This window comes from Dipodomys merriami, unplaced genomic scaffold (assembly GCF_024711535.1).
Source record: "Dipodomys merriami isolate MVZ:Mamm:240054 unplaced genomic scaffold, mDipMer1.0.p SCAF_25, whole genome shotgun sequence".
NCBI lineage: Eukaryota > Metazoa > Chordata > Mammalia > Rodentia > Heteromyidae > Dipodomys > Dipodomys merriami.
Window position 1 is genome coordinate 15,535,874 of NW_027203937.1, and position 131,951 is coordinate 15,667,824.

The following is a 131,951-nucleotide window of genomic DNA, read 5'->3' on the forward strand; positions in this document are numbered from 1 at the left end:
TCAGTGGGTTGGAGCCTGCTCTCCTTCCTCCTTCTCTTTCTTCTTCCCTTTTCCCTCCTCTAATATGCTTACCGTTCCCATCCCGCCTCAGGGTGCCAAATCCTCTATCTCCTACACCCCCTACCCCACTTTCTGCTCAATGGCACAACAAAACTCTGTGTTCCAGTCCTTTCCAGCCTCACCTCCCTTCCATCCTTTTTTATTCCACTTTTAAGATATTGACAGAATATGAGACCTCTCTTGACAATTTCAACATTGACTACTTCATGTGGCTAAATCCCAGGGCCAGCCATCTCTTATCCTGACCTACTGGCAACTTTAGTCACTATGTTAATCAGACCATTTTTCTCTTTTCCTCTCTCTCTCTCCCTCTCCCTCTCTCTCCCTCTCTCTCTCCCTCTCCCTCTCTCTCTCCCTCTCCCTCTCTCTCCCTCCCTCTCTCTCTCCCTCTCTCTCTCTCTCTCTCTCTCTCTCTCTCTCTCTCTCTCTCTCCCTCTCCCTCTCTCTCCCTCTCCCTCTCTCTCTCCCTCCCTCTCTCCCTCCCTCTCTCTCTCCCTCTCTCTCTCTCTCTCCCTCCCTCTCTCCCTCCCTCCCTCTCTCTCTCTCTCTCTCTCTCTCTCTCTCTCTCTCTCTCTCTCTCTCTCTCTCTCTCTCTCTCTCTTTCTGTATCCTGGGCTTCAACTCGGGGCCTGGGTTCTGTCCCTGAGCTTTTTTGCTCAAGGCTCATGCCCTACCACTTGGGCCACAGCTCCACTACAGGCTTTTTTGGTACTTAGATGGAAATAAATGTCCATTGGATTTTCCTGGCCCCATTGGCTTTGATCTCAGCCTCCCGAGTAGCTATGATTACAGTCGACTGGTGCCTAGCTTTGATAGATTGGTGTTTGAATACAGGGTTAAGGTTCTGTTTGGGTCCAGGGTTTTCTTTTTCTTTTTCTTTTTTGGCTGGTCCTGGGGCTTGAATTCTTGGTCTGGGCGCTGTCTGTGAGCTTTTGTGTTCAAGGCTAGTGCTACCATTTGGGCCACAGCTTCACTTCGGCTTTTGGTGGCTAATTGGAGATAAGAGTGTCATGGACTTTTCTGCCCAGACTGGCTTGGAACAGTGATCCTCAGATTTCAGCCTCCTGAATAACTAGGATTGTAAAAGTGAGCTACCAGCTTTTGGCTGGGTTCAAAGTTTTCTTTTCATCAGCAGCCCTGCTCTGCATTTCATGACTGCAACAGGTTTCCTTTTGATTGGTCCATGAAATCCTCATGCTCAGAAAGCTCATATCCAAGGTATGAGACAATCTAGTGTACAGAAAATGAGAGGAGAGCCAAGTGCTGGTGACTCACACCTGTAATCCCAGCTACTCAGTAGTCTGAGATCTGAGGATTGTAGCTCAAAGCCAACCCCATGCAGGAAAATCCATGAGGCTTTTATCTCCAATTAAACACCAGAAAACCAGTAGTGGTGCTGTGGCTCAAAGTGACAGAGCACTAGCCATGAGCAGAAAAAGCTCAAGGACAGCACCCAGACCTTGAGTTCAAGCCCTATGGCCAACAAAGAAAAAAAGAAACAAAGAAAGGAGGCATTCCAAGCCCCCAATAAAAAATTTTTAAAGAAAAACAATATATGAGTCTCACAGACTTTCCTTCTGAGACTGGTTTCAAACTGAGATCCTCAGATCTCAGACTCCTGAGTAGCTAAGATTACAGGTGTGAGCCACTTGTGCCTGACTATGGGTCTGGGAAACTGATTATACTCCTGGCTCCTTGTGCTTCCTCTCTGGTCCTTCCCTCTCCTCCTCTCCTTAGCCCTTCCCTTTCCTCTCTCCTTTCCCTTTCCTTCTCCTCCCTTTCCTGTTCTCCCTTCCCTTCCTTTCCTTTCCCTTCCCTTCCTCCCCTGTTTTCATCCCAGCTCCTCCTTCTTCTTGTTGTGGGGAAACTATTCAGACCCAGCTCACTGAAAGTTTGCTTCTCCAAGAACTTGGGGTTCTGATGTAAGTGGAGAAGATAGAGACACTGGATCTCCTGCCACTTCTCTGCCTCCTAACTTCACAGGCTGGAGGATGGAGAGAATGGAGGGGCTAGTTAGAAATCCATGCTGGTTCACTCATGAATTAGATCTATGACTTGGAGCAAGTCATTTGTTTGAGCCTCAACTTCCTCATCCACAAAATGAGGTAAATAATACCAACTCATCATTGCTGTACGGATCAAAATGTAGACCATCAGCCCAAGTCTTGTAGTCTGTGTCAGCTTGATAAGTAGTTTCCATTTCTTCAGCTATTTCTGGCCCCAAACCTCCTTAGTCACTGAGTTTAATCAAGCCAGTCCTGACTTCCTTCCCCTTTCCACCAACGCACTGGAGAGGCAAGACTATGTGACAAAGGGCTAGGTCTGTTGGACTCAACACTGAGAGCAGCACTGATCACTTTAGGCAAATGATATTGGGAGTAATAGTTACACTTAGTCCTCCAGACACAAGTGTTTCTTTTTTCCCCCAGAAGCTTTTGTGCCCTCCTCCCTGTCCCCAGTGTCTCCTGTGTCCTGTCCTCTTCAGAAGCTCAGGAGGCAGAATGTGGATCCTCTTGGCCACGTTCCAGCCCACAGCCTTGCCCCTCAATATTCAGCAAGTACAAATTGACTGGCCTAAAACTACTTACCTTGACCAGTGCTCTTGACCCTACTATTTAAGCCCAGCAAGAAGACATAACTCTGAAAATAGAAAAAAAATATATTGTCATTACTTTATTGGAACACTCACCATGAAGGACTGACTCAGCAGACCAATTTAATGGATTGCAGAGAATGCATTTTCCTTCACGGAAAGTGGATGGCTGGTGTCCAGTTTCTATTCAAACCATAGTCATCCTACAAAAGATGGCAAGCCAAAAGCTGGGTGCTGGTGCCTCACACCTGTAATCCTAGCTACACAAGAGTCTGAGATCTGAGGATCGTGGTTCAAAGCCAGCCTGGGCAGGAAATTCCCCTTGAGACTCTTACTTCCAATTAACCACCAGAAAACTGGAAGTGGCGCTGTGGCTCAAGTGGTAGAGCACTTGCCTTGAGCTGAAGAACTCAGGGACAGCATCCAGGTCCAGAGTTCAAGCCCCATGACCAAACCAAAAAAAAAGATGGCCACCCAAATGTGGTCCCTTTCTTTCCACCAAATTACACGTACTGTTCTCGTAACCATGAACGTTACCATCCACCTACCATCTATGTGCACCTGCCATGCATCAGGACTTGTCACAGCGTTGTTAGGAAGCTAGTACTGTTTATTACCTCTGTTGTTTTTTTTTTTCAGAGAAAAAAAGTGAGGCTAGAAAGGATAGATAAATCATTTCTTCCACGTTATCCAGCTGGTAAGAAACAGGGCTGTGTTTCATTTCTCTCCTCTTTTTCCTCTGATTACCCTGATCCAGTCCTTTCTTCTCCTTTGTGGATGCTTCTTAATTCCTGGCATATCCTCAAGATTGCATCTTCTATCTATTGGCCAATGTCTAACCATGGTGTTTAGGTGTCCAGGTGTCCAGGGCTTGGCTCATGACTTTTACAAAAGCTCCTGAAATGAATCGGTGAGTGAACTCATGATGCAGACATAGATAAGTGAAGAGAGATGGACTGATAGAAAAGTGGGTATGTGAATAAGTGCATTAGTTGATTATTAAAGATAACTCCTAAATCTGAATTTCTTATCCTCTTCATTTCTCTTAGTATCTCCAAATGTCTATCAGAACTTTGCACTTGCCTCCTTTGTCATCACCAAATATTACACTTATTCAAATCTGAACTCTGGCCTAGCTGAACCTTTCTCCTGTTTTCTGATAACATTCTTCTCAGTGAACCTTTCACCGGGACTGATTGATTCAGTCAGCCAACCTTGAGTCTGTGTGTGTGTGTGTGTGTGTGTGTGTGTGTGTGTGTGTGTGTGTGTGTCTTTCTTTCCTTCCTTCCTTCCTTCTTTTTCTCTTTCTCGTTTTCTCTCTCTTACTCTCCCTTCCTTCCTTTTTTTCCTTCCTTGTCTCTTTCTCCCTTCTTCCCACCAGCCCACCCTCCCTTTCCTCCCTCATTCCTTCTGTTTTTTGTAAATCTAATTTTAGGGTAAATTTTAGAGTACAGACTGGGAAGATCCTGGAGAAGCAGAACTTTTCAGGCAACAATAGAGCGAAAGTGGAATAGCAAACAATAAGCAAGTTTTAAAAAATGGACAAGATGATTCTAGAAGGGAATAAACAACCCATTGAGGAAGAAGAGTGATGAAAGAACACTGGATAAGATGTCACACTAGATAAGATGTGAAAGGAAGTTTCACTGGAAGATACAAAGCAAGACCTATAAGAAAAGAATGGGGGGCTGGGAAGGTGGCTCAGTGGTAGAGCGCTTGCCTTGCATGCATGAGGCCCTGGGTTCGATTCCTCAGCACCACATAAGCAAAAAGAAAAAAGCCGGAAGTGGCGCTGTGGCTCTAGTGGTAGAGCACTAGCCTTGAGCTGAAGAGCTGAGGGACAGTGCCCAGGCCAGAGTTCAGGCCCCACGACTGGACCAAAAAAAAAAAAAAAAAGAAAAGAATGGGGCAGCTCAGTAAAGAACTGAATGGTGACCATTGCAGGGAGAGAAAACAGCAAGTAGAAAAGCTCTGGGTTGAGAAGATTCTGGTGTGCTTCAGGAACACAGAGAGGCTTGGAGGCAACTGCAGCACAGTGAACAGCTAGAAACTATGCCAGAGCTGGTTGCTCACAGACATGAGAAATGAGAACAGTATGCAGGTTTGTGTAAAGCATGACACATCTGGATTTTATTCTAGGAGCACTGGAAGAATGACATGACCCTTCTGGGACACACACAGTCCTAAGGTGCTGGGGATTCACAAGTGAGTTATGTCAGGGTCACCAGGGAAAGTGACCCTATTTGCAATACCCAGAGCACAGAAAGGAAATACACATATGCTGTTTCATAATGTCACCACAACACAACCCCACTAGCCACCTTCGCAAAAATGACACTAAACAGAAAAGGATAGATCAAGCTTATTTATGAATATTAAAACAAAATACTTTATTGTTCTGGTAAATAGAACTCTAAAGCACATTAAAAGAACAACACATCACATCCAAATGGGTAGCCTATCAAAAAGGCAAGAAGGTTTGCACATGAATAACTGATGATATTATGTTGACAAATGAAAGTAGAAAAGATCTCACCATCTCTAAAGAGAATGCAAAAACATTTTGTCAATTCATTTTCTATTCTTGATTTTACAGACTTTTCTCAAAGAGAAGCTGATGGATGCTTTTTTAATATTATAAGCCAAAAGTCAACATCATACTTAATAATGTTACTGGAAGCTTTCTCATTGATGTCAGGAACAATAACTTGAAAGACAGAGTAGTAAAATTGGATACGATCAAGAAATGAGAGATATAAAATGAGATAGGAGAAAACTGTCATTTATGAGAGCAATAAACTCAAGATATTCTATAATCTACTTAAACTAGAAGTTTAGTATGGTTGCTGAGAAGTGATCAGTACATGAATTAAAAAAACAACAACAGGGAGCTGGGAAGTTGGCTCAGTGGTAGAGCGCTTGCCTTGCATGCTTGAGGCCCTGGGTTCGATTCCTCAGCACCACATAAGAAAAAAAAATAAAAAAACCGGAAGTGGTGCTGTGGCTCAAGTGGTAGAGCGCTAGCCTTGAGCTGAAGAGCTGAGGGACAGCGCCCAGGCCCAGAGTTCAGGCCCCACGACCGGACCCAAAACAACAACAACAACAGGGCCTGGGAAGGTGGCTCAGTAGTAGAGTGCTTGTCTCCCAGGCATGAGGCCCTGGGTTCAATTCCTCAGCACCACATAAGTAGAAAAAGCCGAAAGTGGTCTGTGACTCAAGTGGTAGAGAGCTAGCCTTGAGCTGATGAGCTGAGGGACAATGCCCAGGCCCAGAGTTCAGGCCCCACAACCGACAAAAACAAACAAACAAGCCAATGACAATAACTCACCTACCATGTTGTCAGTAATTACATTAGAAACCAGTGGGTGACATTTTTAAAATATGTCATTTCAAAGAAGCACAGAAAAGATGTTCAGCGTCATTAGGCATTTACAGTAGTGAACATAAAACTGTAACAAAGTTCTATAGTTTAGATTTTGAATGTCTCCAATGTCTGTGTGTTGAAGGCTTGATCCTCAGACATGGCATTTCCAGTAGGTGGTAAGACCTTAGATTTTGTGGCCTACCAGGAAGAAGTCTGTTCTCTCTTTTAGCTACATAGCTCTCATGGGGTTAATGGGATCTCATTTGTTATGGGTTTCATGACATGTGACAGGGCTGTTGTCTTGCCATAACCTCAAAGATAAGAAAGCCATCTGACCATGGACAGAAATTTCTCTGATAAAACGTTCCCCCTTTTAAGCAGACTATCTCAGGCATTATGTCATATCTCAAAAAAGTAGACAAAGCTGGGTACCCGTGGCTCATGCCTGTAATCCTAGCTACTTAGGAGGCTGAGATCTGAGGATCGTGGTTCAAAGACAGGAAAGTCCATGAGACTCTTCAATAAACTACCAGAGAAACCGGAAGTGGCACTGTAGCTCAAATAGTAGAGCGCTCGCCATGAGCTGAAGACCTGAGGGAAAGCATCCAGGCCCAGAGTTCAAGGACCAAAAAAAAAGTAGATGAGCACAACAAGATTATTAGGGATAAGATATGGCTAATAACTTATTTCTCATTTACACCAAGTGGCTAACCTAAGAAGCCCAGGGACTTTCAAAGTCTGTCAAAGGTAAGGAGAAACTGGTTAATTGTTTTATAAAAGAGTATAACAATTGACTTGATGATGGAGGTTCATGCCTACAATCATAGCTACTTAGGAAGCTGAGATCTGAAGATCACAGCTCAAAACCATCCCAGATAGGAAGGTCACTGAGACTCTCATCTCCAACAAACTACCAATAAGCAGGAAGTAGCACTGTAGCTCCAGTGGTAGAGCCTAGCCTTGAGCAAAAAAGCTCAGAGACAACACTCAGACCCTGACTGCAAGCCTCAGGACTGACAAAAAAAGAAAGGAAGGAAGAAAAAGAGTATAAGCACCCCAGAAATCAGTTTGGCAGTGTCTTAAAATGCGGAACATAGAGCCAGACACTGGTGGCTCACGCCTGTAATCCTAGCTACTCGGGAGGCTGAAATCTGAGGATCATGTTTTGAAGTTAACCTGTGCAGGAAAGTTTAGGAGATTATTATCTCTAATTAATCTTTTTTTTTAAAGCTTGAAGTAGAGTTGTGGTAGAGTGCTAGCCACAAGCAAAACAGCTCAGGGACAGTGTTCAGGCCTTGAGTTCAATCCCCTTAGGACTGGCATACACCCGCCCAGACACACACACACATGTTGAACATATTATACAACCCAATGACCCAATGCAACAACTTGGATAGATTTTTTTTTTTTTTTGCCAGTCCTGGGGCTTGAAATCAGGACCTGGGCACTGTCCCTGAGCTTCTTTTTCTCAAGGCTAGCACTCTACCACTTGAGTCACAGCACCACTTCCAGCTTTTTCTATTGAGGATTTAAACCCAGGGCTTCATGCATGCTAGGCAAGCATTCTACCACTAAGCCACATTCTCAGCCCTTGGATATCTATCCAAACACTGTAAGGAACAAGAAGTATAGAGATGGAGACAAATAAGCAATTGCCTTGGAAACTAGGATAATCATGAAAGGGTATTGCTTTGAAGGGTGTTCTTTGGTAGTGATGGAACACTTTTGTATCTTGATTGTGGTGTTGGTTACATGAAGCTGTGGCTAGGTTAAAACGTCAAAGGATTTTTACGCCAAGATGGAGCAATAAAAGGCATCCAAATAAGATCTGTTTTCCTACTATTTGGTGTTAATGTCAATTTCCTTGTTTTGATAAGGTGCTATAATTAAGATGTAACCATCTGGAAAATATGGGTGATGGGTATCAGGGACATTTCTGTGATATTTTTGCAATTGGAAAGTTTATAATTATTTAAAAATAAAAGTTAAGAAATAAATAAAAAATAAAAGTTAAGAAATGGAAATGTAGCTCAAGTGGTAGAGTACCAGCCTTGAACAAAAAAGCTAAGTAAGAGTATAAGGCTCTGAGTTAAAACCCAATACCAGCAGAAAAGTTAACAGAAAGTTAACAAGATATCCAATTTCTGGATGGAACTATAACAAATCTTAATAAGTGAGGTAAGCCAAGACCAGAGAGACAAATGGCACATGTTCTCTCTGGTATGCAGAAGTTAGATCTAAAATGAACTGATATATGACAAATTACACAGGATTCTAGATACTCACATACAGTGAGACCAAAAAAGGATAGCCTTAGCATAGAATCACAAAGGTGCAATAGCCAAGCGCCTGTTCATATGTATATAAAATAATACACATACTGAAAAAAACTCCAAAGATATGGAAACAAAGACTTTTTCTCAATTAGTTTTTTTCTTTTTCGGCTGATTCTGAATTCTTTACCTTCTGTGGGAGGGTGGGGGGAAGGCACAGAATCCAAGGAAAAGGGTGAAAAAATGAAGCAGTGAGCACACTGGACATTGATGAAAGTGAACTATACAGCACGTGGGTGGAGATGGGAGGGAGAGACTGGGAGAGCAGGAGGGAACAGATGACACTATACGAAAGGAAATGTACTAATTACCTGACGCATGCCTGGGCTGGTGTTAATGCAATTTAATAAAACATTTCATATGCAACTTTTTCCATAAAGAGTTTTCAAAGAATTTCAGAATCAAAGTTGACTCTGAAATTAATATAAAATGATCAAGGGCAAGGCTTCCAATGCAGTGTAAAAACCATAGGGACATAGATGTCTATTTTGATCAGTTTTTTTTTTTAATTGTGAAAATACTGTACAGAGGGGTTACAATTACATGGGCAAGATAATGAGTACATTTCTTATCAAGTATAGTAGCCTCCTCCTTTGTTTCCCCTTCCCATCCCTTCCCATCCTCCCCCCGCCCCCCCCCACACCAAAGTTGTAAAGTTAGTTTTCGACATAACGACTTGTACATCTCATTGTTGCAATGGGTCCCTATTTAAACGATTTGTTTTTCCCCTTTCCCTCCACAAATTATACCGACATCAAATACAGTGAAAGCAGGGGTTATACTGTGGGGGAGGGACATACAAAGCAACAAGAAATAATCTTATAAATGTGTTAGAAACAATCGCATGAAAGAAAAAAAACATTTGAATACATATCTTAGGGTTCATTTCCCTAACATCACCTTATCTGACCTTTTCTGCTTGACTCAGACATATACTGGATATTGCAAATAAGGGAAACCATGGGACCTATGTTTCTTTGGGCTTGGCTTACTTCACTTAATATATTTTTTCCAGGCATTTCCATTTCCTAACAAATGGGTCAATGTCATACTTTCTGATGGAGGCATAGGATTCCATTGTGTATATACATCACATTTTCTTGATCCATTCATGTACTGAGAAGCATCTGGATTGGTTCCATATCTTAGCTATTTGATCAGTTTTCTATTGTAGAGTATGGACCACTGTCTGTTACCTAGTAGGTATTTAAAAATAATTCTGAGTCAGGTGCCCGTGGCTTATACTTGTAATGCTAGCCACTCCGGAGGCTGAAATATGAGGATCACAGTTCAAAGTCAGCCTGGGCAGGAAAATCTGTGAGACTGTCTCCAATTAACAGCAAAAAGCCAAAGTCGAGCTGTGGCTGAAATGGTAGATTGCCGGACTTTTGTGAAAAATGTAAAGGACAGTACTCAGGCTCCAAGTTCAAGCCTCAGTCCTGGTGCAAAGAAAAACAATAATAACTGTGAAAAAAATGAGTGACAATTTGGAGGGGAAGGAGAAATCGACTCCATCAAACATCAATACCTACAATAAATTGTATCTTTTACACAGAAGAATAAAAAAAGTAGACAAGTAAAACAGAGCATAAAGTTTAGAAATAGATCCTTCCCAAAACATAGGTACTATGTGTTAGAGGAAAGTATTATTAATGTGATGAAAGCATAGAGTATTCAAATGCTTAAAAACAAAAACTTGTCTCAGGATTTGATTCATGCTCCAACCACACATAAGTAACGTAGCCAAAGTTGGATTGTCTTCTCTCATAAAAAGCATCACAAGATCAAAACAAAGATCAAAACAAACAAGCACAGCTCCAGAAGGCTGGGCAGCATTCTCAGGGGCACGAACGTTCTAGATTCATTCTGTCTGTTCCTCCTCCAATCCTTAGGTTACAGTTTCTGTTCCTAAACTCATCATCTCACAGTGGCAAAAGAGGGATTCATCTCTAGCTAATCTCTAGTTTTCAGAAAATATTTGGAACATTTTTTTTGGGGGGGGGGGTCTAGTTGTGGGGCCTGAACTCTGGGCCTGGGCTCTGTCCCTCAGCTCTTCAGCTCAAGGCTAGCACTCTACCACTTGAGCCATAGCGCCACTTCCAGCTTTTTTTTTTTTGCTTATGTGGTGCTGAGGAATCGAACCCAGGGCCTCATGCATGCAAGGCAAGTGCTTTACCACTGAGCCACCTTCCCAGCCCTGGAACATGTTTTTATAAGATGTAAAAAATACTAATGAAACTAGTTGATAATATGACTACATTACAATTTTACATGTCTCGGTGTCAAAGATACTATAAGCAGGGTTAAAAGGTAAGCTGTAGCCTGAGAGATGATTTTATTTACAATGCTATGACCATAGATGATTAATACACAGCTACATATAGAACTCTGTAAAATCACATTTAAATGTAATGAAATGGGCTTAGAATATTAATAGGCAAAACTAGGCAATCAATGTGTAAAAAGATGAAGTAACGTCTGTTTTGCAACAGTAATGACAGATAGTGGTTGTTGAGGATATTAAGAAATAGAAATTTCACATAACCACACATAGAAGTCCAACTTGGTGAAAACACTGTGGAGAAATTTGTTCCTCATATATTCAAACAGTCTATGATGTAGGTATTTCACTGCTGGATTAGCAAGGTTAATTGCTCTCATGTGGACAATAGAGACACACATATACACATACACAATACAATATAATATAATCATGTGCCATGTAATGATGTTTGGCCAACAGCAGACTATACAACAATGCCTTATCATATAGCTAAGTATGCTATATATTATATATCATTTAGATTTGTGTAAGTACACTCTTTGATGTTTTTTGTTTTTGTCTGAGACTGGGACTAGAACTCAGTTCCTGATGCTTTTGCTCAGTGGCTGGCACTATACCAACTGAGCCATGCCTCTAACCCCTCGTTGATATTTTGTGTGTGTGTGCATACTGGTTCTGGTGCTTCAACTCAGGTCTTGGGCACTGTCCCTAACCTTCTTTTGCTCAAGACTAACCTTCTTTTGCTCTACTTATTTTTTTTTTCTGTGATTAATTGGAGATAAGAGTCACTTGGAGCCTGGCGCTGGTGGCTCACGCCTGTAATCCTAGCTACTCAGGAGGCTGAGATCTGAGGATCGTGGTTCAGAGCCAGCCCGGGCAGGAGAGACCGTGAGACTCCTATCTCCAATAAACCACCAGAAAGCTGGAAGTGGCGCTGTAGCTCAAGTGGTAGAGCGCTCGCCTTGAGCTGAAGAGCTGAGGGACAGCGCCCAGACCCAGAGTTCAAGCCTCACGACCGACAAAAAAAAAAAAAAAAAAAGAGTCACATGGACTTTCTTGCCTGGGCTAGCTTTGAACCATGATCCTCAGATCTCAACCTTCTCAGTAGATAGGATTACAGGCATGAGTCACTGGTACCCAGCTTCTCTTTGATGTTTTTACAACAAAAATCATTAATGACACATTTTTTAGGATGAATTCTTGTCATTAAGCAATGATTGATTGTGTGTGTGTGTGTGTGTGCCATATATCAGACTTCTAAAGTACAATTAAAGTAGCTGAGCCAGGTCTGGTTAGACTTAAGGATAAACCTCAAATTCCCACTAATGAGCAGAAGAGACATGTGGTATATGCTTCTAAAAGCACAATAGCATTCAGGGAAAAAAATGTTCCATACACAAAGAGCACGTGTCTATTACAGGTTTGTTTAAACGGCTTGGGATACAGAGCATCTTCCTGCATTTTTCATTATAATCAAAGGTTTGATTTGGTGATAGGGATTTCAATTAGTGCTATATTCAGTCAAAATATTTTTTAAAATGTTTAATTGTTGTTTAAGATTTTTCTTTTCCAGGTTCTCTGTAGCAACTACAGGCAGGCTCACAGAGAAGAAAATGATTTTTACAAGTTTGTCAGATGTAACTTTGGCTTTTAATAAGTTCCAGGTAAGACAATGTTCAGGGAATATTTCTACTGATCTCCTTGTTGCTTCATTTGGCAAAAAGGAGATGTTTGACAAAGACTCATTGCACTAAGGACTGCAGTTTGAAGCCAGCCTGGGCAGAAAAGGTCCCTGTGAAACTCATCTCTAATTAACCAGAAGAGCACTGGAGGAAGCAGGAATGTAGAGCTATGACTGTGCAATTTAATAAAATATTTCATGAAACGTTTTCCATAAAGAGTTTTCAAATAATTTCAGAGTCATGGTTGACTCTGAAATTAATATAAAATGATTAAGGAAGGCTTCCAAGGCAAACACCATAGGGGCATAGATGTCTCTCCAGCTCTACAGAGCTAGAGAGCTCAGGGACAGCACTCAGGCCCTGAGTTCAAGTCCAGTAACCAACCAAGGGAAATGCCAATGGGGTATTATCCCATCATGGAAAAGACACTCCTGGCTTGTGCTGGCAGTGACAGGTATCTAGCAGCAGTTAAAAGATACTGCTCAGATGACAGAGATGTTGTCAGATCCTGGAGTCAATTGTGCTTGGACCCTTCAAAATTAATGCAAGCCAGAAGATCATAAGAAAATAGTTTACAAGCATGCTTATCTAATACCCAGGTCTGTCTGCTTCGTAACTGAGCAAGAACTTATACCCTTGCCTGTTGGTCATCTGTTATAGTGGGTAGCCAAAAGCTAAGGTTGTCAAATGGAGGATAAAATGCCAGCCCCCAGTATCTGCTCAAAGCCCTAGTTGACAGTAAATTTTGCGCTGGCATTAGCCACATAAATTCATCTGTTCAGGAAAGGAAGTTTGTGGACCTGAGATTGTTCCCTATTGGGAACCTTCACAGGTAGCTATTATGCATTGTAATCTGACCTGTTGCAAGAGGTCAGATTCCCCAGGCAGTCAGGAAAATGCTTTCACAAACCTGATTGCTAAACAAGCTACAAAAGTCTGTGCATTTGTTAAAAGTTAAAATATTGTACATACTTTGTAGTCTGGGGTAAATATGGCTCCTAATGACATCTGATCCTGGAAACTCCTTGGTAAACTAGGCTAAGGTTTTAGGCTTCTGGCTAGGCAGGGTCAAACCTCTCCAGCTTGAAGAGGATACAGAAGAAGGATCTTTGCCCATCAACTCCCCTTAAGACCTAGGGACCAAAGTCATTAAAAATAAGACAAAGTAGGGAAAAAAAAGAAACATGAGGAAACAATGGTAACAATTGTGCAAGTGTAGAAACCACACTTGTGAGAGATGGTTGCAGTCTCAAGCCCTCTATGTCTGCCAAAAAATAAAAGGCCTAGCCTTATTAAAAATTCTGGTTAATGAATGTTGTCACCCTGGTAAATTACCCAGGATCCACTGCCTAAGTTGTCCAAAACAAAAACAAAAACATGAAAATAATGGGATACCAGTCTGCAAAGCCGGTATACTCAGGGAAAGCAACCAGGAAACTACTGGGTGATTTTATGAAAGTCAGCCTGGCACCTTAGGTTAAGTTAAAAATGCTTCCTTAGCGGGGCGCTGGTGGCTCACGCCTGTAATCCTAGCTACTCAGGAGGCTGAGATCTGAGGATCGCGGTTCAAAGCCAGCCCGGGCAAGAAAGACCGTGAGACTCCTATCTCCAATAAAAACCACCAGAAAACCGGAAGTGGCGCTGTAGCTCAAGTGGTAGAGCGCTCGCCTTGAGCTGAAGAGCTGAGGGACAACGCCCAGGCCCAGAGTTCAAGCCCCACGACCGACAAAAAAAAAATGCTTCCTTAGTGGGGCTGGGAAAGTGGTTTAGTGATAGAGTGCATGCCTTGCATGCCAGAGGCCCTGGGTTAGATTCCTCAGCACCACATAAGCAAAAAAAAAAAAAAAAAAGCCGGAAGTGGCGCTGTGGCTCAAGTGGTAGAGCGCTAGCCTTGAGCTGAAGAGCTGAGGGACAGCACCCAGGCCCAGAGTTCAGGCCCCATGACCGGACCCCCCTCCCAAAAAAAAAAAAAGCTTCCTTAGTGCTGAGAAGGTGGCTCAGTGGTAGAGCACTTGCTTTGCATACATGAGGCCCTGGGTTTGATTCCTCAGCACCACATAAGCAGAAAAGGCCAGAAGTGGTGCTGTGGCTCAAGTGGTAGAGCTCTAGCCTTGAGCTGAAGAGCTGAGGGACAGCGCCCAGGCCCAGAATTTAGGCCCCATGACTGACCAAAAAAAAAAAAAGTTTCCTTAACCAGTCTGTGTAGAACTTGTAGGCAGCCCAGCAGGAGGTGTGCAATCACTTCCTGAGAGATGCTGAGATATACTGCTACACACTATTATGACCCAGCCCAATTCAGCCCATTCCTTCCAATCTGGAGATTCCATTTGGGTTAAAAAGTTCATCAAGGATAGCCAGCAGCCATCTAAAATGGACTCTATATCATCATCTTGACCACCCCTGTGGCAGTAAAGGTCAACAGCATCCCAACATGGCTACACTATTCCTGGCTCAAGAAGGAGAGAATGGAATGGAAAGTTCAAAGCTCCCAAGACTGCTTAAAGCTAAGATTTTTGCAAATGTCTTAATTTTTGTCTTTGGGACTGCACTAGTATCTGGAAACTCTCATGAACCAGTAAGATGAGAACTCAGGAATGGCATTACTACAGAGGTCCTTACAATTCAAACTCAGGGTGGGGAAGAAGTATCCCTAAGTATAGATTTATGCTCCCTTTTCAGAGACATCATCTACAAAGGCCTTGGAAAGGCTGTGGAAGGGGGTCACTTAAAGGGAGGGTATGTGCCTGTAACAACTAGAGGCTGTGGATGTGGAAAATTACATGAGGAAGGATTACAAATTGTAGGAATACATGTATGTTAAGGTACAGGAAAAGTCAGCCATACATGTTTAAGCTCAGATGAATTTTCTGCACACGCTGGGGATGTGAAAATATCTCCACCATTGAGGGGGAACCATGAAGATGGAGACATCAATCTATGTTTTAGACAGACTTCCATTCCCTCCTCCTGTAAGGTGTGTGCTTGCAACCCAGTACAGTTTAAGCCCAAGATCAAATATAACCGCGACAACTGGGACACAGAGAAAAAAATGGGGCATAGGACTGTATGTAACAGAAAAGAATCTGGGTACTCTATTCACTATTCAAAGAAAATACCAGGGTAGCCCGAAAAGGACTACTCAGCTGGAGCTAGGGGAAGGTTGCTGGCTTTTTTAAAATTCAAAACTCTCTTACTATATTGGGCTTGGTCTTATCAACTCATTAAATATGAGCAGGGATGCTAGCCACTGTCAATGGCATCAGCCTCGACTAATTCTGAGAGATGTGCAGGGAACTGGGACTTGCCTACTGTCACCCAATTACCCATTTTAGGGCTCCCCCAGGCTTCAGTTTGCAATAATACAATTGTAATAAAACAGTAGTTTTGAAGTATTCTACCAAGGCATTCTAATCATACCTGGTTTACCTATACAAATGGGCTGACCAGGTGTGCCTCCTCTTCTATGTTTAAAGGCACACCTCAATTATGCATTCTAGTGCATCTACTCTCCATCTTGCTTATCCTAGAAGAAGAGAGTTCATATCCTGGTACCAGTACTAGTGGGACTGGGAGTTTCAGGGTCAACTGTAGATGGAACTGCTGTGTTAGTAAAAGGGGACACCAACATGTGGGAATTGTCCATTCCAATGGACACTGACCTTTGCCACCTAGAAAACTCCATCTCATGACTTAAGAGCCAAGTAGATTCCCTAGTTGAAATGGTCCTGCAGAAACCAAGGGGCCTGCACCTACTCTATCTCCAACAAAAGGCTCTATGTGACTCTGGGAGAAAATTGTTGCTTCTATGCACACAGTTTTGGGGGTCATAAGGGATAGTCTGTCTCTAGTGAGAAAGAACATCAAACTACAAAGGGAAAAAGACAGGCAAGAGAAAGGATGGTTCCAAAATTTGTTCAATTGGTCTCCTTGGATAATTCATCTCAGCCATTGCAAGTCCACTCGCTGTTATTGCTGGTCACCACGGTTGGGCCTTGTGTAATAAATTGGATTGCTGGAACTGTTCATAAGAAAATTAGCTCTAGGGGCTGGGAAGGTGACCCAGTGGTAGAGTGCTTGCCTTGCATGCATGAGGCCCTGGCTTTGATTCCTCAGCACCACATAAGTAGAAAAATCTGGAAGTGGTGCTGTGGCTCAAGTGGTAGAGCACTATCCTTGAGCTGAAGAGCTGAGGGACAGTGCCCAGGCCCAGAGTTCAGGCCCCATGACAAAAAAAAAAAAAAAAAAAAAAGAAAGAAAGAAAGAAAGAAAGAAAAGAAAATTAGCTCTATCAAACTCTTCATGGTCAGACAGACCTATACTGAAATTCTCAAAAACATAGATGGTGAAAATGAATCAATGATTTAATTTATGCATAAAACCAGTGGGGATTGAAGTAGGTTATGCCCTGAAGCATGTAGGTTATGCCCAGAAATAACGCCACTTTGTCACCCAAAAGAAAAAGGCCCCTGATCCCCAGAGCTTGGTTTGTTTAGCAGCTCTGCAAAAAACTGCAAAAATTGTTCCATCCCAGTATTCTGGGAAGTAAGTTTAAATTTACTAATAATGCTCAGTTTTGCTTCTATCTAAGCCTTGCAAAACAAAAATAACCTGTACTTGTTTATCAAAAGGGATATGTTTTTTTCCTTTAAAAGACTAGCTCTGAGCTGTCTTGGGGCTGCATGATTTGGGAAGCCTATACCCCCGTGCAGCCACCAGCCTTTGTAATAAGTACTCCTATAATTTGGCTTATTAATTGTGGCGTCCTTTGTTTTCTTGCAGGTTGGGCTACAGCATTTTAATTTCATTAGATTTCATTCCCAATTGCCCAATCCTTTGTCCCAGGGCAATAAGTTTGTTGATCATAAGTATTCCCTCTATTAAAACAGATAATACTCCTGCCTGTACTAGTACTAAATTGCAAACGTTCCTAAATAAATGACAAATTAAAGATATTGCAGGAATCCCTTATAATCCACAAGGACAAACCATTGTGGAGTGCAGTACCTTTACACTTTTTATTATTTATTATTATTATTTAATAATAAAAGGGGGCATAGGTGTAAATCACTGGACCCCTCAAAGAACAGATAGCAATGGTATCATATACCTTTAATTTTGAAACTTTGAATTTTCCATCCAATACTTCAGCAGCAGATAAACATCGGAAAGACACGAAAAAATTCCAACCTATATGGTGGATGGATGAAAACTGAAAACCTGGAACTATCGAAGTATGGGGTCGTGGTTATGCTTGTGTGTCCACAGGGTCTGCAGCCAGGAAACTACAAGTCAGAAATGAAGATAAGATTATCAAACATTGCTGGAACTTCAGAAACAGCAGTGGACTGCAGAACACAAATACAGAAAATTCCCACAGTGCCAAAGCTGACAGAGACAAAGACCAGAGACAAGGTACCGAGACACCCAGACCTGGAGAGCTCCCACTGCCCCACTGCTCAGCCCACAGCGATGGAGTGTGGTAGCAGCCCCGTAAACCGGCGAGCTGCAGCACACAGAGCCCGCACACAGCACCGCCGGACAGCCCAGGATCAGTGAGTACCCCGCTGGGGACGTCCCACCTCCCACGGGAGACCAGCGCTGGCAGTGACCCACAGAGCCTGACCCGGACCCCTCCCTCTCCTGTCCAAGAAGGAAAACCCCACCTGCTGGCTTCCAGTGGGAGGCCACAGGGACCCATACTTGGCGGGTGCTAGGACCCTGCTGTCCCCCACAGTACTGGCTAATGGGAGAGAGAGCACGTGTGTGCAGCTGGCCTGAGGATCGGAATCCACGCACCTGTGGGGACTGGCCCTCTCAGCCCAGCCTCCCTGACAGACAGGTCAGCAGCTGGCCGAGGGCTCGCCTGCTGGGAACCGCGGTGCGCATGCGCCAGGCTTTCCAACCGAGTACGAGTGCGCTTGCGTGTCAGCCCCGGTCAGGAAGCACGAATTGCGGGAATGGGCTGGCTTCTGACAGCACCCCCCTGTTGGGTGGCGCTGGCCTCTGTAGGGAGCCGCTGGACCTGCCCTCCCCTGACTGGAACCGCAAATTGTGTAAGTGTGCCCGCAATGGATGGAGCGCCTAAGGCAGACCAAGCGCCAGCCGCTGGGGGTCACGGGAGAGAAACAACCCCGGACCAAGGCACAAAAACAACCTGTGCACCTGTGAGGAGCCCAGCCCTTCTAAAGCCAACACCCTGTACCGGAAGCCCGAGTCTAACCTTCCCAGTCCCTGCTGCGGTCCGGACAGAGTGCCTTTCAGCTAGCCCGGGCAAAGGGTGTGCACAAGCACCAGCCAACCTGGGGACCCAGCTTGGGTGGGGCCACCCAGTGTGAACCAGCCCGGGGCCTGTTGGTGCCCAACAGGCAGAGCTTGGTCCATGGCCCTGTCAATCCCTGAACCCAAATGGGTAAATCACAATGAAAGATTACAAGATTCATGAACAGTCAAGACAACATACCAAATCCAAAGGACAGCAGCAATACAGGAAAGAATGCCACTGAGAGTGAAGAAGAAATGGAGGACAGTATATGGGCTTAGGTTTTGTAACCAATAAAAAAAAAAGCGGCTATCAAATATGATAAAAAAAAAAAGAAGAAGAAATAGAGGACAAAAGAACATTTAAACATGTGATGACAGAATTGGCCAAAGAAATAAAAGAAGATATGCAAAAGCAATTTCAAGAACACAAAGAAGAAATACCGAAGGAGTTCCAAGACATCAAAAAAGAGATACAGACAAAAATAGATATGAGGGCTGGGAAGGTGGCTCAGTGGTAGAGCGCTTGCCTTGCATGCATGAGGCCCTGGGTTTGATTCCTCAGCACCACATAAGCAAAAAGAAAAAAGCTGGAAGTGGTGCTGTGGCTCAAGTGGTAGAGCGCTAGTCTTGAGCTGAAGAGCTGAGGGACAGTGCCCAGGTCCAGAGTTAGGGCCCCACGACCGGACCCCCCCAAAAAAAATAGATATGGTATATACTCCATTACTCCATTAACAGATGGAATTAACACTTTGAGAACCAATATAGGAACCATAAATGGTTCATTTTTGGCAATGCAAGCCACAATGGAAGCCATAGGTAACAGAATAAGTGAGATAGAAAATAGAATATCAGGAGGTGAGGATAAAACAGAGGAGCAGAAAGTCATTGGTATGGAAAAAAAACACTCCAAATTTACCAAAAGGAAGTCCAAGAATTGACACACAAAGCCAAGAAATCCAATCTATTTATAACTGGGATCGGTGAAGGTGAGGTTGAGGGATGTAACATTTATTCAATAAGATTATCACAGAAAATGTCTCTCGTCTTGAGAGAAAATCTTACCAACATAACAGAAGCATACAGAACACCTAGTAGACAGGATGCTAGAAGAAACACTTCTAGACACATTATAGTAAAAACATTAGACTTGAGTGGCAAGGAGCTGATTTTAAATGCTGCAAAATTAAAGAAGTAGCTATATTACAATGAAAAGAAAATCAGAATCACTGCAGAACTCTCCACACAAACTCTGAATGTAAGAAGAGCCTGGAAAGATATTATCCAAGCCCTGAAGATCAACAACTGCCAACCAGACTGGTATACCCAGTGAAGCAAGCATTTACATTTGATGGCGAAACGAAAATCTTTCATGACAAAGAAAAATTAAAAGAATTTGTGAACACTAAACCAGCATTACAAAAAAATATTAAAAGAAGGAATACAATTGGAAGAAAACAATCAAGATCAGGGAACCGCATCAAGTAGAAATCACTAGAAGATCAATTAGTAAACACAGGGAAAGGAAAGAAACAAAATATAGGAAAGCAAGAAAATGGCAGGAAACACAACACATCTCTCTATAATAACCCTAAACATTATGGACTCAACTCTCTGATCAAAAGAAAAAGAACTGCAGATTGGATCAGAAAGTAAGATCCATCCATTTGTTGTCTCCAAGAGACCCATCTCACAGCCAAAGATAAAAACAAACTCAGAGTCAAGGGATGGAAAAAGATCTTCCATGCAAATGCACCCAGCAAGAAGGCAAGAATAGCCATACTGATTTCTTTCTTTCTTTCTTTCTTTTTTTTGCCATACTGATTTCTGACAAGGTAGACTTCTCATTGAAATCAGCACAAAAAGCCAAAGAAGGTCATTACATATTAATACTGGAAACAATCCATGAAAAGGAAATCACAGTCATCAATTTATATACTATGGAGCACTTAAATATGTTAAACAAATACTCTCAGACTTACAAAACAAGATAGACCCAAATACAATAGTAGCAGATTTTAATACTCCACTTTTACCAAAGGCTGTACAGGTTAACCAAACAGATTAGCAAAGAACCCTCTGAACTAAATGACACCATATCCCAAATGGACTGAATAGACATCTACAGAGTTTTCCTCCCAACAATGACCCAATACACATTCTTCTCAGCAGCCCATAGAACATTCTCCAAAATAGATCGTATCATAGTTCACTCAAAGAACCTAAGAAAATACAAGAGGATTGACATAATCCCTTGTATCCTATCCGACTATAGTGGAATCAAACTAGTTCATAACAACAAAGCATACTGCAGAAATTACTCAAATACAAGGAGGCTGAACAGCATGCTGCTGAATAACGACTAGGTCACAGAACAAATTTAAAGAAGAAATTAGAAATTTCCTACAATTCAATGAAAATGAAAATACATCACAATGTAATGTCTGGAATATAGCAAAGCAGTGCTGGGGGGAAAGTTCATAGCCCTTAGTGCACACATTAAGAAAACAGAAGCAGCTGAAGTAAATAATCTCATGATGCAATTAAAACTACTAGAAAACAAAACAAAAATAAATCTAAAGCTACTAGACAGAGAGATAACAAGATTAGGGCAGAAATCAACAAGATGGAAATTTTAAAACTATATATAAAATTAATGAAGCAAAAGCTGTTTTTTTTTAAATTAATAAACATGACAGACCTCTTGCAAGATTAAAGAAAAAAAGAGAGAAGACTCAAACTAATAAGATCAGGGATGCCACAGGAAAATTTACAACAAACATCCAAAATATCCAAACAATCATAAAGAACTATTTCTAAAATCTATTCTCACTAAAGAAGGAAAACCTGGCAGAAATGGAAACTGAACCAAGAAGAGATAAATCAACTAAATAAACCAATAACATGGAAGTAATCAGAAGTCCCACAACAAGGAAAAGCCCAGGCCCAGATGGATTCACCATTGAATTCTATAAGACTTTTAAAGAGGAACTAATACCAATACTCCTCATACATTTCAGTATAATAGAAGCAGAGCTAGCAATCCAAAACTCATTTTATGAAGCCAGTATCATACTCATCCCCAAACCAGGTAAGGATCCAACATTAAAAGAGAACAGCAATCTCTCTGATGAACACAGATGCAAAGCTCCTCAAGGAAATATTAGTTAACAGAATCTAGAAACAATTTTTTTTTTTTTGGTCAGTCAAGGGGCTTGAACTCTGGGCTTGGGTGCTGTCCCTGCACTCTTAAGGTCAAGGCAAGTGCTCTACCACTTGAGCCACAGCGCCACTTCCGATTTTCTAGTGGTTTATTGGAAATAAGAGTCTCACGGACTTTCCTTGCCTGGGCTGGCTTTGAACTGTGATCCTCAGATCTCAGCCACCCAAATAGCTAGGATTACAGGCGTGAGCCACCAGCACCCGGCTTAGAAACAAAATTTTAAATATCATACATTATGACCAAGTAGGCTTCATCCCACAGATACAAGTCTGGTTTAACATATGGAAATCAGTAAATGTAATTCACCATGTTAACAGAGCCAAGGTCAAGCACCACATGATCATTTCAATTGATGGAGAAAACGCCTTTGACAGAATGCAACACCCATTCATATTAAAAGTTCTGGATACCCTCCCTCACAGTATAACCCCTGCTTGCACTGTATTTGATGTCAGTATAATTTGTGGAGGGGAAGGGAAAAACAAATCGTTTAAATAGGGATACAGGTGGACCCATTGCAACAATGAGATGTACAAGTCGTTATGTCAAAAACGAACTTTATAACTTTGGTGGGGAGGAGGGAGCAGGGAGGATTGGGTGGCGGGGCAGGGGGAGGATGGGAAGGGATGGGAAGGGGAAACAAAGGAGGAGGCTACAATGCTTGATAAGAAATGTACTCATTATCTTTCCCATATAATTGTAACCCCTCTGTACAGTATTTTCACAATAAAATTTTTTTTAAAAAAAAGCTCTGGAGAAACTAGGAATAGAAGGAACATTCCTTAAAACAATAAAAAGTCATATACAACAGATCAACAGACAATATTGTACTAAATAGGAAAAAACTAAAACCATTTCCACTAAAATCAGGAACAAGGCGAGGATACCCACTCTCTCTCTACTCCTCTTCTACATAGTCCTAGAATTCTTAGCTAGAGCAATAAGGCAAGAAAAGGACATTAAAGGGATCCACATAGGGAAAGAATAAATTAAACTATCCCTATTTGCAGATGACATGCTCTTATACTTGAACAACCCTCCAAACTCCACTTCCAAACTCCTACAACTAATAAACCACTTCAGCAAAGTAGCAGGATACAAAATTAATCCACAGAAATCAGTAGCCTTTCTGTACACCAACAGTGTACAAGCAGAAAGGAAAATCACAAAAACAACCCCATTTGCAATAGCCTCAAAAGGAATAAAATATCTAGGAATTAATCTAACCAAAGATGTAAAGGATATATTTAGTGAAAACTATAAAAATCTAAAGAAAGAAATCAAAGAAGACAACAGGAAATGGAAAGACTTTCCATGTTCATGGATAGGTAGAAGCTATATTGTGAAAATGGCCATACTACAAAAATGATATACAAATTCAATGCAATCCCCATCAAAATCTCAATGACATTCTTTACTGAAATAGAGAAAACAATCCAAAACTTCATATGGAACAACAAAAGACCTAAAATAGCCAAAGCAATTCTAGGCAAAAGAAACAATGTAGGAGGGATCATGATACCAGATTTCAAGCTCTACTATAGAGCCATAATAACAAAGACAGCTTGGTATTGGTACAAAAATAGACCTGAAGATCAATGAAACAGATTAGAAAACCCAGAAATAAAACCACATACTTACAGTCAACTGATATTCAACAAAGGAATCAAAGACATACAGTGGAAAAAACATAGCCCCTTCAACTATTGGTGCTGGGAAAACTGCAGCCACATGCAGAAAACTAAAAATGGATTCCAGCCTGTCACAATGCACTAACATCAACTCAAAATGGATTAAAGACCTCAACATCAGACCAGAAACTCTGAAACTATGGCAAGACAGAGTAGGAGAAACACTAGAACTTATACGCACAGCAGGAACTTCCTGAATAGAGTTCCAGTGGCACAACAGATAGGAGAGAGACTCGACAAATGGGACTACATTAAAATAAAAGTTTCTGCACAGCTAAAGACATAGCTAATTAAACTAGAAAGACAGCCAACCAATTGGGAAAAGATCTTTACTAGCAATACATCAAACAAAGACCTAATATACAATATATACAAGGAGCTCAAGAAACTAATCAGTCCCAAATCTAATAAACTAATCACTAAATGGTCAAGGGAGCTAAAGAGAGATTTCTCAGAAGAAGAGGTAAAAATGGCAAAGAAACACCTGAGGAAATGTTCATCATCCCTGTCCGTAAAAGAAATGGAAATAAAAACCACCCTGAGATACCACCTTCCCCCAGTCAGAATGGCCTATATTCTGAATTCAGACAACCAACGCTGGCAGGGATGTGGAGAAAAAGGAACTCTACTGCACTGCTGGTGGGAATGTAAACTAATACAAGCAGTCTGGAGGTTCCTCAGAAAGCTAAATAAATACCTTCTCTATTACCCAGCCCTATCATTCCTAGGCATCTACCCTGAGCAACTGGAATCAGGATACAAGGACGCATGCACTTCCATGTTCATTGCTGCACTGTTCACAATAGCCAAGATATGGAAACAACGCAGATGCCCCACTACAGATGAATGGATCCAAAAAATGTGGTATGTATAGACAATGGAATTTTACACAGCCACTAGAAAGGATAAAATAATGGCATTCACAGGAAAATGGAAGGAACTAGAACAAATCATGTTGAGTGAAGTAAGCCAAGATCAGAGAGACAAATGGTGCATGATATGCAGTGTTAGACTTAAAACTCAACAAGATATGACAAAGTAAACAGGACTCAAGATACCCATACACAGTGAAACCAAAAGAGGATAGTCTTAGGAGAAAGCATCAAATTGTAATACTCAAGTACCTCTTCATATGTATATAAAATAATATACATACTGAAAAGAACCCCAAAGATAAGGAGACAAAGGACTTTTTAATTTGTTGTATCATTTTTAGATAACTCTTTGTTCCTTACCTCATATATGGTGAATAAATGTGTACTTCTGAGGGAAGGTGGAGGGAGGGCCCAGAATCACTGGAAAGCAGGTGAAAAAATACAGGAGAAGGGTCCATCAGCTATACTGGACACTGATGAAAGTGAATTAAGCATCAAGAGTGGTGATGGGAGGGAGAGAATGAGAGAGAAAGAGGGAACAGCTGATACTAAGCAAAAGGAAAGAAATGTACACATCACGATATATGTATATCACCTCTAAAACAATAATAAAAAATATTTTTTAAAAGATTAACATTGAGGAACCCCTGGAAGAATCCTTTAAGAGGATAAGGATAACTAAAGACACCAGGAGAACAGTCCAAACTAGAGCAGTGACCATTTGCACCTGGGAGCAGATGAAGAGCTTTATCAAGAAGCTGAGAGATGCTTAATGGACAATGGATGGACATGAAATTAATGCATTGCCTTTGATTGTAATGATGATGGTGTATATTCAAAGTGCTGGTGCTTCTTGTACCATGCAAGCCTCTGTTTGGGGTTCCTATGCTGAGTATACCATTGTACTTTTAAATTGTCCTTTCATATGTAACAACTCAGAAACAGGACCTGGCCGGGCGCTGGTGGCTCATGCCTGTAATCCTAGCTTCTCAGGAGGCTGAGATCTGAGGATCGAGGTTCAAAGCCATCCTGGGCAAGAAAGTCCATGAGACTCATATCTCCAATGAACCATCAGAAAACCGGAAGTGGCTCAAGTGGTAGAGTGCTAGCCTTGAGCTGAAGAGCTGAGGGACAGCGCCCAGGCCCAGAGTTCAAGACCCATGACCGACAAAAAAAAAGAAAAAAAAAGAAAAGAAACAGGACCTGTCCATTGGTATAGAGACAGAGTTGAAGTATTTAGTCAGAAAAGACTTGAGGGGCCCTGGATAAACATATCTGATCATTTTAAGAGAGATAATATCCAGCTTGACACAGTTACACTTATCCTCCAAAGATGAAGGAAAAATTTAATTCTTCCAAAATACAGAAAGGCTACCAAAAGAAAGCATTCTGTGTGTGTGTGTGTGTGTGTGTGTGTGTGTGTGTGTGTGTGGTGTGGTTTGAACTCTGGGCCTGGGCACTGTCCCTCAGCTCTTCAACTCAAGGCTAGCCTTCTACCACTTAAGCCACTGTGCCACTTCCGGTTTTCTGAGTGGTTTATTGGAGATAAGAGTCTGATGGACTTTCCTGCTTGGGCTGGCTTTGAACCACGACCCTCAGTTCTCAGCCTCCAGAGTAGCTAGGATCACAGGCATGAGCCACTGGTGCCCAGTTAAGACAGTGTTCTTACGAGAAAAAATGTCACCATATATTTGGCCCCCAAATCAGAATTTACGTTTTTCCAAATTTATGAAGTCAATTGGCCCTTAATACCGTGAATAAAAATTCCTTTTGCATCTAGGAAGACCCTTCTGTACAAAATATTCTGTTGCAAGGTTTAGTTGGTCTAAGTAAGGTCTCAGAGTCAGCTTGCTGATTAAGTCCCTGCCTCATATCCCTACTTATTTACAAAAGTCCATTAAGTTTCTGTTTCCCCAATGCTGTATTGTTTTCCTGATACAAATTCCCACCCCAGTTGTAACCGTTTCATTACACTCCTCAGAATGAGACTTTCCCCTCAATTCCCATAGCCATGTAATACCTCCTTCTCAGAACTCACTCTCCCCCTGAATTTCCATGGTCCATGTAATGTGATCCATGTGACTGCCCCCTAAACTTTTGTTTAAATTCCATCCACACCTGTCCATTCTGCTGCCTCCATTCCTGCTTGAAGCAGCCTGGCAGATCTGTTCCCCAATAAAGCCTTGAGCCTGTATTGGTCGCTTGCCTCTCATTTCTTACAGCTGGACTTGCTGTCAGCTTAGAAGGGTCAGAAATATTACTCAGGATGAAATTAGTCAGCAGGAAGATGAGATCTCAGAGGATGAGTGAACTTTAGACCTTGAATTTATAGTCTATCATAAGTGCTCGTGTTTCAACTACGTAGATGACCTTAGTAATTGTTCCTTTGTAAGAAGACTTGATTTGTCTAAAGGAAAAAGAGTTGGCATTGGCTGGTCTTTCTTTTGTGAAGGAAAGGCATATCATGCTCTAAAGAAAAATTATTCAGGACTCTGCTATGTTGGGAGAGTGGTGTCTCTGTTACTTAGTAATTTGACCCATCAGAATGAGGGATGTATGAGGTGTGATCTCCTCCCAAATTGTGATGACAACCTTGTGCTATTAAATACTGCTGATATGACTGTAGCTGAAGTCTTTATTCTGCCAGTTTCTGGGCTTGTAGTACATGTCCAAAAATTTCTGGAGAAATAAGTCAGGAAATGAGGGAGTTGAGAACAGAAATTTTATAAAATTTAGCTGCCATAGGTTATTTGCTATTAAAAATCATTTAGGATGTGAGCAATTTGAAGGATTGTGTTGTTTTAATATAATTGACAATTCTCAAAAGATTCAGAACCAACTGGAGCAGCTCAAAAAGGAACTGGGCAAGTTAAAAAGCAATAATAACTGGGGACTTCCAAAATGGTCTTCCTGGATTTGGCCCCTTCTAGACCCACTAGCTTTCATATTAGTGATTATTTTGCTGACTCCCTGCCTATTTCAATGTCTATCTTCTACCATCTAGCATATGCTAGCTCAAGCAGAAATGAAAAGTATGCTTTTTAAATAATAAGAAAGGGGGGCCAGGCACTGGTGGCTCACGCCTGTAATCCTAGCTACCCAGGAGGTTGAAATCTGAGGATCACGGTTCAAAGCCAGCCCAAGCAAGAAAGTCTGTGAGACTCTTATCTCCAATTAACCACAGAAAACTGGAAGTGGCACTGTGGCTCAAGTGGTAGAGTGCCTTCCTTGAGCTGAAGAGCTCAGGGACAGCACCCAGGCCCAGAGTTCAAGCCCCACGATCAACAACAAAAAAAAAAAAAAAAAAAAAAAAAAAAAAGGAAGAAAAGAAAGGAGGAATTGTAAGAATTATGAGGAGCCCTGTGCTAAGCCAAAGAGCCCTGTGCCAAGCTGAAGCTGTGAGGTCTGAAGGGGCCAGGAGATTGGAATTCCAGTCTATCAGTAAAGCTCCCAGAATGCTGGGGGCTAGGGCCCTGGGAAGATTGAGCAGTCTAGGCAATACAAAGTGTCAAATGACAGCCCTAAGTATGTTAAGATGAGAGTCTGTGGAATGTCTATGCCTCATGTTAATGATTGTAACCCTAGCCTTTGCTGTACTAAACTAAATAAAAACTCTTGTTAATGGGATTCCAGAATCCGACAGCAAGAAAAGCTTTGGGTCCCCTGGTCCTCCAAAACCTCAGTTCTTCAGCTAGTCTCCCATCATTGGATTCCCCCCTTCCCCTGGTCGTGGCAGACTGTAACAATTGGTTGTTCTTTCAACATCTGTGCTCACCTCAATTGTTGGTTAAATTCCTTTCTCTTTCTTCACATTTTCATTAGCATTGATTAGTTGTACAGGGGACTCATTCTGACATCACCATATATATATAACAGTGTGCCTTAAACAGACTACCCCCTCTATCACTCTCCTTCATTTGCTAATCATTTTCTTATGTGTCTGTCCCCCCGGTCCTCCAATAACACACACTTATTGGGACTCCTCCCAAGTAGAATACATTTGTGTCCCACAGTGCTCAAGGCACAAAGTAGTCATCAGAAAAGCACACATACAAAATGAAAGGAAGTTAATATCTCAAGATAACATAATTGCCATCCTTTCTGCAATATATCATCCTTTTTTCCTTTGGAAATCATTATCATAAAGACATCAGCCAAGATAGAAGTCAAATGGAGAGAGTTCTGTAGGTTAAAGGGAGAAAGTGTGAGACCAGATTATGTTGCTTATAGAAATGTATCTCCTGATGACTGGGAAACAGTGCCAGGCATCATTTTATTTATAGAATTCAAATCAAATCACCAAGAGGCAAAGATCAGAGTAGGTGGAAGTTCAGCACACAATTGACCCCTCACAGCTGTCATCTCATCCTGATTCTAAGGTTGAAAAGAAAAAAAATAGACTGTTTTGCAATCATATCCTAAACACATCAATGACTTTCTTTTCCAGGTGATGCTACTATAAGTAGGGAGTGGAGGATAGTGCAGTCACAGAAAGATCTCAAGGAGAAATCAATGGATACCTGGACTGGGCCAGGCACCAGTGGTTCCTGCCTGTAATCCTAGCTATTCAGGAGGCTGAGATCTGAGGATTAAGGTTTGAAACCCAGGGAAGAAAAGTGTATGAGTCTGATTTCTAATTAACCAGTAAAATGCCAGTAGAGCTGTGGTCCAAGAGGTAAAGTCCTAGCCTTGAGGGGGGAAAATGTACTTGGAAGAGCAAGCAGTTGGGTGAAGGCATGTAACAGGCTTGCTTGGGAAGCACCACCTATGGGTCTTCTCTGTGGGCCTTTTGAATACTAATAGCCACCCAATGGGTGAGTCACTGGTAGTTCATCATATGTCAGATGTTGTGGTAACCACTTTCAGTCCATTCTGTCATTTTGGTTTTCAGGACAAATTGCAGGTTCAGAATTTATATCCCCTTTAATTTGAAATTAAAGGTCAGGAAGTTGACACGATTTGCCCATGGTTATATAGCAAAGACTACAAAAGCCAGGATTTGGACCATGCAGATTTGGGTTGACTCCAAGTTCTGAGTTCTTGACTATTCTTTTTTTTTTTTTTTTTGTCTTTTCTTTTTTGGTACTGGGATCGAACCCAGGACGTTGCACTTGCTAGGCAAGCGCTTTGCCACTGAGCTACATCCCAGCCCCTTGACTATTCTTATGAAACCACTAGAAGATAGTTTTTTTTTTTAATGTGCCAAGACTGGGACTTGAACTCAGGACCCTATGTACTGTCCTTGAGTTTTTTTTTTTTTTTTTTTGCTCAAGGCTAGTGCTCTACCACTTGAGCTACAGCTCTACTTCTGGCTCTGTGTGTGTGTGTGTGTGTGTGTGTGTGTGTGTGTGTGTGTGTGTGTGTGTGTGTGTGTGTGTGTGTGTGTGTTTGGAGATAAGACTCTCAGGGGCTTAAACTGTGATCCTCAGATCTCTGCCTTCTTAGCAGCCACTGACAATGGGCTTGAAGATAGTGATTATTTCCTCTATGCTACAGATGAGAAACCTAAGGCCCAGGGATGACCCAACTGGCCCAAGTGATAAAGACAGTTTCAGAGACCAACCAGGTCCATCATATTCCAAAAGAGGAAGACGAAGCAAGAACATGCCGGAAAGCTACTGCAGATCAGGCTTTATCCTTTCCTCAAGAACTGTCACCCACCCAGTCCTAAACCTCCTCCACTTAGAATCTTCTTTTCACTGCCTTAATTCCAGGTAACCTCTGGGCTGAAGAGTAGCCAGGGGGATCTTGGATGGGGTCTAAAAACACCACTTTTCAAGGATCCTTGAGGAATGGAAAGGCCAGGGCACCACCAGCCCCAGCTCACACAATTAAGTCCTGTAAGTAAGTAAGACCCACAAGTGCTTGCATAAGGACCCAGTCACATTGGGTTCAAAAAGAGCCTTGAAGCTCTGATTTAAAACCATCTATTCTTGGGCAGACACATCACTAGGGCTTTCTGCCATATATATGCACACACACATATATACATATATATACACATATATACATAAATACATATATACACATATACATATATACACACATATACATATATATTATGTATATATACTTAATTTAATATCTTCCCTTCCTCAATGATTGGTCCTATTTTACAAAAGAGGAGGCTAGGTTCCTAGAGGTGAAGTGAGCAGCCCAAGAACAGCAAGTTTCTCAGGAGCCTGGGACTTGAACCTGCCCAGGCCCCAGATCCCTGATCTGCTCCTGGGAGCCGTGGAGGGAGGAGCTGCTGGAGCTGAGAGAGGAGGGGAAAGAGAGGCCACGCTCCCAGCAGCGCGTGCTGACGACAGCAGGTGATTTCCCCCCCCTCCTGCAGTCGCGCTTTCTCTCAGCATCTTTCCTGGATTTATCCGCGCCCTCCCCGCCACCCGCCCCCCCCCCCCCGCCCGCTAGGCAGAAAAGGGTGGGGCCGCCTCTCTGCAGCAGCGGCGGCGGCTGCAGCATCGTCGGAGGCAGCGGCAGAGGCAGCAGCGCTGGGTCTCCGCTGGAGGTGACCGTCTCCGCCTGCTAGGAGGCCGGCAGTAAGGAGAATCGAGCTAGTCTGCCCTTCCTCTGCGCCATGGCTTAAGCCCGCAGCCACCTTGCTTTGCATTGCCTGGTTCCACCCGGGTCTGCGCTGGGCCGCAGCCGCAGGGAAGGGCGCGACCCAGACGCCCCAGCCCGGGATCTCCCACGCTGGGCCCCTCAACCTTCGGCGCCCTGCAGCTGCGTTCCCCGAGCCGTTTGCAGCCGGTAATCGAAGGACTTTGCGGACCTTATCCCAGCGATAAGCTCTCCCCAGGTGCTCTCTGAAGGAGGAGGGGGAGGCAGCTGGCTGGTTGGGGTTGGAAGCGGTGGGAACCACGTTGGCGGGTTGGGGGTCGGGGGCTAAAGGAAGACCAGACACTTGTTTTTAAATCATAGAGATTCAAAAAAAAAGAAGCGAAGGAGAAAGCGAGCTAGTTTTGCATCTAGCATCATGGCGTGGCCGTGCATCACGCGGGCCTGCTGCATCGCCCGCTTCTGGAACCAGCTGGACAAGGCGGACATCGCCGTGCCGCTGGTTTTCACCAAGTACTCCGAGGCCACAGAGCACCCGGGCGCCCCGCCGCAGCCGCCACCGCAGCCGGCGCCCGCGCCCCCCTCGGCGCGAGCGGTCGCCATAGAGACGCAGCCGGCCCAGGGCGACTCGGATGTAGTTGCCCGGGCAACAGGGCGGGCCCCGGGGCCTGGCGGCCAACGCGAGGCTGCGGTTGCGCCAGGCCGGGGCGGGTCGGGCCCTAGCGTGGGCTCCGGCTCCACCTCCGGCTCCGGCCCTGCGGACTCGGTGATGCGGCAGGATTACCGCGCCTGGAAAGTACAGCGGCCCGAACCCAGCTGCCGGCCGCGCAGCGAGTACCAGCCGTCGGACGCGCCCTTCGAGCGCGAGACCCAGTACCAGAAGGACTTCCGCGCCTGGCCCCTCCCGCGCCGCGGAGACCACCCCTGGATCCCCAAGCCTGTGCAGATCCCCGTGTCCTCTCAGACTTCCGCTCCCATTCTCGGGGCGCCCAAGCGCAGGCCGAAGAGCCAGGAACGCTGGCCCGTGCAGTCCGAGGCCATGGAGCAGGGAGGAGCTGGTGTCCTGGCGGCAGGAAAGGCTTCGGGTGGAGATGAGCGCGACACCCGCAGGAAGGCTGGGCCCGCCTGGATGGTGCGTCGCTCTGAGGGCCACGAGCAGACGCCGATGCCTGCCGCTCAGACCCAGGCCGAAGAGGGAGGCCCGGCGGCGGGAAAGGCATCGGGTGGAGATGAGCGCGACACTCGCCGGAAGGCCGGGCCCGCCTGGATGGTGCATCGCACCGAAGGGCACGGGCCCGAGCAAAGCCCGATGCCTGCCGCGCAGACCCAGGCCGAAGAGGGAGGCCCGGCGGCGGGAAAGGCATCGGGTGGAGATGAGCGCGACACCCGCAGGAAGGCCGGGCCCGCCTGGATGGTGAGCCGCTCCGAGGGACGTGAGCAAACACCGATGCCTGCTGCTCAGTCCCAGGCCGAAGACGGAGGCCCGGCGGCGGGAAAGGCATCGGGTGGAGATGAGCGCGACACCCGCAGGAAGGCCGGGCCCCCTTGGATGGTGAGCCGCTCCGAGGGACGTGAGCAAACACCGATGCCTGCTGCTCAGTCCCAGGCCGAAGAAGGAGGCCCGGCGGCGGGAAAGGCATCGGGTGGAGATGAGCGCGACACCCGCAGGAAGGCCGGGCCCGCCTGGATGGTGAGCCGCTCCGAGGGACGTGAGCAAACACCGATGCCTACGGCTCAGACCCAAGCCGAAGAGGGAGGCCCGGCGGCGGGAAAGGCGTCAGGTGCGGAGGAGCGCGACACCCGCAGGAGGGCCGGGCCCCCATGGATGGTGCATCGCACCGAAGGGCACGAGCAGACGCCCTTGCCTCCAGCCCAGACCCAGGCCGAAGAAGGAGGCCCGGCGGCTGGAAAACCATCCGGTGCGGATGAGGGAGACACCCGCAGGAAGGCCGGGCCCGCTTGGATGGTGCGCCGCTCCGAAGGCCACGAGCCCTCCATGCAGTCCCAGGCTGCAGGCCCTGATGGTGGCAAGGGACGAGCAATGGCAGATGCTCTGAACCGGCAAATCCGCGAGGAGGTGACTAGTGCAGTGAGCAGCTCCTACAGGTGAGATGCAGGCAGCAGCTTCTGCTGTGGGACTGGTCACCCCATCCTCTGCGGAGGACTGCTCAGGGTCTTTCTCCCCTTCTGAGGAGACATTTAGCCTGACATTTAGCCTTCTCTTGTTTACCAGACCACACCCTCCTCTAACCACATTCCAGGCTTCTCTGCCCTGATCTGTGGAAAGTCTGTTAGTATTGTCCATCCTAGTCTCCCCAGCTCTCTCTCTCTCTCTCTCTCTCTCTCTCTCTCTCTCTCTCCTTATCATTTTAGCCACCTTTCCCCCCCCACCCTCCCCCTGCTCAGAACCCTGCTGCCCAAAAGAGACCTTGTCAGTTTTTCCAATGTCATTCCCTCTCCCACCCAACTTACCTGCTGCCTTAGCCTGATGCTGCCCCTACCACGGTCTCCTCATACTAGAAAAATTCCTTCCAAGGGATTTCTCCCTCACCTTGCTAGCCCACTTCACTTGGCCTTCATTCTTCCTCTCTTCTCAATCCTTGGGCTACACCCAGACACCACACCCTTTTTTAGATTGCCCACAGGATCCTTCCTCCTCTAGTACTCCTACTACTTTGAAGCCATCTCTCTCCCACCCCCCCTTTGGTTTTTGTTTTGTTTTGTTTTTACTGTGATTGACACATTGGGCAAGTTATTAACCTTCATGTGCTTCAGTTTCTTTTTATTTGTAAGCTATAATTGATAATGGTTATCTCTTAGGATTGCTCACAAATTTATTGATATTAGGTTAATTAACTCATATATATATTTGCTTGTGCTGGTCCTGGGGTTTGAACTCAGAACCTAGGTACTGTCCCTGAACTTTTTGCTCAAAGCTAGTGCTCTAGCACTTGAGCCACAGCTCCACTTCCAGCTTTCTGGTGATTAATTGGAAATAAGAGTCTCATGGACTTTCCTGCCCAGGCTGGAGATCCTAAGATCTCAGCCTCCTGAGTATCTAGGATTATAGGTGTGAGCCACTGGCACCCAGCTTAATTCATACATATTTAAATACCTACTATAATACTAAGCACTGTGCTAGGCATAGTAAGGATTGAGGGAGATGATACAAGAGACCTCTCCATGCCTACCATGTAGTGGCAGTTGATTTCGTTTCCATTACTACTTTCTTCATCATACAGTTCTACATTATTTCTATACATTTCCACTTCCTAGTGCCTCCAGCCCTCTCTTCTAAGTGAGGTATCTCCTTTCTCTCTACATCCTTCGTGTTTTCAGATGTATTTCTTATTCACTCACCACCAAGAACTCCCTCTTTAGCACATTCACATTCCTTGTAAATGAATGCTTTCATGCACTAAAACACCCAACCCACCCCCAACCTCTAGAATTCTCCCTGTGCTGCAGCCTCAGTTCTTCTGTCTCTTTCCTTGCCCTTCATCTATTCAGTATATTTTTTCTGGCTGCTTAGCTTTCAGTCCTGCCCTATTGTTTCAACCAGTATCAGTTAACTAACAGCTTCCAGTTGATGCCGAATATGTTACCCTGGGTTTGAAGGTCTCTGAAGAAGCAGATGTGCACAATGAGTAATTAAGCTAGATGCATTCCAAATCTGGCTTATAGGGTCCTTCATCACTGCCACAGCCATTTATGCCTTCCTCCTGCAGGAGGGTGCAGTGGGGGAGGACCACAGAGTTAGGGTGCTATGCTAAGTCCGTGTATGCGGCTTTCTGTCAAACTGATGTCCTGAAACGAACATGAGAAGCACTCCCTCTTATGTTGCAGAAAGACAAGGCCCACACAGACAATGCCTTAGAATTTCATGTTTTCCTACATTTTCATGTCTTTTACTTCCCACTTATACGTTCTTTTTCAATCTCTTTGTTTTTCTTTCTTTCTCCTCTCTCTCTCTCTCTCTTTCTCTCTCTCTCTCTCTCTCTCTCTCTCTCTCTCTCTCTCTCTCTCTCTCTCTCTCTCACACACACACACACACACACATACACACACACACTCACTGGCCTTCTAGCAGTAGTACTTCACTTCCTTTCAAAGAAAGCCCTGGGTGAGCAAGGACACATCTCCTTTTCCTTTGATAGTCCAGGGAGTGGAATGTTCACAATATTTTTAATGCTGCAACTAAAAAAAGATCAAAAGAAAAGAAAGGAAGCAAACAATCAAGGGCATAAAAATGGAATACCAGACGTAATTTTCTGGTTCTATTCATGGCTGTCTTGTGTATATTCCCTGTGAAGTCCAAGGCTAGCCAAACATCAGAGATTCTTGGCACAGCTGCTTCATCTTCCTACTCCCCTACTACCATCTGGTGGCAAGGGGAACCTTATCACTCAGCAGGCAGGAGCTCCCTCTTCCACCTTCATGTAGCTAGTGCCAATCCAGATAGAGGCAAGGTTCTCAAAGTTGAGTGACCCTCTCTGTTCATGTTTTCATACTGGCAGAGGACTTGCTTTGTTCATGGATGATGGAATGACTGCACATGTCAGATACAACTCACTTCAAATTTTGGGTTGCAGATGACACAGGAAAAGGTTTTATAAATCAAATTATCATTGAAATGGAGTCTTACTTTGTTTACACTATGGTGACTAGGTCCTTCCATAGGTTTTAAATTTTATTTATTTACTTTAACAACTTCTATGTAGTTTTTTCCCTTGCAACAAAGCCTGAGTCTGAAATAAACAGGCTTCACAGTTCTAATCACATGCTGGAAAGGGCTAGAACTGGGTAGGGGAAAGAGATTCTCTTGCTGTTGGAGTGAATGACTGTTTTTGGCATTTATTAGGAGTCTCCCAACCTGTTAAATAATATTAAACATGTCACCTTTTATTGTTATTATTAAGTAGAGGTATAAAGAGGTTACAATTCCATAAGTCGGTTATGAGTAAATGCTTTTTGACAATGTTACCCCTTCCTTCATTTCACATTGCTTTTTTAAAAAATTCAGGTCTTCTATAAAACATAATTACACAGATGATTTGGGTACCATCAGTTCCATTTTGCTGTATAACCAAAAGAGTTTTAAATCATTAGGAGAATGAAAGCTAACAGACATAAGTTTCTGTAATGAACACCTTGAATGCATGACAAATTTGATGTGAAATTTAACAATTTTTTGTCTGGAAGAAAAATAATTTACCAATAATTAGGAAGTGTACTTTGGATGACAGTAGATTTGAAGAATATCAGTAAATACACCATAGAGGAAAAATACTTAGAAACTATAGGGTTAATTGTTCATTTATTTTCTTCCCTATTTTCTGATACCTTTTCCTTGCTTTGATCCTGGGTATGTCTTGAATTTAACTATGCCCCATCGCCACCATAGATGGGCCTTAAATCACCATAGAAACCAAATAAGGCTCCATCTCAAAGATAATTTGATTTACCAAACCTTTTCTTCTGCCACTCTACATAAATCATGGCATGTTTACACCATGGTGACTGGTTCCTCCCATGGGCTTTTCAAGTGACATCCATCACATGGTATCAATGTGAGCAGTTTGCTTGAATAGGGAAAGGACACATCCATCAGCTTAATGAATTCATATATAATGTAAAATAGATGTTCAACATTTAGAACCATGTATATGTATATATATATATATATATACACTAATACATTGTCAGTAAATAATATTGAATATTCTTTGGCACCATGGTTTTGAGAAAGTTTCCTTGTGAAACAGTACATCTGATCCATAATCTATTCATACTTGCCTGGAATTTTTTTCATTCAAGTGGTATCTGAGGTGTCTTTGGAATTATTCACAATCATGAGGTTTATTAATTTTTAATATACTCATTTTACATTGACAATATTATAAAATTGAGAGGCATATCTTTATTACCATTTCTAATGTTAAGAATGAATTTCACTGGGAGACCATTTATGACTTTAGACCTGGCATTCTCAATTAGAAAATAGATGAGTCATAAGAAGGAGATTAAAATTCCCTTTCCAGTCAACCCCATTGCCCTGGCCATCAGTTAATAGGGATAGATGGGGTAGCAGGTGCTCCCTATAGAAATGCTAATGAGAAACTTTTCTTAGAAAATATCAGCTGAGACACTAGGAGGTAGAATTAATAAACCGGAGGCAAAATACTTGAAAAATGAGAGCAATAACAAGGAAGTCAGAAAGAAAAAGAGCCTTTGATGTCTGCCCTCCAGCCTTGCATGAAGGTTAGAGAACAGTTCATTTGACTTAGTTTATGTGACGGGGAATTGCCCCATGCTCCACCTGCTCATTTTCCTTTTGCCTTAGTCCCAGTAGCACCTCAAAGCTGATCTCAGACGCCAAATCTTTAGTGACATCTTCCTAGGTCCTGCCATTTAAAGTATTTTTTCTATTCTCACTTTATTGTCTTATCACAGTCTGTTTGTCAATACTTTTGCTCATATCTTTCCCCCAACCATGAGCACTGAAAGAGCTGTGCTTGTATCTTGGTGCTGTTTTAGATTTGTTAATGCAATGGAATTTTGGTGAAATTTTTATTCACTTCCATACACACACACATATGCATACATACATATACATATACATACACACATACACACATGTTTTTGGTAGTACTGAGGTTTGAACTGAAGGCCTTGTACTTGCTAGACAGTCTCTCTGCTATTAAGCTATACTTCCTCCAGCCTTTCTTTTCTCTGGTTATTTTGAGTCAGTCTCACTTTTTGCCCAGGACTGTGCCTAGACCATCATCCTCCTATATTATGATTCCCCCACATAACTGAGATGACAGGTGTACATCAACACATTTCTTCCATTGAGATGGAACCTTGTGAATTTTTTTTGCCAGGCTAGCTTAGAACTATGATCCACCTCATCCCAGCTTTTACATAGCTGTGATGACAGGTATATACTAGTGTGTCCAGCTATTGATTGAGAAGGAGTCTCCTGAACACTTTCTCCTGGCTGGCCTTGAACAGTATTCCTCAGCCCTCAGCCTAGGATTACAGACAAGTAGCTGGAATTGCATATATGAACCACTGCACCCAGCTATTTGCCTCTATATTGATTCATTTATTCCAATTTCATTTTGTTGAATTTATCTCAGAAAATGACTGCCTACTATATATACCAGCCAGGGTGCCAGAGGTATGAAATGAAGAAGTTACAATCCTATGTAAGGAAGTCATATCTTCTTTATTTGGGATACAGTTGGAATTTTATACTAGACAGAAATGTTCATGTGGGGGAAGGGCAGCAAGCCTTCTATATCTGCATATAGGTCAGAGGCCTTAACCTGGCTGTACAATGGAATTGCTTCCAAAATACTGATGCATAGGTGCCTTGCCCAGAAAATGTGATGTAGTTGGTGTGGGGTGTGGCCTTGGCACTTGAATATGTTCTCTCTGGTGCTTATAATGGGCAACCCAAGTTGCCCTTCTTTTATACGCATGGTTCTCAAATTTCAGCATGCAGAAAGATTGCATGAATAATCAGATTCTAAAGGGAGCCTAAGAACCTGTTCTCCAGATAATTTTGATGGAATTAGACTTCAGGCTTTACTTAAGAAAACACTGCTTGGGGAGATTTGCCATCTTTAAGGTGCAAGTTGCCAGCTTGCTTTTTTTTTTTTTTTAAGATCTGCTTTTTATTCAAATTGTTCATACTCTACACTTACATTTTGTGATTTTTCTCCAGAAATATCATATTGACATTCATTTATACCATTTTTTCTTTCTTTTTTTTGCCACTCCTGGGGCTTGAACTCAGGGCCTGGGCACTGTCCCTGAGCTTCTTTTGCTCAAGGCTAGCACTTGAGCCAGAGTACCACTTCTGGCTTTTTCTGTTTATGTGGTACTGAGGAATCAAACCCACAGCTTCATGCATACTAGGTAAGCACTGTATAGCTAAGCTACATTCCCAGCCCCATTTATACCATTTTAAAATTTTGTTATTATTTGTAATTTTTATTTTTTGAGACATTTTATCAATATATACCAGGCTGGTCTCAAACTCCAAATCTTCCTTCTTGTGTGTTGAGATTACAGGTGTGCACCACCATGCCCAGTTTATTTATTTTTTTGTATTTAAGTCTTTATTTGATTTTTCATATAGAACAAAGTAGGAGTCAAATATCCCCTTTCATGTAGAAAATCATTTGTCCCATCTCCTTTCATAAATGTTTTCCTTTCCTCCTACTTATTTATTTTGTCTCTTCTATCTTTGTTTTATGCCATTCGTTTGAGGAAAGCCATATTCTCTCTCTCTTTCTCTCTTTTATTTATTCCTAAGCTATTTTTTCAGTTGTTATTTTTTATTGTGAAGAGTTCATTTTTATTACAGTTTCTAATTTATTATTGCTCAGATACATTATTTTTTTACATGTTAATTTTTGGAAACTATCATACTCTCTGGTGTTCTCTACAGAGAGAGAGAAAGTCTATAGATGCTCTTGGACTGTCTGTGGAGATAATGTATGTTTTTAACAAATAGTTTATTGTCTAATTTCCAATATTTATGTGTCTTGTGTTTTATTTGTTTTTTTGTTAGCCATGGGGCTTGAGCTCAGGGTCTGAGTGCTGTCCTTGAGCTCTTTTTTGCTCAAGGATAGCACTCTACCACTTTGAGCCACAGTGCCACTTTCTGTTTTCTGGTGGATAATAGGAGTTAAGAGTCTCAGGGACTTTCCTTTCTGGGCTGGCTTTGAACCATGACCCTTCATTATCAGCCTCCTAAGTAGCTAGGTTTACAGGCATGAGCCACCAGCACCTGGCTCATGTCTTGTTTTTGTTGTGTTTCTGTAGTGTGTGACAATGGACATCTTTGCCTCAGGACACTGAATGGCTTTTAAAGTTTTATCATTGAGTTTACTGTATGTTTATAAAACCTCTCGTTACCCTAGGTTGCTAGAAGATTCTAAAAATGTATGTGGTGATAAATTTTATTAAATGTTTCAACTGAGATGATCATAAGATTTTTCTTTTTTAATATGTTAAAATTTCTTCTTAATATTGAGGCATCTTTACATTACTAGGAATCATTTTCCTTAGTTAAAAACATATTTTATTATGCTGGATTTGGTTTGCAAAAACATTTTATTTAAACTGTGCACATTTGTTTATAAGTGAAATTGGTCTACAACTTTTCCTTTTTTAAAAATATTTGTTGTGCAATGTTAGAATTAAGATTATAACATTATAACATTGTTTGGAACAAGCTGTATAAGAAGAGTGGCTCCTTAAATATTTGATAAGATTCTGTTACGAAAGTTTCTAGACTTGGGGTCTTTTTCTTTCTTTCTTTCTTTCTTTTTTTTTTTTTTACTACCAGTTTGGTGTCTTTAATGATTATTCAGATTTTGTATTTCTTCTTGGGCCAGTTTTATTTTTTAAACATACTTATAATTTTATTTTACTTATTTTAATTTTTAAAAATTACCTCTAAGTAGTTGTACAGAGGGGTTTCAATTCAGCATGTCAGTTTATGAGTACGGTGCATCTTGGTCACTATCACCCATTTATCCTACCCCACCCAGCCTCTCAAGTTGCCTGATTCCATTTTCATATATGTACACTGAATATTATGACTATTTATTCTTGGACTAATTTTAGTAATTAGTAATAGTTATGGGAAATTTTGTATTTTAAATAATCTTAAATTTAATTGACATATAACTAATCATAGCATTTTTTGTGCCTGAGAGGGGTGTGGATATGAGTTGGGTGTACCAGGGCTTGAACTCAGGCCCTCCTATTCTTGTTTAGATTTTTCACTTATGACTAATGAGCTACCAATGAACCACATCTCTACTTCTGCCTTTTTACTATTTAATTGGAAATTAAAATCTCTCAGATTTTTCTTCTCTGGGCTAGCTTCAAACCTTGATCCTCATATGTAGCTAGGCTTACAGGCATGCACTACCATGCCTACCTTCATACCAGTTATTAACTTTTGTGCCTTCACTCTTGTTTTCAGTATTCATGTTATTGAAGTTAATTTTAATTTTGCTTTTTAGTGTTTTCAAGTAACAAAATGTTGGTTTTGATGATCTCTTCTAGTATGGCTTACTTTTCTTCTTTTTTCTTTGTTTCTTTTTTTAATTCCTTTACTGTATCTATAAAGAGGGAGGCAGAGGGCAGGTTTGTCCCTGAGTTTTTGTGATGACAGCTGGCATTATACCACTTAAGTCACAGCTTCACTTTTGTCTTTTTGATGATTAATGGGAGATAAGGGTCACAGAGATGTTACTGTCTGGGCTGGCTTCAACCTTAATCATCCTATCTTGGCCTCCTGAGTAGCCAGAATTATAGGCATGAGCCATTGTCACCAGGTTCCAGTGATTTTTATAGTAATACCATAGAACTGTTATTTATTTCCTATTAGCATTTTGGGCCCATATGGCTTCTTCTCTACACACAGGTTTTGAGACCATTGAAAGCACAGACTTTGTCTACACCATTTCTTTTTGACATTCCTTCAGGTCTTATTAGCATATACTGTTTCAGCTCAGTCTCCATCCAGGAAATGCTTATTAGTGTCTACCATATGTCAGGCCTTGAACTAAGTCCTGGGGTGTCCTTGTTCTAAAGAGGTTTGTGTTTACTGTGCAGAAAGAAATGTGCTGAGAACTTATAGGTTCCATCATAAAAAGTCTGTGTAGGTCTGTGAAATAGAGGAGAGGATAATTAAGTCTACCAGATTGGAGGGCTCTCTGGAATGTGTTGTGTAGAGAATGTGACTGGTGGGCTAGATGTGACTTGAAGGATGAGTGGATCCTGAGTAGGGAAGGAGTAGATTTGTGTAGAAGTTACTGTGGAATTATAACTAATTCTGTGCACATAGAACTTACAGGTATCAATACATGAGAATGGAATGATGAGGAGGGAAAGAGGACACAGGTGGGATTCATCTCCTTTATTTACTGTTTTGTTGTGCTGCTTACTGGGGCTTGAATTCACTTAAGGCTGGTGCTCTACCTCTTGTTTCACAGCTCTACTTCTGGCTTATTTTTGTGGTTAATTGTAAATAAAAGTCTCACAGGCTTTCCTGCCTGGGCTGGATTTGAATTATGGTCTTCAGGCTCCTTGAGTAGCTAGGATTCTAGGTGTGAGCCACTGGGCACCTGGCTTCCTTTGTTATCTTGTAAGGAGAGAGGGAAATCAGGATCAAGTTTTGGAGTTTAGGAAAGGTGGTTTGCCAGCCGTGGGAAGGATGGATTGGCAGGATATGGCTAAGTCCAGGAAAGAAGCTATAGGTTAGGTGAGAGATGATGAAGACTTTCAACAAGGGAAGAATGCAAATGGACATTGATGATACAGAATGAAATAATGAGTGGCTAATGGAAAGTAGGAAGAAAAGGAGAGAGAGGAGCCTAGAACATTTCCCAGATCTCATGCTCTAGATGTCTAGGTTACAACAGAATCACTCACTGAGCTCTTTGGATAAGTTGAATTTGAGGTGTCTTAGAAGGTTTGCATGGTGATTCTCATTACAGAAGGAATATGGAAACGGCTAATAAGGGTATAAATTGGAACAGATGTGTTATAAAACTCTTTAGCCTATGTGGTCAACAGTTAAGACATGTGGACTTTATTCTAGGTATTGTTATACCTCAAAAATAAAATAAATTTAAACTAAAAACCAACTAAATGGAGGTATAGCATGATGCTCAGGAGAAAAGGCAGAATAGAAAGACCTGGACAATTTCAACCTGTTGGTGAGAACTAAACCTGTATATATGAGAGAATCTGAGGTCAGATTACAGCAAACATGGACATCCAGGGAGGGAGTCAGGAAAAGTCAATAAAAGTGTGTGTGTGAGCTGGGCACCCAGTGGCTCATGCCTGTAATCCTAGCTACTCAGGAGGCTGAGATCTGAGGATCACAGTTCAAAGCCAGCCCAGGCAGGTAAGTCCGTGAGACACTTATTTCCAATAAACACTAGAAAACCGGAAGTGGTGCTGTAGCTGAAGCGGTAGAGCACTTGCCTTCAGCTGAAGAGTGCAGGGACAGTGCCCAAGCCCAGAGTTCAAGTCCCACAACGGACCAAAAAAAAAAAAAAAAAGGGTGTGGCTTCTATACTTATTTCCCCATCTGTCTCCCAGCTCCTTTCTCATTGGCCCACCTACATATATTAAACAGTGATTTTCTTCATTGTCCTATTCTCATTCTAGCACAGTCTACCATCAATATGTTGTTTCTTTCAGATGAATGAAAAGGCTTTTGCAGGACTAAACCTGGTATAACTTATTTTGGTGGGAAAATTATGGCCAGACCTCAAGCCACAAAACCCATAAGGCTCCTGGCAGTGCTGCCTCCTCCACTCTGCTATTCTCTTGTGGTCATTGTGCATTTCCTCCGGTGACTTCAAAAGGTTGGCCTATATTGTGACATATCCTAGAGTGCACATTTCCAGCCTCTCGGTCTTCAAGGATTGCTCATTATGAAGCCATAAGAATTAGGCAAAGGCAAGCAAAGCCAAGATGCAAAAGAATGTTAGAGAGAACAGAGATATAATTGAGTTTCGACCTCATTTTCTTAGTGCTTTCTCTGTGCCAATGGCTTTAACCTCTTATTTTATTATTTGTTGTTGTTGTTGTTTTGTTCCAATATTGGGGTTTGAACTCAGGGCCTTTGTGCTCTCCCTGAGCTTTTTCCATTCAAGGCAGAAAAATGCTATCCCACTTGAGCGTCTGTATAATCAATACCTCCTGTTCCAGTTTTTTGCTGATTAATTAGAAAGAAGAGCCTCCTGGATTTGTCTGTCTTTCAGCCAGTTGCAGATCTTAGCCTCCAGAGCAGGTAAGATTACAGTTGTGAGCCACCAGCATCCAACTAACATATCTTTTAAATTTAGACTTCTTAATGACCTTTTAAGGTCAGAATCTTCATCATTACAGATGAAGAACAGAATTAGGGAAGGGTGAGGACTGAGATCACACAGCAGGTCAGTGGCCAGACTGGCTCACCAATCTGGTTCTCCTCATTCCAGACCACAGCTGTGTCTGGTTCAAGCAGTCCCCTACCCTTGTGCCCCTAGTCCTCACATTTCAGCTTACCATTCTCGGGAGGACTCAGCCCTTGTACTGTCTCTCTGTCTCTCCTAAGTCCATGCCAACCTTCTCTACCCACCTTGTTTTGGGGGTTGTTCGAGAGTCCTCAACACTCCTTGTTCCAAACTCTCCCTGGATCCCCTTCCTCCAGGAAAAGGCTCAGGGACTTTGATCTGTAGAAAAAGTCTTCCAGAATCTGATCTATCTTGTGCTTCTAGCCTTTCTACTCCCTGTTCCCTGCACACACCTTGACCTTTTCCTGGGAGTTCTTGACCTTGGCTGTACATTTATATTACAAAAACTGCAGCAAGTACTCTGGCCAAATCACAGCCTAACCTGGGCTCTCGTGAACCCCACAGTTAACTAGTGCAGGATATTGTGCATAATTTTTTATTGTTATTGTAGAGTTGATATACAGAGGGTTGTAGTTACATGAATCAGATATTGAATAATGAGTACAATTCTTTTTGAACCATATCTCCCCTTCTTTCACTCTCTCCTGGTTTTTCCCTCCTGTCCACACCCACAAAATATCGTTTATCTTCCATATGTCTAGTGAGTACCACTGTTGTATTTGTTCATCCTTGTTCCACCTTTTATGTGCCCTTCCTCGCCCTCGCAAATATGAACAAGCTACTGTACAAAAGGAAAAGAAAACAAAAGCAGTAATAACGGTATCCAAAAAATGCCTCCTGTTTCCTTTTCTTGGAGTTCATTTCATAGAATGTTGTTTTATATGATCATCTGCACATAGCTATTGAGCCCTTGTCCACCACTCCTGTGCATATCCTCCTTTGGCCTCAGTATGTGAGTGACTAGATTCTTACATAATTTATCATATCCCAGTGTGTATTGTGCATAATTTTTGCTCCTGACCTGCTCCCATCTTCTAATTCCTTCCTATCCTTCAGGGCTTTTAGTCCTTTGTGAAAGAGGCTTTTACTATAAATGCAGGGAATTAGGTTGGATTTACTCGATCCTGAGTCTATAATAATAATGCAGTGGGATTTATAATATTTTTATTCAAAGTTCAGTGTAGCATCTTAAGAGCATAAAAGGCTGCCTTGGGGGTTTCCAATGAAGAGTGTGTGATCACTGTTCACTGGATATTGCTGCTCACAAGGGAGCTGACATGGATGGCTGTATGTGAAGTCCAGGCAGCCCTCCCATGAAGGTTAAACTCAAGGACCAGAATTCTCTAAGGACATTAGGCTTGGCTAATTCTTCTGGAAGATTCATTAAAGGGATGGTTGTTTGTGTCCAGGCAGATGTCCTAGAATCCTGTGACAGTCTTGATGACCATTAAAACTGCATTTAAATTGTGCTATGACTTAAAATCTGTGTGACCTTGGGAAAGTCTTGATTTTCTCCACCAACTAAAGGGAGGTAATTACTCAATAATGATTTTACTATGTGCTATGATGCTTTTGGCATTTTTGTTGAGAGGATGGAGCAGAGTAGGTTACCCAAGGAAGTCTTTCATTTATTAATTTAGGAAACATCTATCATTTCTCGTGTGAGACGCTGGACTTGGATCAGGAGTTGTAGAGAGAAACACATGGTAAGAAAATGACAGGTAGGGTTAGGAATGTGGCTTAGTGGTTGAGTGCTTGCCTTGCATGCATGAAGCCCTGGGTTTGATTCCTCAGTATCACATAAACAGAAAAAAGCCAGAAGTGGCATTGTGGCTCAAGTGGTAGAATGTTATCCCTGAGCTGAAAAAGCTCAGGGACAGTGCCCAGGCCCTGAGTGCAAGCTCCAGGACTGGCAAAAAAAAGGAAAGAAAGAAAGAAAAGAAAGAAAGAAAAGAAAGAAAGAAAGAAAGAAAGAAAGAAAGAAAGAAAGAAAGAAAGAAAGAAAGAAGGAAGGAAGGAAGAAAATGACAGGTATAATAGCAAGTGTGGCAAGAGCAATATACATGAAATATTGAGGCTTGTAGGTAAAAAGGGGTCTTAGCCTGGTCAGGGAGTACTCCCTGGATTTAGTGTGTGTGTGTGTTGTTTTTTTTCTTGGTAAAACAGAACCAGTAATACTGTAATACCTACTTTCTAAGGCTGTTGACTTAACTTTTTGTTAAGTTTTATTTGCTTTACGCATTTTTTATCCTCCCAGCTTATTTGTGTGGTATTTAGAAGATACTTCATAGACTTTGAACTATAGACAAATGAATGAGTAATATATGCACAATTGTGAGCATAGTGCCTAGCCCACAATTACAAAATGGAAACTATCCTCATCATCGTCACTGGTGGGTTGAGTGGTACAGAGAAAATAGAAGAAGGTCCATTTGCTCTTTGTTTGCCCAAATTTTTGAACTCCTAGGAAAAGAACCAGGAAATTCTCAGACAAGAGTTTCTGTATATTTTTTTTCAGTTCAGTATTCATTTCTGAGTCACTGTTTATAGTCTATGCAAAGATGAATTAAATGGGGAGACAAGGCTCTTGCCATTTTGTATACAAAAAAAACACATTAGATGCATGAAACAAAAAACACAAAATTAGAATTTTAGTGAAAGCAATTAGGAAAGAATGTTAACCAGCTAAAATTGCTCTGAAAATGAATTCAGAGTTGCTGCTGTGCTTAATAAGCTGTTATTATCGAATTTTTACCGAACTCTGGATTTTTCATTCTTAGATGCCACCAGTCAGAGTATGGGTTGATTATGTACAAACTCCGGATATAATTTGTGTGTGTAAGTGTGTGTGTGTGTGTGTGTGTGTGTGTGTGTAAATGTATGTGAATGTGCATGTGTGTGCACATGCACACGCGCGCACATACACACACATGCACTGGTCCTAGGCTTGAACTCGGCCTGGGTGCTGCCCCTGAGCTCTTTTGCTCAAGGCTAGTACTCTACCACTGGAGCCACAGCTCCACTTCCAGATTTTTGGGTAGTTCACTGGAGATAAGAGTCTCACAGACCTTCCTGCCTGGGCTGGGTTCAAACTCTTACCCTCATATCTCAGCCTTCTGAGTAGCTAGGATTATAGCAATGAATCACCAGCACCCAGCTGGGTAGAATTTTTTTTTTTGGGGGGGGGGTCAAGTCGTGGGCCTGAACTCTGGGCCTGGGCACTGTCCCTCAGTTCTTCAGCTCAAGGCTAGTGCTCTACCACTTGAGCCACAGCACCACTTCCAGCTTTTTTTTTCTGCTTATGTAGTGCTGAGGAATTGAACCCAGGGCCTCATTCATGCAAGGCAAGCGCTCTACCACTGAGCCACCTTCCCAGCCCTGGGTAGAATTTTTTTTAGACTGTAATGACTTCTAAGTATTTATATGTGTTTCTCTTGTGACATTATGCTAGTATCTCCCTCAAGGATTTGGTTTATATCACATGGTTCTGCAGAACTGTAAAAAAAGTCAAGTTATCCCAAGCTCCCTGCAAGCAGTGTTTGAGTCTTGTCCTTTAAGCCCAGTCTGTGGGCCTGCATAGAAGACACCCCAGCAAGTGTTTGTAGGATCTTTCTGAATGGGCTACCATTTTTCTCATCCCTTTCTGATGACCAGCCTCTCTCTCCCTTGGGGATTTAGTGACTCACTATGTTTAATGTGCAGTTCAGATGCTGAGGTTCTACTCAGAGGGCACTGGGAGTGGTGGGTGTAATACATGTGGGAGAGAAATGTAAGAGGATAAGTAGAGGGACTGTCAGTGGGAATAGAGCTACCTACCTGTGCTGTGCCCCACAGCCTGCTGACATAGAAGTTAGTACTTGTCAGGCACTACCTGCAGGGAACTTGGGATAATTAGACTTTCTCATACAAAGACCCATGCCACTGACAGGAATAAAAGTCAGACAATTCATTCTGAGTTTGAATCATCTGTGTGTGTGTGGGGGGGGGGTGTATCCTGGGGCATGAAACCATGGTCTAGGTGCTGTCCCTTTGCTTTTTTACCCAAAGCTGGCAAGCTACTACTTGAGTCATAGCTCTGCTTCTGGCTTTTTGGTGGTTAATTAGCAATAAGAGTCTCATGGACTTTCCTTGGTGGGCTAGCTTTGAACCATGATCCTCAGCTCTCAGCTTCCTGAGCAACTAAGTTACAGGCATGAGCCATGGACACCAGGCCTGGACTACACTTTTAATAGAGTCCAGATTGCCTTTTCCATTGTTTAGTCCTTTATTTACCCACAAGTGCCTCAGTCCATTATTTATCTGTGAAACAGACATGTGTCAGTCTCCTTTAGTACATAGGTAGCTTCCTCTCCAGGACCTGTGCAGTCTAGCCACAAAGGTAAGCTCCTGTCACAGAGAGTCATACTCTATAAGATGTCATGCAATTTTTGAGCAGAATATAATCACTTCTGACTTGAGGGAATGGGGAAGATTGTAAAGGAACGTAGCATGGAGCTGGACCTTGAAGGATTCAGGTTGGATCGCAGTAGATCACATATCCAGGAGGAAGGTGCTGGGCCATGGAGAGTTAGACATGCATCAGATATGACCTGTGTCCCAAGTGTAAGCAGGGACCTGACTGAAGTGAATCTGGGAAGGTAACTTCAGTCTAGACCAGGAGTTGGCTGACTTTCTGTAAAGGAACAGATTGTAAGTATCTTAGTCTTTGCAGGCCAAAATGCCAAAGTAAAGCTATTTTGTAGGTAAAACATTACATAATAAGAAAAAATTCCCCAAAATATTGTCATAAATTATTTATAATATTTGAATATAATCTTACTATTATATAAGATTTGTTAATGAAAAGACTTGGTATTTGAGGGGATAACATTGGCTTAATTGGGGTTCAAAATTAGTGTTGCCTTTCATCAAATTGATAACAGATATTCATCTACAGAACCCTTTCTTAGGGTTGGGATATAGATCATGGTAAGCACTTGTATGTATGAGGCCTTGGGTTCAATCCCTGGAATCACAAAATAAACAAACCCATTCTTAGTCCATACAGGGCTGGATTTGGCTCATGGACCATCATTCTGTTATTGAAGAATAATATGTGCTACCAAGTCTCAAAGTCTGTAATTAGCAAGTAACTACCTGAGCAGAATGTCTAAGAATACTTAGTTTGGTTGTGCCTTATTAAGCACACCGCTTATGCTTCCCAAGTGACAAAGTCACTCTCTTGTTTCTTGTTTGCTTCCAATTGAAAAGCAACAGGAAGCTGATATACATGCAATAGTTTCTTTGTCTTCACATACAATGGTAACCAAGCCATCTTTCATAGCAACCAAGAATACAAGGAACATGAGGCACCATTGTGAAACAGTCACTAGCTGCTGTGACCATTTTGTGTGGAGTACCCCTGGGAGTTGAAGAGAGCTTTACAATAAATAGACAAGGAATAAGTGGCATTGAAATATGATTAGGAAAAAACCAATTTGCCAAGAGTAGAATAGAAGACCTCTGCTATGAGGGAATCAGGACTCCTCAGCCCTGACAGAGAATTTCTTAGTTGGCCAAAAACAGACTGTGACTTGGAGAGAGGCTTGGTGATTCTAACTGCTAAGAATCTAATCTAACAACACCATTCTCTAGCCAGTCTTTTAGTGCATCAGAATTATCTGATCCAAACCTTATTTGGGTGAATGCGATACTTCACAATCCCTGTCATTATTTCTGTCTGGATGGAAGAATTTTGGCAGAGCTTATTACTTTAGTCCTTTGTTCATTCACTCAATCTGTATTTGTTGAGTTCTTCCTTAGCTAAGCTTTGAGGATGTGCCTAAGAAGTCCAGGTTTGTGACATCCTGATTTATTCTGTGTGCTCTTGTACTTCAGTAGTCAGAGGAAATATGCTGCAGCAGCAGCTGCTGCTGCTGCTGCTGCTTCTGCTGCTGCTGCTGCTAATAGTGATGGTAACGATGTTAGTAATGGTGGTAGTATCAGTGATGGTTGTCATGGAGCAGAGGAAAGGATAAATCAGCAGAAGCATGAATGTTTCAAATAACACAGAGTTTTAGGGCTGCAGTTGGTGATGGAGGAAGAAATTCCAAAAAACAAATTGAGGGGCTGGGAAGGTGGCTCAGTGGTAGAGCGCTTGCCTTACATGCATGAGGCCCTGGGTTTGATTCCTCAGCACCACATAAGCAGAAAAAAGCCAGAAGTGGCGCTGTGGCTCAAGTGGTAGAGTGCTAGCCTTGAGATGAAGAGCTGAAGGACAATACCCAGGCCCAGAGAACAGCCTCCACGACCGACAAACAACAACAACAACAACAACAACTTGAGTAGAATAAAATACATTGGTGCCTACCCCTTACGTATCCACAGAATCTGTTTTCCACAGTTTCTACTACTTGTGGTCCACCTTGGCCCAAAAATGCTAAATGGAAAAATCCAGAAATAAATAATTAATAAGTTTTTTGTTGCCAAGCACTGATGTCTCATGCCTAGCTACTCAGGACACTGAGATCTGAGGTCTGAGGATCACAGGTCAAAGCTAGCCCTGTCCAAAAACAAAACAAAACAAAAAAGGCTATCAGACTTGTTAACCACCAAAAAGCCAGAAGTGGAGCTATTGGTCAAATGGTAGAGTGCCAGCCATGAGCAAAAAAGCAAAGCAACAATCCAGGCCCTGAGTTCAAGACTCAGTAAAAGCACACACAAAAAAATTAGTTCATATGTTTTAATTTGCATGCTGTTCTAAGCAGCATTTTGAACTCTCACACCCTCTGTGTCTTACTCTGGGTTTAACTCCAGGTGCCCTTGGCACCATAGCTTTCTTGGTTATCAGATTGACTATAAATGGCTTGGGTTCAAGTAATCCTGATTTTCCTTTTAATGGCCCTGAAGGAAAAAGAGTAATAATGCTTGAAGTTTTATTATTATAAGTACTCTATTTTATTACTTATTGTTACTTACTGAGCCTAATTTATAAACTAAACTTTGTAGATATTTATAATAAGACAAAAATTTAATATGTATTGAGTTGAGCACTATCAGCAGCTTCTGGCATTCACTGGGGTTCTTGGAGTGGGCTCTGGGCTCAGGAAATCTAAGGCTTTCTAGTTACTAGTTGTGTGACCTTGATGAAGTTATTTTAAATCTCTGAGCCTCACTTTCCTCCTTTAGAAACTTGAAGTTTAAAGATTCTTCTAAGATTATTCTTCTGCAAATCAATAATCTACACTAATTCAAAACAGACTTGACCCCAAACAGTCATATTTAAATGGGGTAAGAAAAATGGAATTCCTTAAATTGTCCTAGAAAGTACTTCTTTCCTTTTTTATCCATTGCCTAGCAGATAATAGAAGCTCCACAAATGTTAGCACTTGTAGTATTTGTAAAATGTGCAATGTTGTAAGTTCCTTGTCAGAGTCAGAATGAAGAAGGCAAGCATAATCTAGGGCTGTGTGTGTGTGTGTGTGTGTGTGTGTGTGTGTGTGTGTGTGTGTGTGTGTGTGTGTGTGTGTGTGTGTGTGTGTGTGTGTGTGTGTGTGTGTGTGTGTGGTGTTTGCAAGGAGGTAGAAAGATGTACAATGCTGCATAATTCAGATGTCTCTCTAGCCTGTTCCCCACCCAGTGTTGGTGGCCATCTGCTCTGAGCAGTCTCCTGTCTGGGAGTGGAGGGTATCCATGGAAACCAGCATGGAGGTTGCCAAGAGCAATCTGTGGCAGCCAGCCAGAAGGGAAAGTGGAAATCAAGTGGAACTGAAAGTGACAGGCTCGTGTGTTCAATGAAGTGGGAAGTGGTCGACTCTGAGGGACAGGGTGGGGCCTTCACACAGCAAGCTAACTTTGGTCACCTCCGGATAAGGTGTGGGCTTTCCTAGCTGGGTCAGGGAGGGTTCCTTTAGTGATTTCTGTCTCTGTCTCTGTCTCACTTTCCTTTAGTGGGAAACTCAGTAAATACCATACAGAGATACAAAGAAAAGCTTGTTTTTATTTTTAAAAATTCTACTTATCTTACATTACACCATTCGATGCTTTCATTTTGTGTTGGTTTGGATTTGTCTGTGTGTGTATGTGGTGTATGTGTGTGTGTATGTGGAGTTGTAATCCTACATTGTCAATTCTGTGTTCTTATATCTAGAAAGTTCTTTGGTCAGACATTTAGATTTGAGGAAAAGGCATGGGATTTGGAGTCAGATGCCATCTGTGTTGATACTCCAGATCAATCTCAGCTAAGAGCTGAGGTCACAATGGAAAATTGGTTCAACATAGGTATTCCTAAATTATTCCTCTTGTGCTAGTTTATCCAGCAGCATCAGTCCTTGAATAGGATGTTCCTTATATATTTAAGCAGCTCTGAGAAAGCCTTGTGATGAAGGAGGAAATAGAGTGGAATAGGTAGAAGGAATAGCAGATTGTTTGCTGTTTCTGAAAAGATCATTGAGAATCAAAAATGCTATAGTGAGGCTGGCATGGTGCAACAACCAGTGGCCCTATTGTTGCTGTCATCCAGGAACAGGAAGGGTGGAGTTGAGGAGGCTGGGGAAGAGCTTCCTGATGGTGGAAGCTGACAAGCCAAAGGGCATTGCCTGCAGGGAGAGCAAGGTGCTATTCCAGTTGGAATCGCTAAGAAGTTTAGAACAGACTCAGATGTTCATTATTTAGAACATTCTTGTTCTGATCCATTCCGTAGGATCCTGAGCAAGATACTGCTCAAGACATTTTCCTCAAGGCATTACCAAATTTCCACTTATATTCTATCACCATTTCTACCTCCCTCTCTCTCCTTCCCTACACACCTGCCTTCCATCATACTTACCTTCATCCTTCTGAAACAGCTCCATTTCAAAACCATAATTGAGATCCTTTGAGAGTTTACCAGAAGTGGCGTGTGATCTGTCTCTCCCAATCCCCTGTTTAACAGAGAGGTGGCTTTCAGAGTAAAGAATAAAATCTAAGTCTCTTTGGACTTCTGGTCCACTGCTCTTTTCCCTGTCTCTAAGCAATCTTATACCTTCCTTTGGCTTTGCTTGCTCACATATTTCATGTCTCATTGCACAGCATTCTCCCCACTGTGCCCATCCAAGACTGTGAATAGCTGGGTTCACTTTATTGAGTGTGTTTCTACCCTTAAAAATATTTCTTTCCTTTTAAATGTGTATGAATAATACCATCCTTTTCATGACAAACTAGAAGCAGAAATTGTTTTACTTGCATGATTGAAGGAGCTTGTGGTAACTCAGCCATGCCATATAGTCTGTCATTCCTTCCTTCCACACTTTTGCTTGATAAAAATAATGTACATTTGAGAAGAGTTTGAAAATTGACATGAGCTTTTACCTCTCAAATGAAGAATATCAAGGATAGAAGATTTTATTTAAACTTTACTCTCTCTCTCTCTCTCTCTCTCTCTCTCTCTCTCTCTCTCTCTCTCTCTCTGTGTGGTGTGTGTGTGTGTGTGTGTGTGTGTGTGTGTGTGTGTGTTGATCCTATGGCTTGAAACCAAGGCCAGTTTGCTGTTCCTTAACTTTTTCTTTCAAGGCAAGTGCTCTACCACTTGAATCACAGCTCAACTTCTGGCTTTTTTGGTAGTTAATTGGAGAAAAGTCTCACAGACTTTCCTGTCCAGGCTGGTTTCAAACTGTGATCCTCAAATCTCAGCCTTTTAAGAGTAGCTAGGATTACAGATGTGAGCCATCCGTACCTATTAACTATTTTTTAAACAAATTAAACAAATAGTTTTGAACCTTCCACAGTGAACAAGACACTAAATTGATTTCATAACTTTTCAAGTTTGTCCTCCAATTGCTTCTAATTTAGTCTGAGAGGCCATTTTAAGAGGCACATTTTACTATTTTTTAGGTTTGTGAGACCAACAGACCAGCTGAGAACTACCATGGGAAGGATAGTTTGTAACACCATGCCACACAGAGCCACTCAGGAAATCATTGGGCTTGGTGGGGAGGAATGAGGGGAAAGGTGGGGGGGGGGGCCAATAACTTTTGTTTTGGCTTTCCTGGGAAGGACTAGGCTAAGTGTCCTGGGAAGGACTAGGCTAAGTGGGATAAACAGGCTAGGCAGGTTCCAGATGGCTAGTTGGAATAGTTTGGATGGGCTGTGGGCATAGGAGCTGTCCATGGTTCTGATACCTGGCCCTGGGGAAACAGGGTAGGGAATTGTGACCTACATGTGAGCCTGTAAGAGCCAGATAAAGTGGGTGGCTGGGGATGGGCATGGATGATTGATTTGCAGATGAAGATCACAGTCACAGGCAAGTTGCTTACTTTCTAGGAATTGTCCATCCCAGTGTGTAGTGTGGGGGAAGACTTAGAAACTTTTGCCAGGGTCAGTGAGTTCTCAGATACCCCAACAGGGGGAGAAGACATGCCTAATTCAGGGTTAAGGCAGGAGCTCAGTGCTAGCATTGTATAGAAGAGAAAGCTTTATGGAACAAAACACAGTCACACTCTGTATGTTAAGATGAAGGGATGGTTTCTAGAAAACTTGTCCTGTCACAGGCTTAATAGAAGACATGGTTTTTCAGGACAGCAGGTGAGGAGAGGAGCCCCCACTTCCATCAGCAAGCTGCCTACTTACCTTGGGCAAATTACGGAGACCCTCTGAACAATGTTTATCTGATTGTATCCCAAGATCAGGTGAATATGTTTCTGTCAGTGTGCACAGTCAGTGGGTCTGAGTGAGACTTACCTGGAGTGCCTGTTTAAAATGCAGCCTCCTGGGACCAGAGCATGGGGTCTGGGCATGAGGTCAGGAGCCCCCGCACTCACCCTACATGATTCTGAAGACTTTACCTAATAGGTAAAGACTTTCAGGTCTTTACTATTACTGCAGCTTGTATGGGACTTTGGTGTCTTGTACATGCTAGCTCCTTAGACAAGACCTCCGCGTGGGTGCGGTCCCTGGGAGCTTCTGCTGAACCAAGTATTAGACACATAGACAATAAACACTTCCCACAGAGCAGCCTCCTACCTCAGTTTGCTGTCTTAACCAAGCTGCTCAGGGAGGCTAATGTTACAGATATTCTGATACCTCTCAGAAAGCCAAGTAAACAAATCCTCAGACTTCAAGAAGGCTTCAGTCACAACTTGCTGTGGATGCAGCTGTGTGATTTCAAATTCCCTATTTGTCTCTATGAGTTTCTATTTTTACTGCAAGTATTTAAAAATACGAACTGGCAGATGAACCAAAAATGATTTTGGCGGTATCAAGGGAAACTACACAGACAAAAATTATTCAGTAATTGCTGCATCCTCAGCCTAGCCGAATGGGGCTTTCCATAAGCGGTGCTCTGTGTGTGTGTGGGGGGGGGGTGAATGAGAGAATGACACGAAGCCAGGTGCCACCTGTGCCTTGGTGCTCACAGCACATGTAGGAGGGACACTTAACTGGGGGACTCTTGTGTGGAAAGGATGTTCAGGAATGAGGATTTCCAGGGGGCCTCTTGCTCACAGATGCTCCTTTCTTGCCCAGCCAGACTGCCTCCAGGAAGGCACCAAGTCCCAGGGGAAGTTGAAGGGTCACTCCTAACTCCTAAATAGGGTTCTTTCCTTTTCCAGAGATAACCCTCAGATATCTAACAAAGCATCCAAAACCCAGGCTGCCTGTTGGCTCCACTGTTTCCTTCCTGCTTCCCTAGTAATTATGTAGTAATTATTGTGTTGGTAATTACCTCATTAGTAATTGGGTGTGAGAAAGCTCAATGAAAGAATAATGAAAAGATCTTTATAGCTGCAAGATTATAAGTGGCACATACTGTTTCAGTGTCCCTCAAACACTCATTAAAAGAAAAAGTTGTCCTGTACAATATTTTGAAAAGTATTGGCTTTACCCTTAACCAGGACATGTTTAAAGAGTTCAGGTTGTTTTCTTCTAAAAAAAAAACCTGCTTCTAAGTAAGTGAAAGAACTCTAAATGTTCTAATAAAAAGTGGAAAATTGGCTCCGGTGCCAGTGGTTCATACCTGTAATCCTACTTTCTCAGGAGGTTGAGACCTGAGGATCACAGTTTGGAAACTAACCAGGCAAGGAAGTTCATGAGATTCTTATCTCAAATGAACCAGCAAAAAGCCAGAAGTGAAGCTGTGGCTCAAGTTGTAGAGTGTTGGCCTTGAGCAAAAAAGCTAAGGGTCAGACAGTGCCTGGGCCCTCAGTTCATGCCCCAATATCAGCACACACACACACACACACACACACACACACACACTCATGCTCACACACAAAGGTGTCAGCTGCCATCCTGAACAGCCTCCCAGCCCACCCCCCCAACCCCCGGCTTCCCCAGCAGGATGGAAATAGATGGAGATGTAGGCCACCGCTTCATAAATACTGGAAAAGACACTGGACTGATGAGGAAACTTGTATCCCGGTCATGCATCCCCAGAGCCAGCACCTCAAAGTTCTCTCCACCGAAATGAGGTCAGAAGGCCCTGGAGACAGAGCCTTTGACCTGCTCAGCTGTACCTGGTACAGCTCTCAGCAGAGGAGTGAAGGAATTGAGGCTCCTTACTGCAACAGGCTGGCATCTCATGACTCACCTTCATTGGCTGTTGTGCATTCCCACATCCCCCACCTCAGTGATGGGCCACCAGCTACATCTTGAAATGTTTGTGGAATTTGCTTTCATCATCCCATAGCCAGCTATGGAAAATTCAAATCACTAAGATTCACTTCACATGTTCTTTGAAAACTTCCCCCCTGGCCCATAGTTATAAAGTAGGATTACATATTTCCCTTACTTTCTGCATAACAATATTCATTCCTTTGGCAAGTACCATTATTCTTTTCTGCAAAGCTAGGGACAGAGTTGAGTGAACATTAAGTAATAAAAGGCTTAGCAAGGTAAAGTATTGACTCGAGTGGTGGAATACCAGTTTTGAGATCAAAAGCATAGAGATAGGGACAAGGTGCTCAACCTCTGAGTTGAAGTTCCAGTATCGGCACCGGAAAAAAAAAAAAAAGTAAAAGCAATAACACTGTAACTAGAAATCTGTTCAGTCATTCACATACTATGTGAATAAACATAACAAATAATACAGCAAAAAATACCTTTGCTGGTAGAATAAGATCATTCCCATCCAACCAACATAATTGTTCACCCAAACAGCAGAGATGATCACTCTTCATTGATCTCCTTCTAGCCATGACCTTGATATTCCTCCCTCCGTCCTTCCAATATATCAAAGCACCTAGATGAGTATTTTCTCCTCCAATTGAAGTTAAGTGGGCTCATGCTGAGTTTGGGCTCAAAGCAAGCACATGATCAGAGTCACCAGCCTTTGAATCTGCTTCTTTTTCTTCTCCTTCCCTGTGAATTTTCTTCTCTTTTGTTAGTGAATTCAGTCACTCATGGGCCATCCATCATTGTCACTGTGAAAGTGCATTTGTGCCATCTCCTTCTGGCTCTGTGTTAAATGATTCCATCTGGAGAAGAGGCTTGGGGGCAGGGTGCAGAGGAAAGACAATGAAAGAAATACTTCAGGGGTTGGAATGTAGCTCAGTGATACAGCACATACATAGCATGAGCAAGGCCTAAGGTTTAGTTACCAGCAGCCTCACTCCAAAAACCAACAACAATGTTCTTTTTTTTTTTTTTTTACAACAACACAGTAAGGTGGTTGATATCTATATTTTACAGAGAAGGAATCTGAGGCTCAGGAAGGGTCAGTTCAAAAACTGAACTTCCATAGCCGGTACAGCCTAATTGAAATTCCAGTGAATGAGTAAGACTGTGAGTGAGTGCCCCCAAGCCTAGATCTTTCCGCAAACCATTCAGCAATTGAACTTTGCCCATTGTATCTTTCTCCAAAGTAATTCCCATTTATTTTTGCTGAACTAGTCATCTGATTCCCACAGCATGCAGCCTCCAGTCAGGTGCTGGGTCAAGCTATTTCCAGCCACTTTTTCCTTTTTTCATCATACAGTCACAATCACTTCAAAGTGTGTTTCTCTGACAAGCTACATTAAAATCATCCAAGATGGGCTGGGATGTAGCTCAGTGGCAAAGCGCTTGCCTAGCAAGTGCAACGTCCTGGGTTCGATCCCCAGTACCAAAAAAGAAAAGACAAAAAAAATACAGTTAAAAAAAAAACCCAAACAAAAAATCATCCAAGATACCTGTTAAAACATAGATTCCTAGGCTTTCCCTCAGGGCTAGATTTTCATTTATTAAGCAAGTCATCAATATATTTGATGAGCAAAATTATTGCTGGAAGCATGGCTCAGCTTCCCTGAGTTCAAACCCCACTACTGCCACAGAAATGAAAATGATAAAATAACAACAAAAATCCTTGTTATTAATGAAACACTGGCAATCACTACCATTCTTGAAGCCTTTGTAAGGTAAGCACTTAGTACTTTAAGTGCAGTTATTGATTCTTTTAATGAATAATGAGCTTAAGAAGGATTCAGACAGGAAGCTAGAACCAGTGCAGAACTTAGCTGAATGAATTTTACCTAGCACCCAGAAGAATTTAAGGTGACTTATTTTTAGAACTGTCTAGTAGGTCACAACTGAAAAATTCAAGTTCTGATATAAATAGTCTACAATTCAGCCTGTAGTCTGCACTTTTGTAATATTCTCTGATGTACCAAGTAGAAGCCTCTTTTAAATACTGAAGTAATTTGTACTGATAATCTTATTTCAAAGTCACCTTATGTAAATACATCTTACCCTATTCAAAATGACTAACATGAGCCGATTGTGAACCTGAGCTCAACCAATCTGAGCAGAGGTTCAGGAACTGGTGCATTGGGTATAAATAGGGGAGCACCCTGCCTACTCTGTGTGCTTGCTTGCCAGATTTTTGGCTGATGGTACACCCTTCTGCAGAAGTAAACTTTGCCTTGCTGGGGGGAAAAAAAAAAATATATATATATATATATATAATTTATTATATATAAACTAGTCATAACAAATCACATCTAATAAGATATAAAATTATATAGAGATTTAATTTAATGTGATATCCTTTAGTGAACATCAACCATGTGCTAGATACAATGGATTACAAAAACAACAAACCAACAAGATACTATGTCAAAAAATGAACTTGGGGGGGGGGGGCGGGGGATGGCCAGGGATGGGAGAGCAGGGATGGTAAGGGGAAACAAAGGAGGAGGCAACGATGCTTGATAAGAAATGTACTCATTACCTTGCTCATGTAATTGTAACCCCTCTGTATGGTATTTTCACAATAAAGAAAACTTACTAATAAAAAAATGAATTCTAACAAAGATACAAAAAAAATTAATACTAATCTGTGTTTGTAAAACATAGCAGAGGGGTGAAGTTCATCCTTCAAGGTTAGTGGTGCTCTCATTCCAAAACTAGACAATGACAGAACAAGTATGTGAAGGCAGGAGGGACTAAGCTCAGGAGTCACATGCTGGTTCTCTGACACATGGGTGGCTTTCTGGTGGAAAGTTAAGACAGGAAAGTCAGTCCGAAGGCCACAATGAGACCAAGTAGCAAGGTGCAGATGATGACAGCAGTGCACATGTACACAGTGGCATCCAAGGGTGTGTGTGTGTGAGTGTGTGAGTGTGTGTGTGTGTGTGTGAGAGATAAGCACCCTTCCCTAAGGTAGGCCCTGGTCCTTCACAGGTTCTATCACCTCACTGCTGAGTATCAGGAAGACATATGATTAAGTGTACCATTCATGAATGAGATTGCCACTTTGTTAGTGGCAATCTTATCCCCTCTTACCTCTTCTCCCTGCCTTCTCTCTGTGGAGTGACAATGCTTATTCCCTGTCTGTCCCTCCAGATAACACCCGGCCAGTATTTACAAACTTGAATCCAGACCTCCACCTAGCTACTTGGTTATGGGTACTGTGGGTTATATTAATTCTCTGACAAATAGCCAATAATGGCTGCCATGAAATAAATCTTTTCTTTCCATCCTTTTGGTCTCCAAAAACAGGACTACTTTATGTTAGTATGTAGAGCAAAGCTTTTTACCCTTTGTAGTAAAATCTTTATTGGATGCATAAAGGGCTCATTCAGAATCAGTATTCCTTTGCTGCAGGATTTGCCGTAAAAGCTCCCAGCCTGGGATCCACTTTCATTGGCTAGGTTGGCCTGCTAGAGACCCAAGCAAAAACCCAGTAGGGACACTCAGACCTGAGTCCTGGTGAGTTTCAGTCCCAGCACAATCAGGGGCTTGCCAGGTCTGTGACTTTAGGATGGTCCCTTGACCTCTCTGAACCTCCATATTCTAATCTGTAAAATAGGCATAATAACTTCTATCTTGGAAGTTAGAGATTAAATCACATCAAGTGTGTAAATCCATTTTAGCATCATTTTTTTTAATTAGCTCAAAGCGTTCAATAGCCCAAATAACAAAGTAATTGTGCCAGTTAAATATCTTGGTTCCCCCATTCCCCTTAATAGATTTTAGGAACGACTTTGGCTTTACAACAACAGAATGTAAGATTACATTGCATTTCTTCTCATTGTGGGTTTTTTGGTGTGTTTTTAAATTTTTTATTATAAAGATGCTGTACAGAGGGGTTACAGTTACATGAGTAAGGTAATGAGTACATTTCTTGTCGAGCATTTTTACCCTCTTCTTTGTTTTTCTCCTATCCCTTCCCTCTTCCACCTCCCCTACTCCCTCCTCCGCCTTCTCACCCCCCACTCCTCGCCCAAAGTTGTAAAGTTCATTTCCAATATAGTATCTTGTATCATTGTTGCAATGGGTCATCCTGTGCCCTTGTTTCAGCATTTTGTTGTATTTGTTCTGATCTTGGGGTTTGAACTCAGGGCCTGGGTGCTATCCCTGAGCTGGGTTTTTGTTTATTTGCTTTTGTTTTTTGCTATTTTAAACTCAGGGCCTGGGCACTGTCCCTGGGCTCTTTTGCTCCAGGCTAGCCTCTACCGCTTTGATCCACAGCACCACTTCCAGTTTACTGGGGGTTAATTGAAGGTAAGAGTCTCAAGGATTTTCCTGCCTGGGCTGGCCTTGGATCTCAGCCTCCTGAGTAGCTAGGTATGAGCCCCCAGCACCCGGAGCTGTGGTCCAGAAAAATGGCACAGAGAGCACAGGCCATTGCAGCCCAGCAGCCCAGCCACTTCTCCCTCACTCTGCCCCCGGACTGGCAGACAGCTACCCTCTGATCCTTTGGAATTCTCCAATCCCTGAGGTCCAAGTACCCTTGACCCTCTCTGAGATTTCATTTGAAAGCAGTGAGCCCTGACTCTTCTCCAGTATCCTCTCCATTCACCATTCTCAGCCTTTCCTTGGAAATCTTTCATCCGTTGGAAGCAGTGACTCACTGCTTGGAACATGATACTATGCCAGTGCCCTCATGATCCTTTCCTTTCAGTCCTGGGATGCAGCTATTCATTTGTTCTTCCTAGCATCTCCACTCACTGCAGTCCTAGGTGAGAACACTTAATTGCTCAGAGTTCCTACCCCATCCTCTGTAAAACAGCACTGGGAATACTGGTGCCTCTCTCACAGGGTCTCTGTGATCATGAGATGAGAGAATGGACAAATGTGCTTCTCTGGGTTCTTGGCTCCAACAAGAGTCCCTATCTGCCAACTGCTTTTGCTGTGATCATGACTAATCAGTCTCTTAACCAGGAAGACCCTTTCATGGCCTTTTGTTGCCAGTCCCTTCCCATACTGTACAGCAGAACACATGCACACGTATAGACATGCACCTGCACATGTGAACACATGCACACACATGCACACACAGCCACATGTGAAGAGCAATAACTATTTGGGGGAGTCCCCCACAACCAGCATCCTGCTGTTTAGCCCCTCTCCCTTCCACCACCACTAAATGGTTTGTCTCTTTTCTGCCCCTAATTAGCCCGGTGTGTGCCAGCTGCTGCTGGGCCCCTGGGACTCCCCTAATGGCACAGTGTCCTGAGGCAATAAGCAGGGAGATGGCTCATCCCATTGTTGAGAAATCACATCCAGGAGCCTGGGTGCGAAATGGTGCTGGTGGGCAAGGAGATGATTTCTGAGTTTCATGGAGTAGTTGTACAGATTCTCTCCTCTGCTCTCAGTCACTTCCTCTTTGTACCCCTCCCCCACAACTATCTGACTTTACTCCAAAAAGAGAAAGCCAAGTGATGGATGGTCAGGTGGTCGGCCTGCTCTCTGCTCATGCTGCATTTCTGTCACCCAGGGCAGTAAGACTTGCTCTGTGCCATATGTCCCAGGGGGGCCCTATGTCTCTTGGGTTCTGGCAGCCACTATGCTGTGTCATGAAAATTGTCTATTTTTCTGCTCTGCCCTCCATAAACTAGGAAGCTCCTTGTCTCTTATTCCGGGTGATGATACAGTGCCAGGTTGAAGACCTATACTCTGAGCTCTAAGACTTATGCTTTTCTCTCAGCTTGTTTTCCTCACCCATAAACCGGAAAGTGTGGCTTTATCTGGACAGGTAGCTCTGAGGATGGCACAGGATAATAACTATAAACTGTGCCACAAGGCTGTGCGGTGGGTAAGGGCATCTGCCACACCATTGCTGTAGGCATTCCAGGAGAGAAATCATTTGTTAGAGTTCACTGGGTTTGCAATTCATGTCATCATTAAATAAAACAGACCATTAGTCTACAACCTCCAGTCTCTCTCTAACTCAGCTTCTCATTGTCCCCAAGTGTCCTGAGTCACCCCTACAAAGACCAGGCCACACTGTCATATCATTTCTATGCTCTGGTCTCAAGTAGCTCCACTGCCTCTAGAGTGAAATCTGAGCTCTGGTGCTTGTCACCCCACTTGCCATGCCACCTTATCTGTCTCAACTGCCCTTTGTGTGACTCTCAGCTCTTAAAGAAGGTAAGTGTCCAGGTGCCATTCAGCTCTGGCACTCTGCATTTCTGAGTCCTTCTATGCTTTACTCCTAGCTGCCCCAGCTGAGGCTGGGGACTCAGTATGACACCTGTGCTCAAAGGCCTCCCAGCTAGAAGCTGACACAGGCCTGTGCAGAGACCACGGCAGCCATATAGGATGCATGTGGCAGCTAAAGTGGATTCTTCAACCTGTCCAGGGATCATCGGTAGCTCATAGATCTGACCTTTGAGTGGGGTCAAATAAGTGTGTCCTAGACAAGCATTCTAGAAAGAGCATTAGCATCAAAGGTCACCAAAGATAGGAGGAACTCAGGACTGTGGCTAAGCAGCTGGGGGAAGGAGTGGGCCAACTGAGGTGACCTAAGCTGGACTGAAGCCCATGTCTGGCTAGGAGCCTGACCTGATCCTGTACAGGTGAAATTAGCACAGGCCGTGTGTGTGTGTGTGTGTGTGTGTGTGTGTGTGTGTGTGTGTGTGTGTGTGTGTGTGTGTGTCAGTGAGAGCCTGGGTGCTGTCCCTGAGCTTTTTTGTTCAAGGCTAGTGCTCTATCACTTGAGCTGCAGTTCTACTTTCCAATTTTTGCTGGCTAATTGAAGATAAGTATTTTACAAACTTTCCTGCCTGTGCTGGCTTTGAACTTTAATCCTTAGGTCTCACCCTCTTGAGTAGCTACGATTACAGGTTCCAAGCTCCTTTTCCTACCACATTTTATTCTATTTAAATAATAGGAAAACATTGTGGATCTGATTTTGTTCTCTATATGGAAATAGACAAATGCAAATAATGAGAAAATGTCAGATTATAGCTGGTTATTCACTCTTGAATTGATTTCTGGTCCTTCCAGTCACTAGTTTTTGTGCCCTTGAGATTTCTCATCTACAAAAATCAGGTGAAATCTGCCAGGGGCTGGTGGCCCACCTGTACTCTTTGCTACTCTGGAGAAATTAAATCATATCGAGATCTGAGATCAGATCAGATCTTCAGATCTGAGATCTGGAAGATCATGCTTCAAAGCTAGCCCAGGCAGAAAAGTCTACAAAACTCCATCTCCCAACTAAGTGACAAAAACTAGTACTGAAGGTGTGACTCCAGTGGTAGAGGGCCAGCCAAGTAAATCAAGCAAGTAAACAAAGCAAGTACAAGTCTTGAGCTCAATCATCAGTACCAGGAGAAAAAAAGAAGAAGATAGATGAATACCAGCTTCATTCAAAGTATGTGTCCAGGAAGCATTAGCTTCTCCCGGCTTTGATGAATTGAGGGACTGAAGCAGGCCTTTGAGGTACAAATGAATAGTTGCTTTTCTAAGGAATGTGGACTTTCTACTAAGGGGTCCATGTACTATGCCAACTTGTATCTTTAGCTTCTTTGTCCTGCTTACTTTGCTATATTTGAAATGTACTTTGAAATCAAGTTCTCCAGTAGAAACTTTAAAATGCTTCAGGCTTCTTCAGGGCTTGTTCTCTGGAGCTTGAGATGAAGGGCTGAATGGGCCAATCTAGCCTGATTGGAAGGCCTGACCTCAAGGAAGTTTTCACATTTCTCTGAGACCTGAGGGCCTCTAGTCTGGATACTGCTTAGAAATAAAGAACACGGAAGTGGCGCTGTAGCTCAAGTGGTAGAGCGCTCGCCTTGAGCTGAAGAGCTGAGGGATAGCACCCAGGCCCAGAGTTCAAGCCCCACGACCGACAAAAAAAAAAAAAAAAAAGAAATAAAGAGCAGTGGTGTGAGTGTGAATGCTGCCCGCCTCTCACACAGACAAGGAAGAAGGAAACGCACATCTGGGCCCTTCTTTGCCCCTAAGGCAGTTGACTGTAAGGGCATCAGCCACACTGAAGCTCCGTCACCCTGGATGCTAGCCTCGGCAGGGGATAGAATTTTTCCACTGCTGCTTTGTGATGATTCTAAGTTCCATTTTTGAGGAAATGTCTCTGGATCTCATGGCCCAAAAAGCAGTCTCACATTTCCTCAGCCTCTGACACCTCTGAGTGTGTCTGTTACTTCTCTCTTGTGAACAGGGTGCTGAAGAACTTGCTGGACATAAAATTGCAGTGTGCAAATAAAAGCTGCAGAGCCTTGAAATGTTTGTTGTGCCTGGTAAAGGAAGCCTGTAATTCACTCCCCAGCCTCCTGGCTCCATCCCCCACAGGCTGCACTTTCTCTGAGATACCCCAAGACCCCAAGACAAGGTGTGGGATTACCCCCTGTGAATGATTGGCCATAACAAAAAACTGCAACAAAATATGCAACATGTCTATAATCCCAGCTACACAGGAGGCTGAGATCTGAAGATTGCAGGTTGATGCCAGCCAGAGCAGAAAAGTCCACGAGACTCTTACCTTCAGTTAACAACCAAAAAGCCAAAAGTAGAAGTGTGGCTCAAGTGGTAGAGTAAAAACAGTTGAACCCAAAGCCAAGTGAGAGCTCTGAGCTCCACCCTGGATACAAAGCAACCAAAACAGCATTGTCAGCCTTACTTGCTTAATAAGGTTGCACCCAATATTATTTAATAATTCCTGAAATTTAGTCATGCTCTAGAATAAGAGACTTGGATTCATTTGTCTTTCTTATTAGTCATCACTCTGAGCCATGACACTTAGAATTGCAGGCCAAAGGACAGCAAGGTGAAAGACTGCATGCATTGTTAATTCATGTGCTCAGCAAGTGCTTATGGAACACCAGACCTGCTTCAAGGGGCAGCAGGGTTAAGACAGGCCACTGTGGCCCACCTCCCTGCCAGCGGTGGGTACTGTTGTACTTTTTCCCTATTGACAGTCTCTGTGAACAAAGTGATAATTTCTAGTGGCTTAAAGATGCAAATGTAGGGCTGGGAAGGTGGCTCAGTGGTAGAGCGCTTGCCTTGCATGCTTGAGGCCCTGGGTTCAATTCCTCAGCACCACATAAGCAAAAAGAAAAAAAGCCGGAAGTGGTGCTGTGGCTCAAGTGGTAGAGCCTTGAGCTGAAGAGCTGAGGGACAGCGCCCAGGCCCAGAGTTCAGGCCCCATGACCGGACCCCCCCCCCAAAAAAAAGATGCAAATGTAAATTAAATACATAAACATGAAAACCATAATTATTGATATAAATTGTAGAGTAGGGAAGGAGTGTTATAGTGTAACCTCAGGAGCAGATATCTTTTTTCTTTGAGGTGGGGTATCACTGGCCTTGAACTTGTCATCCTCCTATGATGGCTAGCTGAGGGCTAAGATTACAGGCATGCACTATCATGACCAGCATTTTTAAGTGGACATGTTGTAGTATCTCGCTGTGCTTTATTTGTTTTTGTTCGTTGTAGGGCTTGAACTCTAGGCTGGGCACTGTCCCTCAACTCTTCAGCTCAAGGCAAGTGCTACCACTTGAGCCACAATGCCACTTCCTGTTTTCTGGTGACTTATTGGAGATAAGAATCTCTCATGGGAAGTGGCGCTGTAGCTCAAGTGGTAGAGCGCTCGCCTTGAGCTGAAGAGCTGAGGGACAGCGCCCAGGCCCAGAGTTCAAGCCCCACGACCGACAAAAAAAAAAAAAAAAGAATCTCTCATGGACTTTTCCTGCCCGGGCTGGCTTTGAACCATGATCCTAGATCTCAGCCTCCTGTTTAGCTAGGATTACAGGCGTGAGCCACTGGCACCCGGCTGCATCTTTTTTTAATAAGTCACAGCCACCTTTTAATTTTCACAATAATAATCATCAAGCAATGTATCTTTTGAAAAGTAAAAATATTTCATTTTGATGAGTTTTAGTTTCCTTCCTTCCTTCCTTCCTTCCTTCCTTCCTTCCTTCCTTCCTTCCTTCTTTCCTTCCTTCCTTCCTTCCTTCTTTCCTTCCTTCTTTTTTCCCCTCCTTTCCTTTCTTCCTTTCTTTTGTCCTTTGTTTCTTGGTTTTGGTTTTGGTGTCCTAAGAAATATTTGCCTACTCCAAGATCACAACAATTTTCTCCTGGAAGTTGTATGGTTTTGAAATTTTCATTTGGGTCTACAGTCCATTTTGAAAGAATTTTTGGGTATAATATAAGGTAATGGAAGAGATTTGTTTTCTTTTTGTGTAGCTGTCTAGTTTTCCTAGAAACAGTTGTTGAAAAATTAATCATTTCCCCCATTGAATTACCTCAGAACCTTTGTCAAAAATAAATTGGCCCCTGGGCACTAGTGGCTTATGCCTGTAAACCTAGCTGCTCAGGAGTCTGAGATCTGAGGGTTACATTAGAAGCCAGTCTGAGCAAGAAAGGCCATGAGACTCTTATGTCCAGTTAACCTCCAGAAAACTGAAGTGGTACTGTGGCTCAAAATGTTAGAGTGCTAACTTTGAGCAAAAAGCTGGAGGTCAGTGCCCAGGCCCTAAGTTCAAGCCCCAATAGCTGACAAAAAAAAATTTTCAGAAGTAGAGCTGTGTCTTAAGTGGTAAAGTGCTAGCTTTGAACAAAGAAGCTCAGGGACAGCACCCAGACCCGGAGTTCCAGCCTTAGGACTGAGGTGCGCACACCAGCATGTGCACGCATGTGTACACACACACTCTCTCTCTCAAAAATAAACTGGTCTTATAAGTAGAAGCAGAGCCCCTTGCAGTACCAGCCAGCTTCCTGATGTGAATACTCTTACAAGACTGCCAGTAGTTTGATAACCAGCTCACCAAATTCCTGAGAACTTAATCATCAACTTTATAAGCCAGTATGAGTCAACTTCAGCACACTGCTCAGTACAAAGATCTGGACTATTTTCTGTTCATACATTCCTGTGTCTAACTTTGTGCTAGTCACACAGTTGGTTATTGTAAGCTTTGTTAAGCCTTCAAATCAGACAATGTAAATCTTCAGATTTTATTTCTTTCTTTTTTATTTGTTGTACATTTTAAGATCAGTGTGGCTTTTTGTTGTTGTTGTTTTGATTTGATTTTTGGTTTTGGTTATTCAGACAGAGTCTTGTTATTTAACCCAGGTAATCCTTGGCTTAAATTCATAATCCTTCTGTCTCAACCTCCTGAGTACAGGGATTATAGGCCTGCACTACTATACCTGTTTTAGCTTGTCATTCTCTACTTGCCATTCTCTTCGAAAACAAATAGGAAATTGTTTAGAAGTAATTGATCAACTTCTAGATAATTCAATCTGAACACTGTTGAATCTCCCTAGTTATGAACATGATATATCTATTTACTTATATTTCTCTAATATATTATTATGTAGTTTTATATTTTATATAGTTTTCAGGATATTGAAACACAAGGTATTGCTCTTTTTTTTTTTTGTCTTCTATATCTCATTGTTACAATGGGTCAACTGTATCCCTATTTAAACATTTTGTTTTTTCCCTTCCCCTCCCCAAATTAGAGAAGTATATATACAAGAGGCAGGGCACTGGAATCAAATACAATGAAAACAGGGGTTATACTGTTGGGGAGGAACATCCAAAGAAACAAAAAAAATCACATGGTACATTATAAATACTTTAGAAACAATAGCAAGCAAGAAAAAAAAATTGTGTCCCTATCCTGGGGTTAATTTCACAACATCATCTCATATGGTCATACGTACATAGCTTTTGACCTTTTCTTTTTTTTCCTTTTTGACCTTTTCTATCATTAAATTCCTACGTATTTTATTCTGTGTGATGATAGAACCCATTGATCCTTTTAAGTTTTTGCTTTATTATTGCTAGTACATTATATGGAAATATAAATGATTTTTGTATGTTGATCTGATATCCAGCCACCTTGATAAATGCACTCAGTGTTCCAGTAACTTTGTTTAGATCCTCAAAGAATTAAACTGTTTCATCATTTTAGCAGTTGTAATTTTCAGCTGTAGATGAGTGAGTCTACACATACTGTAAGACTGCTACCCAGGCCACAACGGCTCTGATTCAGCCTATGAGTAGACTCAAGTGACAGCTATATTCTGCCATTTCCTTAATGAGGGGACCTAAGTCCTAACTCCTGTCAATGTCAACTCTTATCCAGAGAGAGAAATAGAGAGGGAGAGAGAGAGTTTTCCTTAATTTATTTTAGAATATTTCCATCTGTGCTGTACATGTGTTTATCGGATATTAATAGATGGGAAGAATAATCCTTCCTGGTTAGAACACTGACATGTCTATATGTTTTTCTTTTCTCCCTCTCACAATAGCAGCTGAAATACCCATGCAGGTATATAGATGGATATAGATGCATAGATCCCCAATCCACTCATTTCTGGCCAGAGGAAGCAATCTTCTCTCTTCTGAAGGGAAAAGAAGGTTCTCTAAGCTACCTGCAATCCTACAGATTCTTCACTTTTTTTTTTCTTTCCTGGTCCTGGGGTTTGAACTCAGGGCCTGGGCTCTGTCCCTGAGCCTCTTTGTCCTCAAGGCTAGCACTCTACCACTTGAACCACAGTGCCACTTCCAGCTTTTACTATGATTAGTTGGAGATAAGAGTCTCACAGTCTTTCTTGCCCAGGCTGCCTTTGAACCACAATCTTCAGATCTCACCCTCCAAGGTAGCTAGGATTACAAGTGTGAGCCACCAGCACCCAGCTGTTCTTTACTTTAAAAAATATTTTATTTTATTTTTGAATTATCATACATCTATAGTATGACGTTTGACTCTGATATTTCTTTTTTTTTCTTTTAGTGCTGGTCCTGGGGCTTGAACTCAGGACATAGGTACTGTTCCTGCACTTTTTTGCTCAAAGCTAGTGCTCTCACACTTGAGCCACAGCTCCACTCTGGCATTTTGGTGGTTAATTGGAGATAAGAGTCTCATAGACTTTCATACCTGGGCTGGCTTCAAACTGCAGTCCTCTCATCTCAGCCTCCTAAGTAGCTAGGATTACAGGCCTAAGCCATTGTTGCCTGGCACATTGTGATATTTCTAGATGAGTACACTGTGCGCTATAAACAAACACAGCTCCTTCACCAAATTCCCATTTCTTCCACCTTCCAACTCCCTTTTCAGAAAAGCATTTGAGGACTTTGTTATCCTGTCTATAGATGGATGGATGGATGGATCATGTCTTTCCACTTTCATTGCCCCTCAATATACCCTCTCTTCTGCCTCTCCCATCCTTTCCTAGGTAGCAGAGTGGTTTTTTTAAACCAATAGATCCTACTTTCTTTAACCACATCTTGACAATAATTTGGCACCTGACAGTGTCCTCTAATGACTGCCATCAAGTTCACAACGGAGTCTGCTTCCTTTCACTGAGGACAGTTTAATATCACAAATCCAGACAAGCTTTTTGAACATAGCTTTGACATGTTTCCATGACAACATAAATTACTTAGAAGTCTGTAGGAAGGTTTTAGACCATTAAGACTTAAAAGCACCATCGTTTTCTTTCATAATGCAGTTGAGAAATGTTGAAAATTTTATTGTGTAGAGGATAGGGAAAAAATTTGATTTCCCAAGTACCTTGATACATAATAAATAAATCTAGGGCTTATGGGAAGAGAAATGAAATTTTTATATGAATGTAATCCATTATTCCAAGTCTCTACTTTTGTCAAGAAGTGATCTGTACCAATTAACACATGCAGCTCTTCTTTTATTGTTCTTTTTGGGGGGTGCTGGCTGGGAATGGAACTGAAACTGGGGCTTGGGCTCAGGGACTCCTGCTGGAGCTCTACCACTCAAGCCACAGCCCTTGCTGGAGCAGCTCTATTCTTCACAGCAGTAAAGCTGGTTCGTTGTGCAATTCTTTCTTTGTTTCTTGTAAATGTCAGCCTTTTTCACATTAGAATTGAAAGAATGGTTTCCACTATTCTTCCACAAGTCTTTCTTTCCAAGGCCAAACCATCTCTAGAGCTGAGTCCCTCATGCCTCCCCTTTTCCCCCTCCTGGGACCTGGCTTGTCAATAACATGGCTCTCTTTCCTCCAGCCATGGGAGGAGGACTTCAGTACATCATCAGCTATCTTCAGAGGTACAGACACTGGCTTCTAGTTAAATAGGGAGAATTGGGGGCAGGGAGAGAGAAAGGTATGCAGAGGTATGTCACAGGTACCACCTGGCTGACCCTTAGCTCAGTCTTTGTCCCTGGAGTAGTTCTAGAAAAGTTTTCACTTTATTATTGGGACAGAACAGGAACAAGGTGGTCTGAATTTGTGGCTATTTAAGATAAGAAGACATTGCCTCTTTGAAGGGCAATTTGCTTTCTACACAAAATGATTATCAAAAATCATCACTTCTTCCTACAGACAGGTTGCAAAAGCACTGCAGCAGAGAGTAGCTCATATAAAGGGTACAGATGCAAAGTTGGAAGATTTATTTTAGTTAATTACCAGGATTGCAAAAGCATCTTTTAAGTTGCCTATTATGTTTCTATCTAACAGCCAGGGCTCTAGAGGCTGAAGCTGTAGACATATTCATAATGCAGGGGATCTGCGATAAGTTTTTCTTGAATAAACACTATTGTAATGCAGCCTAATACATTTCTGATAAAGTTATCTCCCATGGACTTTGTCATTCTGACAGAAAAATCCATAACCTTCACCTGGATTCTGTGACTAGCACTCCTCTAAATCCTTCACAAACAGCTGAGAATTGATGCAGCGTGGTCTAGAGCAGAGATATAACCCAGGTTTATCTCTTTCCAGGAATATATTGTCTCTGTTCTGGCCCAGGTTCCCTGCATCTCCTTACCACATTAATCTGTCTACATTTCACTGAGCCTAGAATGTTCTATGCTCAAGTCATTGTTCTGCGATAACCTTTTCCTTTCTTTATGATCTGGTGTGGCCCCAAGGGGGTGCCTTTTTATCAGCTTGGTTCACAGGCTTTGAGCTTCGCCACTTTGTAAGTATCCGTCTTTCTCTCCTTCCTTGAATGCTGGAGAAGACAGGTTAACAGGGAAGACTAGATAATTTGGTCCAGTGATAGGAAATATGGATGGAACATCCAAGCGCAGGCCTGAGCTGAACCCCAAATGTAACCTTGAAGCTAAGAGGAGGGTCTCTTAGTGGGTTCTCTCCACCTAAGAGCCTTCTCTGCTAGAGAACTCCAAGGAGCAGAAGGGCAAAACGTGTTGCCAGGTTCCAGGGGCTCATGCTTATAATCCTAGCAATCCAGGAGACTGAATTTGATGATACATTTTGAAGCCAGCAAATCTGAGACACTTGTCTCCAAATAATCAGCAAAAAGCTGAAAGTGGAGGTATAGCTCAGGTGGTAGAGTTCCAACCTTGAGTGACAAAGCTAGCTTTATCAGCTGACAGCATCAGTGCTAGCCTTATTTGACAAATGAAACTAGGGCTCCAAGCAGGAGGCCTGCTTTACCAGCTAGAGGCAGACACCCTCAAATCACTATGTAGTCCAAGCTGTGTCCAGAGGCCCCAGATAGCACACAGGCCTGAGCAAGTTCTCCAGAGCCTAGGAACTTCCATACTGAGTCTCATGCCCTTACCCAGGGGAACGCTTTAGGCCTCCAGCTATACCTACATTCATTTTACCCAGAGTCAAATATTGTCAACTATCAATTGCCTGGCTCTATGTCAGGTTAGAAACAGCTGATTAGAAACCAGAAGAGACTGTTGCAAACTCCAAAACTACACCAAGGCTTAAAAAAAAAAAAAAAAAAAGGTGGAAGGGACAGCAAATGAGGATGATGTCAGGGCCAGGACAATTGTCACTCAAACCTAATCACTTAAAGGCTCTCCTACACCTGCACTTATCAGTGCAAATCCTAGTTGTGACATCCATATGATAGCAGGACATGTGGTTTACTTAAGATGTGAACTCAAAGTGATTGGGTTGTTAAAGTTCTGGCACTATAAGAAGAAATGTTTCTGCTATTCAATGAGAGAAATGATCCTTAAGACTCTGGACAACAGAGATTGTGCATTATGAAAAAGGGAAAGGAGCTGGCCATTGTTCATAGGCCACAATGTGTGCCTGTGCTGTGTCACTTCCAACTTTTTTTTTTTTTAACTTTTTTGTTGGTCACAGGGCTTGAACTCTGGGCCTGGGCACTGTCCCTGAGCTCTAAAGCTCAAGGTGAATGCTCTACTACTTGAGCCACCATGCCACTTCCAGTGATTAGAGATAAGAGTCTCACGGACTTTTCTGCGGAGGATGACTTTGAACCATGATCCTCAGATCTCAACCTCCTGAGTAGCTAGGATTAGAGTCGTGAGCCACCAGCGCCTGGCACTCCAACTCTTACACCAGTAATCCCAGCCAATCCAGCAGCTGAGATAGGAGGATTGTGGTTTGAAACCAGCCTAGGCAGGAAAGTCTGTAAGAATCTTATCTCCAATTAACCAGAAAAGCCAGAAGTGAGGTGTAGCTCAAGAGTAGAGCACCAGCCTTAAGCAAAAAAACTAAGGGACAGACGGCATTCAGGCCCTGAGTTTAAGCCCCATACTGGCACAAAAACAACAATAAAAAAGAAAAGTTGAACTCTTTAACCTTGCACTTATCAGGCACCTGATATTTGTGTGACTCATAAATGACTGCCTGGCCTGGGGTTTTCAGCCTCATTTTGGAAACTGGGCAAACAAGGCCTAAAGATGAGAATTGCCTACCCATGACCTTATAGTGTCACAGAGCAGAGAGGGACCCTGAGTGTTCGCTCTGTGTGTTCTACCTGAGGCTCTACTGCTGTTGCCGTAACCTGGGTAGACTTGTCTGTGTTCAGGATGACAGGATGCTAAGTGGCCATGCTTTGACCAGTGCCCTAAGCACTAATCTGGAGCCTGGAGCGTGTGCACCAGCGGCAGAAGTGTTGTTTGCAGTCATTTGATGTCTCGTATCTCTTCTGCTTTCTTTGACTGACAGAAATGAATTCAGAGCGTGGACAGATGTCAAGCCTGTGAAACCAATCAAAGCCAAGCCCCAGTACAAGCCCCCAGATGACAAGATGGCTCATGAGACCAGCTACAGTGCCCAGTTCAAAGGGGAGGTCAATAAACCCACTGCAGCTGACAATAAGATCATCGATCGCAGAAGAATACGTAGCCTTTATAGTGAACCTTTCAAGGAACCCCCAAAGGTAAGAGGTGGTTTTTCTGGGGGAGGTCTATAGCACAGCCTACACCGGAGGGTATGCTGAAGCAGAGAGTGGGAGTGGGGCCACCTGCCCCCCCCCACCCACCACCAGCAGCTCCTGTCAAATAACTCCTTTCCTCTTTAGCATCAACTGTAACCTTTGTTAAATTCAAATGATATACATCTAAAATAAAAACAGCTTAAAGGCTGGCAAATTTCCAGAGAACTACTATCTGTGTTTAAGAAATCTAGAGAGGAAAAAAAAATGGCAGATCTTACCAAACCCTGAATCCCTTTGTCTTAAAAGAGCTGTTCTTCTGCTCCTAACTGGTTACAGGGTGGCAGGCCCTCTCATCTGGCTTCTCTCCCATCCAGCCCTGGCTCTGTATCCTTCTCCATCCCAATCTAGCCACCAGACCCTGGTTCCCTTCCTTCCTCAGTCCCTGAACACACCCAACTCTTGCTCATTCTTTCCTTGATAAAACACCCACCAGCAGCGTCCTGTCTGTTAAGACACACTGGACCTATCTGCTACAAGATGTGTTGCTAAGCTGGGTGTGATAGCTCATGCTTGTAATCCTATCTACTTGGGAGGCTGAGCTTGGTAGGATCAAGGTTCGAGGACAACTCAGGCAAAATCTTCTTGAGGCTTCAGGTGAAGCCTCACTCACTGCGTGTGGTAGTTCATACCTGTTCTCCTAGCTATACAGGAAGTATACCATGGCATCCAACAACCGAGACAAGGCCCCTCTCACATGAATCCTGGACTTCATGAGTGGTCGAAGGTCTACTCCTATTGCCTCTTCAGTACCAGACTGGAAAATGGGGCCCCACCCTCTGTGGCAGAGGGCAGAGAGCATTGCAGAGGTGACCCATGCCTCTCCCCATTTTATGGACTACAGTAAACTCTGTGCCTGAATTGAATGAGGTAACAAGGTAGAGGGATAACAGATCCTAGGAAAAAAATGATGTGGTTCACTGTCAAGGGTAATCCAGGGGGAGACTGGCAGAGTAGGGAGCCCATGTAGCTGGTGTTGCCATAGACTGACCCGGGAGCACAGAGAAGAGGAGCCAAAATTTGTCTATGTTGCTCTCCCTCAGCATCAAATGCTGCCTTGAGTGAGATTCTTGCATTAACACTTCTGTCTTTTCTCCCTATCCCACCCACTCCCTTTGTGTTCCTATATTTGTGCTCTGTCTGTCTGTCTCTCCAAGCAGGTGGAGAAGCCTAGTGTTCAGAGTTCCAAACCAAAAAAGACCTCAGCGAGCCATAAGCCCCCAAGGAAGGCCAAAGACAAACAGGTGGTGTCAGGCCAGGCCGCCAAGAAAAAGAGTGCAGAGGGTGCTGTCGCCGCCAAACCCGATGATAAGGAGCAAAGTAAAGAGATGAGCAATAAACTGGCTGAGGCTAAAGAGTAAATGTCACCGCACTTTCCTTTTATTCCTCCCTCTCCCTCCCCCTCCTCTCTCTCTCTCTCTCTCTCTCTCTCTCTCTCTCTCTCTCTCTCTCTCTCTCTCTCTCTCTCTCTCTCTCTCTCTCTCTCTCTCTCTCTCTCTTTCTTCTTTCCCTCTCAACAACAAAAAAAGGCCACAAAATTAATTAGAGACTTCCCAGCTGCCTTGTGCCTAAGTGTCCTGGGACCTCTTGGGCTGGCTTCTTGTGTGGAGGGATCCTATTTCACAGACCCTATTTCTTCTGTGGGTGGCCCTGTCGCCAGCCCAGGGACCCAGGCTCACTGGCTGTGCCCTCGCTGCTGAGCTGGCAAAGGACAGGACTTCCCTGGCCACCAAGCACACCTCCTGCTAGAGCTTGGCTGTGCCTGCTCTCAGCCCTGTCCTCTTGCTCCTCCCAAAGTCTGTGTCACTGCTGGATTTTGAACTTTAGATAAATGTTTGGGTGTTGTTTTTTTTTTTAATTCCCAGAGTTCCAAAGATGATCTGGGACTATGGAAGCTCAGCTTAAGCTTCAGCAGTTGAACATATTTATGGAAATTCTAAAGACAAAAACAACAATAACCTTGGCCTTAATATCAATGAAATGGACCTGTTTCTAACTTTAAGTCCTCTTCTAGAATCTTCTGTTAGGAGTGTGCCTGTGCTTCATTTCCTGTCGGTAGGCTTTGAACTGTATACTGAGTAATAGGTAGGCTGCTGGTGGTTGAGGCCACACCAGAAGGGATTAAAAGAAGAAGGTGCTGTACATGCCTTAGGAAGGTCCCAAGCATGGGAGTCTGCTTTCCTCCATCTGTGCTTGCACATCATCAATGCGGCCGAGCAACTGGCTAAGGTAACCAGAGAGGAAGGTCAGGTGTAGCGGACTTTTTGTTTCTGAGATGCCTAGGCGAAAAGTGTGACAGTGCTTCCTCCCTAAGTCACTCTTGCTTCTGCTCCATGAGAGACCAGCATGCTCAACTTCTGGTTGGCATTTCTGTGACGGAGGTGTGGGCTCTGAGTGTGCCCTGCTAAGGAATTAGCTAGTATCTCTTGCTGTACTCGTGTGTGTGTGTGTGTGTGTGTGTGTGTGTGTGTGTGTGTTTGTGTGTGTGTGTGTGGCCAAAGTCCCCAGGACAAGCAAGTGCCACCTGGGCTGTGCTAGACTTGTAGGAATTAGTCAGGGAATTGTGTGATGACACCTACCCCCCCTCCCCCAGTGCTTGTGAGGGAACCCAAAATGTCTACCAGAAATATTTTGTGAGCATGTGGATCACTCAACACCCTGTATTGCCCCTGTCTTGTGCAGCATTCTGAGCTGCAGAAGCCTCCTGGAGGCTTCTGAGGTATGGCGCTCATGAGGTATGGAGGGTCCCATACCTCAAACATCCCTTCAAGCCCTTTTGGCTTGGGAGAAGACAGCTCTTTCTCCAAGTATCCAGTGATCTGTTTACACTAGTTTCTTCATCGTCACCTTGGGGCTGATTGAAAGTCTGCAAATTAATTCACTATGTGCATGGAAGGCCCTTGTTTAACAATAGAAAAACTAGAACGAAGCTGGAGAAGGAAGTCTTGGTGCAAATGGTGCTTGTCTGGAGATGCCTAGAGTTGTTCTGCTTGGGGCTACTTGTTAGCCCATTGTAACATTGGCCAGAAAAGTCTATCAAGAGAATCTGCCAATGTATGGTTGCTCCTCCAACTGTGATGTTAGTCACATGGGCTCACATGAACCACGGCTCTGACTTCCCTGTAGAAGAATTCTGTGCTTTGCAAATACAGTGAATCAGGGTTTATAGGGCCCAGGGAATCACTCTTTCAGCATTGTCATACTGGGTGTCTTGTGTCAGGCACAGTGCTAGACTGGACAAGTAGCATAAAGAAATCTTTCTCAACAACACAGACAGGCAGACACACACGACATCACCACATGTATATGTGCTGTGACTGAATCCAGTTGGTATGTCCAAAGCTCCAGAGGCTTTCTACCTACCTTTCAGCCCCAGGGCTCTGTTTCCTACCCTCCCCTGCCTGAGACTTTAGGTGATCTGTATAGTGTCTTTTTCAAGCTGTTAATGAACTCCTTCTTTTTCACATACTCGCTGCCATTCACTTTGACTCTTGAATGTGTGTCACTTCACTGGCAAGAAACTTCCTTTGATTTCTACTGTTTACAAATAAAACTCAGCCAGTCTCGTTCTGTTTCCCAAACCTACTGAACGAAACGGATCTTGGTTCCTCAAGCAGTGTTCAGTGTTGCCTTTGTGAAGGTGACCAAGCTTCCTATGCCTGTCCCTCATTCTGTACATTTCCCTGGGGTTCCGTGCACTCTCCTGGCCAGAAAGCTGGGTTGGAGTCTTTCCCATTGTCTGCTTGGCCTGCCTGCAAAAATCCCACCAAAGCTGTGCACTGTTTTCCTCAGCTTTCAGTATACGCTGCCTGGGTTCTCACCCAGCCCCTGTAGCTGTGCCTCACTGAGCAGACAAGAAGTGTCTAATTCTGATTTTGTGGCCTAGGTTTTGTTGCATAACCACAGATGTCTATGTAATGTGTAGCGCACACCTCTCTTGGTGCTATTTCATTCCTGCTGTTAGTAAGAGAATGATAAAAAAAAAAAAATTCATGTATAGCCAATTGATTGTGACGTGCTTGTGGTCTGTGCTTGCTCAGTAAAAACAACCCAACCGTTTTTCCAATATAAATAAATGCTAAAGACGAACACCACTTTCTTGATCTTATTTCCTTGGTGAGGCCCAACTGAGTAGGTGAAGGAACTAGCCTTTGGCATTTGATCCGTTCTCTACAAGATGAGCTGTGCCCAGTGCTGGGCCTGGGCTTCTCCAGAATGCAGCTTGACTCTTTTAGATTGCCTCTCAGATACTGATTGCAAGCAGTCAGAGCTAAGTGTTGGGAAAATCGAAGATGGACCGGGAGATTGACTGACCAACAAGGTAGTGTAATGTTTTAATCTCATGTTACCAGACTAGTGATGGCTGCCTTGCCATGCTAGGAGGCTGAGATCATCTCTCCCCTCCCTGTGGCTGGTGGCAGTGTCAATTTTGGCTTTTTCTACATGCAGAGACAGTGAAGATCCTTTAATCTATGATCATGTTGGAAGATTCACCCTCAAGGGCTGGCTGGCTCACTGGGTGGAGTCTGAAGTGTACAGTCATGAGTGTCTATGGGGGTGCCGGAACAACCATGAGAGGCTCAGACCTGGGTCAAGCAGGCTGGGGAGTTGGGCACTCTGATGCAGCACAGGTTTATCCTGGGGCACCTTGGAGGGTGGGTGGCAGGATATAGTAGTCTAGGCAATGGCCTATAGGCAAGCAGGTCCAGAAATGGGGAAGTAGGGGGCTGGGGCAGAACCTAAGGCCAGAGCTATTTGATTGTTTTGGTATCCTCCTAGTGAAGTTGGGGGCAGACATCTGTGCTCTTCGTTTTCTCTACTATGTGTTGATTGGATACCTATTGTGTGCCAGACCCTGTTCTGGGCACTGGGGAAACCAGGATGACTGAGACAACCCACCTCTGATCTCAGGGGGGCCATAAAGGAGGAGTCCATTCTAGCTGGTTCCATGGATCAGGAAGGACTTCAGCCAATGGGTAGGTGTTGCCCAGGTGAAGAGAACTGAACCCCCACTCCCACCCCAGCATGCTGTGCAGAGAGATCTGCCCAAACAGAGATGTGGAGGGATAGTTTGCACGTGGGGTCAGGGCAAAAGCCAGAGAGTGGCAGCACTCGATGGTAGAAAAGCCTGGTGTCAGGCAGTTGGGTGGCTACTGACTGGGGTTTCCATTCCATCGCTCCCATTGCAACATGCCCTGCATGCCCTCCATGCTTCTCACCTTACCATGCCATGCCTCAGGTCTGCTCCTGTTCTAGGCTCAGAGCCCTAGGGCGAGACTTTTATTCAGTGGCTAGCTCTGGCTCTGAGTTGAGGGGAGGGCCTGTGGAGGGGGAGGCAAGACTCAACAAAGAGTAATATTTTTTAACTATATATTTGTTTTCCAGATGAATAGGAAATGTTCCATCCACCTGTCTATTTTTATATGAGGCAGAAATCTAAAACTGTTCAATAAGTAAAGCAAATGTATTAAACTCTGTTCGCTCACTTTTGACCAGTTAAGGGAGATACAAAGCAGGGATTGAGAGATGGTGAAAAAGACAGGAGAAAAACAGACAGGTAGAAAGGCAGGCAGGAAGGAGAAAAGTATATGAAGACACTGAGAATAATCTAAGAAAATGAGAAAAAATAAGATAACTCAAAAGGATAGGGGTGAAAAATAGGCAACAGAGCTGGGACCAGGTGGCTTATACCACTCTGGAAGCTGAGATCTAGAGAATCACAGTTCAAACCCAGCTGTGAAGCAGCAAAGTACTTGAGATTCCATCCCCAAAATAACAAGCAAAAGGCTTGACTGGAGGCATGGCTCAAGTGGTAGAGCACCCACTAAATAAGCAAGTATGAAGCCCTGAGGATGGGGATGAGAGCGAGAAAAGAAAGAGGAAGGAAGCTGGGTTCCAGTGGCTCATGCCTGTAACCCTAGCTACTCAGGAGGCTGAGATCTGAGGATCACAGTTCAAAGCCAGCCCCGGCAGGAAAGTCTGTGAAACGTTTATCTCCGATGAACCACCAGAAAACCAGAAGTGGCCCTGTGGCTCAAGTGGTAGAGCACTTGCCATGAGCTAAAGAGCTCAGGGACAGCACCCAAGCCCAGAGTTCAAGACCCACAACCGACCAAAAACAAAAAAACAAAAAAAAAGGAAGAAAGAAGGAAAGGAAGGAAGAAAGGAAGGTAGGTCTGTGAGATAGGACTTAAGCACTGCTTCTCATAGATCTAGGCAGTGCAGAGTCCTACCTCTCCTCCCAGCCTTAGTTTCCTCTGGAGATGGGGATAGTAAACTCAGAGAAGCAGAGTGGATGACCTGGCATGACAGTGCAAGGGACCCTATGGCAGACACCAGAAATGTTGCTTTAGGCCCTGCCCTTTCTAGTGCCTGAAAGCTGTGTGTTCACTTTCTTGCTTATAGATATGCAGTTAACAACAAGCTTGTTACACATACAAGGCAAATGCTCTAAAAAATATACTTTCTAAAGAATTCCAGCTAGTGAATTACCTTGAGTCCACAGACTGAATAACGTTCTGATAATTTCTACTTATTGCTCGCTTGTGAAGCTTTTCTTTCTATGAAAGCTGTGGGACAGGGGCTTGACCCATGTAACAAATGGAAAGGAAGCTTAACAGGAGGGGCTCTCGGAAGATGGAGGAAGGATGGAAACCCAGGCCCCCACTCCACTACCTGGGCTACTTTACCCCTCCCCTGAAGGAGGAGCCTGAGATGAGTAGTTTCAACAAGTGAAATATTAAATAAAAACAACCCCCTCCCTCACCCTCCTCACCACAACCCCACAAGGCTCCACTCTTGTTGGGCCATGCCATGCCCTGCAACAGGCTTCTTTGCAATAGATTCTACAAATCTTGAAATCCATGTACAAATGGAGGAAAAATAAAAATTGGATCAGGTCCTTGCAAACCATTAGCTCAAACATTTTGACTCAGCTGACCAATCATCTCACCCCAAAATTAACTAACTGGATAGCTGGAATGCATGATTTTTTTTTAATTAGCTGAGCAAGGAGGGATTTCATTGTAACATTTCCACTCAGAAATGTTTCTGCTTAAGAAACATACTTGTCAGTTAGTGGCTTATACCTGTAATTCTAGCTACTCAGGAGGCTGAGATATGATGATCACCGTTGAAGCTATCCCTGACAGAAAAGTCTATGGGATTCTTATGTCCCATTAATCACCAAAAAGCCAAAAGTGAAGCTGTGGCGAAGTGGTAGAATACCAGCTTTGAGCACAAAAGCTCAGGAACAAGATAAAATTTTATTCCCAATACCTGGAATAGGATCACCATCCATTTAGTGCTTTTGATTTTGAACAGTACAATTGAGCTTAAATTTGTTCCTGACCTCACATAAGTGGCCTACAATAACTTTTCCACTGGCATTGTACATAATGATCTCAACAGATTGGCCTCAGACATTTTACCAGAGGCCAGGGAATTTCAGATACAGAGAGAAATCAGTTCCTGCTACTGCTACGGGCTTAAGCTGTTGGAGGGAATCTATACACGTGCAAATCTGACCATATCACTCCTGCTTCAAACCATCGTGCTCCTCCCAGCCTGCAGAAGCTTGTTCTCAGTCTGCCATGCTGCTTCTCACCTTCATGCCTTCCCCACGCTCTCCTGCCTGCCCAGAATGCCCTTCTCCTGCCTCTCACCCGGCTAACTCATCCTTCAAGACTCCGCTCAGGGGACTGCTCCTCGAAGCCTTTCCCGCACCTCCCAGGCTGGGTAAGATGTCTCCTCCTGTGTGTGTCTTCATCGTGGGATTTCCATATGTCCTGTGTCTCCCATGGTACTGTGCTTGCCCAGGGCAAGGACCAGCTCCTCTGTCTAGTTTTGTAGCTCTAAGTCCTGGCTCAATGTCTACCACAGAGAATGCGTTCTGAAGGGTCAATTGAATATGAAATGAATGAGTGAGTCAATGAATGAATGACCATATTCATCGTGTGTCCATGCATTCACCATGGTGTCTCTACAAGGTTTTATTCTGAGTAATAACTGCCCTGCCCCTCATAGGAACAGGATGGTTGTGGCACTGGCAGGGACCAGTCAGCAGCTGATTTTATAATGCCCAGCCTACATTTGGGCCAACATATCTCTGCCTTTTAGGATGTCTCTTTCTCTAAACAGTCTTGATTCCAGAAAATCATGAGCTGTTGGTTACAGGGTGATTTTAGGAAGTAGCCTTGTTCCATCCCATCCACCACTCAGTGCAGGGATGTTATCTCCAGGGTGAGAGCAAGCCACTCTTCCCCACCACACCCACCCCAGGTTTCATGGCTTAGGACACCGAGCTCAGAGGTGGAGCCTGTTTCCAAATCCAGGCTGTGCTGCCGGCCAGCTGTGTGATCTTGGTTGAGTCTCTGAATTTCTTTAAGCCTCAAAGAAATAATAATACTAGGATCCATCATTCTCCAAATCTATTGACTTCCAAGTTCAGGAAGTAAGAGTTGGACCAGCAAGGCTGGCATGTTGTCATGATCTGTTAATTTCTGTAGTCTGGAGTAAAGGGGCCAAGAATGTGGATATCAAGGAGTTTCTGTTTCTGTTTCCATGACTTGTGAGGGGCTGATGGAAGAGCCCATGAAAATCCTTTGTGAACTGGAAAGAGGAATACCATATCAATAGCACAGCTTCTGAGGAGCTTTGCTGGCAAATTCCCATTCTCTTACCTCCCTGCATCCCCAGCCATGCAGGTTGGAGCTACTCCCCCTCTGCCACACAGAGCTTAAGAGTCAGGTCACCTAGTTGGCTTTCATGGCTCTTCCTCCTCCAGCCCTATATCTGCCCTTCTCTCTGGGCCCTTCCTCTCAGAGTACACCCTATAAATCATGGAGTACAGATTCCAGTTTTGCAATTACACATTCATTTGAACAGATCCCCTCTGGATACAGGAAACCAATTTTGATTTATTGCTTGAGATCCCATCCTTTGCTTTAAATGTTGGGGGGGGATGGGCTGGGAAGAGAGCAAAAATGTATTTGCATGTTCCCAGGAGCCCAGAGTTAGACCAGAACTGAGCCATTTCTGTCTGCAGCCTCAGTCCAGTGCTGCACATTAAAAAAAAAAAAACAAAAAGTCGTTAGCAGGATTATCAGATTCTGGGCAGCCCCTGGAGATACTTAGCCTTGCCCTTGACTTTGCCTTCCTGATATTAACAGAGACAAGAGATTTTTTACAATATTTCTTATGCAACTGGAAATTTATTTGGTCCTTCTAGAAAAGGTATTTACCAAATTTAGCTCTACATGAAACATAGCCTTCAGTTCTCAAGAAGAATCAGCAGGAGATTATAAATTTATAATTCATATAATTATATATGGGTATATAATAATAAATTAAAGGACAGAAAACAGAGCCCCTCACCCCTAGTCATCTAGCACAACTTGCCTTGAACTTCAGAAGGACAAATTCAAGTTGACTCAGTTTGTTCATTCCCTTAAAAACATTTATTTGGCCTTTATATATTTGGTCTCACCTCATCCTCATAGTAAAGATAGGATCTGTAGGCATGACCCCTTTGCAGAAAAAGAAATCGATAAAGTAATTAAGTCACACAACTTGTAAGTGATGAGACAGGATTTGGATGACTCTAAAACCCTTTCTTTGTCCTGTCCTGAGCCATGGCTAGGATTCCTCCCTGCTCCTCCAGAAACAACCATCTCCTACTATGGAGTATGAGTTACTGGGTATGTTGGTGCATGCCTGTAATCTCAGCACCTCAGAAAGTTCAAGGGCTAACAAATTAAGTTTGAGGCTAGCCTAGGCAACATAGAGGTACCTTGTTCTAAAAACAAAAAGTCACATCATGTAAGACATGATGTTGAGGTACAGTTCATCACCCCGCCTCCACCCAGAAACAAGCCTTGTGGCGGCTGCATCTCCCTAGCTGTGGTCCCAGCTGCTGTTCTGCAGTGATGAGTCACAGCGGTGACTCTGACCCTGGGCTGGAAGACCGACTGCAGCCTCACGGGTGGGGCTAGCCAGTGCTGATGGGGTGTGTTGCACTTGGGCCAGGAAGTAGCTGTTTTCTGGGGCTGTCTTCTCTGTCAGGGTCTGTTGAATGGCAGAGGTAAATCTGAGGCCTTGTGTGGTAGGTTTGGGTTGAGCTGAGGTGAAGGAATGGCCACACAGTCTTAGGGGGGGGCAGGGTCTGAGCCGGAAGTTCTGTACCTCTTGGGAGCTCTGTGCTGAGCCCTGCAGAACTCATTGACTCCAGCCAGGACTCATGAGGGACAGCTCAAGCTGAACCTGCTTCAGAAACTTTCTGAAGCTCTGTGTTTGTAGAGAATGAGTTCTTCTGGGAGGGTCCTTACACGGCCATGTACTATCCAAAGGACCTTGAATAACTTACACCCTCTTTCTGAACCTGGTTTCTACTTCTGCAGGGCTGATCCATCATGAGAACCATATTGTATGTAGGGCTAAGGCAGTTAAGAATAGGACAAGTATGTCCTGTGAGTGAGGTGGTTAGCATTCCATCCTGTGTGACTTCTTTGTAAAATGCTTCATTTAGAATGGTTTGCCTCCCATTATGTGCTAGCCTAAGCCTGTGCTACACCTCTCTGGTTCTCTACTGTATTCAATGGCCTGGCCCACAATAGGGATTTATGGTGTGTTTTGTGGAAGAAAAGAAAGAAATGGAGGGAGGGGAAGGGCATGAAGGGAAGGAAGGAGAGAAGCGATATAGTCCCTATCCTCAAAGAGTCCAGTCTAGAAGCATCTGGAAAGCTGATAGCTGATTGAAGGGGGCAACTACAAAGGAGGGGGTCATGGTGGTTTCACAAAGGAAGTGGCCCAAGAAAGAACTGACCCAGCTTTTAGTTCTGGGCTCACACAAGAGATGGGCGCCAAGTGAGATAGGAGGACGGTAGTCAGGATGAAACCAAGTGACTGAGCTCTCCTGTGTGGCATGTTTCCCAGCACCATGGGGACTGAGGACAGCACTGCTGTCTCTTCTCCCAGGGGAGGCAGGATGACATTTCCTGAGAGGGTTCCAGAGTGGTGAGACCCAGGTCTTGCAGGGATGGGGGAGCAGAGCGGACAGAAATACAGGTTTCTGTTTGGATCTAAACATTGGGACAGCAAGAAATAGGCTACCCCAGGCCTCCAGGGCCAGGTAGACCCCCATCAAGGTCCTGTAACCCAGGTCTGACCTCCTAGCCCCAGACACCTGTGGCCTGGCTCTGTGGAGCTGTGTTTTCATGAGACAGACAGGGAATAATTTCCCCAGAAAAGTGTGGCATCTTTGCTCTCAAAGATACCCTTGAGACCGAAGAGACATAGGCTGATAAGTAAGAGTAAGGGCCAGTATGGTGACACCTTTCCCTAGGTGTTGGCATCACATTCCAGGTGTGTTCACCAGTCTGTCAGGACCCAAATCTTAGTCACTTCTGTGCCCACAGCACAGGGCTTAACAGAGAAGAAACGAGAGAAGAAAGATAGCAAGCAAGCGACACAGCAGCCATTTTCTGTACCCACAAGGCCTTCCAGGTAATCATAGCAGCCAATACCAGGCTAGATTCTGTGACATGAAGATGAACAGAGCACAGCGCCATAGTCTAGCGGGAGAGACAGATAATGACCAAACAACATGGTAATTACTGAAACAGAGGCGCCATAGGTCTTTCTTGAGAATAATGAGCCTTCCAGAGATGGTTTCCCTGGCAATCTCCTTCAGGTAGCATATTTCCCACCTTTGGGTGAGGACTTTGTTTGTGTCTGAGAAATATTGGCCTGCTGAGGACCTAGTGGTACCTAGGGCCTGGGTCCCACTGTGCTAATCTTGGCCATCTTTGCTCCAAGTGAGTGAAGCACCTCTTTTCTCCACCCACAGGGGTGTTAGTAGACCAGGGTGTTGGGTCCTAGTCTGGCTCTCACTAGCTGTGTGGCTGTGGGAGAGCCATTCGGCTACTCTGATCCAATCACTAAGCCCTTCTCTGGGGCTCATGTTTACTAAGCCTGACCCTGTCACTACATTTATCCCAGGAGTCACTCTGTGCTCATTCTCGTCAGTGAGTCCGCTTTTTATAGACTGGCATACCTTGACACCATCTCATGTTTGGGAAGGAGTGAGCATTTGAACGCAGCTCTTCTAGCCTCAAGTTAGGCATTATATCCTCCAGGAGGCTGCTCTTCATATTCTGTGAGACAGTATGTACTCAAAGCATCTTGTACTGAGCCTGGCACGTCATTATTGATGAATTAGTAAGGGTATCTTTCTTTCTCTGGGCTTTTCAATCCTGCAAAAGGCAGGAAATTCAAGGACAGAAGCCTAAGAAGCAAGGAGAACATTGCCCCACCTTTGGGCTGCTCCCATGGTACAGTGGGGGACAATCTAGGAAGACATAGGAGCAGGGTGGTATGCAAGGGCAGAAACTGGTACAAGTCCATGAGACGAAGCCCTTTCTCCTCTAGGCCAGGCAGGGCTCCATAATTCTGCTTCCAGACTCTGTGAAGAACAGATCCAGTGCTGTTATGTGAACTTGGGAGGCACAGACATCTCCATGGAAACAGGAAGTGGCAGAAAATGAAGTGTCTAAGACTTAGGATGTCTTGAACTTAGGATCAATTTTATGTGGATCTTTGAGAGTTTGTGTGAGGCGGGGAGGCAGGAGGGGGAGTTTGGGGGGGGGGACGGCTGTTGGTTGGTTTGTGCTGGACCAGGGGCTTGAATTCCAGGCCTGGGTGCTATCTCTGAGCTTTTTTGCTCAAGTCTAGTGCTCTACCACTTGAGCCACAGCTCTATTTCTGGTTTTTTAACTTCTGGGTTTTTTTAGTAGTTAATTGGAGATAAGTGTCTTGGAGGCTCTCCTGTCCCTGCTGGCTTTTTTTTTTTTTTTTTTTTGTCAGTTGTGGGGCTTGAACTCTAGGCCCGGGCGCTGTCCCTGAGCTCTTCAGCTCAAGGCAAGTGCTCTACCACTTGATCCACAGTGCCACTCCTGGTTTTCTGAGTGGCTTATTGGAGATAAGAGTCTCAAGGACTTTCCTGGCAGGGCTGGCTTTAAACTGTGATCCTCAGATCTCAGCCTCCTGAGTAGCTAAGATTACAGGCGTGAGCCACCGGCGCCTGGCTTCCTGCTGGCTTCTAAGTGCCATCCTTAGATCTCAGCCTGAGCCATCAGTACCTGGCTCATGTAAATATAATGCAACTTTGCACAGAAAAGGCTTGTGTTTATTCTTTGGGCTTCTTAGTATGGGCTAGCATCTTTTATTTGTGTCCAGATCAGGTAGCTTTATTTATTTATTTTTATGTTCATACTTGGGCTTGGCTCAGAGCCTTACACTCTCACTTAGCTATTTTGCTCAAGGCTGGGGCTCTTCCACTTGTGGCACAGCTTCACTCCTGGCATTTTGGTGGTTAATGAGAGATAAGACTCTCATAGACTTTCCTGCCTTGGCTTGCTTCAAACCTTAATCCTTCCTCAGATATCAGCCTCCTGAGTAGCTAGGATTACAGGCATGAGCCATCTTCTGGTTTCTTAAAGATTCTGATCTGTGTGGAAATATGCATTGGAGGAGAATGATGATAGATGGACTGGGGACATCAGTCAGGAAGCTGTGACTGTGGTCTGCAGAGAGAATAGCACAGCAGGCGGCAGGGGATAGGAGGGAAGGAAAGAGGCAGGAATCTTCAGAGAGAAACATTAGGAGCTAATATTGATGGGAACTGGTGGTCCAGGTGATGTTTCATGGGGAGAGGAAGAAGTACAGGAAGCCTCTAGGTTTCTGTCTGGGGACATGGGAAAAAGGTTGAGCCAGGTTTGGGCAACAGTAATCATAAATCTTTCTGCTTGGCCCTCGTTGTTCTAGATTGTGGTGTTCTTTGTTCCAGACACTGTGCTAGGGTGTTAGATCTACATGGTCTCTGCCCTCACTGAGCTCGTGGTGGAACAGGAGATGGATGGACAGTTGAGTCACAGGCTTGTGAATGTGGAGAGTGGCTGTAATTTGGAGACAGATGGGAAGGGAAATGTTGGGGTCCAGCCCAGTCTTCAAGGTCAGGCAGGGCTGGGCAGGGAAGAGTGGATGGGGGAGGGTGACTCAAGAAGCATGATAGGCAGACACAGAGAAGCATTCAAGGCTATAAGCAGCAGCATGCGGGTGCCGGGCAAGGAAGAAAGGGTGACAGGAGGCCCATCTTCCTCAGGAGGAAGTAAACCATTGTTATTTATTACAGGGATGGATGTATTCATGGCATACACCCATCCATGTGCTTTACCAAGAAGTACTACACCAGTCTGTCACAGCAGTCCCTGTTGCTTATCTGGCTATCCCCATTTTACAGATGAGGAAACTGAGGTCTGTGTGGTTGAATAATTGCCCAAGAATAAGCAGTACAGAAGCCAGGAGAAGCCCAGCTGTTCTTTTCTGATTCTGAAAGGTTGGCACTGTCGGCTCCCTGGGCTGGAGGGAGAAGGCTGTCTTGAGATCCACAGCTGGCCCAGGCCCCACATTTTGTTGTACAGGTTGTGCATGCCCAAGGAGAGCTGATCTGTAGCTGGGGGCAGAGAGGGTGGACCAACCTACTTCCACTTCCCACAGCCGAGCCATGAGCTCAGCTTCCACCAGAGGGGCTTAGTTTCACTCCCACAGCACCATGAGCACAATTCCCAGAACCCTGGAGATGGCAGCCATTTGAGACTCATAGAGACTGGAGCCGGCTCGGCTCGTGGCTGCCCAGTGGGATGCGAGTTTCACAGTGCCCCTGGAGGGCTGTTTCGTGCAGAGAAAAACCTGTCGAGGTTGCTTTGATGTCAGAAAGGAACCTGATTTATCAAATGCACTAAAACAAAGCACCAGTAAAATCTGTCTCTTTGAAGAAAGATTTTTTTTTATCGTTTGACTCCTCTAAATTAAATACGCTTAAATTAAGCATAAAAATACAATGGCTCATGAGTTGTCATAAAAGTCTCACTATTGTTTATATAATTTTCTGTCTTCAAATGGTAAGTCTAATTTAACAGATTGATGGCTTATCTAGAACTGCCTATGAAAGAGTCTTGGGCAAGCCGCCTCTAGTTAGCTAGGGTGAAGCCCACTCTCTTCTTCCTAAGTGAGTCCGACAGACAGGATGGGGTAAAGTTCTGCAGGAGTGCCAGTTATTTGTAAATGTTGTCACTCACCAGAATTTTGATGGTATAACGAAGCAACATTTTAATTTTGCTTTTCCCAGCATGAATAAAAATTTGATTTTTGCCATTTGGGCTGTTATCTGAAAGGCCCCAGCATTATTTACCTTTAATTTGTCCAACAAGGTGACTTGTTGCATGGAAAATGCTTTTATCTCCAGATTTTATTTTTTTATTTTTTTTATTTTTTGGGGGTCCGGTCATGGGGCCTGAACTCTGGGCCTGGGCGCTGTCCCTCAGCTCTTCAGCTCAAGGCTAGCACTCTACCACTTGAGCCAGAGCGCCACTTCTGGCTTTTTTCTTTTTTTGCTTATGTGGTGCTGAGGAATCGAACCCAGGGCCTCGAGCATGCAAGGCAAGCGCTCTACCACTGAGCCACCTTCCCAGCCCCTTCCAGATTTTATTTATAAGAGGCCAAGGTATAGTTTGAATAATAAATGATACATCCTAGAAAGATTTTTTTTCTAGCAAAATAAATGTGGTTTATAATAAAGAAACACATATTAGACACACATTTGGCATGACATATGCTGTTCTTAAAGATTTTAGCAAGTTATTAAGCCAGGCACTGGTGGTTCATGCCTGCAATCCTTGCTACTCAGAAATCTAGGATCAGAGCCGGATGCCCATGGCTCACGCCCAGGAGCCTGAAATCTGAGGATCACAGTTCAAAGTTAGCCCAGACAGAAAAATCCCCATGAGGCTCTTACCTCCAATTAACCACTCAAAACTGGAAGTGGCACTGTGGCACAAGTGGTAGAGCACTAGCCTTGAGCACAAAGAGGCTTAGGGACAGTGTGCAGGCCCTGAGTTCAAGCCCTACAACGAAAAAGAAAAAGGAAGGAGGGAAGGAAAGAAGGAAGGAAGGAATGAAGGAAGGAAGGAAGGAAAGAAGGAAGGAAAGAAAGGAGGAAGGAAAGAAAGAAGGAAAAAAAAGAAATCTGAGCTCAAAATGATTATGGTTCAAAGCCAGCCGGGGAGAAAAGTCCACCAGAGACTCTATCTTCAATTAACCAGCAAAAATGGTTATAGAAAGCTATGTGCCAGTGCTGTGGCTCACATATAATCCTAGCTACTCAGAAGGCTGAGATGTGAGGGTTGAGATTCAAAGACAGCCCAGGCAGACAAATCCTCAAGACTTTTATCTCCAATTAACCAGCAAAAAGCCAAGATGGAAGTCTGACTCAAGTGGTAGAACACAAGACTAGCAAGCACAAGGACCTGAGTCCAAACCTTAGTACCACAAAAAAAAAAATTCTTGACAGTTTTCAGTGTTGCCTATTTTACTTATTTAGGCACATATTGTTTATGAACATAAAAACAATCAAATTCCTACTAGTTAATAAGTAATTGACCAAGTTCTGCAGTGTTACCTAGGACTAAGCCTAAATTTCCTAGGTAATGAGCAGACCCATTCAAAGTCATCCATGATCCAGGGACAAGTACAATTAATCCTTCTAAGTTCAACCTAGGTGGAATGTCTAGCATTACTCATGAAGAAATGCTAAGATTAATGTTTTTGGCTACACTGAGATTTGAACTCACAACCTCGTGTTTGCTATACCACTTGAGCCACACTCAGCCTTTTCTTTTCTTTGCTTTGCTTTGCTTTAGTTATTTTTCAGATAAGGTTTTTCCATTGTGTCCGGTGCTGGCCTCAAATCACAGTTCTTTTACCCATGTCTCTAGGGTAGCTAGGCACAGATGTATGAAATCATACCTTGCTTATTTGTTGAGATGGAATCTCACTTTTTGCTTACGCTACCCTCAAACCACAGGTTTTAAATATTTTTGATGTCTTGATTATATTTTAAAACTTTGTTACAAAAAATACATTAAAATCTAAATTATTTCTGTAACATATTAGAGCTTATTATCAGTATGATAGTCTAATATGCCAAACTATCTTAAATATTACACATTTTTTAACTAAGGCTACACAGATTATTTTTCCCTAAAGTTAATATAAAAGAAGGAATACTTTGGGTTTGAGGTAACTCATCTTAATTCTAAACTATCTCATGATTACACACTTCACTCAGGAAAAAAAAAAAGTTTACTAACCAAAGAAATACCAGGTTATTTATCCATGAAAATTTGGAATTAACTCATAATTGGCTGAGAGTGTTCAATAAGCAGAAATTTGGGATATGACCTGGAAGCCAAGGCCTGGACATGCCAGGAAATAGTTGCTTGGCCCCACACTGCGGGGCAGGCCTTGTTTATGATCTCCCTGCCAGCAGGGGGTGCCAGTGTTCCACTGATGAAGTGGATTCTGCAGCCTAAGCCCCTGAAATCAGGGTATTCTGGTCACCTTTTGTTTTTTTTTTTTTTTTTTTTTTTTTGGGGGGGGGTCCGGTCGTGGGGCCTGAACTCTGGGCCTGGGCGCAGTCCCTCAGCTCTTCAGCTCAAGGCTAGCGCTCTACCACTTGAGCCACAGCGCCACTTCCGGCTTTTTTCTTTTTGCTTATGTGGTGCTGAGGGATTGAACCCAGGGCCTCAGACATGCAAGGCAAGCGCTCTACCACTGAGCCACCTTCCCAGGCCCACCTTTTGGTTCTTCTGAGCCTTATAGACCTATCAGGTGGCCCTGCCCACGTGACTTCAGTGCCTGAGATGACACATCGAATTAATTTCCTTCTTGATTCAATTCTGAATTTGGTTTTCACTTTTCCTCTGACCAGCCACCAGTAACTGGAAGTGTTAGATGCCATGTCCAGATCCTGCATCTGCCTCAGAACCTTGCTCTGCTCTCTTTCAAACCCTCAGAGCCTATTTTTGACAACTGGTTCTGTCTAGATAGGTGTGCTCATCATCATGCTCAGCCTGGGACCACTCTGTTCTTTTCAACTCTGTCCTACTCAGTGACAGTGACCACACAAGACAGATAGGTGCTTGTGCCACTGTGTACTCTGCTGATGCAAAACACAACTAAAGGCTTCTACATCAGGATTCTAGAGCAGACTAAAAATAATCCGAGTAGAGGCCAGGTGCTGGTGGCTCACGCTAGCTACTCAGGAGGCTGAGGTCTGAAGATCACAGTTTTCAAATGCATCCTACCTGCCAGCCTAGGTAGGAAAGTCTATGAGAATCTTATCTCCAAATAACCACCAAAAGAAAAAACTGGAAGTGGAGCTATGGCTCAAGTGGTAGAGTACTAGCCTTAAGCAAAATAAAGTTCAAGGATAGCACCCAGACCCTGAGTTTAAGCCATAGGACTAGCACCAAAAAAAAAAAAAAAAAAAAGACACTAAAAATCTGAGTATGTGTAATTTTACTTCTAAGTAAATAGAAAAACAATCATACCACTTAATCCTACCATGGCATGTGTTCTATGTATCTCCCCTCTAGTCCTATAACCATACTTTTTTTTTTTTTACAGTATAGGAATTTCAACTCAGAGCTTCATGCTTGCAAGGCAGGTGCTCTGCCACTTGAACCACACACTCCAGCCCTTCTTTTACCTTAGTTATATGTTTAGATAAGGCTTCATATTTTTGCCCAAGCTCTTCTAGACGTGTACTATACCATCATACTCAGCTTGTTGGTTGAGATGGAATCTTGTTAAAAAGCTTTTTGCCCTAGGTGGCCTTAGCCCATGATCTTCCCAGTATCCACCTCCCTGGTAACCAGGATTGCAGGCATGAGCTGCTGTACCAGGCTATAATCATTATAAATTTCTAAGTAACTACCATATCCAATGAGTAGATAACAAGCTTGGGTTCCAGAGAAATTATACCACCATGAGTTTAGAAAGCGTTCACAAGTAGAATTCTCAGTGGAACAGCTTTGGGAAGCAGGAAAGGGCTGAGGGTGTAGCTCAGTGGTAGAATACCTAGGCATGTCTTAAGGTCCTAGGTTCCATTCCCAGCACTGCCAAAAAGAAAAAGAAGCAGCAGCTAAAATGCAAAGCCTGAAAGGGACTGTTAAAATGCTAACGTAGTTCCAAACTTACTGACTTGGGTATCAGAGAGTAGAACCGAAGTGCAGGCTCTGTGATCTTATACTGAGTACCGGCTGGGGGTCAGGCACTCTAGAAGACCAGAAAGATCCAGACTCTAGTCCCTTCCCAGCCCTATCTTTGGGCCTCACTTCATCTACCAATCTGGGGTAATACAATCCTTCCTATGCATTTCACAGAGTTGCTGAATTAAGCTCTGCAGAGAACTGACTTCGAATTCAGAATGTGCCTAGGTACGCACGAGTTTGTGATGTGGGCTGAGTACTGCCCACTCTCCACTGGGACCGTCAGCCTGGCCTGGGAGGAAGGACTGTGCATGCTAGACCACAGGACTCCACACTGGCCCAGTCTGAGTGTGGCAGTGTTTGCCTTTGGACGGTGTTTGCACAAATTCTCTGCTCTTGGGTGTCCCAGTGGTTGGTGTTGGTGGCTGTAGCAAAGCAGACCTGGAGGATTCTGGTGAGAGGCGTGGGCTCCTGACTGTAGTAAGTAAGCCCAGAAGCCTTGGACCAAGTGAAGGGGAGGGTCTGAGGAGAAACAGAAGAAGCAGAAAGGGGGATGGAGGTAAGGACCAGGGCCTGGACACCTGACAGGATGTTCCAGTCAGTTACCTATCCAATGGGGGTAGTGGGGTGGTATAGGCAATAAGGGATACAGTGTCTAGAGAGAACTGAAAGACAAAATATCAAAAGTGATCTTTTCTTATGTTTTTGTACCCATCCTGGGCATGAACCCAGGGTCTAGATACTGCCCATTAGAATTTTTTTCTCAAGACTGGCACTCTACCACTTGAACCACACTTCTGCCTCTGGTGTTTTGCCAGTTAATTGGAATTAAGAATCTCATAGACTTTTCTGCCCAGGCTGGCTTCAAACCATGATCCTCAGACCTCAGCCTCCTGAGTAAGTAGGATTACAAAGATGAGCCACTGCTGCTTGGCTGTAATCTGTTCTTTATTATTTTGTGTTAACTGTTCTAAACAATATTAATGATAAAATACTTTTCCCCTTGAAGGGAAGGGGCAATGCCATTTCTACCGCCCTGTCTTTCTACCCCACCTTAAGGATGGGGACCAGGACAGAAAGGAAGCTTAGAAGGCCCTGAAAACAAGGATTGAGTAGTCTGGCCAGTAGCGTGGTCCAAATGGATAGTTAAGATGGGACTCCAAGATGGGTGCCATCTTCAAGGAAGAAGTCCAGGCCTAGATGGAATGTAGGCTGAATGGGCTTTGGTGCCATGCTCCCTGGGTGACTTTGAGTCTAGAGGAAGTGCTATGTCACCTAAGTGCCACTTGCAGGTTATAATCAATTGGCAAACACATTGAATAGCTGAGTTGAGCCTCCCTAAATCCCCTGCCCCTGTTCTGTGCTCACACAGAAACCAGATTTCTTCCTGGCTCTCCAGCAGAGACTCCCTGCCCAGGCTAGCCAGGCCCAGGGCTCTTCAGGAATCTGTGCTCTGCCCTATCCCTAGCCAGAACTCTGCCCTCACTGTGACCACCTCTCTCTCCTTTGCAGGAGCCCTGTCCCACCTGCCAGTGATTCACGTAAGAATCAAGGTCCTGTAGTCACAGAGCCAGACAAGGATCAAGGTCCTGTGGTCCCAGGGCTTCTGAAAGGTCAAAGTCCTATGGTCCAAGAACCTCTGAAGGATCAAGGCCCCATGGTCCTGGGACCTCCAAAGGATCGAGGTGCTGTGATCTCTGGGCCGCCAGAGAATCAGGGTCCTGTGGCCCCTGGGTCTCCAAAGGATCAAGGTGCTGTAGTCCCAGGGTGCCTGAAGGATCTAGGTCCCATGGCCCCAGTGCCAGTTAAAGAGCAAGATCACATGGTCCTTAAACCTTTAAAGAATGAAGGTTCTGCCACTTCAGCACCAGCCAAGGACCAAGGTCCTTTAGTCCTAGAGCCTCTAAAGATTCAAAGTCCTATGATTCCAGCAAGAATTACGGATCCAGGTTCCGTGGTACCAGCACCTCTGAAAGATCAAGGTCCTGTGGCTCCTGAGCCTGGGAAGAATCAAGGTCCTCTGTTCCCAGCATCTGGTAAGGATCAAGGTCCTGCAGGCCCAGAGCGTCCGGAGGATCAAAGCATCCTGGTCATGGCACCTATAAAGAATCAAGGTCCTGTGGTCTCTGAACCTATGAAGACTCAAGACTTTATAGTCCCAGAGCCAACCAAGAATCAAGATGTAGTGGCCCCTGAGCACCTGAAGGGATATGATTCTGTGCTAAAGAATCAAGGTCCTGTGGTCTCTGAGTCTGTGAAGATCCAAGACCCCATTGTCCCAACGCTAGTTAAGGATCAAGGTCCCATGGTCCTAGAATCTCCAAAGAATCAAGCTCCTCTAATCTCTGAGCCTATGAAGACCCAAGTTCCTATCATCCCAGTGCCTCTGAAGGACCCAGATCCTCTGGTATCAGCACCAGCAAAGGACCAAGGTCCTGTGGTCCCTGACCCTCTGAAGACTCAAGGTCCCAGGGCCCCTCAACTGCCCACTGTCTCACCTCCACCCCCAGTCATGATCCCCACTGTCCCCCGTGCGGAATATATTGAGGGGTCCCCCTGATGTCCCCACACACACACACTTGACATGCCACGGAAGGAGCTGCCCGTGAACTGCTCCCTCCCATGGGGGTGGGGAACAGAGTCACAAATATTTAATCTGCATGAAGCCAAAGCCGTGCTGTATTGTTGTGCTGGAGTCTAATAAAAGTGGTCCCTCAGCTTAGTGGTGTCTCTGTCTGGCTCTGTGGGAGAGGGACACACATGTGTGGGCAAAAACACACCTTCTCCAGAGAGCGCAGTTCTGTGGTCCCCAGCCAGGGGCCAGCAGAGTCTTAAGAGATGCCTGTTCCTGTGATTGGTCTAAATGAGAAGGAAGCAGGCAGGGGATGGTGAGAGGACAAGGAGGAGGCCTCTGCAAAAGGAGGCAGAGGAAGCAAAGGCAGAGCCTGGGCCAGGCACCAAACTCCTGCATGCAGCCTGAGCATTGGGTGAGTCAGAGTTGAAGCTGTGAATGAGAGAAGCAGGGGCCCAGTCAGCCCTGGGGAATTGTGAGTGACAGATGGGTGCCACAGGTCCAGTCTTAAAGCACATCCAGGACTCAACCTTTTTGATTATGATTCTCAAGACAAACCTAAAGTATGTTGTTCTCTCATTCAGTGTCCATGACAGCTCGGCATGGGACTTCTGAAGAATGCCTTGAGCTGTGGGGGAGTTTTGTTTTGTCTTGTTGGAGTCAGGGTCCTGTCCTGATAGGTAGCCCGGGCTGGTTTAGAACTTATGGTCTTCCTGCTTCAGCCTCCTGAGAGACAGGATTGATTAAGTGTGCACCCCTATACTCAGTCAAATGAGCTTTTTTTTGGGGGGAGGGTGGGTTTTAGATCTTGAACTCAGGGCCTGGACATTGTCCCTGAGCTCTGTTTGCCCAAAGCTAGTGTTTTACCACTTTGAGCTACACCTTCACTTCTGGTTTTTAGGTGATTAATTGAAGACAAGAGTCTCACAGACTTTGCTGCCCAGGCTGGTTTCAAACCATAATCCTCAGATCTCAGCCTCCTGAGCAGCTAGGATTATAGGCATGAGCCACCAGCACCTGAACTGAAATAAGATTTTAAAAATAAGATTAAAATTAAGAACAGTCCCCTAGGGCTGGGAGGGTGGCTCAGTGGTAGAGTGCTTGCCTTGCATGCATGAGGCCCTGAATTCGATTCCTCAGCACCACAGAAGCAGAAAAAGCCAGAAGTGGCGCTATGGCTCAAGTGGTAGAGCGCTAGCCTTGAGCTGAAGGGCTGAGGGACAGCGCCCAGGCCCAGAGTTCAGGCCCCATGACCAGCAAAAAAAAAAAAAGAAGAAGAAGAAGAACAGTCCCCTATTCATGTATACATGCAATCTCTTTGTCTTAGCACCTACTTTTACACCAGGACTCGGGCTACTGAAGCAAAGAATCCCAGTCTTAAAATGCAAGTGGGAAGAAACTCTAGAACAAGTGAAAGCTTGGCTTCAAGAGGGCAGTGGAGAAGAGACACCTGGTGGTGGCAGCCAGGAAAGCTTCCTGGAGAAAATGGCAGTGGCCTGATACGGTGCTGGACAGCCCAGACCAGCAGTAGAAATGGACAATGTGTGTAGCTAGAGGGCCAGAGTCAAGCCCTCTTCTGAAAGTCCACAGATGAAAAGCATCTGGCTTGCATGAGAACATGACCAAGAAGTGGGCAGTTCTCTGGGACTAATCGGAGGTTGTTGGTTGTATAAGGCCTGGATATGGGGGACGGAGCAGTCAACTCCGAGCTGACCACATGCACATGGTGTTGGCACAACACACAGCCAGCCAGGGGGAGAAAGCCTGGACCTCTGTCAGCAGGCCTGAAGCTCAAGCCTGAGCTGTCAGAAACAGTATGGGCCTCAAGGCCATATGATAGTCTCCTTTTGTTTTTTGGTTCTGGACCTGAGGTTTGAACAAAGGTCTAGATGCTGCCTTGAGCAGTTTTGCTCAAGGCTAGCACTCTACCCCTTGAATCACAACTCTATTTCTGCCTTTTGGGTAGTTAATGGGTGATTAGAGTCTCACTGACTTTCCTCTGTGGGCTGGCTTCAAACCTCAGTCCTCACATCTTAACCTCCTGAATAGCTAGGATTCCAGGCCAGTGCCTAGGTGCAGCATCCCTTTTAAAGCAAAGAAGGAAGGCCTTTGGAAGGAGACCAGGGCTCAGAGCCTCTCATTCTGAGCTGAAGCAAGTAAAGGCAGGAAATGGGTTCCTAGTGTCTTCTTCCTTCCTGCTGTGGCCATTTCCTGGCCCCTCTGCAGAACCCACTGTCCCTGGTCCTGTACAGGGCCTGTGGGCCCTCCCTGCAGCAAGAGAAGGAACCTGACTGGCCTGCAGGCTTGCCCCGCCCCCAGCCCCAGGCATGCACAGAGGATGGAAGGATGTTGGAGGATGGAAGCAGAAGCTCACTTCTGGTCCAGGGGAAAATCCAATCAGCCGAGACTGATTGCTGAGATAGGGTGAGTGTCAGGCAAATCAGAGGGGACAAATCCCATCTCCAAGTTGCTGGGACATCCTGTCCGCTAGTCTCCAGTGGTTATCATCAAGAATCGCCTCAATGGGCAGCAGTAGGGCCGGTAGCCATCTGCGCATAGGCACATACTCAGGTCCCCAATTTGTCCCTGCCCCACAGGTCCCTCGGTCTCCATGGGCCTGGACTTCCACTCTAACTCCTTGTGCACCTGCCTGTAGGGACAAGGAAAGGAAGCATTCTGGATGCAAGTGTGAGAAAGAAGCCTTAGGATCGGGAGGCATGGAGCATCCTCTACCTAAAGTGTGTGGTGGTGAGGGCTGGAGCCATCTGAAGGCCAGGCTGCAATCTTACTCCTTTATTCCCTCCCACAAAGATCTCCATCCAACATACCTGGAGCCCTGCCATGCCTGGACACCTGTGATCCTTTGTAGGGATGTGTGGATAGGAGGCTAGGACGGGACACTTTCAGAGTCTTTCTTGCAGAATGTATGGATCAATTAGAAAAAAGGGATGGGAACGCACATCACGGCTGACCTAGTTCTTACCAGCACCAATATCCCACCCTCCCCTTCCAATCCATCACTAAGATCTGTTTACTCTTCCAGTTAATGAAACAATGAATCTGCTATCTGTCTCCATGGCAACGCCCTCCTCCCCCACGCACAGCAGACTGGCACCATTCTGGATCACGGCATCATGGTATTCATTACAGGTGAAAGAAATGCCACCTTTGGTTTGTGCTTCTATTACAGAGATGAAGGCTCCCCTTAGAAGGCTGTCCCCATTGTTGTACCCCACAACTTTCCTTTCTAGCTATTTATGGATTCGCATTTGCCAAAGATACCTGTGGGTTCAACTATGCTGATTACCAATAAAGGGTGGTAGTCTCGGGTGTGCTGTTTGTCTTCTGCTCCCCTGGGATCCCATCATTCCATGGAAAATCACGCAGCTTGTTTCCATGGCAGAAAACCTGCCTCCCAAGCCTGCAGAGAAAAAGCATTGCATTGTGTTTCAAAGATGTCTTTCTGGTGCCTTGGTGATGGGAGTGTCTGTCAGGCTCTGGAGGACAAAGACAGGGAGCCAGGCATGGTGGTGCAAATCTTCATGTGCCTGCAGTCCCAGCTAGGTGGCAAAGAAGAGCCCAGCCTAACGCTGGCCTGAGAAAAAAACTTGAGACTCTATCTGAAAAACACAAAGCAAAAAGGGCTGGGAGTATGACTGATGTGGTAGAACACCTGTCTAGGCAAGAGCTAGGCCTTGAGTTAAAGCCCTAGTACCACCGACATTAAAAGAGAAAAAGAGCATGTTAGGGGTGTAGAACTTAGGCAATGGCTGAGATCAAGGGGCCTAACAAAGCCAAAATGAAGCATGTGGACAGAGGCCTAGAATCCCAGCAGTCCCCTTAACCCCCAAAGTCCAATGAATGTAGACAAGGTCAGTTCAAGAATTGCCCAGTCAACATTGGGTCAAACCCTACAACTTTGAAGGACATATTGTCATAAGCTGCTAATTGTGTAGTGGCTTGTACTCCACAACAAACAGGGTAATGTCCAGGACAAGGTCAATGCAAGCTCTTGAGCTACAAATAAGGCAAAAGAGGAGTGACTATTCTCACTGTCAGGAATCCCAGCAGAGTTAGGGCTAAGGGGGTGATTAAATCATCCCACTCTTCCGTATGTCTCTCCTAATTCTCACTGAGATAGGTGCCTTAAATTTCCCCAGAAAGCTAGCAATGCTGTGAGTGCAAATGATAACTGATAATGTGATTTGGTGGCTGCAGTATGAAACTCCTGTCCTAGAATGTGGCTTAACACATGCTTTCTATTTCCTTTCCTTTCCTGTGTGAAGTGTAACCTTTGATTCCACCAGGGGTAGGTGAAATGAATGACCTGGATAAGGAAAGAGTAAGCACTGTTTTGGCTGGGTGCTGATGGCTCACACCTGTAACCCTGAGCTACTCAGGAAGCTGAGATTTGAGGATCATAGTTCCGAGTCAGCCCAGACAGGAAAGTCCTGAGAATCTTATTTCCAGTTCACTACTCAAAAAGCCAGAAGTAGAGCAGTGATTTAAGTGGTAGAGAGCTAGCCTTGAGCAAAAAAAAGCTAAGGGACAGTGCCCAGGCCCTGAGTTCAAGCCCTAGTACTGGCACTAAATAATAATCATAATTGCTGCCCTGTCTAAGCAGGTACGCTTTGTTTTTTTTGTGGTTTTTTTTGTTTGTTTGTTTTTTTGTTGGTCGTGGGGCTTGAACTCTGGGCCTGGGCGCTGTCCTTCAGCTCTTCAGCTCAAGGCGAGCACTCTACCACTTGAGCTACAGCGCCACTTCCGGTTTTCTGGTGGTTTATTGGAGATAGGAGTCTCATGGTCCCTCCTGCCCGGGCTGGCTTTGAACCGCGATCTTCAGATCTCAGCCTCCTGAGTAGCTAGGATTACAGGCGTGAGCCACCAGCGCCCAGCAGCAGGTACGCTTTGTATGCACAAACACATTGCTCTTCCTGGGTGGCCAGGGAGGGCCATGGATGAGACACTGGACATTAGTTTGTTGTAGTGTTAATGTTGATTGCACACATTCATGTCACACTGGGGAAAAGGAGGTGAGCTGACAGTAAGCTATGTGCAGGACTGAATTGGAGGGGGAGGTCTTTGGATAGGCCTGGAAAGGTGAAGAGGCTCTACAGACAGCGATGGGGAATGCCAGGCCAAGCAGAGTGGGTAGGAAGTGGCAATGGACTGCAGAGGGAGTGGAAGTAAAGGAGGTGGAGGAACTGGAGGAGATCCTACCATGTCCAGCCCACCACCTCACTGTGTTCCCAACTTGCTCTGGGCATCCACAACTCTTTGTTCCAGTGGTCCCTCTCATCTGGAATGCTTCTTGCTTTTCTATCCAGCTCTAGTACTCCACTTTTAGCACTTTCCCCTACACTTCAGCTCAGGCTGAACCTGAGGCACTGTGGCATAATGGAAAGAATCAGACTCTGAAGTCAGGGCATGAAGGCTCACGCCCCAGCTCTCCTACATGAGCTTGAACCACCACCACCTCTGCTTAGTAGCTAAGTCACTGACCACATGCTATTTGCCATGTGGTGGCCTTGATTACCCCATTTAACTTTCACCCCAACCTTTGTGTGCTCACTACTCTTGTCATTCCCATCCTGCCACAGCTCAGAAGAGTTAAGTAACCAGCCCCAGATCACCCAGTTAGGAGAATGGCAGAACTGGGACTTGTGGCAGGTCTGCAGGTCCCAATACCTCTGCTGCTAAGCACTGAACCACTTCCTTTGAGCTTTTATTAGACACCTCCTGTGTATCAGGCATTTGCTCTAGATATGAGGATGTAAGACAGGAGAAGAAAGAGATGACAGCTAATTTGTCCTGAAGGAGATGACAGCTAAAGTCTGGAGGGAGGAGAATGAGGAACTGGGGTCAGGGTGACTGAGAATCCCATGATGGCTATGCCTCCTCCCCTATAGAGACTTGCCCATTATTGCCCCTTCCTCCATGGCCAGGAGACCTGGGTTGCCATGTGGACTGGGTTCCAGCATTGTTCTACTGGATGGCCTTAGGCTAGTCCTTTCGCCTCTATGAGGCCTAATTTTGTTACTCCTACCATGGGACAGTAACTTATTTACCTGAAAGATACAGTTTGTAACAGTGTCAGGGACACAATAGGTGATCAGTTAAAGATTCATCCCATCTCCACACTTGCACCCACATCTGGGTGCAACCCAATATGTGCATCACCTCTGAGACTTCAGACACTATATGGAGACTAACGGCGCCCCCGCCCCCAAGTGGCCTCCAGGTGGCAGGACAGCTCCACACAGGGCAGTGATGGGCTACTAGAGGTGTTCACAGTGGTGGACCAACCTCTAGTCCCACTCCACACCTGCCTTGCTTGCCTCTGCTCTTGCATGGCTATCTGAATCCCAGCATCCACCTGAGTGTGGACGTCTCCCCATATTCCCCACGCACACACCCGTGCCAGGAAGGAAGGAGTTTGGTTTAGGTCCCCTTTGTGTGATTTGACCCCTGCCACCCAGGCCTGGCTCCGTTCACTGCCCATTTCCACCAGGTGGGGGCACTGTGCTGCCCTAATCAGCAGTGGCAGGAGACAGTAGACCTGATTGTCCAGGGTGGCCTTCTGAGTCTGGCCCCATAGAATTATAGTGGTCCCCACCTCACTGGGCTAGTGTGGGGTTGAGTGATTGGTATTAGACTGCAAACAGGTTAGAATCTGGCCAGATCTCTCCAGCTGTGGAACATGGAGGCAGGAGCCATTACTCAATCCAGGGTCAAAGCCCAGTTCTATCCCACTGGCTGAGGGGCTCGTGCATCTTTCAGACTTAGTGATTCCCCCTGTAAAAAGGAACCATGCCCACCTAGTTCTGCTGTGAAGCTTGAACACAATTCCACACCGTAACTACTGGACACCTCATAGGAACAAATACCCAAGCAGTAGCAGCTGGCATTGCTAAGGTCTTTATCCTGATCATTCCTCACCTCCTCCTCGAGAGCCCCAGTATCCCCTCCTACATCAGGCCTTTCATGTTCTTAGCAAGCGTTCCCAGGGCCTGGTATGTGTGACACTGAGTCTAGGTGCAGACACACAGCAATGGACATATAGATATGGCCCCTTTCCTCAGAGCTCCCATTCTCATTGGGGAGACAGACATGAAAGTGGGCAGTAAGTGATGACAATGTCTCAGTGCTAAGTTGGGGAAATGAGAAGCTGGGTTGGGTGGAGAGTGAATTATGTTGGATGGGCAGAGAAGGCCCCTCTTCACAAATGGTATATGAGTTCAGAATGACAAAAAGAAAAGCCCTGCCCCCAAAAACCCTACAAGCATCACATACTAGGGTGAAAGATTAGCTGGTACCAAGGCCCTGGAGCAGGGAGGGCAATGCACATGGGACAACTGGAAGCAGATGACCCATGTGCCTGGAATGCAGTTGAATCCTGAGCACACTGTGACTGTCTCCCCATGTTCACTTCTAGATGAAGCCCTCTGAAGGATGGAGAGCTAACTTGCTGAGTTCTCAGGACAAGACAGATCTGCAAATTGGAACAAGTTTTACTAAAATTCCGTATGGTCATATGGAAACTAGCCAGCCCTTCTCCAGCACCATTTACCTTTGGATAGACTAGGTAGGGGGGACATCTATTCCCTAGGGCGAACTCATTAGCAAGGGGGAAGGGTGAGGAATGGAGAACTAGGAAGCAGGAAAGACCCCCCCTCCAAGTCATCAGCAGAGGTAGAGCCCCAATCTACTCAGCTTCACCCAAGTCTAGTCCTGTGCAGCCTCCCCCTCCCACCACCCCCCATGACCTTGAAAGATAACCACAAAGCATGGGGTATCAGATGGACCATATGACTTCCTCCTCCCCACACTAGGCCACCTAAGAATCCTCTCCAGCTCCGTTTTCAAAGCTCCCCCCCAGACAATTCACTGTGTGCCTGAGTTTGCCCCATTCCAGCCCTCTGTAATGAGGCTACCTTGCAATGAAGGACTAGAGGGCTACTGACTGGGTTCCTATGAGAATGCTTGGACTCCCACCACGGCCTCCAGTTACCTCCATTGTCTGTGGTTATCTGACAGCATTCTAGGGCCTGAAACCCTCTGCGGCTCCATGGGAGAGTTTGTCCCTAAGAGGAAAGGGAAAGTCCCTGATGGGAAGCCCCAATCCAATCTTCTTCCACATTCCAGCAAAGTTTCATTGGAAAAGTTTTATTGAAAAAACAAAAACAAAAACTTTGTACAAAGTTCTCATTTGTTGCAACAAAGGCTCATGTTCTCCCTTTCTTCCCCATCTTTGAGAAACTAAGGAAAAGACAAAAAAAAAAAAAGGTTCTCCCCATGATGTCCAATTCATTTGCTGCTCATCCAGGATCGGCCCAGCAGTCCCTCCTAAAAGCTATCTCTCAATTGCATTCACGGGGCTGGGGCCAGGGCCTGGTCCCAGGGGCACAGCACCTAGATCCATAGTTGTGGGAAGCTGAGTGGGGGAGGGGTATAGACGGAAGTGATGGAGGGTGTCACTGGAGAGCTGGCAGCCACCCCCTCCCACCCCAGCTTGATTGTCTCTCACACATAAGATTTTGGCTATAAATAGGAACACTGATTGGCTGGTTGAGGCACGTGGGACTCAGGACAGGGCAAGACTCGACAGTGTGTGGTGTCTGGGTTTGGCATCATGGTACCTGAGGCCCACGACCGAGCAGAGTGGACTCTGGCTGATAAGGTCTGCTCGATCACATAAAAACCCCAGTCTGCTTTCCCACCCCCCCATCCCATGGACTATGAAAGCTGGTAGGTACCTCCCTCCCTCCCCAATAGCACCCATGTGTCTCAGGAGCCTTCGGCCGCCTCCTGCCATCATCCTGCGCCCACTCTGGGGCCTACAACTCATCTCTCATCTTGTCACCCTTGGGTCGGACCAGGCGCCCAATAAAGAGCAAGGAGCCGCTCTGGGTATCTCGCACCAGGAAGATGAAGGGGTGGTCAGCATAGAACAGCTTGGGGCTCCGCAGCTCCTCACGCCCGTAGATGTCCTGGTCGAAGGGGTTGCCCTCTGTGTCCCACTCAAAAGCGGTAGCATGGAACACGCTGGCCAGGTACAGGTCCTTCTTTCCTGACATGCGTGACAAGTCTGCCTTGTTCTTGTCGATGGCCTCCGTCAGGCCGAGCCCAGCCAGGTGTTTCTGTAGAATCAAGTGCCAGGTAAGGCTATGCATGTCAGGCTGTTATACCTTTCCCTCCACCCGTGCCATCCTGAACAATCTTTTGAGAAGAGACTGCCACTTTCTAGACACCTGTGCCAGGCCCTTAGAACTGTTTAATTCAATCCTATGGCAACTTTCACAGATGAGCAAACGGAGGTTCAAACACAAAGCAAAATGGATCTCTGATTCTCCCCAGCAAGCTGAAGGCATACTTCCCAAGTGTGCTTCATAATTAGGCAGCACACCCAGAACTTTACTTGAAGTCATGACCCCGACCCCAGCCTAAACCTGAGTCTCTGTGGTGGGCCTGGACCCTTTTGATTTAAAAGAGTTAGTTTTTTGTCTTGGCTTTTATTGTGCCCGTATTGAGGCTTGAACTCAGGGCCTTTCATTCTCCTTCACATTTTCAGCTCAAGTTTGGTGCTCTATTGCTTGAGCCACACTCCACTTCTGGCCTTTTGGTAATTAACTGGAGATAAGAATCTCTTGGCTTCCCCCTGCCCGAGCTGGCTTTGAATTATGATCCTCAGATCTCATCCTCCTGCACAGCTAGTATTACGAGGGTGAGTCATTGGTGCCCAGCCCCCATAGGATTCTTAACACAATCAAGTTTGAGAAAAATGGATCAAAAGACAGCTCTGTCCCCATCACTCTGGGGCTTAAAACCTTTCCTGGATGGTACAACACCGGCACATGTTCAAATTACAGGATGCAGTAAGAAGCAGGTGCATACAGATGGCTGTGAGAGAATGGCGGTAAAGCTAGTGATCTAGCGATGGCCACTGAAAGATTCATTACTTTTTTTTTTTTTTTGCAGCACAGAGTTTTTTGCAAACCAGACTTTGAATTAGGTACTGACACTTGCTAAGCAAGTGCTGTATAATATGAACCACAACCCAAGCCTCTTTTGCTTTAGTTTCTTTTTCAGACAGGATCTCATATTGTCTCCCCAGGCCACCTTAGACAGTGATCCTCCTATCTCTGTCTCCTGCCTAGCTGCAATCACAGGCATGTAACTGCATCCAACTCATTTTTCACAAGACATTTCTAACTTTTACCCAGGTTGGCCTCAAACTGTAATCATCCTATCTCTCCTGCCATGAAGCTAGGATTGATTCAGTCTATGTGACCCCTACTCAAGTCACAGCCTCTAGTCTCATCCCTTGCATACCTCACCCTGGCCTCTAGGTGGCCTCCCTGAGCTACCTGTGTGCTGGTCTGTTGGGTGTTGGCCTCTGTCCCCTCACAACATTTATTTATTTATTTATGTATTTATGTATTTATTTATTTATTTATTTATTTATTTTTGCTAGTCCTAGGGCTTGAACTCAGGGCCTGAGCACTTTCCCCGAGCTTTTTCATTCAAGGCTAGTGCTTTACCACTTTGAGCCACACACTACTTCCATTTTTCTAGTGATTAATTGGAGATAAAGAGTTTCATATCTTTCCTGCTTAGGCTGGCTGTGAATCATGATCCTCAGATCTCAGCCTCCTGAATAGCTAGGATTACAAGAGTGAGGCACTAGTGCCTGAATCCTTTGCAACTTTCAACATACCTCATCCATGAAGTCTTCCCCAGCCTGACAAACAGTACCTCACCTGGGGCTCAGTGCCCTTGGACTTCCTTCTGTTCAGCAGCATCTGCTCCCGTTTGCCCCTCCCACTTGGCTCAGAGCTCCCCGAGTGCAAAGCACACGTGTCCAGAGCTTTGCTGGTTCTCACATGGATGAACTTTCAGTGGAGAGCCACAGGTTGACTAAACGTGTAACTTCCAATGCCCAGAGACCTCTGCCTGTGAGGCAGGACCACCTGGGTACCAGGTCAGGCAGTTCCAGAAAGATAGAGGAGAAAGATGGAAAGAAAGGAAGTGGAGAGTGGCCACCAAAGGGCTTGAGGAAGACCTGGGGCCAGCGTCAGGCCACAGAGGGAGGCAGCCAGTGCTCCTCTCTAGGAATTCTTAATAATACCCATACAGACCAGCACAAACTCTATTCATCTCTAAGCCTCATCCCATCTCAAGCTTTCTTTCCAAGAGCTCTTGTGTCAAGGCTAAATAATTCTGGAGACAAATTTTGCCAATGAGCCATTTTTGGCCTCCAAGGTAAGAGTGAATTTTCTTTTGAGCAGGTCAAACTCTGTCCCTCCTGACTGACAGCCCATTCCAGGTCATCACTTTGTGTTCTAATTCTAGCTCTGTACCTTACAAGCTGATGTTTATGTGGGGGGAGGCCTTGGAGAGTTCCTGCTGAACATACTTACCAACTGCCTAGCTGCCCTGAGTGGGCCTAATTTTGAGACTTGTCAGATGGTGGCTGATCTTCCCACTTGAGCCCTCTAAATGGGGCACTCCATGTTCCCAGAGGTAGCACAGAGATTTAGGACTGATTCCAGTACATCCTAATATTACTATCTGAGGGCCTTTAGAGAGGTCATTTAACCTTCCTTAGCCTCTGTTTCCTCGTATGTCAATTTGCCTTCCTCTCTAACAAAGGTGGGTTTTTTTTGTTGTTTTGGGGAGGCTTTTTTTGAAGGTTCAATGAATTTAGCACATGAAGTGCTCAGAAAGAAGTCTGGCACATACCAAGTGTCCAGCTGTATTCAGTTGATGTTTTTATCATCTGTCCACCACTTTCCCATTATCCTTCATGGAACTTAGTATTGGTTGAACACATAGGGGCCTCAGAACAGAGCTTTTGCTCTGATGAAGAAAGCCCAAGTCACTCCTTTTCCCTCCAGGTCTCACCTGCAGGTCATGGGTCACCTCCACCACTCCCTTGGGCAGGGAGATGGCCACAGCCTTCTTCTGCATCTTCCCCATCCAGACCTTCAGCTGCTCTTTGGTCAGCATCTTCTCCAGGCGTTCAAGCGGCTCCACGTGGTGGGGCATGAGGATGATGAGGCTGGAGAGCTTGTGGGCCAGGGGCATCTCCAGGATCTGCAGCTTCTCCTTCTCATCATCATAGTAGTTGTAGAGGCCTGGGTGAAAAGCAGAGGATGCTGGGAGCTCTGTGGGGTGGAAAGGCATGCCAGACCAGGGATCCTGGGACCACTTGGCCTTGCCTCTCTGACCCACAAGGCACCTACCTGTCCGGTGCATCATTGTGACACCCACGGTATAGGATCGAGTCACCATGAAGCCACGATTGTCCACCATCTTGTGATGGAATTTCTCATCCCAGTGTGCTGTGGTGAAGACAGAGCAAAAGAATCAGTAATCCATGTCCCGTAGGGGGCAATCACACACCAAACTGCATACTCTGCACAAATCCCTGCCAGGGCCTTTGCTCTATCCTTTGGGATCGACCCACAGAACATATTCCTTGCTCTGGGGTAAAGGGACCTTAGTGGTACTTGCTAACCGGCATCCAATTGCTCCTAAATAACAGGGACTTCATTTTACCCTCAGCTGAGCCACTGCTATGTCCACTGCCGATGGTCAGGTACCTGAGACTAAGCTGCTATCTTCTCCACCTAGCAATCCATCTAAGAGATCTATGCCCTTGGTGGAGAGTACCCTACAACCATCAATCACCCTTACGTGTTGTATCTGTGGCAGGAAAGACATCCAAAAGAAATGTGTATGCAACAGCAGCCTGGCTCTGTTGTGTCATCACAAGCAACTCTTTCTTGCAACTAACTGGCTATGAGATCTCACCTCTCCTTGTGCAGTCCCTTTGTAAACCAGGGTCCACCTCATCCTCACTGCAAATGGGAAAGAGTCCCATGCAGCTGGGTAGGCTCTGCAGGCTTCCATCCCTGTCCCATTCATTCAAACACCTGCCTGGCTCTCGGTATCTCCTTTCTAGTAACAATCCCACTATGGGTCACCTGGGTCAGTGAAGAGTATATATAGCCCATGGAAGGCCACTGTAGGGCCTCCTGCAAGAAGCCCCGCCTCCCGCCCCGCCCACTCACGCTTGAAGAACATGGCATTGACCAGCAGGGCGCCGTCCGTGCGCTCCACATCCTTGGTGACCTCGGGCAGTTTGCCGTCGGTGGTCAGCGCGGCCCACTCGTTGATGGACTGCAGGGCGCTGCGCTTGTCGCGGAAGTTGATCTTGGAGTGCTCGCAGTTGTAGTGCTGCTTGCTGCTGCGCACGAAGTCGTCGGCGAAGCTCACGGAGCTGGGTCCGTACAGGCGGCTGCCCAGCTTCCAGGTCACGTTGCGGGCCGTGGAGTTGCTGAGCGAGCGCAGCAGCTCGCCCAGGCCCGCGTGCACCTCCTCATCCCGCAGCTGCTCCGCGCTCAGCACGGCCTTTGCCTGGGATGCGGTGGTGGCCTTGCCGCCCAGTGACACCAACCCCAGCGACGAGGCCACCACTACAGGTGACACCAGGATGTTCTCCACCGCCTGATCTTTGGCCATAGCCTGGTACAGACTGAAGGCCAGACTGGCACTGCGCTCAGCCAGCGTGGCCGCCTTGGGGCTGAGCTTCTCCGAAGTGCCAGGGGCTGCTTCGGCGGAAGGTTTCTTCACCTCGGCAGCCAGGGCCATGGCCACAAGGCAGAAGGCACCCAAGAAGAGGAGGGAACGCATGGCTGAGGGTGGAGCTGTGCACGCCTCAAGACACCTGTGGGGTTGTATAGACAAAGAGGGTGGCCTGGTTGCATATGCCTTGCTCCCCAACAACCATCCACCTGTGCCCCTTCTCACTGCCAGCAGCCCCAGAGTTCTGAGGCCCAGACCTAACTCAGGGTTGCCCGGGTCTCTCCTAGGCCTGCTTTGATCCCATTCCAACCCCACCTCCACCCCCACCAAAGCTAGTGGTGACCTGCCCACCCTATTGATTTTCTGCATTGGACACCCTCTTACACTTACTTATGTCTATTAATGAATCAATTTCTGCCTGTAAGTAGGCTTCTGGTACAGAAAACCCAAAAGTGCAGTTTCCCTACTAGATCTCAGTGCGTAGCAAGCCTCAGTTAGTCCCAAATGGGGGTGAAACAAGTCTACCTGGCCAGCCATGGGGCCTCATCAGTTTAGAGGAGAGCTCGGTTCTGACCTCTCAACAATGCTCGGGGCCCTTGTCCAGTGAGAAAAGGCAGCAGCTGGGCTGAGGGTCTGCAGAGAGCCCAGGCTTTCATGTGTGCTGGAGCTGTGGCCTGCCCCTGCCCCACCCCATAACCTGGGATGTTAATGAATCACTGATTGGTTCATTCATTAAATGGGGGAGCTCAGATGCTCCACTTTGCTGTCCCTAGGGTGACCCTGTGTTTTTGTGTGTGCACACACGCACGTGTGCACGTGCACACACGCATACACATGCCTATGTCTCAGTCTCTCTTTTCCAAGCTGCAAAAATCTAGACCTCTCTTGACAGGGATGTGGCCTAATCATCTGCGCACAGCCAGATGGGAAATCCCAGGGCTAAAGCTCCTGGGATCCACTCACTCTTCAGAATGGAGGCTGCTTCCTGAGAAAGTTAACAAGGACAGGAATCCTGGGGAAGGAGGGTGAGTCACAGCTTAGTGGTGCAGTGAAGCCTCCCCCATCACCCAAGGCTGCACAGACATACGTCTGGCATTCCAGAAGTTGGAGCTACATAAGATTCCATTCTATCCTCAGCTAACAGTCATTTTCAAGGAGGCCCTCAGCACCCTTCCCCAAATACAGCAGTAGTAACAAGCCCTCAAGGACTGCCTTGCTCCAATCTCTGGGGCCTACAACTCTATTCATGAGATATTTACATATACTCCAAGCAGCAAGATAGGAAGAAAGATGGGGGAGGGGGAGGGTGGTAGGAAAAGGCTGAAAGAACTGGTGGAGACTGGGACTCCACTACTCTTGGCAGATGCTGTTTTATGGACCTCCTGCAGGAAGACTGAAATTCTGAAATCCTGGTAGATGATCCTCAGGAACTCTAGCCTGCTTAAGGGAGCATTGGATTTCTGGGAAAATTCAACTGCTGTAATCTTGAAAACCTGGACAGGTCCCCTTACCTCTCTAGGCTGCCACCTCCTCAAGGGGGCAAAAGCAAAGAGCCCAAGAAGGTGCAGGGAAGGAGAGGTGGGATGGTCATGGAGCCCCACAGAGGACTGGGAGATGGTAGAAGAAAAATGTGCATTTTACTCAAGTACAAATGGGGAAAGGAGTCCACAGGCCTAGACTGGGGCCCAGGCCTCCCCATGCCCAGCCCGAGCACCTTCATTACCAGGCCTACAGCTCAAAGGCAGAGTGCAAACACGGGCATTAATGAGGAGAAAGGATTTTCTGATCAGTCCTCTGATCCAACAGGGGCCACCAGATCCCTTTGAGGAACTCAGCACTGCCACGTGGCAGCCACCATCTTGACAGCCCCCACCCCAGCCAGCCAGAACCTCAAAGAACTGGGAGGGGCTTCCCAAGAAAGCTCTAAATAACTAGTTGGGATTCCTCAGCGGCCACAGGGCTCCAGCTCCCCACTCCCAGTGACGTGGCAGGCCCAGGGAGGAATTACCTATGTTGGCCAGCAGAGGGGGGTTGCCAGCCTGGAAAGCAAGAGGCCTGGGCTCAGGCCTAAGGGTGTATGGATTTTCAGGGAGTTTTCAGGAGCCTCCTGGGCCTGGATTCAGGCCCAGGAAGGAGACGGGAGGCTGGGCAAGAAAGCACTGTTAAATCCAGCAACAGGAACAGATAAAGACAAGTTACTGCAAGCAAGCCAGCCTCCCGCACCCAGTCAGTCTTGCCAGAGAAATGCCAGCCCTCAGGCCAAGGTTAAGACAATCTACAGTCCCACAAAGGAAAAAGAAAACCATGAAACTTGCAGAGCTGAGGGCTATGCCCACAGCTGACTGTGGGAGGTGAGACTAGAAGAAAAGGGGAGAAAGTGTTGAGGGCCACGTGAGGGTCACCAACACTTGAGGGGGTCTAAAAATACCTTGAAACTGCCTCAGAGGGAGGTCAATGCCTGCCTTTTTCATTCTGAAAGAAAACAGAAGCGTGAGGAGAATGGGACCCCCTCCCCCAAAGGAGAGGAGGGGAGTACAGGCCAGCCAGGCCCGGGACCCTGTCTCAAACTTACTGGGACTTTGAGACCCGGGTATCTCACAGTTCAGGTTAGGGGTCCCATTGTTTTTAGCTAGGGGCTCCATTCCTGCAGAAGCTCGGAGCCCTCCCGCAGGCCACTGTCCGCAGTATCCTGTTACATAGCCACTACAGGAATGCCGGTGTCCAGAGACAAAAGACCAGACAGGAAGGGGGGATGGGTGCATGATCCATTGGAGGCTAGAAGGGTGTGGCCCCAGCCCGGACAACCAGAGCCCCCCAATCCACCTCCCTTCCCCCAGACTCCATCTGCGCCCTGGAGTCCAGAGAGGCCAGCAGGAAACCGGAGGAAGAGGAGGGACCAGCCTTCAGGCCTGGCTGGAAGTTCTTTCATTCTTCCTCCAGTCCAGGATGCTGGGGATTGTCCCTAAACTGGGGGGTGGGGGGGGTGGGGGGGAGGAGGAGGAGGGGGGAACCTCAGTTTGGGAACTTCTGCAAGGATCCAGGTAGTTGGGCACAAGAAAGAGGTGATCCGATGGATCGCACCGGAACATTCCAGGGGGTCTCGGTGACTCCCACTTCCTCTCCCATTCGGACCCCACGGGCTCCTTTTGATTAGGGGAAAGGGGCTAAGTCCTTCCTTCGGTTGCAACGGTCCACCCAGGCCGCTGCAGCCATAGTCGGGGGCTCCCCGCGAAGCTTGGGGACCTCCACCCCAGCCCGGGGCGTCTGGGCTGCACGGCGGGCCGGTCCTCATCTTCCTCCTTCTCTCTTCTGCGGAGGGCCCGGCCCAGCACCCTGCCGTGACCACCTTCACCCTCTTCTCCCGAGCTCCCTGCACCCCGAAAGCACAGCACGCACCCCCCCAGCCCCCGGCCCTGCTCTGCGCCCAGCTCCCGGGCGCTCCCACCGCCGCCGCGCCCCGAACTCTCCATCCCGAACCTCCCCACTGCCCACAGGTACCGAGAACTCCAGTGGGTGGGTGCTGGTTGAGGCCTCAAGACTTCCAGAGCACCCCAAGTCCCCCTGAGCTCCCCACCACACACACACACACACACTCACCTGGGCCCACTAAGTCCAACTGTCCGCCGCTGCCCCGATCCCACTCCGCCCGCCGCCCCGCGCGCGCGGAGACTAAATACGGCTGGCCCCGCCCCCTTCTGCCCGTCCCAAGAAACTTCTGGAAAAGTTGGAAACGCTTCCGGAGGGCGCCCCCGCTACGGAAAAAAAACCCCAAAGACCTCCCCCAAACCGGCCGGGCCCCCGCCCTCGGCCCGCGGGCGCTCTTGGGCCCCTGGGTCCTAATGCCTCCATCTCCCAGGTGGCTGCGCCGGCCCCGGCCCCCACTGGGACCCTCTGAGCCCTCCCCTCCCCAGATCCAGGGCCCCGGCGATCCTAGAGAGGGACAGGGGGTGCAGGCCATTGAACTGGAGGAGACACCACCCCAAGATCCGGCCCCTCTCCCCCCACCACACATACCCTAGGCAAGGTCTCCACATACATCCCTGTCCACTGCTAGGGCGCCTTGCCCTGGAACCCCTTTTTCTACTCTGTCCCCAAGAGATCCATCCCCTCCATTTCCTGCTGGGTTTTGGTTCTTTTATTTTGTTTTGTACAGGTCCTAGGGCTTGAACTCAGAGCCTGGGCACTGGTCTTGAGCTGGTGCTCTACCATTTGTGCCACACCCCCACTTTCAGCTGTTTTTCTAGTTAATTGGGGTAAGAATCTCAGGGACTAAAAAAAAAAAAAAAAAAAAAAAAAAGAATCTCAGGGACTTAATCTCCCTCAAGCTGGCTTGGAATGGTGATCCTCAGATCTCAGCCTCCTGAGTAGCAAGGATTACAACAGTGAGTGCACCCGGCTTTTCTTAAATTTTAATGGTGTCTCTATGCTTCCTGACCAGCCAGGGTCCCCCTCCTTTGTCTCAGAGTAGGTGATCAGATTTAAGAGTGCTTCTCCAGTCCAGCTTTTCTTCAGCCTCCACTAAGCTGAACCTCCATGAGGAGTATAGAGGCTGAATCAGAGCCAGTACCTTGCTCTCACCCCCAAAACCCATATAGGCAAACACGTGGGAACAACAGGTAAGCACACAGGTCCAAGGAGGTGGCTAGGAAAGAAAATCTGGGTGTCCACTAAGCAAGTTGCATTCCTGTTCTGACCTTAGTGTCCTTGATGTGTCCCTATCCTACTTTGATCACCCCTGCTCGCCTCCCTATCTCTGTCCCCTCCCACAGGCCCTCTCCACCCTCCCATACTGATAGCGACTTGTATTGGGATTGACCTGGGGTATTCATTATTGTTCTAGGTGAGGAAAATACAGCTGCACACCAGACAAAGTCCTTGATCTTCGGTATGTCCATTCTTGAAGCTGTGTGTACATACAAATTTGTAGAGATTTTTTTTTTTGGGTCCAGTTGTGGGGCCTGAACTCTGGGCTGTCCCTCAGCTCTTCAGCTCAAGGCTAGTGCTCTACCACTTGAGCCACAGCGCCACTTCCGGCTTTTTTCTTTTTGCTTATGTGGTGCTGAGGAATCGAACCCAGGGCTTTGAGCATGCAAGGCAAGCGCTCTACCACTGAGCCACCTTCCCAGCCCTTGTAGAGAATTCTTTAAGGCAGATTGTTTCGATTACAATCTTCTGTAACTGAAATGACAGACCACAGGTGGGCACGGCATGGAAGGGCACAGTAGAGAGATCCCAACCTCAAGTATTCTAGGTACATGCTGTAGCCACACTCCCACCCCTCCCAACTCTCACTCATGCAATCAGTCAGAAAACTGAAGTGAACTCCTTCTTTCTTCCAGGTGTATGCTTGGATCCTGGCAAGTGAATGAATTCTAGCACCCTGCTATCCTGGCCTCAGTTGGAGGCAGGAGATAGGGGGAACTATCCCTCCCCAATCTCGTGGTATTGATAAAACTTCTGATTACAAGGACTATATGAAATCTTAGGTCTCAAAAACATCAGATTCTCGGAATTGGCACTGTGACTCAAGCGGTAGAGTGCTCACCTTGAGCTGAAGAGCACAGGGACAGCGTTCCCTGTTCAAGCCCCACTACTGACACACACACAAAAAAATCAGATTCTCAATCAGAGTGAAAGAATAAGAGCTTTCTAGAATCCTTAAGACATCTTTTTGCCCTAGAGAGACTCTAAATTCATTTAAAAAAAAAATCTTAGCTTGTTTGGATGTGAGTAGAATAAAAGTATCAAAAACTCAGGGTGGCCCAGCCTGGTGATTCACACCTGTAATCCTAGCTACTCAGGAGGATCACTGTTCAAAGCTAGCTAGCCAGGGCAGGAAACTCTGTGAGACTCTTAACTCAATAAATTACTCAAAAAAGCCGGAAGTGGTACTGTGGCTCAAGTGGTAGGGTACTCATGTTTAGCAAAAGTAGCTCAGGGACAGAGCCCAGGCCCAGAGTTCAACCCCCAGGACAGGCAAAATAAATAAATAAAAGTAATAATAATAAGTAAACCCTCAAGATGCTGCCAGGCATGTTTGCATATGGCTGCAATCTTAGGACTAAGGAGGGAAGTCAAGAAGATCACAAGTTCCAAGCCAGACTGGGCTACATAGATTTTATTATTGGTAGCAACTTGGGAGTTCATGCTTGCTAAGTAGGTTCTCTACCACTGGAGCTACACTGCCAGTCCTTTTTGTCACTGGTTATTTTTGAGGTAAGTTCTTGATTTTTGACAGGGCTGAACTAGACCATTGTAGCAGAGGTCCAGGCACACACCACCATGCCCAGCTTTTTCTTTTGAGAGTCCCTTGAGCTTGTTGAGTATTTTTGTTTTGTGTTATTGTTTTGGGGTTGTTTGGGGTTTTTTTGTTGTTGTTCAGGCTGGCCTGGAGCCTCAATTTTCTTGAACTCAGCCTCCTGAGTAACTACAGTTACAGGTGTGAACCACACGGAGCTTCAGTGTTGTTGTTGTTTTGGTTTTACTACACTAATTATTAGGGTATTCATGACAAAAATATAACTGATTTGAGATTACCTTACAATATATACTTCTGTGACTAAAAGTTATTCTTCTCCTTTTTTGGGGGGGGGGGTCCGGTAGTGGGGCCTGAACTCTGGGCCTGGGCACTGTCCCTCAGCTTTTGTACCATTTGAGCCACAGCGCCACTTCCAGCTTTTTTCTTTTTGCTTATGTGGTGCTGAGGAATCGAACCTAGGGCCTCAGGCATGCAAGGCAAGTGCTCTACCACTGAGTTACCTTCCCAGCCCCTCCTTTTATTCTTTTTTGTAGTACTGAAGTTTGAACTCAGGACCTTGCACTACTAGCTCACCAGCCTAAAAGTTAATTTTAATTAAAAGAGTGGTTATTTTAAAATTTAATGTTTTCTATGACCAATATTCCCACATCAGAACAACCAAATGGTGGGAACCATTTGGGTCACCTTGTATATGTTCCACAAAAGAAGCACAATGTACAAAATGTATGCGTTTCAGTTTACACTGGTATAAAAATAGTTAAAATATTTTCTAGATAAACATGTTACATTAAAAAATAGTACTAAGCAGGGTGCTAGTGGATCATAACTATAATCCTAGCTGTTCAGGAGGCTGAGATCTGAAGATCATGGTTTGAAGCCACCCCTGGCAGGAAAGTCTGTAAGACTCTTATCTCCAATAAACTACTCAGAAAAAGCTGCAAGAGGCACTATGGCTCTACTATGGTAGAGTGCTAGCCTTGGGCACAAAGAGGCTTGGGGGCAGCGTTCAGGCCCTGAGTCTCAAGCCCTAGGATTGGCGCATGTGGTGCGGGAGCGCGTGCGTGCGCACGTGCACGCGCACGCGCACACACACACACACACACACACACACACACACACACACACACACACACACACACACACACACACACACAAACCCTTCCTCCCAAAATAGGCTAAAAGTGTGGCTCAAGAGGTAGAGTGCTTCCCTAACAAACTCTGGTAACACAAACACACACACACAGAGTTGTAGGGCTATGACATTTCACAGTTCCTGGGTTCCTATGTGCAGCCACAAACAGAAGGAAATCTTCCCTGTGCTATACCAAAAGGTCAAGCACTGGCCCCTCTGAGAACAGGAACTCTGCTGGCTTTTTAGGCAGGCCACCTATCTTCTCTTGACAGGCCTATGAATTAGCAAAGCCTTGATATTTTACACTGGCATCCATCTCTTTGGGATAGCTGTCCTGTCTCCTGAGCATTGCATATTTAAGGATAAACCCTTGCTATGTAAGAACACAGCCTGGGTCTCAGGCCAGACCCCACCATCCATCCCTGCCTTCATCTTGGCCTACAGAGTCCCTTGTAACTTGTAACTTGTAAGCTAAGGCCTGGGACAGGACTGGAAGACTTTTCAAAACTAGTGGAATGCAGGAGAGGTTTCTCTGGGTTCCCAGCAAGTACACATCAAATCCAAAAGACTCCTTTTGCCCTCTATCTGCCCCAGGCCTCTCCAACACTTGAGAGAGAACCAGAAGAGGTTAAGACTGTACCATTTGGGGGGGGGGGGGGGACATGACACTCTTGGTGTTCCACTAGGAGGGGAAGCATATAGAGGATCCAAGCCCTCCATTTACATACAGAGAAACTGAGATCTGGAGAGGGAGCTGGGTCTGAAGTCTCTGACAGTGGCACAAGATTCCTGCCACAGCTCAGAGCAGGCCAGAAGCCTCCCCAAACTCTGTCTAGCTTCTTTATCAGTCTTATCGCCCTGGATTCTCAATGAGTGTCCTTGGAGGCTTTGAAGGGTAGAACCTCTGGCTTCTTCCACATGAGACTCCAGCTTCCTGCCCAGGGCACAGAAGAGGCTCAGGCAGGAGCCTGGTAGTGAGAATGGAAGAAGGCTGACTTGGTTTCCTGTCATCTAAGAACCATGGCCTCTGTGAGTAGAGAAAGGCCACGGCGCCTTTAAATTTCCAGCATCAGGGAAAAAAAAAAAGTCAAGAGCCTTTGCCACATTATTCTTAGCTATGAGCCCAGCCCGGGCTGCTGACTGGGGCCCTTCCCCCACATTCCACGCTGCTCCTTCTGGAAAAAGCACTCTTTTTTGAAGGAGTTGGGTGGGGGTGGGGGTGTGACTGGAGGGGGGGCTGCAGAAACTCTCAAGTGTTTCGCGTTTGGATTCCAAGATGCCTGCAGATCTTCCCCCCACCCCCTCCACTCCTTTCCAGGAGCCAGCCTGCCTGGAAATCCCCTAGCTCCATGAAGCTTGTGCAGCAGGAAACAGAAAACCATCAAGTCCAGCTGTGTCCACACTCTACAGAGAGGAAAACTGAGGCCCAGAGTGGGAAACCCAAGCCCTCATTCTCCCACAGCCCTCCTCCCCTGCCCGCTCTGCCTGACAGTCCAGGTTGGCAGGCCCAGTTCTGCCAGCCACCGTACAAACAGCTCTATTTGGTTCCCTGTGCACAGATTCACTCCATCTCCTCCTTGTCCCCTACTTGTCCACATTTGTTATCATGTGTGACATTTCTGGCAACAAACAGTGATCCCATTTGACACTGAAGATGGGGGGGGGGAGGGAGCATTCTAGGCATGAGCAAGGAACTGGGGTTACTACCATCTATGTGGAAAGTGAGGGAGGACAGAAAGGAAAGAGAAATTTATGGTGCCTTTATACCAGGTCCTGTGCTGGGAACCCTGGACATTGTCCCAGTTTTGTTTATTTGTTTGTTTTTGTGCCTGTCCTACAGCTTTAAACTCAAGGCCTGAGGGCTGTCCCTGACATTCAACACCACTTCTAGCTTTTTCTGTGTAGTTTATTGGAGATAAGAGTTTCACAGATTTTCCTGCCCTGGCTGCCTTTGAATCAAGATTCTCAGATCTCAGCCTCCTGAGTAGGTAAGATTATTTATGTGTGTGTGCGAGCACACCTGAAATGGGGCTTGAACTCAGAGCCTAGGCACTGTCCCTTAGCTTTTTCCACTCAAGGCTGGCCCTCTACCTCTTAAGCCACAGCTTCACTTCCCATTTTTTGCTGGTTGATTGGAGATGAGAGTCTCTTGACTTTCCTGTTCAGGCTGACTTTGGACCACACTTCTCAGATCTCAGCCTTCTGAGTAGCTAGGATTACAGGTGTGAATCACCATTACCCGTCCATGGTCCCAATTTTAGAGGATGTTAGTTGGAGCAACATTTAAATCCCTTCTCCTTCTTAAATGGTATAAAACAAGACCAGAAAGGCCAGTCTGGATCTCCCTATCTTGGAGAGCCAGCGTCTCTGTAACTGCTGTCCAGAAACTGAGTGTGCTGTCAGCTCAAGCATGAGTCAGGAAAACGCATGCTGCAATCTCTAATTCTCAAAGGGAATGTGGGGCCTTCCATCCAAGAGGGCTGTCCTGCCACGTTGGAGCAGGGAGGGAGGTAGCAGGTCAGTGGGTGGTAGGCGAATATGTGGTTCTCACATGGTCCCTCCCCTCTCCTCCCAGAGCAGGCTGTCCATCCCCCTTCCACTCTGCAGCTATCAGGAACCCTAGAGCCTTCAGCCATCTGACATAGTGCCAGGGACACAAGCTCACTGACATACTGTAAATCTACATGTCCACATGGCCATGCGGTGTGCAGATTCAGCCACAGGCCCTTCATCCTGCAATGTCTATCTGTATAATTCTCTGCAATCCGAATGAAGAGCACATGGTCTGCATGCTGGTGCCTGATGTTTCCATGTTCAGGGGCACAGGCTTCCTGCTCCTCCCAGCTGCCCTCTCCCAGACCTCCTCTGGCAATGCCAGGGGGTGGATGTAGCTCCAGGCCTGCAGGAGGCATGCAGGGTGGGATAGTGGCTGTTGGATGCTACCCTTTCTTCCTTCCCTTCTTAACTATCCCAAGAGAAGGGCAGAAACAGCCTGGAACTGGGAGAAACAAGAAGCTGGTAGGGATTTCACCTTAGTACAAAAGAGCAGAGTGAAGAATCATGTGTAGTCTCTATTGCATATGCATGCTCATGGACACACACACATACACAAGCATGTACACGCACACGCACACGCACACATACATACTGTCTTTGGAAGGTCCTGGAGAAGCCAAAAACTATTCCTTGCAGGGACTGGGGCAGAACAGGATGGAAGGCCCATGTCTACTTGGGGACCGTGGAAGCACAGGGCATGCAGAGGCTTTGGGCCCCCTGGCTACCTCACTGCTGAGTTGGGGAAGGTGGGAGGCTGAGCCTGGAGAACTTCTGACCAGACCTGTCATTTCCTGTTTGCCCAGGCCTGCTGAGCAGACCAGAGAAGAGAATGGCACTCTAGCCCAGATTGAGATGATGGGGCCTAGACTCTGGCTGCAAGGCTGGGGAAAGCCTGGTGGTAGGTTGGTCAGGGAAGGTCCAGGAGGAGGATTCAGGAAGTCTCTTTGGTATCTGGGTTGGGCAAGTAGCTAGCAAATGGTCCTTTTTCTGAGGAAAGTATGAAGAGGACAATGGGGAAGGGAGATTTCCCTCCTCCATAGATTGGAGACACCCAGGAGGCTGGAGCAACTGAATACTTGGCCTGGAGGATAGAAGGCCAGTCTGGAGATGACAGTGCCAGAGAGCAATGGACTTTATAGATGGAATATATGGGTCAGAGCAAGTCCAGAGGGTAAGAAGAATGGAGGCTGGAAGAAGCAGGCCGACAGCAGAGAATGAGGAGATCTCCTGCCACCTCCAGAAAGTGAAACTGAGGCAGAAACAGCAGGGCTCTTGGTGGGAACAGGGCTGTGCAGGAAGGCCATGCTGGAGGTGATGGATCCGTGAGTAGCTTTCCTCTTTCCTCTTCCCTGACTGTGATGCTGAGGGAAGACTAGGCACATCAGCCCCACGGTGGGTAGGCTGGGCCAGCACAGGGGTCTGTACACTCGGCCAGGCCCCATTGGCTGTCAGGGCTGGAGCTGTGCAGAGACAGGCCAATGCTGATGCAACGTGGGCCTATCATTGCAAGCCTTGCAAGGAGATGCAGCTGTGCTGGCTACTGCCAGCGGTTCCAGATGGGGGAGGGAGGGACTGGCTCTCCAGACGGGAGGAGGGTTCTCAAGGCAGGCTGGCTCCCAGGACTGGGACTGTAGCCCAGCCAGGCCCAAAGGCTGTCTGTTCTGGGTCTGCTCTGACTCAGGAGGCAAACATGCCTTTCATGGAAGTACCCAGCCCCTGAGCTCCATGTGTGTGCGTGTGTGTGTGTGTGTGTGTGTGTGTGTGTGTGTGTGTGTGTGTGTGTGTGTGTGTGTGTGTGTCCCACAGCTGATTCTATACTACAGCTGTTCCTCACCTCCTATAGCCAGATGGGGAGACAGAGAAAGAGAAGAGAATAAAGCCCACCATTCCTAGGTTCCATTGTGCCCACTTTGTGTGTGTGTATGTGTGTGTGTGTGTGTGTGTGTGTGTGAGAGAGAGAGAGAGAGAGAGAGAGAGAGAGAGAGAGAGAGAGAGAGAGAGAGACAGACAGACAGACAGAGACAGAGACAGAGAGAGAAAGAGAGAGAGATCCTGATCTTTCTGAGACTTGGATTTCTCATCATTTCAGTTGGGAAAAAGAGCTCTAAGGCTAAGAGATCAGAGGGAAAGAGTTTCACAGAGGGCATAGCAGACTCTGAGCTCCTAAAGCAAGCATAGGAGAAAGGCAACTAGCGTTTGGTGTACTAGCAGTTTGCCTTTTTTGGTCGGTCATGGGGCTTGAACTCAGGGCCTAGGTGCTGTCCCTGAGCCACAGCTCCACTTTCTTTCTTTCTTTCTTTCTTTCTTTCTTTCTTTCTTTCTTTCTTTCTTTCTTTCTTTCTTTCTTTCTTTCTTTCTTTCTTTCTTTCTTTATGTTTAATTGGAGATAAGAGACTCACAGACTTTCCTATCTGGGCTGGCTTCAAACCTTGATCCTCAGCTCTCAGCCTCCTAAGTAGCTAAGATTGTAGGCAAGAGCTACCAGTGCCCAGCAAATGAGCAGTTCTTATTCACCACCACTTCCCATGGCTATGCTGTAAGGAAGGCATTCTGAAGCTGGGGAAACTGAGCTCTTAGCAGCCTGGGAATGACAAACCAGCCCTGGGCTGGGAACATGGAGACAAACTCAACACTCTCCGTGCTTAGGCCTGTGACTAAGGCCAGGGAGCAAAGGACTACATAGTCCAGATGTATCTGAGCCAGTGGGAGTGTGAGGGTCAGAGAAGACTTCCTGTATGAAGTTGCCTGAGGCTGAAAAGCTCAAACTTAAGGGAGACCTTCAGAATACAACTAAAGAGAACACTCCAAATCTCAGAAGTTGTTAGTATTATCCCCACCTTTGGTCCTCAGCTCCACCTAGACCTGAACTTCTCCCTGCCCTGAAGTTCCTGCCCTAAAGCTGGCCACTCCCTCCCAGACCCATCTGCGCAGGCATTTTACCTCACTTCCACCCTTACTTCCCCAAGACCTACCCGCAATTTGGATGGGGCCAGATGCCATGTGTTCCCTCTTCCGGGGAGCTATGGCCCCTTTAATAAACCTTACAATAATGTGCCTGCCTGCCTCTGCGTGGTCCCCTGGGAGAGTCCTGAAGGCTCCTTTCAGAAGTCATGGTCAATAATATTTTCATGCAATAGTATAAAAACATCAAAACCAATGCTGAGATCTGAGGATCATGATTCAAAGCCAGCCCAGGCAGAAAAATCTGTGAGACTCTTACCTCCAATTAACCATCAAAAAGCCAGAAGTGGAATTGTGGCTCAAGAGGTAGAGTACCAACTAAAAGTCTCAGCCCAGAAGACCACATGGACACTAAGTCACAGACAACAAAGTTTATTGTCAGCAAGTTGACAGGCTGACTGTCCTGGGTAGGGACAGCACTTGTCCTTGAACAAAGGGGTTTATATGGCTAGGGGGCTAGGGATGGAGAATTTCAGTACGGGTGGGGAGTACTCTGCAGTCTGGTTCATGTGAGACAGGGAGTTTGTAAGGTGTGTGAGAGCAAAGGGTTTTGTTGTGTGTGGGGGGTAAGGTTTATGGTTGTAGCTGCCTGTGTCACCCGATAAGATAAGCCCTGAATCAGCTAATTTCAGGGAAGAGCCTGTGTCACCAGATTTTGGGAGAGTCCATGCTTCACATAAGTGCCTAAGATAGTGGAGTGGCTCCTATGGTGCAGAAGATTAGGCTAACACCAACCTCGAGAGAAAAAATGCTAAAGGGAGAGAATCTAGGTGGAGTTCAAGCCCCAGTACACACACACACACACACACACACACACACACACACACACACACACACACACACAAATGTTAAGTAAAGGTAATGTCATATAGTTTGAATCTGAAATGTGTCCTGAAGGCTTGGTGGGAAGCTCATGGGCTTTTTGGAAATGATCAGATCCATTTCCAAAGATTGGCTCATTGAAATCATTGGGCTCTGACCTAATCAGTGGTTGATTTGTTGGCATTTTGGAAGGTGGTAGAAACTAGAAAGTAGGATCCTAGTTGAGGAAATAGGTCCCTGGAGATATGCCTTGTAGGATCTATCTTGTCCTTCTAACCGTTCTTGTGCTATCTCTTCCTCTCCCCCTCCCATTCCCTGTCTCCCTCCTCCTTCCTCCACCTCCTCTCTGCTTCCTGGCTGCCATGAGATGAGCACCTCTTCTCCCTCACACCTTCTGCTGTGAAGCTCTACCTTACCACAAAACCAGAGCAATGGGGCCATGCCACCATGACTGAAACCTCTGATATATGAGCCCACATAAATCTTTCCTCCCTTAACTTGCTTTCTCGGCATTCTGTCGCAGCAACAAGAAGCAGCTAGCACAGTCAGGCTCAGGACAGATTCCATGGCTATATAACCCCTGTGTCTTACATGTCTTACTGCTGCCATCTTGAATGCTTAATGATTTCTAAGTTCTGCAGTCCATCCTGGAAAGCTCAGTAAGCCAGAACTGTAGCAAACCAGATCAGAACCTGAAGCAAAAGGAAAATTAATAAGGATTTATCATTTTAAATTTAAGGATTCATTCACCATGGATCTTTTTTTCTCATGATTTTTAAAAAATATATTGAAGGAAGATATTATATACCTTAATTACGGAGGTATTGCATTTTTTTGTTTTTGTTGTATTGTTTGTTTGAGATAGGGTCTTGCTAAGTACCCAGGTTGGCCTTAAACATGTGATCATCTTGCTTCAGCCTCCTGAATTCTGGGATTAGGGGTATGAACTACCATCCTCAGCCATTACTGAGGTTTCCAGTCCCCTTTAAATTTGTACCTAAGGTGAATAGCTTGTGTAACTCCTGCTAGTACAAGCCCTAAGAGAAACTAGGAAAGGAATGGCATCTGAGCAACGGGAACAGCAAAGGTACAGGCCAAAGTCAGAGCAGCAAATAGAACTGGCATGTGAGACACTGGAAAGGCTTTGGGAAGCAGGCAGAGGCCTTCAAGTACCTCAGGTTCACGCTTGCTGGAAAGGTACCTGGATGTCTCCTGCCCTCCAAATCACTGTCCCAAGTCTCAGGACACGGTCATCTCCCTGCCACCCCCTGCCACTCCCTGCCTCTCTCCCTCCTTTTCAGCAGCTCAGAGAGCCCTTCCTTCCCCTCCGCTCCCTCCTTTCCCTCTTCTCTCCAGTCAACCGAAGTTCCTCCTCAGTGTGATGTGACAGAGAATTTCAAGCTCTTTCATTACCCAACATGCACTAGGCTGGAACGGAAGTGACCAGTACCAGGCATTTTCCTTCTTTGGCTTCATTCAGGGAGAAAGGAAACCAACCAAGAAAGAAACATGGTCATTTCATGGGTTTCCAAGAAGCAGGCAGGTGGCAGAGGTCAGGGAAGACCATTCACACCAGCACTTGAGATCTGCATAGACAGACTGAGCAGCTTAAAACAACACACACCTCTTCTCTCATAGTTCTGAAGATCAGAATGGTAAAATGGGTTGGCAGTTCCTCTTGGAAGCTCAGTGGCAAATCTGTCCTCTCCAACGTCTGGGGGCTGTGGTTGCTTGACTTGGGGAAACTGCTTCTATTTCCAAGCCAACAGCTCAGCTCCCAACCTCTGTTCTTTCTGACTTTGTTTTCCCTCAGGACATCTCCTCCAGTGCTCTGCCCTGGTCTCTCTCTTGTAAAGACCCTTCTCGTTATATTTGGCTTCCAGTAAAATTCTTGTATTGCAAGAGCTAAAAGTTAATTATACCTGCCATTTACCAGGCTAACAAACGAATTCCCAGGCTCCAGAGACCAGGAGTTGGACATTTTTGGGAGCCATTGTTATTCTCACTAAAGATGTCTATTCCAGCCAAGTGCCAGTGGCTGACACCTCTAATCCTTGCTACTCCCAAAGACTGCGAACTGAGGGTCACAGTTCAAAGATAGCACAGGCAGGAAGTCCATGAGACTCTTATTTCCAATTGCCCATCAGAAGCTGAAAGTGGAGCTATGGCTCAAGTGGAATCAAAAAGCCCTGAGCAAAAAAGCTCAGGGACAGTGCCCAAGCGCTGAGTTCTAGCCTCACTACCAGCACCAAAAAACAAAAACAAAAACAAAAGGTCACTTTAGACTAACTGAGCATTGCTCACAAAGAAGCTACAGGTGCCAAGGTACCCAGTCTGGAGACTGGAGTGATAGAAGCATGATCTAGAAAGCAATAAGAAGGCCAGTCTTCTAGAAAGCCAAGCTGCAGAATACATGATTTTAATGAGTCACCTCTACAGACAACAAAGTGAGCTCCTAGAGCTCTGAGCATCAAGAAAAGCCTCCAGGACATTCAAGGAGGCTCAAGGTCATCTCCTCCATTCCTAGCTTCCAGCCATCAGGCTTCAAGCAAGAGCCCTGGGTGCTTGTTGAAGGGCCCTACCAGGGAGCTCACCTGGGCCCAGGGGCCTGCCCTTGGTACCTGAGTATAATCCTGCTCTATCTTCCCTGATGAAGGCCAAGATTGTGCGGCTGAGGGAGGAAAACTGGAGCTGGGGTGGAGGCAGAAGTCATCAATGGCTATACTGTTCACTGTGGGCTGTGGTAGGGAGGGTGCCAGGGTCTGCTGAATGTGGCGTCTGTGTTCCACAGGTCAGGATGCCCAGGGCAGTGGTGCTTTCAGCAGATGCCTTCCAGGCCACACTCTACCTCCACCTCTGCCCAGACCCTGATAATTGGGTTGCTTGGCATCTCTCAGGGACCACAGTGGTAAGTGGATGGCTCACTGTGCTACAGCAGTCTTCCTTGTTAGGAGGGACATTCTCCAGATGAGCCAGGATCTGTCTTCACCACCAGCACCAGCCCAGGGCTGGGCTCACAGGAGCTATTCCACTGATGCCTGTGATGCATACATGAGTGGATGGATGGATGGATAGATGGGTAGACATATGGATGGATAGATGGATGGATGGATGGGTAGAAGATGCCATCACTCTTCACCTGGTCACCTCTTCCCAACTACTGTATTGCCTGCTCGCTGGTCTCCCTGGCCACCCCCCCAATCTCCCTGTCCCTTGGACACTGTTGCCAAAAAATTAGTCGAATACAATCAGCTAGTTAAAGTTTCCTGGGGCCAAGCACCAGTGGCTCACACTTATAATCCTAACTACCCAGAAGCTGAGATCTGAGGATTGTGGTTCAAAGCCAGCCTAGGTGGGAAATTCTGTGAGACTCTTATCTCCAATTAATCACAGAAAAAGACAGACGTAGCACTGTGGCTGAAGTGGTAAAGTGCTAGCCTTGAGCAAAAAGGTGCTCAGGAACAGCATTCAGGTCTAGCGTTCAAGGCCTAGGACTCGGGGTGGGTAAGGGGGAGTGGGGGGAGGGGGGGAGAATGGAGGGGAGGAGCCTTCTGGGACTTGGTGGCTCACACGTTATGAAGGCTGAGATTCCAGGTACAAAAAAAGTTCAAGCTGGAACTTGGTGGCCCATGCCTGTGATTCATGTTTGATTATGGCTCAGATGCATGTAAGGGGGGAGGAGGGTGTGAGACTCTATACTAAAAATAAGCACTAAGTAACAGGACTGAAGGTATGGCATAGGGGCATAGCATCAGCCTAGGAATCAGTACTAAAAAACCAAAAAAGCCTCCTCTTGAAAGCCTCCCTAGGTTTCCTGCAGCCTTCAGGGTCTAGCTCCAGCTCCCAACCCAGCTCCACAGTCTTTCTTGATTCTGAGCTTTCTACCCACCAGTTCTCTCCTCTCCTTGGAGCACACAGGGGGCTTCCAGCCAGTGTGCCTTGTTTGTGAATCATGCCTAGAATGGCTTTCCTGATCATCCTCCCCTCTTCCTGACAATTCCTAGATATGGTTCCTTCAGGAAGCTTCCCAACCACACCTCTGCACTAGTCCTAACGTCCAGTTAACACATCGGTCTCCCTTTCCACACACTGAACCACCCCAGGGCAAGGATTGAGTCTGACCCTTGTGTTTCTCATCCTCAGGGCTCTGAGTACGGTCATTCAAGGAGCCAAAGTTCAGTCCAAGTGAAAGCCCAGCCTCAAGACAGTGGGCGGGGCCTGAAGCCTGACCAGTTGCATTTCTGCCCTCTGGTGGCTATTTGCTGTCACTACACTTTCCCTCTGCTTTCCTGTCCTAAATCCCTTACAGCATGATTGAATCCTACAGCAGTAAATGATTCTGAGGGGTCCTGGGAGCAAAATCGTCAGTTACCATCTTGGAACTTGTTAGAGATGAACATCATTGGGTCATATCATAGACAGAGGAATCAGAAACTCTGTGGGGGAGGGGGATCTAGCCATCTGGGTGTTAGCAGTCCTCTAAGTACAGTTTGAGAATCATTTTCCTAGAACCCAGAGCCTGCCCCAGAGCCTTAGTCCCAGGTATGGAGGAGACTATACAAGAAAACATAGATTGTCCAGTAATTTTGAATTTCAGATAAGCAGTGAAAAAGATTTTATTGCAAATATTGTGTGAGACACAAAGTAAAAATAAAACCAAACAACTGTTGTTGTTTATCTGAATTTCAACTTTAAGTCTACATCCTAGTTCCTTTCTAAAAATGTGTTGACTCTATGCAAAAGACTCTTCTCTTGGTTTAATTCTTTGCCATCACCTTAGTGAAATTCATAGTCATTTTTTGATATGTATGACAGTACTGAAGCTTGAATTTAGGATCTTGCTCTTTCGCTTAGCTTTTTCACTCAAGGCTGGTGCTCTACCACTTGAGCCAGCCAGCCTTCACTTGTGGCTTTTTCTAGTTACTTGGAGCTAAGAGTCTCACAGACTTTCCTGCCCAGGCTGGCTTCCAACCACAGATTCTCAGATCTCAGCCTATTGAGTAGATAGGATTAAATTCATATTTTTTTAATTTTTTTATTGTAAAGATACTATACAGAGGGTTACAGTTACATGTGTAATGAGTACACTTCCTACTGAGCATTGTTACCCCCTCCATTGTTTTCCCCCTACCATCCTTTTCCTTCACTACCTTCCCTGAGTTTCTTTTTTTTAAATTGTGATTAAGTGATTACATAATTTCCCAAATTTCACAGTATTGTGGAATAATGATGTTCATTTAAAGTCACAAGTTCATTCTAACTTTCCTGGAGCAAATTGTCTATCACAGTCTATAACATATAACGGTGTACACATATATACCATACATGTGATCAGCAGCATGGGGTTATTTAGTAGTGGTTCGACCAGATGAGTGGGAGTTCTTTGTTTCTTAAGTCCTGTTAGTTTTGTCGTATCACCTAACATTTTAAATTCATAATATTTGTTTAAGCTGTGAACCTTGCATTTTAATTTTGTGCCAGGTCCTGAAAAATGTAGCCAGTCCTAAGAAGGTCTTGTCCAATGCTTTACTTGGATAATTTGGGGCATTTGAGCTCAACTGCAGGATGGATGGGCCTATAGCTCTTGGGTCTCCAAGTTTCCCCAGCTTTGGAGGGTTGGGCCTCACCTTCATCCCTCCATATGGATTGCAGTAGCTTCTCTCTCCTGTCATCTGGCTGCCCCTCTTCCTGCCCTTCTATCCCACCTTCTACACAGGAAACAACCTCTTCAATGCCTGGGTTGGGGTGCTATGGGCAGGATCTGCCTGCAGCCTTGTGTGAGGAGCTGTGCCAGCCCCAGTGAATGTCCAGCTGGGGAGAACTGCTGCCAGGAAGGCAACAAAAGGCAATGTGGAAGAGCAGCTGTGGAAGAATCTATTGAGCTTCTCCTCATACCCAAAACCAACCTGCACAGTGGGAACAGGGAAAGAAAGAAGCAGATGGAACCTGCCTTTCCCAGGGCCTGCCAACTTTCATCCCAGGTTTATGCCCCAATCACAAATTAGAGGGAAGAGGCTCTTGATGTTGCAGAAGCTAGCAGGAAGTCCTTCTCTCTTCCTCAAAGGTTTGATTCAAAATGACATTGGGGAGAGAGGGTAGAGCACCAATGAAACAAGATCAGCGACCATTACTGTGTATGACTCGTGTATGATTCAAATCATCCTCAGTTCTAATATGTGTATTTAACCAATCCTGGAAGCTAACTTATACAAGAACTAATTAACTCAAGAAAAGCAACTAATTTTTATTGGTTATTAAAAGTTTTTAAAGTTTATTGATTTTTTAAAATGTGTCCTTAGAGGTGTTGGTATAAGAATGAATAATACTTTTTATACTTTTTAGACAAAGGACAGTATATTTGTAAAGGAATGACAGGAAAAATAGATATTTGGACTAGGTTAGTGTGTCAGTTTTCCAACACTATAACATAGACCTGAAGTGATTAACTTTTAAAGAGAAAAGGTTTGTTTGGGTTCATAGTATTGGAAGTTCTAGTCCATAATTGGTTGCTCACTTATTTTTTTCCATCCATCCTTCCTTCCTTCTTCCCTCCCTCCCTTCCTCCCTCCCTCCCTCCCTCCCTTCCTTCCTTCCTTCCTTCTTTCCTTCTTTCCTTCCTTCTATGTAGAAACTGGGACTTGAAAACAGCTCTACTTGCAGTGTTTTGCTAGTATCAATAGGAGATAAGGGTCTCATGGACTTCCCTGTTCATTTCAAATCTTAATCTTCATATCTCAGCCTCCTGAGTAGCTAAGATTACAGGTATAAGCTGGAGATGGAACCCAGGTCTCAGCATGCTAAGCACCTACTCCATCACTGAACCTCATATTTTTTGATATCCTGTGGGATTCTATGGGGACTATTATAAAGCATTTCAGCCACTCCATATAAAGTACTGTGACTGTGCACTGTGCAATTATTTGAACTGAACTCAACTAGCCACTTCTTCATGGAACATTCAGTTGAAAGAAATACTGATAGATGAATTATGGCTATGAGGACTTGTGTGTCTGTCAGACATCTTCTCAAAAAATGAATACAATAGCTGGGGCGCGCCCGTCTGTAATCTTGGTTATTCAGGAGGCTGAGATCTGTGAATTGTAGTTCGAAGCCATCCAGGGCAGAAAAATTCATGAGACTCTTATCTCCAATTAACCACCAAAAATATTGGAAGTGGAGCTGTGGCTCAAATGGTAGAGCATTAGCACTGAGCAAAAATGTTCAAGGACAGCACCCAGGCCCTGAGTTCAAGCTCTAGGACTGGCATGTGTACACATACACACACATATACACATGCACATGCACACACACACACACACACACACACACACAGAATAAAATACCACTCTCATGTTACCAGCAAATTAGTAGCATTTACTGCTAATAATAAAATTCAAGCTTTCCAGTAAAAATTAGAATTTGGGAAAACTTAAATTTACCACCATGAGCTTAACAGCTTCCTAACACTTAAAAGATTTCTCGGGTGTGATCAGTGATGGTATTACTGAGTGGGGTGGGGTGCGCATGCATGCATGCATGAGTACTGGGGCTTAAATTCAAGGACTGGGTGTTTTCCTTTAGCTTCTTTACTCAAGGCTGTCACTCTAAGCATTTGAGCCACATCTCCACTTCCAGCATATTGCTGGTTAATTGGAGGTAAAAGTCTTTCAAATTTGTCTGCCTGGCAGGGCTTCAAACTATATTCCTAAGATCTCAACATCCTGAGTAGCTAGAGTTACAGATGTGAGCCACTGGTGCCCAGATCTGAATGTGATCCTCCATATTCTCTCTCTATTCTCTCTCTTTGTTTCTCTTTCTGTCTCTGTCTGCATCTCTCTCTCTCTCTCTCTCTCTCTCTCTCTCTCTCTCTCTCTCTCTCTCTCTATATATATATATATATATATATATATATATATATATATATATATATATTCCAGTTGCCAGAGGTTCATGCCTATAATCCTTGATACTCAGGAAGCAAAGATCTGGAGGATCACTGCTCAAACCATCCCCAAGCAGAAAACTCTATGAAACTTCATCTCCAATTAACCAGCAACATCTGGACTGGAGATGTGGCTCAAGCAGTAGAACACCAGCCATGTAAGCAATATACCAAGCCCCAATACTACCAAAGAAAAAATATATATACTGAAATTTGTCAATATCTTGAAGAGTTGTCTACATTTTCCCCAGTAGAACAATATGCAATATTATAACATTATTCTTGTGTAAAAGATACATTCTAAGCGCAGAAGCCTGATTTTAATGCATGAAAATTTCAGTGAAAGGGCTTCAGATTTTAACCTTCAAGAAACTATCCCTTGTCGAGTTTTTGCTGTTAGCAAAGCAGAACAGCAAAAGCCATTTGAAAAGGAAAAATATCTATTTTTACAGCTTAGATATACATTCATGACCTTCAAAACTTCCATCAAAACATGTTAGATTGGATGGGATTCCAAAGCTATGAAAATTGACCTATGTCCTGCTCTGATAAGCACTAAGAAAATTGTGAATGTGTGTAACAATATCACTCTACTTTGTGATTTTATTTTGATAATGTAGTTATCTTTCCTAAATGTCATTATGTTGATACTGTGCTTGTTTTTTTAATACATAAATATTTCAAATGTAGCCATTTTAAGTTACAATAATATAAATGACAACTAGATATAAACTATATAAGCAGAAGTTCTTTTCAGTAATTTTTATCATTTCAGTAATTTCAAGAATTTTTAGATGTGAAAGAGGGTCTTGACGCTAAAAGTTTTGAACTTAGTATTACTCCGCAGTAATAAGTCTTGAGCAGCAGGTGGCAGCACAGGCAGACAAATGAAGGCACTTGTTTTTGTAAAGATACTGAGCACCTGATGGGTGTAACCCTTATCCTGTACTAGGGATACAGAAGTAAAATTGATGTATGGGGCTAGTAGATCCTGAATTTGGCCCACTTAAATGAGTGTCCAAAGCACTGGTAAAAGTGCAGCTGGGAAATATGATCACCATTATTCCTACTGGGCAGCAGTGGAAAAGAAGGCTAGAGGATCCACAGAGAGAAATTGAGGGTTTCCAACCTTTCAACCTGGCTGGGGGTGTGGCTCAACTGGTAGAACACCTGCCTAGCAAGCACAAGGCCCTGACTTCAAACCTCAGTACCACAGAGACAGAGATACAGAAGATATTCTTTTTTTTTTGGGGGGGGGGTCTAGTCATGGGGCCTGAACTCTGGGCCTGGGCACTGTCCCTCAGCTCTTCAGCTCAAGGCTAGC

At 45.1% G+C, this 131,951-nt stretch overlaps 2 protein-coding genes across 5 annotated transcripts; one reads left to right on the forward strand and one right to left on the reverse strand.

Annotated features, from left to right (window-relative positions):
- Positions 1-30,793: 30,793 nt before the first annotated feature.
- On the forward strand, positions 30,794-95,501 carry Map6 (microtubule associated protein 6). Of its 3 annotated transcripts, none has more exons than XM_070034985.1 (4): positions 30,799-33,030; positions 73,420-73,633; positions 74,845-75,044; positions 94,306-95,501. In XM_070034985.1, exons 1-4 carry the CDS (start codon positions 31,343-31,345, stop codon positions 95,351-95,353), a joined length of 3,150 nt encoding a protein of 1,049 aa, XP_069891086.1. In that variant the 5' UTR covers positions 30,799-31,342; the 3' UTR covers positions 95,354-95,501. The 3 variants fall into 3 exon arrangements, with proteins under 3 accessions (XP_069891088.1, XP_069891086.1, XP_069891087.1); XM_070034986.1 differs by having other exon boundaries at positions 30,800-33,030; positions 74,848-75,044; XM_070034987.1 differs by lacking the exon at positions 74,845-75,044 and having other exon boundaries at positions 30,794-33,030; positions 94,306-94,407.
- An 8,014-nt stretch (positions 95,502-103,515) lies between these two features.
- On the reverse strand, positions 103,516-112,652 carry Serpinh1 (serpin family H member 1). Of its 2 annotated transcripts, XM_070034989.1 has the most exons (6): positions 112,553-112,609; positions 111,384-111,427; positions 108,442-109,097; positions 107,611-107,709; positions 107,270-107,502; positions 103,516-104,505 (listed from the first exon to the last, which is right to left on the reverse strand). In XM_070034989.1, the coding sequence occupies exons 3-6, from the start codon at positions 109,061-109,063 to the stop codon at positions 104,203-104,205; spliced, it is 1,257 nt and encodes a 418-aa protein (XP_069891090.1). In that variant the 5' UTR covers positions 109,064-109,097; positions 111,384-111,427; positions 112,553-112,609; the 3' UTR covers positions 103,516-104,202. The 2 variants fall into 2 exon arrangements, with proteins under 2 accessions (XP_069891090.1, XP_069891089.1); XM_070034988.1 differs by lacking the exon at positions 111,384-111,427 and having other exon boundaries at positions 112,553-112,652.
- Between the last annotated feature and the right edge of the window lie 19,299 nt (positions 112,653-131,951).

Coding starts and splice junctions, on each gene's coding strand:
- Map6 (XM_070034985.1), top strand. CDS start 31,343: ATGGCGTGGCCGTGCATCACGCGGGCCTGCTGCATCGCCCGCTTCTGG. Junction 33,031..73,419: donor GCAGTGAGCAGCTCCTACAG/GTGAGATGCAGG, acceptor TTTGACTGACAG/AAATGAATTCAGAGCGTGGA. Junction 75,045..94,305: donor AAACTGGCTGAGGCTAAAGA/GTAAATGTCACC, acceptor TCTCCTTTGCAG/GAGCCCTGTCCCACCTGCCA.
- Serpinh1 (XM_070034988.1), bottom strand. CDS start 109,063: ATGCGTTCCCTCCTCTTCTTGGGTGCCTTCTGCCTTGTGGCCATGGCC. Junction 107,710..108,441: donor CAATGCCATGTTCTTCAAGC/GTGAGTGGGCGG, acceptor TCTTCACCACAG/CACACTGGGATGAGAAATTC. Junction 107,503..107,610: donor CACAATGATGCACCGGACAG/GTAGGTGCCTTG, acceptor CTTTTCACCCAG/GCCTCTACAACTACTATGAT.